Consider the following 144,179-nt stretch of genomic DNA (forward strand, 5'->3'; position numbering starts at 1 on the left):
TAACCGTATTTCCTGCAAATAATGTTTTATATTTAACACAGAGATGAAACATGCAAGTATTTGCGTGATAAACCAAACTTTACTTGTATTCCCCCCTAAAACATGGAAAACTCTAAAATGTGGGGGTATGAACTCACCTTGAGTGTGGTTGTGGTTGGATAAAGAGATGATTGTGAAGATCTCCGAGCCTGGAACACTTAAAAGTGGTTGATGAACTCTTTGAAGATGATATTATCCTAAGAGTTTTAACACATGATAATGTGTGTAAATAAGATGAAACTAGTGTCAAAGTGTGTAGAAACACTAGATTATGAAGAAAACACTTACCAAATTGTCAAGAATCATTTGGAAATGTTTATCTAAGAAGAGCTTGGACTTGTTCTTGAGAGGATATGGAGTAAATAATTATATGTTTCTTCCGTAATGATAGTAGTGTTTGTGACTCCCAAACTATACCAATTATAGTTTATTATGTTTGTTTGTTAAGACTATTTATATAATCATTTATATAAATACATAGTAATTATCTTGTCTAGGTGTCTATAAAAGATTATGTCATAAAATCTTACATCCAACACAAGTATGAGCGATTTGTATGCAAAAGTCCATTTCGAGCTTTTGCCACGTTTTTAACGATGTTTTTGTCTACTTTCAAAATGTATGGTTAAAACATCATATTTTTGGGTTGTTTTCCATAAAATGGTGAAATAACCAGAATGTAACCCTTTTTGTTAGAAAAAAAAACCATATGTTGGTAAATGTCTCAAAATCCTTGTAGTTTTGTAATCATAACTTTTCTTATGATTATATAACATAGTTTATTAATTGCTTTTGTTACTTTTGCATTTCAAAACTAATATATCACAAATAATTGTCTACAAACTAGTGATAACCGTATTTCCTGCAAATAATGTTTTATATTTAACATAGAGATGAAACATGCAAGTATTTGCGTGATAAACCAATCTTTACTTGTATTCCCCCTAAAACATGGAAAACTCGAAAATGTGGGGGTATGAACTCACCTTGAGTGTGGTTGTGGTTATATAAAGAGATGATTGTGAAGATCTCCGAGCCTGGAACACTTGAAAGTGGTTGATGAACTCTTTGAAGATGATATTATCCTAACAGTTTTAACACATGATAATGTGTGTAAATAAGATGAAACTAGTGTCAAGGTATGTAGAAACACTAGATTATGAAGAAAACATTTACCAAATTGTCAAGAATCATTTGGAAATGTTTATCTAAGAAGAGCTTGGACTTGTTCTTGAGAGGATATGGAGTAAATAATTATATGTTTCTTCCGTAATGATAGTAGTGTTTGAGACTCCCAAACTATACCAATTATAGTTTATTATGTTTGTTTGTTAAGACTATTCATATAATCATTTATATAAATACATAGTAATTATCTTGTCTAGATGTCTATAAAAGATTATGTCATAAAATCTTACATCCAACACAAGTATGAGAAATTTGTATGCAAAAGTCCATTTCGAGCTTTTGCCCCGTTTTTAACGATGTTTTTGTCTACTTTCAAAATGTATGGTCAAAACGTCTTATTTTTGCTTTGTTTTCCACAAAATGGTGAAATAACCAGAATGTAACACTTTTTGTTAGAAAAAAAACTATATGTTGGTAAAAGTCTCAAAATCCTTGTAGTTTTGTAATCATAACTTTTCTTATGATTATATAACATAGTTTATGTTTTGTTTTTGTTAGTTTTGCATTTCAAAAGTAATATATCACAAATAATTGTCTAGAAACTAGTGATAACCGTATTTCCTGCAAATAATGTTTTATATTTAACATAGAGATGAAACATGCAAGTATTTGCGTGATAAACCAAACTTTACTTGTATTCCCCCCTAAAACATGGAAAACTCTAAAATGTGAGGGTATGAACTCACCTTGAGTGTGGTTGTGGTTGGATAAAGAGATGATTGTGAAGATCTCCGAGCCTGGAACACTTAAAAGTGGTTGATGAACTCTTTGAAGATGATATTATCCTAAGAGTTTTAACACATGATAATGTGTGTAAATAAGATGAAACTAGTGTCAAAGTGTGTAGAAACACTAGATTATGAAGAAAACACTTACCAAATTGTCAAGAATCATTTGGAAATGTTTATCTAAGAAGAGCTTGGACTTGTTCTTGAGAGGATATGGAGTAAATAATTATATGTTTCTTCCGTAATGATAGTAGTGTTTGTGACTCCCAAACTATACCAATTATAGTTTATTATGTTTGTTTGTTAAGACTATTTATATAATCATTTATATAAATACATAGTAATTATCTTGTCTAGGTGTCTATAAAAGATTATGTCATAAAATCTTACATCCAACACAAGTATGAGCGATTTGTATGCAAAAGTCCATTTCGAGCTTTTGCCACGTTTTTAACGATGTTTTTGTCTACTTTCAAAATGTATGGTTAAAACATCATATTTTTGGGTTGTTTTCCATAAAATGGTGAAATAACCATAATGTAACCCTTTTTGTTAGAAAAAAAAACCATATGTTGGTAAATGTCTCAAAATCCTTGTAGTTTTGTAATCATAACTTTTCTTATGATTATATAACATAGTTTATTAATTGCTTTTGTTACTTTTGCATTTCAAAACTAATATATCACAAATAATTGTCTACAAACTAGTGATAACCGTATTTCCTGCAAATAATGTTTTATATTTAACATAGAGATGAAACATGCAAGTATTTGCGTGATAAACCAATCTTTACTTGTATTCCCCCCTAAAACATGGAAAACTCGAAAATGTGGGGATATGAACTCACCTTGAGTGTGGTTGTGGTTATATAAAGAGATGATTGTGAAGATCTCCGAGCCTGGAACACTTGAAAGTGGTTGATGAACTCTTTGAAGATGATGTTATCCTAACAGTTTTTACACATGATAATGTGTGTAAATAAGATGAAACTAGTGTCAAGGTATGTAGAAACACTAGATTATGAAGAAAACATTTACCAAATTGTCAAGAATCATTTGGAAATGTTTATCTAAGAAGAGCTTGGACTTGTTCTTGAGAGGATATGGAGTAAATAATTATATGTTTCTTTCGTAATGATAGTTGTGTTTGTGACTCCCAAACTATGACAATTATAGTTTATTATATTTGTTTGTTAAGACTATTCATATATTTATTTATATAAATACATAGCAATTATCTTGTCTAGATGTCTATAAAAGATTATGTCATAAAATCTTACATCCAACACAAGTATGAGAAATTTGTATGCAAAAGTCCATTTCGAGCTTTTGCCCCGTTTTAACGATGTTTTTGTCTACTTTCAAAATGTATGGTTAAAACATCATATTTTTGCTTTGTTTTCCACAAAATGGTGAAATAACCAGAATGTAACCCTTTTTGTTAGAAAAAAAACTATATGTTGGTAAAAGTCTCAAAATCCTTGTAGTTTTGTAATCATAACTTTTCTTATGATTATATAACATAGTTTATGTTTTGTTTTTGTTAGTTTTGCATTTCAAAAGTAATATATCACAAATAATTGTCTAGAAACTAGTGATAACCGTATTTCCTTCAAATAATGTTTTATATTTAACATAGAGATGAAACATGCAAGTATTTGCGTGATAAACCAAACTTTACTTGTATTCCCCCTAAAACATGGAAAACTCTAAAATGTGGTGGTATGAACTCACCTTGAGTGTGGTTGTGGTTGGATAAAGAGATGATTGTGAAGATCTCCGAGCCTGGAACACTTAAAAGTGGTTGATGAACTCTTTGAAGATGATATTATCCTAAGAGTTTTAACACATGATAATGTGTGTAAATAAGATGAAACTAGTGTCAAAGTGTGTAGAAACACTAGATTATGAAGAAAACACTTACCAAATTGTCAAGAATCATTTGGAAATGTTTATCTAAGAAGAGCTTGGACTTGTTCTTGAGAGGATATGGAGTAAATAATTATATGTTTCTTCCGTAATGATAGTAGTGTTTGTGACTCCCAAACTATACCAATTATAGTTTATTATGTTTGTTTGTTAAGACTATTCATATAATCATTTATATAAATACATAGTAATTATCTTGTCTAGATGTCTATAAAAGATTATGCCATAAAATCTTACATCCAACACAAGTATGAGAAATTTATATGCAAAAGTGCATTTCGAGCTTTTGCCCCGTTTTTAACGATGTTTTTGTCTACTTTCAAAATGTATGGTCAAAACGTCATATTTTTGCTTTGTTTTCCACAAAATGGTGAAATAACCAGAATGTAACCCTTTTTGTTAAAAAAAAAACTATATGTTGGTAAAAGTCTCAAAATCCTTGTAGTTTTGTAATCATAACTTTTCTTATGATTATATAACATAGTTTATGTTTTGTTTTTGTTAGTTTTGCATTTCAAAAGTAATATATCACAAATAATTGTCTAGAAACTAGTGATAACCGTATTTCCTGCAAATAATGTTTTATATTTAACATAGAGATGAAACATGCAAGTATTTGCGTGATAAACCAAACTTTACTTGTATTCCCCCTAAAACATGGAAAACTCTAAAATGTGGGGGTATGAACTCACCTTGAGTGTGGTTGTGTTTGGATAAAGAGATGATTGTGAAGATCTCCGAGCGTGGAACACTTGAAAGTGGTTGATGAACTCTTTGAAGATGATATTATCCTAAGAGTTTTAACATATGATAATGTGTGTAAATAAGATGAAACTAGTGTCAAAGTGTGTAGAAACACTAGATTATGAAGAAAACACTTACCAAATTGTCAAGAATCATTTGGAAATGTTTATCTAAGAAGAGCTTGGACTTGTTCTTGAGAGGATATGGAGTAAATAATTATATGTTTCTTCCGTAATGATAGTAGTGTTTGTGACTCCCAAACTATACCAATTATAGTTTATTATGTTTGTTTGTTAAGACTATTTATATAATCATTTATATAAATACATAGTAATTATCTTGTCTAGGTGTCTATAAAAGATTATGTCATAAAATCTTACATCCAACACAAGTATGAGCAATTTGTATGCAAAAGTCCATTTCGAGCTTTTGCCACGTTTTTAACGATGTTTTTGTCTACTTTCAAAATGTATGGTTAAAACATCATATTTTTGGGTTGTTTTCCATAAAATGGTGAAATAACCAGAATGTAACCCTTTTTGTTAGAAAAAAAAACCATATGTTGGTAAATGTCTCAAAATCCTTGTAGTTTTGTAATCATAACTTTTCTTATGATTATATAACATAGTTTATTAATTGCTTTTGTTACTTTTGCATTTCAAAACTAATATATCACAAATAATTGTCTACAAACTAGTGATAACCGTATTTCCTGCAAATAATGTTTTATATTTAACATAGAGATGAAACATGCAAGTATTTGCGTGATAAACCAATCTTTACTTGTATTCCCCCTAAAACATGGAAAACTCGAAAATGTGGGGGTATGAACTCACCTTGAGTGTGGTTGTGGTTGGATAAAGAGATGATTGTGAAGATCTCCGAGCCTGGAACACTTGAAAGTGGTTGATAAACTCTTTGAAGATGATATTATCCTAAGAGTTTTAACACATGATAATGTGTGTAAATAAGATGAAACTAGTGTCAAAGTGTGTAGAAACACTAGATTATGAAGAAAACACTTACCAAATTGTCAAGAATCATTTGGAAATGTTTATCTAAGAAGAGCTTGGACTTGTTCTTGAGAGGATATGGAGTAAATAATTATATGTTTCTTCCGTAATGATAGTAGTGTTTGAGACTCCGAAACTATACCAATTATAGTTTATTATGTTTGTTTGTTAAGACTATTCATATAATCATTTATATAAATACATAGTAATTATCTTGTCTAGATGTCTATAAAAGATTATGTCATAAAATCTTACATCCAACACAAGTATGAGAAATTTGTATGCAAAAGTCCATTTCGAGCTTTTGCCCCGTTTTTAACGATGTTTTTGTCTACTTTCAAAATGTATGGTCAAAACGTCATATTTTTGCTTTGTTTTCCACAAAATGGTGAAATAACCAGAATGTAACCCTTTTTGTTAGAAAAAAAACTATATGTTGGTAAAAGTCTCAAAATCCTTGTAGTTTTGTAATCATAACTTTTCTTATGATTATATAACATAGTTTATGTTTTGTTTTTATTAGTTTTGCATTTCAAAAGTAATATATCACAAATAATTGTCTAGAAACTAGTGATAACCGTATTTCCTACAAATAATGTTTTATATTTAACATAGAGATGAAACTTGCAAGTATTTGCGTGATAAACCAAACTTTACTTGTATTCCCCCTAAAACATGGAAAACTCTAAAATGTGGGGGTATGAACTCACCTTGAGTGTGGTTGTGTTTGGATAAAGAGATGATTGTGAAGATCTCCGAGCGTGGAACACTTGAAAGTGGTTGATGAACTCTTTGAAGATGATATTATCCTAAGAGTTTTAACACATGATAATGTGTGTAAATAAGATGAAACTAGTGTCAAAGTGTGTAGAAACACTAGATTATGAAGAAAACACTTACCAAATTGTCAAGAATCATTTGGAAATGTTTATCTAAGAAGAGCTTGGACTTGTTCTTGAGAGGATATGGAGTAAATAATTATATGTTTCTTCCGTAATGATAGTAGTGTTTGTGACTCCCAAACTATACCAATTATAGTTTATTATGTTTGTTTGTTAAGACTATTTATATAATCATTTATATAAATACATAGTAATTATCTTGTCTAGGTGTCTATAAAAGATTATGTCATAAAATCTTACATCCAACACAAGTATGAGCAATTTGTATGTAAAAGTCCATTTCGAGCTTTTGCCACGTTTTTAACGATGTTTTTGTCTACTTTCAAAATGTATGGTTAAAACATCATATTTTTGGGTTGTTTTCCATAAAATGGTGAAATAACCAGAATGTAACCCTTTTTGTTAGAAAAAAAAACCATATGTTGGTAAATGTCTCAAAATCCTTGTAGTTTTGTAATCATAACTTTTCTTATGATTATATAACATAGTTTATTAATTGCTTTTGTTACTTTTGCATTTCAAAACTAATATATCACAAATAATTGTCTACAAACTAGTGATAACCGTATTTCCTGCAAATAATGTTTTATATTTAACATAGAGATGAAACATGCAAGTATTTGCGTGATAAACCAAACTTTACTTGTATTCCCCCCTAAAACATGGAAAACTCGAAAATGTGGGGGTATGAACTCACCTTGAGTGTGGTTGTGGTTATATAAAGAGATGATTGTGAAGATCTCCGAGCCTGGAACACTTGAAAGTGGTTGATGAACTCTTTGAAGATGATATTATCCTAACAGTTTTAACACATGATAATGTGTGTAAATAAGATGAAACTAGTGTCAAGGTATGTAGAAACACTAGATTATGAAGAAAACATTTACCAAATTCTCAAGAATCATTTGGAAATGTTTATCTAAGAAGAGCTTGGACTTGTTCTTGAGAGGATATGGAGTAAATAATTATATGTTTCTTTCGTAATGATAGTTGTGTTTGTGACTCCCAAACTATACCAATTATAGTTTATTATATTTGTTTGTTAAGACTATTCATATATTTATTTATATAAATACATAGTAATTATCTTGTCTAGATGTCTATAAAAGATTATGTCATAAAATCTTACATCCAACACAAATATGAGAAATTTGTATGCAAAAGTCCATTTCGAGCTTTTGCCCCGTTTTAACGATGTTTTTGTCTACTTTCAAAATGTATGGTTAAAACATCATATTTTTGCTTTGTTTTCCACAAAATGGTGAAATAACCAGAATGTAACCCTTTTTGTTAGAAAAAAAACTATATGTTGGTAAAAGTCTCAAAATCCTTGTAGTTTTGTAATCATAACTTTTCTTATGATTATATAACATAGTTTATGTTTTGTTTTTGTTAGTTTTGCATTTCAAAAGTAATATATCACAAATAATTGTCTAGAAACTAGTGATAACCGTATTTCCTGCAAATAATGTTTTATATTTAACATAGAGATGAAACATGCAAGTATTTGCGTGATAAACCAAACTTTACTTGTATTCCCCCCCTAAAACATGGAAAACTCTAAAATGTGGGGGTATGAACTCACCTTGAGTGTGGTTGTGGTTGGATAAAGAGATGATTGTGAAGATCTCCGAGCCTGGAACACTTAAAAGTGGTTGATGAACTCTTTGAAGATGATATTATCCTAAGAGTTTTAACACATGATAATGTGTGTAAATAAGATGAAACTAGTGTCAAAGTGTGTAGAAACACTAGATTATGAAGAAAACACTTACCAAATTGTCAAGAATCATTTGGAAATGTTTATCTAAGAAGAGCTTGGACTTGTTCTTGAGAGGATATGGAGTAAATAATTATATGTTTCTTCCGTAATGATAGTAGTGTTTGTGACTCCCAAACTATACCAATTATAGTTTATTATGTTTGTTTGTTAAGACTATTCATATAATCATTTATATAAATACATAGTAATTATCTTGTCTAGATGTCTATAAAAGATTATGTCATAAAATCTTACATCCAACACAAGTATGAGAAATTTGTATGCAAAAGTCCATTTCGAGCTTTTGCCCCGTTTTTAACGATGTTTTTGTCTACTTTCAAAATGTATGGTCAAAACGTCATATTTTTGCTTTGTTTTCCACAAAATGGTGAAATAACCAGAATGTAACCCTTTTTATTAGAAAAAAAACTATATGTTGGTAAAAGTCTCAAAATCCTTGTATTTTTGTAATCATAACTTTTCTTATGATTATATAACATAGTTTATGTTTTGTTTTTGTTAGTTTTGCATTTCAAAAGTAATATATCACAAATAATTGTCTAGAAACTAGTGATAACCGTATTTCCTGCAAATAATGTTTTATATTTAACATAGAGATGAAACATGCAAGTATTTGCGTGATAAACCAAACTTTACTTGTATTCCCCCTAAAACATGGAAAACTCTAAAATGTGGGGGTATGAACTCACATTGAGTGTGGTTGTGTTTGGATAGAGATGATTGTGAAGATCTCCGAGCGTGGAACACTGGAAAGTGGTTGATGAACTCTTTGAAGATGATATTATCCTAAGAGTTTTAACACATGATAATGTGTGTAAATAAGATGAAACTAGTGTCAAAGTGTGTAGAAACACTAGATTATGAAGAAAACACTTACCAAATTGTCAAGAATCATTTGGAAATGTTTATCTAAGAAGAGCTTGGACTTGTTCTTGAGAGGATATGGAGTAAATAATTATATGTTTCTTCGGTAATGATAGTAGTGTTTGTGACTCCCAAACTATACCAATTATTGTTTATTATGTTTGTTTGTTAAGACTATTTATATAATCATTTATATAAATACATAGTAATTATCTTGTCTAGGTGTCTATAAAAGATTATGTCATAAAATCTTACATCCAACACAAGCATGAGCGATTTGTATGCAAAAGTCCATTTCGAGCTTTTGCCACGTTTTTAACGATGTTTTTGTCTACTTTCAAAATGTATGGTTAAAACATCACATTTTTGGGTTGTTTTCCATAAAATGGTGAAATAACCAGAATGTAACCCTTTTTTTTAGAAAAAAAAACCATATGTTGGTAAATGTCTCAAAATCCTTATAGTTTTGTAATCATAACTTTTCTTATGATTATATAACATAGTTTATTAATTGCTTTTGTTACTTTTGCATTTCAAAACTAATATATCACAAATAATTGTCTACAAACTAGTGATAACCGTATTTCCTGCAAATAATGTTTTATACTTAACATAGAGATGAAACATGCAAGTATTTGCGTGATAAACCAAACTTTACTTGTATTCCCCCCTAAAACATGGAAAACTCGAAAATGTGGGGGTATGAACTCACCTTGAGTGTGGTTGTGGTTATATAAAGAGATGATTGTGAAGATCTCCGAGCCTGGAACACTTGAAAGTGGTTGATGAACTCTTTGAAGATGATATTATCCTAACAGTTTTAACACATGATAATGTGTGTAAATAAGATGAAACTAGTGTCAAGGTATGTAGAAACACTAGATTATGAAGAAAACATTTACCAAATTGTCAAGAATCATTTGGAAATGTTTATCTAAGAAGAGCTTGGACTTGTTCTTGAGAGGATATGGAGTAAATAATTATATGTTTCTTTCGTAATGATAGTTGTGTTTGTGACTCCCAAACTATACCAATTATAGTTTATTATATTTCTTTGTTAAGACTATTCATATATTTATTTATATAAATACATAGTAATTATCTTGTCTAGATGTCTATAAAAGATTATGTCATAAAATCTTACATCCAACACAAGTATGAGAAATTTGTATGCAAAAGTCCATTTCGAGCTTTTGCCCCGTTTTAACGATGTTTTTGTCTACTTTCAAAATGTATGGTTAAAACATCATATTTTTGCTTTGTTTTCCACAAAATGGTGAAATAACCAGAATATAACCCTTTTTGTTAGATAAAAAACTATATGTTGGTAAAAGTCTCAAAATCCTTGTAGTTTTGTAATCATAACTTTTCTTATGATTATATAACATAGTTTATGTTTTGTTTTTGTTAGTTTTGCATTTCAAAAGTAATATATCACAAATAATTGTCTAGAAACTAGTGATAACCGTATTTCCTGCAAATAATGTTTTATATTTAACATAGAGATGAAACATGCAAGTATTTGCGTGATAAACCAAACTTTACTTGTATTCCCCCCCTAAAACATGGAAAACTCTAAAATGTGGGGGTATGAACTCACCTTGAGTGTGGTTGTGGTTGGATAAAGAGATGATTGTGAAGATCTCCGAGCCTGGAACACTTAAAAGTGGTTGATGAACTCTTTGAAGATGATATTATCCTAAGAGTTTTAACACATGATAATGTGTGTAAATAAGATGAAACTAGTGTCAAAGTGTGTAGAAACACTAGATTATGAAGAAAACACTTACCAAATTGTCAAGAATCATTTGGAAATGTTTATCTAAGAAGAGCTTGGACTTGTTCTTGAGAGGATATGGAGTAAATAATTATATGTTTCTTCCGTAATGATAGTAGTGTTTGTGACTCCCAAACTATACCAATTATAGTTTATTATGTTTGTTTGTTAAGACTATTCATATAATCATTTATATAAATACATAGTAATTATCTTGTCTAGATGTCTATAAAAGATTATGTCATAAAATCTTACATCCAACACAAGTATGAGAAATTTGTATGCAAAAGTCCATTTCGAGCTTTTGCCCCGTTTTTAACGATGTTTTTGTCTACTTTCAAAATGTATGATCAAAACGTCATATTTTTGCTTTGTTTTCCACAAAATGGTGAAATAACCAGAATGTAACCCTTTTTATTAGAAAAAAAACTATATGTTGGTAAAAGTCTCAAAATCCTTGTATTTTTGTAATCATAACTTTTCTTATGATTATATAACATAGTTTATGTTTTGTTTTTGTTAGTTTTGCATTTCAAAAGTAATATATCACAAATAATTGTCTAGAAACTAGTGATAACCGTATTTCCTGCAAATAATGTTTTATATTTAACATAGAGATGAAACATGCAAGTATTTGCGTGATAAACCAAACTTTACTTGTATTCCCTCTAAAACATGGAAAACTCTAAAATGTGGGGGTATGAACTCACCTTGAGTGTGGTTGTGTTTGGATAGAGATGATTGTGAAGATCTCCGAGCGTGGAACACTGGAAAGTGGTTGATGAACTCTTTGAAGATGATATTATCCTAAGAGTTTTAACACATGATAATGTGTGTAAATAAGATGAAACTAGTGTCAAAGTGTGTAGAAACACTAGATTATGAAGAAAACACTTACCAAATTGTCAAGAATCATTTGGAAATGTTTATCTAAGAAGAGCTTGGACTTGTTCTTGAGAGGATATGGAGTAAATAATTATATGTTTCTTCGGTAATTATAGTAGTGTTTGTGACTCCCAAACTATACCAATTATTGTTTATTATGTTTGTTTGTTAAGACTATTTATATAATCATTTATATAAATACATAGTAATTATCTTGTCTAGGTGTCTATAAAAGATTATGTCATAAAATCTTACATCCAACACAAGTATGAGCGATTTGTATGCAAAAGTCCATTTCGAGCTTTTGCCACGTTTTTAACGATGTTTTTGTCTACTTTCAAAATGTATGGTTAAAACATCACATTTTTGGGTTGTTTTCCATAAAATGGTGAAATAACCAGAATGTAACCCTTTTTGTTAGAAAAAAAAACCATATGTTGGTAAATGTCTCAAAATCCTTATAGTTTTGTAATCATAACTTTTCTTATGATTATATAACATAGTTTATTAATTGCTTTTGTTACTTTTGCATTTCAAAACTAATATATCACAAATAATTGTCTACAAACTAGTGATAACCGTATTTCCTGCAAATAATGTTTTATACTTAACATAGAGATGAAACATGCAAGTATTTGCGTGATAAACCAAACTTTACTTGTATTCCCCCCTAAAACATGGAAAACTCGAAAATGTGGGGGTATGAACTCACCTTGAGTGTGGTTGTGGTTATATAAAGAGATGATTGTGAAGATCTCCGAGCCTGGAACACTTGAAAGTGGTTGATGAACTCTTTGAAGATGATATTATCCTAACAGTTTTAACACATGATAATGTGTGTAAATAAGATGAAACTAGTGTCAAGGTATGTAGAAACACTAGATTATGAAGAAAACATTTACCAAATTGTCAAGAATCATTTGGAAATGTTTATCTAAAAAGAGCTTGGACTTGTTCTTGAGAGGATATGGAGTAAATAATTATATGTTTCTTTCGTAATGATAGTTGTGTTTGTGACTCCCAAACTATACCAATTATAGTTTATTATATTTCTTTGTTAAGACTATTCATATATTTATTTATATAAATACATAGTAATTATCTTGTCTAGATGTCTATAAAAGATTATGTCATAAAATCTTACATCCAACACAAGTATGAGAAATTTGTATGCAAAAGTCCATTTCGAGCTTTTGCCCCGTTTTAACGATGTTTTTGTCTACTTTCAAAATGTATGGTTAAAACATCATATTTTTGCTTTGTTTTCCACAAAATGGTGAAATAACCAGAATATAACCCTTTTTGTTAGATAAAAAACTATATGTTGGTAAAAGTCTCAAAATCCTTGTAGTTTTTTAATCATAACTTTTCTTATGATTATATAACATAGTTTATGTTTTGTTTTTGTTAGTTTTGCATTTCAAAAGTAATATATCACAAATAATTGTCTAGAAACTAGTGATAACCGTATTTCCTGCAAATAATGTTTTATATTTAACATAGAGATGAAACATGCAAGTATTTGCGTAATAAACCAAACTTTACTTGTATTCCCCCTAAAACATGGAAAACTCTAAAATGTGGGGGTATGAACTCACCTTGAGTGTGGTTGTGGTTGGATAAAGAGATGATTGTGAAGATCTCCGAGCCTGGAACACTTAAAAGTGGTTGATGAACTCTTTGAAGATGATATTATCCTAACAGTTTTAACACATGATAATGTGTGTAAATAAGATGAAACTAGTGTCAAAGTGTGTAGAAACACTAGATTATGAAGAAAACACTTACCAAATTGTCAAGAATCATTTGGAAATGTTTATCTAAGAAGAGCTTGGACTTGTTCTTGAGAGGATATGGAGTAAATAATTATATGTTTCTTCCGTAATGATAGTAGTGTTTGTGACTCCCAAACTATACCAATTATAGTTTATTATGTTTGTTTGTTAAGACTATTCATATAATCATTTATATAAATACATAGTAATTATCTTGTCTAGATGTCTATAAAAGATTATGTCATAAAATCTTACATCCAACACAAGTATGAGAAATTTGTATGCAAAAGTCCATTTCGAGCTTTTGCCTCGTTTTTAACGATGTTTTTGTCTACTTTCAAAATGTATGGTTAAAACATCATATTTTTGCTTTGTTTTCCACAAAATGGTGAAATAACCAGAATGTAACCCTTTTTGTTAGAAAAAAAACTATATGTTGGTAAAAGTCTCAAAATCCTTGTAGTTTTGTAATCATAACTTTTCTTATGATTATATAACATAGTTTATGTTTTGTTTTTGTTAGTTTTGCATTTCAAAAGTAATATATCACAAATAATTGTCTAGAAACTAGTGATAACCGTATTTCCTGCAACTAATGTTTTATATTTAACATAGAGATGAAACATGCAAGTATTTGCGTGATAAACCAAACTTTACTTGTATTCCCCCTAAAACATGGAAAACTCTAAAATGTGGGGGTATGAACTCACATTGAGTGTGGTTGTGTTTGGATAAAGAGATGATTGTGAAGATCTCCGAGCGTGGAACACTTGAAAGTGGTTGATGAACTCTTTGAAGATGATATTATCCTAAGAGTTTTAACACATGATAATGTGTGTAAATAAGATGAAACTAGTGTCAAAGTGTGTAGAAACACTAGATTATGAAGAAAACACTTACCAAATTGTCAAGAATCATTTGGAAATGTTTATCTAAGAAGAGCTTGGACTTGTTCTTGAGAGGATATGGAGTAAATAATTATATGTTTCTTCCGTAATGATAGTAGTGTTTGTGACTCCCAAACTATACCAATTATAGTTTATTATGTTTGTTTGTTAAGACTATTTATAAAATCATTTATATAAATACATAGTAATTATCTTGTCTAGGTGTCTATAAAAGATTATGTCATAAAATCTTACATCCAACACAAGTATGAGCAATTTGTATGCAAAAGCCCATTTCGAGCTTTTGCCACGTTTTTAACGATGTTTTTGTCTACTTTCAAAATGTATGGTTAAAACATCATATTTTTGGGTTGTTTTCCATAAAATGGTGAAATAACCAGAATGTAAACCTTTTTGTTAGAAAAAAAACCATATGTTGGTAAACGTCTCAAAATCCTTGTAGTTTTGTAATCATAACTTTTCTTATGATTATATAACATAGTTTATTAATTGCTTTTGTTACTTTTGCATTTCAAAACTAATATATCACAAATAATTGTCTACAAACTAGTGATAACCGTATTTCCTGCAAATAATGTTTTATATTTAACATAGAGATGAAACATGCAAGTATTTGCGTGATAAACCAAACTTTACTTGTATTCCCCCCTAAAACATGGAAAACTCGAAAATGTGGGGGTATGAACTCACCTTGAGTGTGGTTGTGGTTATATAAAGAGATGATTGTGAAGATCTCCGAGCCTGGAACACTTGAAAGTGGTTGATGAACTCTTTGAAGATGATATTATCCTAACAGTTTTAACACATGATAATGTGTGTAAATAAGATGAAACTAGTGTCAAGGTATGTAGAAACACTAGATTATGAAGAAAACATTTACCAAATGGTCAAGAATCATTTGGAAATGTTTATCTAAGAAGAGCTTGGACTTGTTCTTGAGAGGATATGGAGTAAATAATTATATGTTTCTTTCGTAATGATAGTTGTGTTTGTGAGTCCCAAACTATACCAATTATAGTTTATTATATTTGTTTGTTAAGACTATTCATATATTTATTTATATAAATACATAGTAATTATCTTGTCTAGATGTCTATAAAAGATTATGTCATAAAATCTTACATCCAACACAAGTATGAGAAATTTGTATGCAAAAGTCCATTTCGAGCTTTTGCCCCGTTTTAACGATGTTTTTGTCTACTTTCAAAATGTATGGTTAAAACAACATATTTTTGCTTTGTTTTCCACAAAATGGTGAAATAACCAGAATGTAACACTTTTTGTTAGAAAAAAAACTATATGTTGGTAAAAGTCTCAAAATCCTTGTAGTTTTGTAATCATAACTTTTCTTATGATTATATAACATAGTTTATGTTTTGTTTTTGTTAGTTTTGCATTTCAAAAGTAATATATCACAAATAATTGTCTAGAAACTAGTGATAACCGTATTTCCTGCAAATAATGTTTTATATTTAACATAGAGATGAAACATGCAAGTATTTGCGTGATAAACCAAACTTTACTTGTATTCCCCCCTAAAACATGGAAAACTCTAAAATGTGGGGGTATGAACTCACCTTGAGTGTGGTTGTGGTTGGATAAAGAGATGATTGTGAAGATCTCCGAGCCTGGAACACTTAAAAGTGGTTGATGAACTCTTTGAAGATGATATTATCCTAAGAGTTTTAACACATGATAATGTGTGTAAATAAGATGAAACTAGTGTCAAAGTGTGTAGAAACACTAGATTATGAAGAAAACACTTACCAAATTGTCAAGAATCATTTGGAAATGTTTATCTAAGAAGAGCTTGGACTTGTTTTTCATAGGATATGGAGTAAATAATTATATGTTTCTTCCGTAATGATAGTAGTGTTTGTGACTCCCAAACTATACCAATTATAGTTTATTATGTTTGTTTGTTAAGACTATTCATATAATAATTTATATAAATACATAGTCATTATCTTGTCTAGATGTCTATAAAAGATTATGTCATAAAATCTTACATCCAACACAAGTATGAGAAATTTGTATGCAAAAGTCCATTTCGAGCTTTTGCCCCATTTTTAACGATGTTTTTGTCTACTTTCAAAATGTATGGTCAGAACGTCATATTTTTGCTTTGTTTTCCACAAAATGGTGAAATAACCAGAATGTAACCCTTGTTGTTAGAAAAAAAACTATATGTTGGTAAAAGTCTCAAAATCCTTGTAGTTTTGTAATCATAACTTTTCTTATGATTATATAACATAGTTTATGTTTTGTTTTTGTTAGTTTTGCATTTCAAAAGTAATATATCACAAATAATTGTCTAGAAACTAGTGATAACCGTATTTCCTGCAAATAATGTTTTATATTTAACATAGAGATGAAACATGCAAGTATTTGCGTGATAAACCAAACTTTACTTGTATTCCCCCTAAAACATGGAAAACTCTAAAATGTGGGGGTATGAACTCACATTGAGTGTGGTTGTGTTTGGATAAAGAGATGATTGTGAAGATCTCCGAGCGTGGAACACTTGAAAGTGGTTGATGAACTCTTTGAAGATGATATTATCCTAAGAGTTTTAACACATGATAATGTGTGTAAATAAGATGAAACTAGTGTCAAAGTGTGTAGAAACACTAGATTATGAAGAAAACACTTACCAAATTGTCAAGAATCATTTGGAAATGTTTATCTAAGAAGAGCTTGGACTTGTTCTTGAGAGGATATGGAGTAAATAATTATATGTTTCTTCCGTAATGATAGTAGTGTTTGTGACTCCCAAACTATACCAATTATAGTTTATTATGTTTGTTTGTTAAGACTATTTATATAATCATTTATATAAATACATAGTAATTATCTTGTCTAGGTGTCTATAAAAGATTATGTCATAAAATCTTACATCCAACACAAGTATGAGCAATTTGTATGCAAAAGTCCATTTCGAGCTTTTGCCACGTTTTTAACGATGTTTTTGTCTACTTTCAAAATCTATGGTTAAAACATCATATTTTTGGGTTGTTTTCCATAAAATGGTGAAATAACCAGAATGTAACCCTTTTTGTTAGAATAAAAAACCATATGTTGGTAAATGTCTCAAAATCCTTGTAGTTTTGTAATCATAACTTTTCTTATGATTATATAACATAGTTTATTAATTGCTTTTGTTACTTTTGCATTTCAAAACTAATATATCACAAATAATTGTCTACAAACTAGTGATAACCGTATTTCCTGCAAATAATGTTTTATATTTAACATAGAGATGAAACATGCAAGTATTTGCGTGATAAACCAAACTTTACTTGTATTCCCCCCTAAAACATGGAAAACTCGAAAATGTGGGGGTATGAACTCACCTTGAGTGTGGTTGTGGTTATATAAAGAGATGATTGTGAAGATCTCCGAGCCTGGAACACTTGAAAGTGGTTGATGAACTCTTTGAAGATGATATTATCCTAACAGTTTTAACACATGATAATGTGTGTAAATAAGATGAAACTAGTGTCAAGGTATGTAGAAACACTAGATTATGAAGAAAACATTTACCAAATTGTCAAGAATCATTTGGAAATGTTTATCTAAGAAGAGCTTGGACTTGTTCTTGAGAGGATATGGAGTAATAATTATATGTTTCTTTCGTAATGATAGTTGTGTTTGTGACTCCCAAACTATACCAATTATAGTTTATTATATTTGTTTGTTAAGACTATTCATATATTTATTTATATAAATACATAGTAATTATCTTGTCTAGATGTCTATAAAAGATTATGTCATAAAATCTTACATCCAACACAAGTATGAGAAATTTGTATGCAAAAGTCCATTTCGAGCTTTTGCCCCGTTTTAACGATGTTTTTGTCTACTTTCAAAATGTATGGTTAAAACATCATATTTTTGCTTTGTTTTCCACAAAATGGTGAAATAACCAGAATATAACCCTTTTTGTTAGATAAAAAACTATATGTTGGTAAAAGTCTCAAAATCCTTGTAGTTTTGTAATCATAACTTTTCTTATGATTATATAACATAGTTTATGTTTTGTTTTTGTTAGTTTTGCATTTCAAAAGTAATATATCACAAATAATTGTCTAGAAACTAGTGATAACCGTATTTCCTGCAAATAATGTTTTATATTTAACATAGAGATGAAACATGCAAGTATTTGCGTGATAAACCAAACTTTACTTGTACTCCCCCCTAAAACATGGAAAACTCTAAAATGTGGGGGTATGAACTCACCTTGAGTGTGGTTGTGGTTGGATAAAGAGATGATTGTGAAGATCTCCGAGCCTGGAACACTTAAAAGTGGTTGATGAACTCTTTGAAGATGATATTATCCTAAGAGTTTTAACACATGATAATGTGTGTAAATAAGATGAAACTAGTGTCAAAGTGTGTAGAAACACTAGATTATGAAGAAAACACTTACCAAATTGTCAAAAATCATTTGGAAATGTTTATCTAAGAAGAGCTTGGACTTGTTCTTGAGAGGATATGGAGTAAATAATTATATGTTTCTTCCGTAATGATAGTAGTGTTTGTGACTCCCAAACTATACCAATTATAGTTTATTATGTTTGTTTGTTAAGACTATTCATATAATCATTTATATAAATACATAGTAATTATCTTGTCTAGATGTCTATAAAAGATTATGTCATAAAATCTTACATCCAACACAAGTATGAGAAATTTGTATGCAAAAGTCCATTTCGAGCTTTTGCCCCGTTTTTAACGATGTTTTTGTCTACTTTCAAAATGTATGGTCAAAACGTCATATTTTTGCTTTGTTTTCCACAAAATGGTGAAATAACCAGAATGTAACCCTTGTTGTTAGAAAAAAAACTATATGTTGGTAAAAGTCTCAAAATCCTTGTAGTTTTGTAATCATAACTTTTCTTATGATTATATAACATAGTTTATGTTTTGTTTTTGTTAGTTTTGCATTTCAAAAGTAATATATCACAAATAATTGTCTAGAAACTAGTGATAACCGTATTTCCTGCAACTAATGTTTTATATTTAACATAGAGATGAAACATGCAAGTATTTGCGTGATAAACCAAACTTTACTTGTATTCCCCCTAAAACATGGAAAACTCTAAAATGTGGGGGTATGAACTTACCTTGAGTGTGGTTGTGTTTGGATAAAGAGATGATTGTGAAGATCTCCGAGCGTGGAACACTTGAAAGTGGTTGATGAACTCTTTGAAGATGATATTATCCTAAGAGTTTTAACACATGATAATGTGTGTAAATAAGATGAAACTAGTGTCAAAGTGTGTAGAAACACTAGATTATGAAGAAAACACTTACCAAATTGTCAAGAATCATTTGGAAATGTTTATCTAAGAAGAGCTTGGACTTGTTCTTGAGAGGATATGGAGTAAATAATTATATGTTTCTTCCGTAATGATAGTAGTGTTTGTGACTCCCAAACTATACCAATTATAGTTTATTATGTTTGTTTGTTAAGACTATTTATATAATCATTTATATAAATACATAGTAATTATCTTGTCTAGGTGTCTATAAAAGATTATGTCATAAAATCTTACATCCAACACAAGTATGAGCAATTTGTATGCAAAAGTCCATTTCGAGCTTTTGCCACGTTTTTAACGATGTTTTTGTCTACTTTCAAAATGTATGGTTAAAACATCATATTTTTGGGTTGTTTTCCATAAAATGGTGAAATAACCAGAATGTAACCCTTTTTGTTAGAATAAAAAACCATATGTTGGTAAATGTCTCAAAATCCTTGTAGTTTTGTAATCATAACTTTTCTTATGATTATATAACATAGTTTATTAATTGCTTTTGTTACTTTTGCATTTCAAAACTAATATATCACAAATAATTGTCTACAAACTAGTGATAACCGTATTTCCTGCAAATAATGTTTTATATTTAACATAGAGATGAAACATGCAAGTATTTGCGTGATAAACCAAACTTTACTTGTATTCCCCCCTAAAACATGGAAAACTCGAAAATGTGGGGGTATGAACTCACCTTGAGTGTGGTTGTGGTTATATAAAGAGATGATTGTGAAGATCTCCGAGCCTGGAACACTTGAAAGTGGTTGATGAACTCTTTGAAGATGATATTATCCTAACAGTTTTAACACATGATAATGTGTGTAAATAAGATGAAACTAGTGTCAAGGTATGTAGAAACACTAGATTATGAAGAAAACATTTACCAAATTGTCAAGAATCATTTGGAAATGTTTATCTAAGAAGAGCTTGGACTTGTTCTTGAGAGGATATGGAGTAAATAATTATATGTTTCTTTCGTAATGATAGTTGTGTTTGTGACTCCCAAACTATACCAATTATAGTTTATTATATTTGTTTGTTAAGACTATTCATATATTTATTTATATAAATACATAGTAATTATCTTGTCTAGATGTCTATAAAAGATTATGTCATAAAATCTTACATCCAACACAAGTATGAGAAATTTGTATGCAAAAGTCCATTTCGAGCTTTTGCCCCGTTTTAACGATGTTTTTGTCTACTTTCAAAATGTATGGTTAAAACATCATATTTTTGCTTTGTTTTCCAGAAAATGGTGAAATAACCAGAATGTAACCCTTTTTGTTAGAAAAAAAACTATATGTTGGTAAAAGTCTCAAAATCCTTGTAGTTTTGTAATCATAACTTTTCTTATGATTATATAACATAGTTTATGTTTTGTTTTTGTTAGTTTTGCATTTCAAAAGTAATATATCACAAATAATTGTCTAGAAACTAGTGATAACCGTATTTCCTGCAAATAATGTTTTATATTTAACATAGAGATGAAACATGCAAGTATTTGCGTGATAAACCAAACTTTACTTGTATTCCCCCCTAAAACATGGAAAACTCTAAAATGTGGGGGTATGAAATCACCTTGAGTGTGGTTGTGGTTGGATAAAGAGATGATTGTGAAGATCTCCGAGCCTGGAACACTTAAAAGTGGTTGATGAACTCTTTGAAGATGATATTATCCTAAGAGTTTTAACACATGATAATGTGTGTAAATAAGATGAAACTAGTGTCAAAGTGTGTAGAAACACTAGATTATGAAGAAAACACTTACCAAATTGTCAAGAATCATTTGGAAATGTTTATCTAAGAAGAGCTTGGACTTGTTTTTGAGAGGATATGGAGTAAATAATTATATGTTTCTTCCGTAATGATAGTAGTGTTTGTGACTCCCAAACTATACCAATTATAGTTTATTATGTTTGTTTGTTAAGACTATTCATATAATAATTTATATAAATACATAGTAATTATCTTGTCTAGATGTCTATAAAAGATTATGTCATAAAATCTTACATCCAACACAAGTATGAGAAATTTGTATGCAAAAGTCAATTTCGAGCTTTTGCCCCGTTTTTAACGATGTTTTTGTCTACTTTCAAAATGTATGGTCAAAACGTCATATTTTTGCTTTGTTTTCCACAAAATGGTGAAATAACCAGAATGTAACCCTTTTTGTTAGAAAAAAATTATATGTTGGTAAAAGTCTCAAAATCTTTGTAGTTTTGTAATCATAACTTTTCTTATGATTATATAACATAGTTTATGTTTTATTTTTGTTAGTTTTGCATTTCAAAACTAATATATCACAAATAATTGTCTACAAACTAGTGATAACCGTATTTCCTGCAAATAATGTTTTATATTTAACATAGAGATGAAACATGCAAGTATTTGCGTGATAAACCAAACTTTACTTGTATTCCCCCTAAAACATGGAAAACTCTAAAATGTGGGGGTATGAACTCACCTTGAGTGGGGTTGTGTTTGGATAAAGAGATGAATGTGAAGATCTCCGAGCGTGGAACACTTGAAAGTGGTTGATGAACTCTTTGAAGATGATATTATCCTAAGAGTTTTAACACATGATAATGTGTGTAAATAAGATGAAACTAGTGTCAAAGTGTGTAGAAACACTAGATTATGAACAAAACACTTACCAAATTGTCAAGAATCATTTGGAAATGTTTATCTAAGAAGAGCTTGTACTTGTCCTTGAGAGGATATGGAGTAAATAATTATATGTTTCTTCCGTAATGATAGTAGTGTTTGTGACTCCCAAACTATACCAATTATAGTTTATTATGTTTGTTTGTTAAGACTATTTATATAATCATTTATATAAATACATAGTAATTATCTTGTCTAGGTGTCTATAAAAGATTATGTCATAAAATCTTAGATCCAACACAAGTATGAGCAATTTGTATGCAAAAGTCCATTTCGAGCTTTTGCCACGTTTTTAACGATGTTTTTGCCTACTTTCAAAATGTATGGTTAAAACATCATATTTTTGGGTTGTTTTCCATAAAATGGTGAAATAACCAGAATGTAACCCTTTTTGTTAGAAAAAAAAACCATATGTTGGTAAATGTCTCAAAATCCTTGTAGTTTTGTAATCATAACTTTTCTTATGATTATATAACATAGTTTATTAATTGCTTTTGTTACTTTTGCATTTCAAAACTAATATATCACAAATAATTGTCTACAAACTAGTGATAACCGTATTTCCTGCAAATAATGTTTTATATTTAACATAGAGATGAAACATGCAAGTATTTGCGTGATAAACCAAACTTTACTTGTATTCCCCCCTAAAAAATGGAAAACTCGAAAATGTGGGGGTATGAACTTACCTTGAGTGTGGTTGTGGTTGGATAAAGAGATGATTGTGAAGATCTCCGAGCATGGAGCACATGAAAGTGGTTGATGAACTCTTTGAAGATGATATTATCCTAAGAGTTATAACACATGATAATGTGTGTAAATAAGAAGAAACTAGTGTCAAAGTGTGTAGAAACACTAGATTATGAAGAAAACACTTACCAAATTGTCAAGAATCATTTGGAAATGTTTATCTAAGATGAGCTTGGACTTGTTCTTGAGAGGATATGGAGTAAACAATTATATGTTTATTCCGTAATGATAGTAGTGTTTGTGACTCCCAAACTATATCAATTATAGTTTATTATGTTTGTCTGTTAAGACTATTTATAAAATCATTTATATAAATACATAGTAATTATCTTGTCTAGATGTCTATAAAAGATTATGTCATAAAATCTTACATCCAACACAAGTATGAGAAATTGTTATGCAAAAGTCCATTTCGAGCTTTTGCCCCGTTTTTAACGATGTTTTTCTCTATTTTCCAAATGTATGGTTAAAACATCATATTTTTGGGTTGTTTTCCACAAAATGGTGAAATAACCAGAATGTAACCCTTTTTGTTAGAAAAAAAACTATATGTTGGTAAAAGTCTCAAAATCCTTGTAGTTTTGTAATCATAACTTTTATAATGATTATATAACATAGTTTATGTTTTGTTTTTGTTAGTTTTGCATTTCAAAACTAATATATCACAAATAATTGTCTACAAATTAGTGATAACCGTATTTCCTACAAACAATGTTTTATATTTAACATAGAGATGAAACATGCGAGTACTTGCGTGATAAATCAAACTTTACTTGTATTCCTCCCTAAAACATGGAAAACTCAAAAATGTAGGGGGTATGAACTCACCTTGAGTGTGGTTGTGGTTGGATAAAGAGATGATTGTGAAGATCTCCGAGCCTGGAACACTTGAAAGTGGTTGACGAACTCTTTGAAGATGATATTATCCTAAGAGTTATAACACATGATAATGTGTGTAAATAAGATGAAACTAGTGTCAAAGTGTGTAGAAACACTAGATTACGAAGAAAACACTTACCAAATTGTTAAGAAACATTTGGAAATGTTTATCTAAAAAGAGCTTGACCTTGTTCTTGAGAGGATATGGAGTAAACAGTTATATGTTTCTTCTGTAATGATAGTAGTGTTTGAGACTCCCAAACTATACCAATTATAGTTTACTATGTTTGTTTGTTAAGACTATTTATATAATCAATTATGTAAATACATAGTAATTATCTTGTCTAGGTGTCTATAAAAGATTATGTCATAAAATCTTACATCCAACACAAGTATGAGAAATTTGTATGCCAAAGTCCATTTCGAGCTTTTGCCCCGTTTTTAACGATGTTTTTGTCTACTTTCAAAATGTATGGTTAAAACATCATATTTTTGGGTTGTTTTCCACAAAATGGTGAAATAACCATAATGTAACCGTTTTTGTTAGAAAAAAAACTATATGTTGGTAAAAGTCTGAAAATCCTTGTAGTTTTGTAATCATAACTTTTCTTATGATTATATAACATAGTATATGTTTTGTTTTTGTTAGTTTTGCATTTCAAAACTAATATATCACAAATAATTGTCTACAAACTAGTGATAACCGTATTTCCTGCAAATAATGTTTTATATTTAACATAGAGATGAAACATGCAAGTATTTGCGTGATAAACCAAACTTTACTTGTATCCCCCCTAAAACATGCAAAACTAGAGAATGTGGGAGTATGAACTCACCTTGAGTGTGGTTGTGGTTGGATAAAGAGATGATTGTGAAGATCTTCGAGCCTGGAACACTTGAAAGTGGTTGATGAACTCTTTGAAGATGATATTATCCTAAGAGTTTTAACACATGATAATGTGTGTAAATTAGATGAAAATAGTGTTAAAGTGTGTAGCAACACTAGATGATGAAAAAAAACACTTCCCAAATTGTCAAGAATCATTTGGAAATGTTTATCTAAGATGAGCTTGGACTTGTTCTTAAGAGGATATGGAGTAAACAATTATATGTTTATTCCGTAATGATAGTAGTGTTTGTGACTCCCAAACTATACCAATTATAGTTTATTATGTTTGTCTGTTAAGACTATTTATATAATCATTTATATAAATACATAGTAATTATATTGTCTAGGTGTCTATAAAAGATTATGTCATAAAATCTTACATCCAACACAAGTATGAGAAATTTTTATGCAAAAGTCCATTTTGAGCTTTTGCCCCGTTTTAACGATGTTTTTGTCTAATTTCCAAATGTATGGTTAAAACATCATATTTTTGGGTTGTTTTCCACAAAATGGTGAAATAACCAGAATGTAACCCTTTATGTTAGAAAAAACACTATATGTTGGTAAAAGTCTCAAAATCCTTGTAGTTTTGTAATCATAACTTTTCTTATGATTATATAACATAGTTTATGTTTTGTTTTTGTTAGTTTTGCATTTCAAAACTAATATATCACAAATAATTATCTACAAACTAGTGATAATTGTATTTCCTACAAATAATGTTTTATATTTAACATAGAGATGAAACATACAAGTACTTGCGTGATAAACCAAACTTTACTTGTATTCCCCCCGAAAACTTGGAAAACTCAAAAATGTGGGGGTATGAACTCACCTTGCGTGTGGTGATGGTTGGATAAAGAGATGATTATGAAGATCTCCAAGCCTGGAACACTTGAAAGTGGTTGATGAACTCTTTGAAGATGATATTATCCTAATAGTTATAACACATGATAATGTGTGTAAATAAGATGAAACTAGTGTCAAAGTGTGTAGAAACATTAGATTATGATGAAAACACTTACCAAATTGTCAAGAATCATTTGGAAATGTTTATCTAAGAAGAGCTTGGACTTGTTCTTGAGAGGATATGGAGTAAACAATTATATGTTTCTTCCGTAATGATAGTAGTGTTTGTGACTCCCAAACTATACCAATTATAGTTTATTATGTTTGTTTGTTAAGACTATTTATATAATCATTTATCTAAATACATAGTAATTATCTTGTCTAGGTGTCTATAAAAGATTATGTCATAAAATCTTACATCCAACACAAGTATGAGAAATTTTTATTGTAGCGCCCGGTTCTTGGTACGTTTTCAAATTTTTATTGTAGCGCCCGGTTCTTGGTACGATTCAACAGTGGCGTAATGCCCGTGTTTCTAGCCTAAGTATTAATATTGATGTGATAGTCTAGGTTAACCTTTGTAACTCATTTTGAAGAAATGAAAAGGAATTATGTGAATATTATGTGTTTTATGTGTTTTATGCTTAATTACTTGGAGTTAATTAATTAAGAATAAAAATGAGCGTCAACAATAAATATTAGATGAAGCCGATATCTACTAAGAAAGTTGTAGTGGTCGTGACAAGGATTACAGATATATAAAGAATACCGGAATCCGAGTTATAACGAAGAAGTTATGACCTGTCGGAGTTTCGCGACAAACCGGCACCGAAGCCGAATGTCGTACCGCGTGTCCAAAATGTTGCTGAGTCATCCGAGCTGCTGAGTCATCCGAAGTGGTCCAGTGAGAAGGCGATGCGTGCCCCTTTCCTCGTGTCTGAGCCTTCTCATGATGCCACGGACCCCCCCCCCCCCATCAGATCTGGACTTCGGTCCACTTAGAAGATGACAGCGAGCCCCTCGCATGTGCATCCCACGTGCAAAGCCAGATGCCCCCTTCGGATCTGCTGCCACCTGGGAGCTTCTCAGCCGTCCGATCAGAAGCTTCCCCCTATAAATAGAAGGCTGCGATCCTTCTCGGATACATTTGGAAATTTGCCACTTTTAGCCCCTTTCTTCATATTTTCTTCATTTTAATATTACCCAAAGTTTGTGGGACCTGAAATAGTCCATCAGACTACTGAAAAGTTGAAAATAATTAGGGAGAGGATGTTAGCTGCTCAAGATCGACAAAAGAGTTATGCTGACAAGAAAAGACAACCGATATCCTTCGAAGTTGGAGATTCGGTTTTACTTAAAGTCTCGCCGTGGAAGGGACTTATAAGATTTGGTAAAAGGGGAAAATTGAGTCCAAGATTTATTGGACCATTTAAAGTTCTTCAGAGGATCGGGAATCAAGCTTACAAGCTAGAATTACCGGAAGAACTGGAGGGTATTCATAACACCTTTCATGTGTGTTATTTGAGAAAGTTCACGGGAGATGTGCCCGACATAATTCCCATTTCTGAATTAAGGTTGGATGAAAACAAGAGGTTGATTGAAGAACCTGAGGCAATCGTTGACCGTAAGACTAAGAAGTTGCGACGCAAGATGGTCGATTTAGTGCTTGTGCGCTGGAAACATACGAATGGGCCAAATCTCACCTGGGAAATGGAGAGTGACATGATGAGTCGCTACCCGCAGTTGTTTGGTGATATGTGATTCCGGGGACGGAATCATCCTAAGGGGGAGAGAATTGTAATGCCCGTGTTTCTAGTCTAGGCATTAATATTGATGTGATAGTGTAGGTTAACCTTTGTAACTGATTTTGAAGAAATGAAAAGGAATTATGTGAATATTATGTGTTTTATGTGTTTTATGCTTAATTACTAGGAATTAATTAATTAAGAATAAAAATGAGCGTCAAAAATAAATATTAGATAAAGCTGATATCTATTAAGAAAGTTGTAGTGGTCGTGACAAGGATTACAGATATATATAAAGAATACCGAAATCCGAGTTATAACGAAGAAGTTATGACCTGTCGGAGTTTCGCGACAAACCGGCGCGGTACCGAATGTCGTAAAAAGTGAGTTTTTGATAAACTACTTTTTGGCTTTAGCGATCTAAACGAAAGTCGTAATGTTCGTTAAACCGAGAGTAGGTATAAAAAGAAAGCCCAAATCTGACTTCGTATGAGGAAGTTATGATTTTTCGAAGTTTCAGCTTAGTAGTTGACAGCTAAAAACTCGAATTTTAGATCGAGTGATTTTTAGCCGACACGACCTAAACGAGAATCGAAGGTCTCGTCAATAGTAGCACAACGGTAAAAAGAAAGACGAAAACGGACGTCGGATGAAGAAGTTATGAATTTTTAACGGATTTCCTGTCCCGGTCTGTTAAAAATAATAATATAAAAATTAAAATCAAAATTAGCCGACGAAGTCTAAACGAAAGTTGTAGAGCGTAATTTTACCTACGCGTGCATATAAAGAACGTCAAAAACGGAGCTCGTATGCGAAAGTTATGGATTTTAGAAGTTTTGGCGCGAAAATCGAGAAATATTGTCAAAACCGAGAAATCTCGCATACGTGGACTTCGGCCACGTGTCCTCGCCTCGCATCCGACGCGTGTCCAAAATGTTGTTGAGTCATCCGAGCTGCTGAGTCATCCGAAGTGGTCCAGTGAGAAGGCGATGCGTGCCCCTTTCCTCGTGTCCGAGCCTTCTCATGATGCCACGGACCCCCCCCCCCCAATCAGATCTGGACTTCGGTCCACTTAGAAGATGACAGTGAGCCCCTCGCATGCGCAGCCCACGTGCAAAGCCAGCTGCCCCCTTCGGATCTGCTGCCACCTGGGAGCTTCTCAGCCGTCCGATCAGAAGCTTCCCCCTATAAATAGAAGGCTGCGATCCTTCTCGTATACATTTGGAAATTTGCCACTTTTAGCCCCTTTCTTCATATTTTCTTCATTTTAATATTACCCAAAGCCCCGGTATCGATTATAAGCCCCGGAATATGCCACGAAGTGCCCGAGAAGCCCGAAAAATTTATCTTTTCGGTTTCGAAGCCCGACCCTCGCAGAGCCCGGTTTCTCAATAAAACTCCCGGTTTGATTAGAAACAAACATTTTAGGAAACGAATTGCTGCCCGATTATCATCAAATCATGTGAGTGTGTAGTCACTTTCATCTTACACCTAGATATGAAGTATTTTCTATAAAATACGTGGTATGTGTAATTATATTAAGTGTTTATTTGAGGTGACTGTTGAAGAGATGTTTTATACAAGTTTTAAACTGTATATGTATTTTATTTACAAATATGTTGGGTAGAACATGGGTAGACAAAATAGTCGATGTGTATTAAAATGGTGAGAGGCCTCGGTGTCGGTGTTGTTGTTGTTATTGGTGAAGTCATCTAACGGAGTATAGATGACGACCAAGGAATTTTCTATACAGTCAAGTGGCGCACTAGCAGATTCGCAACTTGTAGGTGTTGGTGAACTAAATGTTCGATGGCGTACTCCATCCCCCTCATGGTTGCCTTTAGGACATGTATGACTGAGGATACCCCTTAGCAGTAGTATCCATCCCGGTGATATTCCTTAGGCTAGGTCCCTTGTGATAGGTGTTTAGGGACGTAAAGTGAGGACAACGGGAATGGGTATTCAGGGTTATTGTTGATTGGTGAACTTAATAAGTTTATTATTATTGTGGGTTGAAAACCCTATATGCTCACCAGGCTCCCAAGCCTGACCCACTCAGCTTTTTATGTTACAGGTAGTGGACCCCGAGCATAGTCGGAGGACGATGAGAGATTTTTGTATTATAGGCCAGCAGTTGTAAATAACTGTTGAAAGGCTTATAATGTCTTGGTTATGCTTTTGATCTTTATCGGGACATGACATCTCGAGGATTTGATAAACTTTTATCATGTTTTGTTTTGGGGACCAATTCCACAACATCTTTTAAAAAGATTTCTCTGATTTTATTTTAAAAAGCATAAATTAAATCGGTCTTTTCTGGCGGAGAAATTAGGGGATGTCACAGTTGGTATCAGAGCATTAGTTTAAGCGAACTAAGAAATTGTAGGATTTCTAGACTTAAACTTAGAATGCTAAGTGATGATTGTGAGATGAGTGTCTACCATATTTTAGACACGAGCACTCGTTTATTTTAGGAAAGATGCCTAAAATGCTTTTATGTGCTAAATGATATATGTTTGCCATCTATGCCATTATTTGTTCGGATCTATGGTCTGTTGCCGACCGGATCTGGAAACCTTATGTGTGTAGGATTCTAAACGTATGATTACGATATTAGAACTAACATATAAACGTCTCGGAGTAATAACGAAGATTTAACGTCTATCAAAAATAAAGATCTAAAATCACCTACGATTGGTGTATAGATCGAAATGGCGAGTACGCAAAGTGGATTCGGAAACAATAACCCGCAGCCTGAGCCAATCACGATGACTGGGGTGCAGGTAATGGTGCGTACGATGTTGGATCAACAGATGGAAGAAACAAAACGTTTACTTCAACAAAGTAAGGATGAACTTACTGTGCCAGTACGTCAGACATCTGTTCTTGAGGCAACTATCAGGGTTGCTAAGTCTATTGAAGAAATGATCAATGACAGGACCGCCAACAAGGTTGAAGTTGGCAAGAAGAGGAAATTTGAGGGGTCTTCAAGGCCCAACAAGAGCAACACGTTCTCAAAGTCTGGCAAAAGAGGAGGTGAAGCGAAATGGTGGGAGAAGTGCAAAAAGAAGCACTTCGGGAAATGTAGCGAATAGGTGACCTGCTACAAGTGTGGGAAGACTGGGAATTATGCCAACGAGTGTCCGTCCAACAAGAGGATGTGCTATAGATGTAACGAGGAAGGGCACATTGCGAAAGACTGCCCAAAGAAGAATAAGGCAGCAAGGCCCAATGTTCCACCAAAACCAAAACCAAAGGCATTCCAAATGATCCTTAATGAAGCAGATGAAAATACAAGGGATCAGGAGTAAGGACCTTATATTCCCAAAACTAAGACATAAAGTAGTAATGCAGTTAATAACTCGTGGTGTAGCCTATTAAAGGCGTAGTATAGGGTAAACTTGAACCTCTGTGTAATTATTTCAAGAAATAATATAAACCCTGGTTTTGTCATCTAATGAATTGAATGACTATGTGAAATTATTGTATGGTGACTTGGAGAACTGCGAGACAATACTTGGGACGAGTATGAGTAGGTGTGAATGGTAGTAGAGGCCTATACTATCGGAAGCACAGGACTCGTACTTGGATCAAGGAAAGTCACAAGGTTACCAAGGAGCTAGTAATTGATTCCGTTATTGTTCGAGTATTTCATTACCTTCGTTTCGGTAATGACTAAGAAGATGATTGTTATTCCGACCTTAGAGGTCATATCGAATCGAGTCCGACAAAGATGAGTATGTTACGTGGTTCAGAGAACCAAATTCGATGTAGCATTTGACTTAAGCCAGAAGATTGAAGTGAAAGATGATCAAAGCGATTAATAGAAGTATCACACTCATTGTTAAAAAAGTTGGTAGTTAGAAATGATACGTGTTGAACTGTGATTGTATCACATTAGAAGGAAGGAAGGTATAGTTTGTTCCGAAATTTGTCCCTAGGAGATCTGAGTCTAAGTAGTGCATTATACAATGAGAGATCATTAGAACATGACCCATCGGTCTGTTACAATAAATGATGGAAAGTACTTATTCTAAGAAGAAGAAAAAGTCCTCAATAAGGATTTATTTTGTAACTTGAAGGTTACGATTGAAAGTCCTACGAAGATCTGAAGCTTTTCAGGATTAGCTGGATATTACCGAAGGTTTATTCAAGGCTTTTCTTCGATCGCGACTCCATTGACAGCTTTGACCCACAAAGGAGCTGTTTATACTTGGAATAAGAAGCATAAGGAAGTTTTGAGAAGTTAAAGAAGACGTTGTGTGAAGCACCGATTCTTTCGTTACCTCAAGGAGTTGATGACTTCACAGTTTATAGTGATGCCTCTGGAGTTGGGTTAGGTTGTGTTCTGACCCAAAGGGATAAAGTGATAACGTATGCATCGAGGCAATTGAAAGAGCATGAAAAGAACTACCCCACTCATGATCTGGAGTTGGCAGCGGTAGTATTCACCTTAAAGATATGGAGGCACTATCTTTATGGTACTAAGTGCAAACTTTTCACTGATCATAAGAGTCTCCAATATCTCTTTAATCAGAAGGAATTGAACATGAGGCAACAGCGCTGGCTAGAGTTACTCAATGACTACGACTGTGAGATACTTTACCACCCTGGTAAAGCAAATGTTGTTGCTGATGCTCTCAGTCGGAAGGTAAATCTTGAAAAGAAAAGGCCAAGAGCGTTGAGAATTGAAGTTGTCTCTACAATTGTGGAAATTATAAAGAAAGCTCAGGAGGAAGCTTTAGAGAAAAATGACCGGAAGGAGGAACGTTTGGGTAAAACGTTGGTGTTTGATACAAACGGTCAAGGACTGAAGGTATCAAAGATAGGATTTGGGTACCTAAGACGGGAGGAGTAAGAGATCTTCTGATGGAAGAAGCTCACAAGACCATGTACTCGATTCATCCCGGCAGTACGAAAATGTATAGGGACCTAAAACCCTATTACTGGTGGCCGACGATGAAGCTCGATGTTGCTAAGTATGTGGCCGCGTGTGTAACTTGTGCTAGGGTTAAGGCACAACATCAGAAACCGTATGGGAGTTTAGAACCTTTGCCTGTACCCATGGGTAAATGGGAAGATATTACCATGGATTTTGTGACTAAACTGCCCAGAACAAAGAACGGTCACGACATGATTTGGGTGGCCGTTGATCGCTTCACTAAGAGTGCGCATTTCATAGCAGCCAAAGAGAAATGGTCTATGGATAAACTCGCGAATTCTTACGTGAAGGAAATTGTGAGGCTTCACGGTGTTCCGTTAACGATTGTATCCGATCGTGACAGCCGTTTTACCTCAAGGTTTTGGAGGAGTCTACAAGAGGAATTGGGTACCAAGTTGTGTTTGAGTACAGCTTACCATCCGCAAACTGATGGTCAGAGCGAACGAACAATTCAAACATTGGAGGATATGCTGAGAGCATGTACCCTAGAATTCCAAGGTAACTGGGATGAACACTTACCTCTAGTAGAATTTTCCTATAATAATAGTTTCCACTCAAGCATCAAGATGGCACCTTATCACGCTTTGTATGGAGAAAAGTGTCGAACGCCGTCATGTTGGCTGGAAGCTGGGGAGAAGCAGTTTGTGGGACCTGAAATAGTCCATCAGACTGCTGAAAAGTTGAAAATAATTAGGGAGAGGATGTTAGCTGCTCAAGATCGACAAAAGAGTTATGCTGACAAGAAAAGACAACCGATATCCTTCGAAGTTGGAGATTCGGTTTTACTTAAAGTCTGGCCGTGGAAGGGACTTATAAGATTTGGTAAAAGGGGAAAATTGAGTCCAAAATTTATTGGACCATTTAAAGTTCTTCAGAGGACCGGGAATCAAGCTTACAAGCTAGAATTACCGGAAGAACTGGAGGGTATTCATAACACCTTTCATGTGTGTTATTTGAGAAAGTTCACGGGAGATGTGCCCGACATAATTCCCATTTCTGAATTAAGGTTGGATGAAAACAAGAGGTTGATTGAAGAACCTGAGGCAATCGTTGACCGTAAGACTAAGAAGTTGCGACGCAAGATGGTCGATTTAGTGCTTGTGCGCTGGAAACATACGAATGGGCCAAATCTCACCTAGGAAACGGAGAGTAACATGATGAGTCGCTACCCGCAGTTGTTTGGTGATATGTGATTCTGGGGACGGAATCATCCTAAGGGGGAGAGAATTGTAATGCCCGTGTTTCTAGCCTAGGCATTAATATTGATGAGATAGTCTAGGTTAACCTTTGTAACTGATTTTGAAGAAATGAAAAGGAATTATGTGAATATTATGTGTTTTATGTGTTTTATGTTAATTACTAGGAGTTAATTAATTAAGAATAAAAATGAGCGTCGAAAATAAATATTAGATAAAGCTGATATCTATTAAGAAAGTTGTAGTGGTCGTGACAAGGATTACAGATATATAAAGAATACCGAAATCCGAGTTATAACGAAGAAGTTATGATCTGTCGAAGTTTCGCGACAAACCGGCACGGTACCGAATGTCGTAAAAAGTGAGTTTTTGAGAAACTACTTTTTGGCTTTAGTGATCTAAACGAAAGTCGTAATGTTCGTTAAACCGAGAGTAGGTATAAAAAGAACGCCCAAATCTGACTTCGTATGAGGAAGTTATGATTTTTCGAAGTTTCAGCTTAGCAGTAGACAGCTAAAAACTCGAATTTTAGATCGAGTGATTTTTAGCCGACACGACCTAAACGAGAATCGAAGGTCTCGTCAATAGTAGCACAACGGTAAAAAGAAAGACGAAAACGGACGTCGGATGAAGAAGTTATGAATTTTTAACGGATTTCCTGTCCCGGTCTGTTAAAAATAATAATATAAAAATTAAAGTCAAAATTAGCCGACGAAGCCTAAACGTAAGTTGTAGAACGTAATTTACCTACGCGTGCATATAAAAACGTCAAAAACGGAGCTCGTATGCGAAAGTTATGGATTTTAGAAGTTTTGGCGCGAAAATCGAGAAATATTGTCAAAACCGAGAAATCTCGCATACGTGGACTTCGGCCACGTGTCCTCGCCTCGCATCCGACGCGTGTCCAAAATGTTGCTGAGTCATCCGAGCTGCTGAGTCATCCGAAGTGGTCCAGTCAGAAGGCGACGCGTGCCCCTTTCCTCGTGTCCGAGCCTTCGCATGATGCCACGGACCACTCCCCCCCCCCCCCTCATCGGATCTAGACTTCGGTCCACTTAGAAGATGACAGCGAGCCCCTCGCATGCGCAACCCACGTGCGAAGCCAGCTGCCCCCTTCGGATCTACTGCCACCTGGGAGCTTCTCAGCAGTCCGATCAGAAGCTTCCCCCTATAAATAGAAGGTTGCGAGCCTTCTCGGATACATTTGGAAATTTGCCACTTTTAGCCCCTTTCTTCATATTTTCTTCATTTTAATATTCCCCAAAGCCCCAGTATCGATTATAAGCCCGGAATATGCCACGAAGTTCTCGAGAAGCCCGGAAAATTTATCTTTTCGGTTTTGAAGCCCGACCCTCGCAGAGCCCGGTTTCTCAATAAAACTCCCGGTTTTATTAGAAACGAACGTTTTAGGAAACGAATTGCTGCCCGATTATCATCAAATCATGTGAGTGTGTAGTCACTTTCATCTTACACCTAGATATGAAGTATTTTCTATAAAATACGTGCTATGTGTAATTATATTAAGTGTTTATTTGAGGTGACTGTTGAAAAGATGTTTTATACAAATTTTAAACTGTATATGTATTTTATCTACAAATATGTTGGGTAGAACATGGGTAGATGAAATAGTCGATGTGTGTTAAAATGGTGAGAGGCCTCGGTGTCGGTGTTGTTGTTTTTTTTGTTATTGGTGAAGTCGTCTAACGGAGTATAGATGACGACCACAGACTTTTCTAGACAGTCCAGTGGCACACTAGCAGGTTCGCAACTTGTAGGTGTTGGTGAACTAGATGTTCGCTGGAGTACTCCATCCCCCTCATGGTTGCCTTTAGGACATGTATGGCTGAGGATACCCCTTAGCAGTAGTGTCCATCCCGGTTATATTCCTTAGGCTAGGTCCCTTGTGATAGGTGTTTAGGGACGTAAAGTGAGGACAACAGGAATGGGTAATCAGGGTTATTGTTGATTGGTGAACTTAATAAGTTTATTATTATTGTGGGTTGAAAACCCTATATGCACACCAGGCTCGCAAGCCTAACCCACTCAGCTTTTTATGTTACAGGTAGTGGACCCCGAGTATAGTCGGAGGATGATGAGAGATTTTTTGGATTATATGTAAATAACTGTTGAAAGGCTTATAATGTCTTGGTTATGCTTTTGATCTGTATCGGAACATGACATCCCGAGGTTTTGATATGAAATGAAACTATACATTTCTTAAAGAAAGGTTTTGATAAACTTTTATCATGTTTTGTTTTGGGGACCATATCCGGGGGTTAGCCCTAGGCAACATGTATGAAAGACCAGTAGGTGGCTCTTGGCACACTGTATGCTGAGTAGCCTAGTAGAGTAGTATGTATAGTTGTCTTTGTGATGCTTACATGGAAGACCAGGGGGTGGCCCTTGGCACTTGTCTGTAAGACCCAGGGAGTGGCCCCAGGCTTGACAAGAAAGACCACGTGCGGCCCGTGGCATAACAGCAAGACTATGTTTGGCATATAACACCTTACTTGATTATGGATATGTTTGTTATGTATGGCTCATGGTTACATATGGAATGTATGGATCAGTTGATATGTATGGTATGTGGTATTTGGGGAACTCACTTAGCTTCGTGCTTACGGTTTTCAGCTATTTGTTTCAGGTACTAATGTTTTTCCAAGGAAGGAGCTCGGGGCGATCGCAGCGCGTCACACCATGTTTTCCGCACTAGATGATCTTTGGGATTTAAAACTCTGATAATTGTTTTACTAATAATGTTATTAAATGATTGAGCAAAATTTATTAAGCGGTTTTAATTAATCAAAACGAAATTTTTGGTCTTGAATTTTGGGATGTTACAAGTTGGTATCAGAGCCTTGGTTTGAGGGATTCAGGCACACTCTCGGGTGTGTCTGGACTCAAACTGAGGGCTTGATATGAAAATTTTCAAAAGGAACTTGAAAAGTATTTGAAAAGAGAAAAGAACTTTGAAAAGAACAAGGTGTGTGATACGTGCAATCGATCGAGCTCAAATAAGTGGTTCCCAAAATACCACTACATGTTTGATATGTGACATGATATGATTATATGAATTGCATGCTAGATTATGGCTAAGGATCTAAGATACATGCCTTGTATGCTTATGTGAACTTGTAGAATTGAATGCTAGAACTGATAAGCTAGTACTAGGATGGACTGTTTAGGTTATGTCTGATTGTATGAGCCCCATAATTACTTGCTAGTGTAGATTCCTAATAAGAGGATAGAACGAACTGTTTGGTTAGATTTTCCACTTGTCTGAATGCTGCTTGCTTTGTGCTTTGTGGGACTTTAAGTAATGGGAGTTAGCTACTAGATGAACGCGTTAAGTCACATGTGATCAGGGTTGAATAATCTCAGAGTGTTGGATTTGACCCTATTGCGCAGCTCTTGTCTGAGTCTGACCATTGTAGGGATGAGTCTTTTACTCGAAGGATTATCCGAGCCTCGTCACATGTGATGGTATTCATGTAGTGGTTAATTGGCATTATGAAGAGTCTTTCAGCAGCTGAGGACTGGGTTTGGGATTGAAGATTTCCCTAGGGTAAGCCTAGGAGGAGAGTAGCAGAAAGCAGCAGTAGTAGAGGGGACTTGGTAAAGTCGAAGCAATCCTTGAAGAAAGTACAGATAGATGTGGAAGGTACTATGGGCCCGTACTACTGAAAGCAGAGGATCCGTACTCGAGTCAAGGAGGGCCGAGATAGAACCAGGAAACTTGTAGTATGTGAGACCTTCTGAGGTGACATACGAACCTGAAAATTATGTGTTTCGTTTCAGAATGGTGATGATTACGTGTCACAGAGCAGGAGGATCAGGATCCGGTTCAGGATCAGGTTCGGGTGCAGGTTCCGACCCAGTGGATGAGGGACTACGCGAGTTCATCGCGTCCGAGATCACAAGAGGTATCCTTGAGTCGAACCCGGTGATTTTCGGTTCGATCAAGGAAGGGATTATTAAGCTGATGGAGCCTCAGAGCGTTCCGGAGTGATATGGCATCCAGCCAGTCAGAATCGCGCACATTGTGTTTTAAGGACTTCAGGGGGAGTAGTGCACCAGACTTCCACAGGGTGAAGGACCCCATTGTTGCCAGAATATGGATTGCTGACATTGAGTCTGCACAGTTGACGAGCTTCTGTCCCGAGGGGTCGAAGGTTCGATTTGCTGCAGGATGCGTGAGGGACAGAGCTAGAGACTGGTGGGAGTCAGTTTGTGATTCCTTGGGAGCTTCAGCCATAGAGGCTATGACCTGGTCCGACTTTGTGACCAGGTTTAGGGCGGAGTTTGCGCCGGCTGTGGAGCTTCAGCAGCTGGCCAGGGAGTTCCTAGACATGAGACAAACAACGGAGTCGGTGGCGGAGATTACCGCCAAGTTCCGAGAAAGGGCCTTATTGGTGCCTCAATATGCAGGGGATGAGGAGATGCAGAGGAGCCGCTATGATGACATGTTGAGAGCTGATATTCGGGAGCATGTCAGCTTCTCGGTATGCCCGACCCTGGACTCTATGATTGCCAGGGCGCAGGAAAGGGAGATCGATTTGGAGCACATTGCGAAGAGGAGGTCGGATCAGATGTATACTTTGGAGGGTACCGGGAAGAGACCCAAGACTTCAGATCAGCGATTAGTAGGTTGGCAGGGCCGAAGTCAGTGCAGCACATGCGGGAAACTGCACGAGGGAGTTTGTCGTTCCAGGGGTTCAGGCTGCTACAAGTGTGGCAGTGATGGTCACGTCAGCAGGGACTGCCCACAGGGGGCAAGCCCATTATGTTTTCACTGCAATCAGGTGGGCCACAAGAAGGCCGACTTCCCGACGATGAGGGGAGGAGCAGGGAGTGCGTCTGCCCCGACAACTTTGAGGATTACAGATGGGTGAGAGGGTAGGGCCTTGCAGTGACAGATGAGGGAGATCTGGATTACAGTAGGGAATGTTGCAGGTATGCATCAATGGCTATTTTCGGTTCTATATGTATTAGGATTGTTCTTACCTCGGTCTCAGGTGATAGTACGTATGAGTTGTCTCTCTGGTTGTATTTGGATTGTATTTTCAGAATTGTCATATGCCAATTGCATACCAGGAACTATTAGTAGCTAGTGTAAGGTCATCTCTCACTTCGGGTTTGAAGTGTCCAGTATTATCTCGGTTACGGCCGAAAATGTTTCAGGAGCGTTATGTAGAGGTCGGTGGGCAGGGTCCATGGAGTAGTCATCCACCATCATCAGGGTTCGGTGGTTCTAGTCTTGGTGTTTGGGATAGCTTTTGGAAGCATCAAAGGAAGTGTTCTATCACTGAAGAGGTTGCTCTGAGCATTAGTTATTCGGACCTTAAGGACGTCAGTTTGAGCTCAGGGGACTATCAGTATCGGGGATGCAGGAAGTGTTCATCTAGTATTCGGTAATCGTACAGTATTTGGAGTGGGCTAGTGATGGATCGCTACCAAAATTAAGGCGATGGTAGTTATCATGCCTATTGTGTAGGGGAGGAAGGAACGGAAATCCTCGGACCTTCGCGGGCCGTAAAGACTTAGCCGAAGCTAAGTGGGGGAGAAACAATCATGTTACGTGTAACGCCCGTAGATCCGGGCTAGTCAATTTAGAGACGATAAGCATCAAAAATGACTTTTTGATGGAAGATTATTTAGAATGACTAATCTTAACTAAGTTGTAGTATATGTTACAAGGATTCCGTACATATAAAGAACGCCGAAATCCGAGTTATAACAAAGAAGTTATGACTTGTCGAAGTTTCGCGACAGAACCGGCACGACACAGCGCGACGTAAATAGTGAATTTACGTTAGAATGATATTTGGCCTGAGCAATCTAAATGAAAGTCGTAGAATACGTTAAACCTAGAGCGTGCATAAAAAGAACGTCTAAATCTGACTTCGTATGAGGAAGTTATGATTTTTCGAAGTTTCAGCATTAACAGTATGCAGCCCGAAACTCGAGATTAAGGCCGACTGATATTTAGCCAAAACTTTCTAAATGAGAATTAAAGATCTCATCAATAGTAGTCCAACAATAAAAAGACAGACGAAAACGGAGTTCAGATGAAGGAGTTATGAATTTCAAACTGAGTTTTCCTGTCCTGGCCTACTAAAAATAGTATATTATTAATATATTAAACATAAAGTCAAAATTAGCCTACAAAGTCTAAATGAAAGTTGTAGATCTTGTTTTTACGTACGCGTCGATATAAAGAACGTCGAAAACGGAGTTCGTATGCGAAAGTTATGAATTTCTGAAGTTCGGGGCGCGAAACCCCAAAACTATCAGAGACCACGACGTGGCATGGCTTCTGACGCCTTCTGGAGCCTGACAGAGCCTGACAGAGCAAGTGGATGATGACGCATGCAATGACGACCAAGCCCACGACGTGGAAGAAGTGCCCACGACGTGGAAAATGAGAAAACAGCCCTATAAATAGATTTGAAGGGGCAGCCGTTTGTGGTTGCCAAATCTCTTCTCTCTCACGCATATTACCTCGAATTACGTGCAAAGAAGTACCCCCGAAGCCCCGGTATCATCCCGAGACCCGAAGCAAGTCCCGAAGCCCGAAGATCCCGAGAAGAAAAGAGTTTCCGAGCCGAAGCTCTGCCCGCGACAAGTCCGGTGTATGAAGTGATCCCAGTTTCACCGAAGAATACTACTCTTAGAGCCGTAGTGCTGTCCGATCATCTTCTGATCAAGTGAGTGTATAGTCCCTTTCATAAACACGATAATAATACAAGTATTGTTTGAATGTATTAAGTATATTGTTGTTTATATGTGTGAGTGTGTAGTTACTTTCTTCTAACACATAGATATGAAGTATTTGCTATGAAATACGTGTTATGTGTTTATATATTGTTTGTTTATTTGAGATGGATGTTGGATGAATGTTTTATACAGGTTTGTATATGATTTAAACTATATATGTAATTTATATCTACAAATATGGTGGGTAGAACATGGGTAGATGAAATAGTTGGTGTGTGATGAACGATGAGTTTGAGGATGAGACGTAAGATGATATAGATCATGAGATGAGGGTGATAGGTGAAAAATGAGTGAAACCTTTACCCAAACAATGGCCCCGTCATTCAGCAGAGTAGGGATGACAACCACGGACGATTCTAGACAGTCCAGTGGAATACTGGCAGGTTCATAACCTATAGTTGTTGTGAACGATGTGTTCACTGGTGTAGTCTAAAAACCCTGGCAGCTATGGATTTAGTGCCTTATATAAATACAATGGTAGCTATGGATTTAGTACTGTATAGATGAACCTTGGTAGCTATGGATTTAGTACTGTATAGATGAACCTTAGTAGCTATGGATTTAGTACTGTGTAGATGAACCTCAGGCAACAATGGACATTGTGTCAATTCCTTAGGTCAATCCTTAGGAATGAATGAAGGAAGGGTAGTTGATTCTTAGGGTAACACCTTAAGAAATAAAGAAGATAATGGGGATGGGTAATTGGGTTGATTGTTTGATGATTAAATATAATAATTATGTTATTGTGGGTTGAAAACCCTATATGCTCACCAGGCTCCCAAGCCTGACCCACTCAGTTTTCTTTGTATCACAGGTAGTGGCACAAGAGCATAAGTTGGTTGACATGACGAGAGATTTTGGATGATAGATCAGTAGTTCTAAATAACTGTTGTAAGGTCTATTTTATATTGTTTATGCTTTTGGTCTGTATCGGAACATGACATCCCGAGATTTTATTATTTAATGAAAAGTACATTCTCTTTGAGAAATGGTTTGATAAAGTTTTATCATATCTTGTTTGGGAACAAATTCCGCAACTGTATTCTTTAAAAGATTACTCTGATTTATAAAACAAAGCATAAACAAATCGGTCTTTTCTGGCCGTGAAATTGGGGATGTCACAGTTGGTATCAGAGCATTAGTTTAAGCGAACTAGGAATTTGTAGCAAATTTCTAGACTTAAACTTAGAATGCTAAGTATTGATCGTGAGGAGTGTGTCTAAAATATGTTAGGTAGTACACCTAAATGGACACAAGCACTAGTTTATTTTAGGAATGATGCCTAAAATGCTTTTATGTGCTAATTGTTTTGTGTGATAGCTAAATTGATGCTATTATTTGTTCGGATTTATGGTCTGTTGCCGACCGGATCTGGAAACCTTATGTGTGTAGGAATCTAAGCGTATGACTACGATATTAGAACTAGCATGTAAACATTTCGGGGTGATAAGGAGATTTATACGTTTATCGTAATTAAAGCTTTCTTATCTTAAAATTCTCGCTTGGTACACCGAATGTGTGCTTGGGTGTACAAAAGGTCATGGTGTAGACTCGTAGAGAATTGAGTAAATGGAGGAAATGAAAAGGCTTATGATAGTGAATGACACCTATTGGAAGATATCGTAAGAGTGGTATCTAGCCTTTAGAATATGTCTGATAAAATAACAGTACGTTTAGGGGAGTACGGTACGTCTGTAGTAGACCTTCGATTGGCAGGATGATGGAATGATTGGTGTAATTCTTGAAGTTGTCCCGTCGTCTGGAATTTCCATCACCAGCCGAGTTGAAGTAGAATTGATGATTGAAGATGCGCAATGAAGAAGTCCTAGTAGAGTCTAGGGAAATTTTTATGATTATTTGGACACATTCGTATGTGTTAAATTGTTTTGTGATTTTAGGACTTGGGGACTGCGAGACAATACTTGGGACGAGTATGAGTAGGTGTGAAAGGTAGTAGATGCATATACTACCGGAAGCACAGGACTCACACTTGGATCAGGGAAAGTCACAAGGTTACCAAGAAGCTAGTGATTGATCTCGTTTCATTCAAGTATATCGTTACCATTGTTTCGGTAGTGACTAAGAAGATGATTGATATTCTGACCCTAGCGGTCATATCAAATTGAGTCCGACTACGATGAGTTTGTTACGTGGTTCATAAAACCAAGTTAGATGTAACATCTGACTTAAGTCAGAACGTTGAAATTAATGCAATCGATAGTATCGCGCTCGTTGTTGAAAGAAGTTTGCCACGTTTAATGCTACAGGCTGAAATGTGATTATATCACATTAGAATATGAAGGAAGGTATATTCCATTCTGGAATTTAACTTTAAAAAGACCGAGTCTAAGCGTCGCATCGTGCGATGAGAGGTCAATAGAGCACGACCCATCGGTCTATTACAATAGATAAAGGAAAGTATTTATCCTAAGAAGAAGGAGGAGTCCACAATAAGGACTTATTTGGTAACTCGAAGGTTATGATTGAAAGTACATCATAGTACGAAAAGCAGATGCAAGATTGAGCATCGTCTGCAGTCAAGAAGCGCTAGAGTTAAATACTCTTTCGAGGAAACATAGAAGTTACGATTTGTGCTTAGGATGAAGAGATAACGTATGGAATCATTATTTAAGCCCTGTTTTGTTGATGATTCCGGGACGTAATCATCCTAAGGGGGAGATAATTGTAACGCCCGTAGATCCGGGCTAGTCAATTTAGAGACGATAAGCATCAAAAATGACTTTTTGATGGAAGATTATTTAGAATGAGTAATCTTAACTAAGTTGTAGTATATGTTACAAGGATTCCGTACATATAAAGAACGACGAAATCCGAGTTATAACGAAGAAGTTATGACCTGTCAAAGTTTCGCGACAGAACCGGCACGACACAGCGCGATGTAAATAGTGAATTTACGTTAGAGCGATATTTAGCCTTAGCAAACTAAATGAAAGTCGTAGAATACGTTAAACCGAGAGCGTGCATAAAAAGAACGTCTAAATCTGACTTCGTATGAGGAAGTTATGATTTTTCGAAGTTTTAGCATTAGCACTATGCAGCCCGAAACTCGAGATTGAGGTCGAGTGATATTTAGCCAAAACTTTCTAAATGAGAATTAATGATCTCATCAATAGTAGTCCAACGATAAAAAGACAGACGAAAACGGAGTTCAAATGAAGGAGTTATGAATTTCGAACGGAGTTTTCCTGTCCCGGCCTACTAAAAATAGTATATTATTAATATATTAAAAATAAAGACAAAATTAGCCTACAAAGTCCAAATGAAAGTTGTAGATCTAGTGTTTACCTACGCGTCGATATAAAGAACGTCGAAAACGGAGTTCGTATGCGAAAGTTATGAATTTCTGAAGTTCGGGGCGCGAAACCCCAAAATTGTCAGAGACCACGACGTGGCAAAAGTGGCCACGACGTGGAATGGCTTCTGACGCCTTCTGGAGCCTGATAGAGCAAGTGGATGATGACGCATGCATTGACGACCAAGCCCACGACGTGGAAGAAGTGCCCACGACGTGGAAAATGAGAAAACAGCCCTATAAATGGATTTGAAGGGGCAGCCGTTTGTGGTTGCCAAATCTCTTCTCTCTCACGCATATTACCTCGAATTACGTGCAATGAAGTACCCCCGAAGCCCCGGTATCATCCCGAGACCCGAAGCAAGTCCCGATGCCCGAAGATCCCGAGAAGAAAAAAGTTTCCGAGCCGAAGCTCTGCCCACGACAAGTCCGGTGTATGAAGTGATCCCGGTTTCACCAAAGAATACTACTCTTAGAGCCGTAGTGCTGTCCGATCATCTTCTGATCAAGTGAGTGTATAGTCCCTTTCATAAACACGATAATAATACAAGTAGTGTTTGAATGTATTAAGTATATTGTTGTTTATATGTGTGAGTGTGTAGTTACTTTCGTCTAACACGTAGATATGAAGTATTTGTTGGATTAATGTCTAAGTCCATAACTATAATTGGTAAGACTTGACCCGACCCGGCATGGTCCATTTGGGTTGCATGGCATCGGGACAATTGGATAGACAAGATGAGGAAAAAGGATATTAGTGATTTATATTAATATATTATAAGTTCTAATATATTAATATATAATCATATTATTTAATTAGTATTGATCAAGAATTAATTTATAATTAATTAAGTGATCAAAATGAACTAATTAAATATGGACTCTAAGATATATGTGTGTGATGGGCCAAGTTCATTTAGGTTGGGCTAAGCTTTCATGGATAGTCCATGAAGTGTTTAACCCATGGATCATATGAAATGAAAGGTCATGGGTATTAAGGTTTAACCCTAATCTCGACACTATATAAAGATGTCCTTGGTTGCTGAAATTGGCACTAGTGTGTGTACACAAAAGGGCAAGGCTGATTTCACTAGAGAGAACCAAAGTATCCTTATTCTCAAGGTTATTCCAAGTGTTCATGGTGTTGTGTGAACCATTTGAGGTGTCACACTTGGGGCACTAGGCACTCAAGCTTCATGAAGACAAGTTACATCAAAAAAATGTATGTATTCTATCTATTTTATTACCCAAGTATATGATATTTGTATGCTAGTATAGGGTAATATCTTGGAAACTTCATATTTGCATGTATAATAGAGAAAACATAGATCCAAGGTATTTAGGGTTGTATGTGCACCATAGGATGTTGTAGTATACTAAAACCCAACAGTGGTATCAGAGCCATGGGTTGTTTTCTATTATATTCATGCAAATGTTTGATTTTCAAAGTTGAAAAAAAAAGGAAAAAAAAACATGACGTTTGTCAAATTTTAAGATAATTACTTGTTTTTGTGAAAAACTAATTATTTGTAAAATTTGAATCATTTGCTATATGAGTTGAATTAGGTCAAATTTAGTAAAAGATAAAATGATATGATTATTTTATTAGTTTTAAAAGTTTGATCTAAAGAGTTTTTTGAAACCTCCATAAGTTATGTATATGAAAAGGTTTTAAAAAAATTGATTCAAAGTTTTTTATGGAGTTACAAAACTTGGTCTTAATGTTTTAAAGAATTCCATAACTTGTTCTTAAGTTATGGAACATGAAAAGTTTTTTTTGTGTTACCTTGTTTTATGAGTTAATTTAGATTAATGAAAAAAATTGTGTGTTAGTTGTTTTCAATCCAAATTGATCTAGAAATAGTTCATAAAATGTGTTTTTGTAACTTGTCCTCAAGTTATATGAAAAGTCACATTTATGAATCTTAAACCTCATAAAAATTGTCATAGGTTACAAAATGAAGAGTTTTGCCCTCATTAAATGGTTTTATGACTCCATAACTTGTCATCAAGTTATGGAGGTTCAAGAGTCACTTCATTAAGTAATAAAATGTGTAACCTTAATTAGTTCCATAAGTTACAAAGATAAAGAAAAGTTACATTCTTTTATTAGTTTAAAGTCTTCCATAACTTGTCCTCAAGTTATGGAACTTGAAGAGTTTTTAATTAAAACTACTTTAAACACATAAGTTGTGGAATTAATTAGTTTTGAATAGTTTCAAAACTTACCCTCAAGTTTTGGAATTTGAAAAGTTTTCACTTATGAATACTATAATTCCAAGTTAGCCCTTAGAATTTTAAAAGTTAAAATTCAACCCTTATACTTTATAATATTATAAGTTAATAATATCTATATATATATATATGTATAAGAGTAAAGTCAGTCTTACCGTTAGTAGGCCTCATTCACGAAGCTGGTCTATAAGGGAGGTATAAGGTTACTGCCTATAAAATGGCAGTTTAATGGGTGTCCACTCTCACCCACCGCTTCCTTGACCGGTAGAGGGTCGTTAGCCGAACGGGTAGGACAAGGACTAGAATTCTCCCTTCATTAAAAGTATTAATGATAAATACTAAGTAACTAAACACTTAAAATTCCCAATCTTAGTTACTTAGGAAAATGTGAAGAAGGTGCTAATCCATGAAATTACACTTTGCACTTTGTTTAAACCGTTAGTGGAGCGTGTGTGGTTAACCGGCACTCTAACCTGGATTTAACAAGGTAGGCAAAGGGTAACTTAATATTTATCATAGTATCGGTGGAGCTCGTGTGGTTAACCGACACATCGATTGAGGGGTAAATATTAAGGGTACCAAGTAATTTGCATGGTTACTTCACACCTTGTTTTGTGATCCTCGGCATCCCAGTCACAAAACCTGAAGGGCACACTCGAGATTGAAACATGCCATTGAAAACTTCAATGAATCTCAAAAGATCTAGGAGTTTCAAATCCAATTAAAACCTAATAATACATTTCGTTTTTCGTGGTGGAAATTGGTGAATCGTTATTCACCTACCTTCAAATATTTTATAGCCTGGATTACGGCATCCCTCTTCCAAGTTATAAAATATTGTGTTGGGTCCTAGCCTTAATATCTCATATTGGGTGTTATATTAAGGACTTAAATCAACTATCTTGAATATCTCCCAAAAGATGTCTAGTTCAGACATCTATGATCTTCCCAAATCTCTTGAAACTTCACTTCCTTCCCCTCCTCCAATTATTCTCCCTAACCCACAAGTTCTTGAAAAATTTAAGGTCACTCAAGCCCTATTGGCAAGCAAGGTCTATGTGTGATCACATCTTGGAGATGAAGTCACATATTGACAAGCCGGGAGAGTTGGGTGTCAAAGTCTTGAGAAAGTTGGATGCGCAATCACTTTCTAAGTCACATAGTAAGTTCCTTATGAACTACCATGTAAAGGACTATGACATGACCCAGAATGATCTTATCTATTTGCTTTGGGGTGCTTAATCAGCAATGATTTGGAGCACTGGCAGAGCAAATCTGATTAGGAGATCAACTTCTCAATGGACATTGACAATGGTAACGTTGGATACCCAGAAAAAACATTCTCTGACCAAATGGTAAAGAGAAAGGCTAAGTCTGAGATAGTCCCATTACCAAAGAGTCCATATGTTTATCTTGCCAAAGGAAGGGGCATTGATTGCGAAGCTGCCTATTTACCTGAAAGATCATAAGGTTGATCAAGTCAAGAAGTTTGACTCTACTTTAGGTAAAAGTCCACTATCTAACTCTGTTAAGTTTCTATTTTGAGATTCTTATTACATGATGTGACTGGGTCACATGTTGATGTTTTAAGAATCAAAGAAAAGTGAAGAAACTTAAAGGAAGTATATGCTGATTCTGATCGCGAAGATGGATTTCAGTCGCATGGTTCAGTGATCAGAATTTTTGAAGCTGTTACTTAGGAGTCATGATATATTGCTTAGGAATAGATAACAACAAGTTTTTCATATGCATTTGTACTGTAAGGATAAGTTTTTTCCGCAAAGTTTTGAAATAAAATAAAAGGTTTTAATTTTATATTTATTTTAAAATATCCTTACAAGTGGCATTTGTGAAAAATGGTTGTTTATATGATTCCATTAATAGCAATATTTAGAAAAAAAATGTACTTGATTCTTTCGTTTGTGGTAGTGTCATAATTTACCAAATAAGGAAAGATTCTCATTCCCAAGGCTTTAGTTGGATAGAAACTTGGAATCATGCAAGTTGAATAGTATGATGAATGTGAACTTTCAAGCATTGGAAAATTAAGACTTGTTTACATGGATGTGTGAATCAAGTAAAGGACTAAAGGGATCGAGTACACATTCTTGTGCACTGGTCAAGTCCACCACAAAGATCGATAAGACTATTCGTCATGATTTACTAAAGTTTAGTAAATATGGTTATACTTACAAGATTAAATATAATTCTGAAACATTGGAAAAGTCTCAATGTATGGCAGAACGAATGAGAAGAATCAAATTAGGCAGAAAGATAAAAGTTTCTCAAATCTGAAAAGATGGGAGAGTACTTTAGTATCATGTTTTGTGATCATCTTAATGATTTAAGAACCACATCACAATTGGACTTCTAAGGACATCTTAGTGCATTCTTATGACTAAGAAGAGGAGTCATGAATTGTTGAAATGGTTAAATCAAGAAGATGAGTCATACTTCGTTTCAAAACAAGTCTTAGAGTCATACTCCAAGATTATAAGTTGAGTGACATATCTTCAAGAAAGGTTTATAACACTTGTCAAATGTAAGAGTAAAAGTGTCCTACTCTTGTACATTTGAAGTTGGTAAGTTGTGATGTTTTGGATTAAACAAAGACCAACTAAGGCCAATTGTGTGAAGTGTTTGTCTTGATAAAGAATCCGCACTATCCCTTGAATATTTGACAAGAGAGTCTTATATGTCAAGAGGACAGTAGGAGTCTTAAAGGTCTTGAAAGTCTCAAGAACTAATCAAGAGTAAAACCTGAGGTTCTTCACTAGCACACGACTTGAGGTTTATAACCTATCGTGTTGACATACTTCTATTTCTGTGCCCATTCCAGTTAAAGTTGGTTTTGCATATGAGTTCTTAGAGTTCTCAATTGGTTGCATAACAACTTGGAAGCAATGGCAGGCCCTGTACTGCCAGGTGGCAAGAAGTTAAGATTGCATAAGTTCAGTCCAAATGAGTTTGGATTTGTCACTAACCTTGTCTTGTGATTATGGTTTTGACAGATTCACATGGATAAGAACACATACACCATAAAATCTAAGGGTCATAAGGTTTCTCTCCGATTCATGAAAATGATGGTGAGGAAACACTTCCACCAAGTAGATTTGAAGCAGATGGCAAAAGATCTAAACAATTGAGACTATGATTACGACATCCCTTTTCATAGTTCTGAAATTGTTTAGACACACATGCATGCTATCTAAGGAAAGGTGTATGATTTTGATAAAGTTTTATCAAAGCATCTCGTATCAGAAATCTGAACTTTGGTAAGGAAGTCAATAAAGTATTGATTTCTATAAGTCCAGCTGATTTCTGAGTACATGTCAAAGCTAGTGGGAGCATAAGTGTTATGCTAATAATCATCATGTTAGTGGGAGCATGATAATTATTGTTAGTGTTGCAAGTTAGCAATGTTAATTATAGAAAACAAAAGTTTCAATTCGTGAGGCTCCAGGGATTGAAAAAGTTGTTTTGCTATAATTAAGGGAGAGGATATACTTCATTTCAGTTCTAAAGGCTTAGATTGAGACCTTAATCTTCTTTAGTCAAGAATATATATATGAATTTCATGTTGGATTGGTTCAACTTAAGGAAATTCTATATATTGCGTTCTCAAAATTCGATTATGATTACGGCATCCCTCTTCATAGTCAAATTTTGAAAACATGGCAAATAAAAATATTGTAGCAAAAGACCGGTCTAGAATCATGTCTTTATGTGAGACACCATGAATCGTGTACCATTTGCTTTGGGTACAGGATCGATTGCATGTGCTATAACATTTGTCATTTCTAAATTTTTCCAAATGCCCAGAGGCATTAAGAAGGGAAAAGGTCTAGAATTGAATATGACTAAAATGATTAAGCAATTGTCGAGGACAATCTGAGGTTTACCAAAGATTGGTTGCTCAGGGACAGTTGGAAGTATAGTGCTAATTTTGGAAGGAGCATATTGACATATTCTGAAAAGAGGCATCTCTTATTCAGAAGTGATAGTCAAAATGAGAATATGGAGTTGTCTCCATAGGTGGAAGTAATTTGTGTAAGATTAGAAAACTTAATGCAAGAAGCATGTCCAAAGCAATGTACTTTGAATATGAGACTTAGTTTCCATGGAGTTGATCTCCATTGGAATACCTTATAATGACTGTTGACAAGTCTTTGTGACTTTGTACATATTCATTACAGGAGGGTCAGTGCATATAAGTTTAAAATCTAAACAGATTTCGATAAATGATAGGAATTTGAAATTCTCACATTTTTCGATAAGGATTTGGGAGTGTGAAATTAGAATCATTGAAATTATGTTCAATTGGTTTATTTCACAAAGTAAGGATCATAGACAAACATAGAGTGCATACTTGGTGTATGGCAAAGCTATTGTTTAAGAAAAACATAGTGTACATGCTTGGAGCATGGGACAACTAGTGTTTTTAATTCAAGTATAAAGTTGATAAAACCGAAACAATGAATAATGAGTAATCAGTATGGTGATAAATAAAAGTGTTTATTTATATTTATAGGGTTTGATACCATATTTGATTCATTTATTCTTGTGTTTCACTTTGCATGTTTTGACTTCCAGAATAACTAAGTCGCTCTTCCTGAATGATTAAGTTATTCAAACCATCCACAGTCGGTCATATGTTGGAAGTAGATATGAATCAAGACTGTCATGGGTTGGTTTGTAGAGGTCCAAGTTGGTGGACAAAGTGGTGCTACAACACTCATGAGTGCTCATAAGTTCTGAGTATTGGATTCAACCCGCGCTCATTTGAATCACTTCATGGATTTTATCACGAGTGATCATGAGACGATAATATCTTATATTCTTCAAACCTAGAGATATGAGTTGTTACTATGAGTTGGTTATACATTGATTGCACGAAAACGCATTTGGTAACTCGATGTTAAAAAACGTGCCTTTGTGTATGATTCAACAAGTAGTAGAACAAGCCATATGAGTCAAAGTTTATCCATTCCTTTTACCTTCGGGATAAAAGTGATATCCGTGGGCCCCTCGATGATTTAACGATGACACATGTGAGTGCTTGGCCAAGCCAGGACTGATTTGATTTGTTCAATCAGTCAGTCATCATAAATCGAAAATTGGGAAACAACAAATGGACAGAGAGAATGATTTATAATCCATGTCTCAGTCCATATGATATCTAGAATGGAGGAATATATGATCCCTTATCTAATGGACAAGTCATTGACAAAGGTCAGAGTTCATCGCCAAGGTCAGAGTTCGACAGAAGCTTTTGAGAGCTACAATTGCTAGTCGGGGTTTGAAGTCATACTCAATAATAGTTTTAGACTTATCCAAGTGGGAGACTGTTGGATTAATGTCTAAGTCCATAACTATAATTGGTAAGACTTGACCCGACCCGGTATGGTCCATTTGGGTTGCATGGCATCGGGACAATTGGATAGACAAGATGAGGAAAAAGGATATTAGTGATTTATATTAATATATTATAAGTTCTAATATATTAATATATAATCATATTATTTAATTAGTATTGATCAAGAATTAATTTATAATTAATTAAGTGATCAAAATGAACTAATTAAATATGGACTCTAAGATATATGTGTGTGATGGGCCAAGTTCATTTAGGTTGGGCTAAGCTTTCATGGATAGTCCATGGAGTGTTTAACCCATGGATCATATGAAATGAAAGGTCATGGGTATTAGGGTTTAACCCTAATCTCGACACTATATAAAGATGTCCTTGGTTGGTGAAATTGGCACTAGTGTGTGTACACAAAAGGGCAAGGCTGATTTCACTAGAGATAACCAAAGTATCCTTATTCTCAAGGTTATTCCAAGTGTTCATGGTGTTGTGTGAACCATTTGAGGTGTCACACTTGGGGCACTAGGCACTCAAGCTTCATGAAGACAAGTTACATCAAAAAAATGTATGTATTCTATCTATTTTATTACGCAAGTATATGATATTTGTATGCTAGTATAGGGTAATATCTTGGAAATTTCATATTTGCATGTATAATAGAGAAAACATAGATCCAAAGTATTTAGGGTTGTATGTGCACCATAGGATGTTGTAGTATACTAAAACCCAACAGTATTCGCTATGAAATACGTGTTATGTGTTTATATATTGTTTGTTTATTTGAGATGGATGTTGGATGAATGTTTTATACAGGTTTGTATATAATTTAAACTATATATGTAATTTATATCTACAAATATGTTGGGTAGAACATGGGTAGATGAAATAGTTGGTGTGTGATGAAAGATGAGTTTGAGGATGAGACGTAAGATGATATAGATGATGAGATGAGGGTGACAGGTGAAAAATGAGTGAAACCTTTACCCAAACGATGGCCCCGTCATTCAGCAGAGTAGGGATGACAACCACAGACGATTCTAGACAGTCCAGTGGAATGTTGGTAGGTTCATAACCTGTAGGTGTTGTGAACGAAGTGTTCACCGGTGTACTCTAAAAACCCTGGCAGCTATGGATTTAGTGCCTTATATAAATACAATGGTAGCTATGGATTTAGTACTGTATAGATGAACCTTGGTAGTTATGGATTTAGTACTGTATAGATGAACCTTGGTAGCTATGGATTTAGTACTGTGTGCCAATTCCTTAGGTCAATCCTTAGGAATGAATGAAGGAAGGGTAGTTGATTCTTAGGGTAACACCTTAAGAAATAAAGAAGATAATGGGGATGGGTAATTGGGTTGATTGTTTGATGATTAAATATAATAATTATATTATTGTTGGTTGAAAACCCTATATGCTCACCAGGCTCCCAAGCCTGACCCACTCAGTTTTCTTTGTATCACAGGTAGTGGCACAAGAGCATAAGTTGGTTGACATGACGAGAGATTTTGGATGATAGATCAGTAGTTATAAATAACTGTTGTAAGGTCTATTTTATACTGGTTATGCTTTTGGTCTGTATCGGAACATGACATCCCGAGCTTTTATTATTTAATGAAAAGTACATTCTCTTTGAGAAATGGTTTGATAAAGTTTTATCATATCTTGTTTGGGAACAAATTCCGCAACTGTATTCTTTAAAAGATTACTCTGATTTATAAAACAAAGCATAAACAAATCGGTCTTTTCTGGCCGTGAAATTGGGGATGTCACAGTTGGTATCAGAGCATTAGTTTAAGCGAACTAGGAATTTGTAGCAAATTTCTAGACTTAAACTTAGAATGCTAAGTATTGATCCTGAGGAGTGTGTCTAAAATATGTTAGGTAGTACACCTAAATGGACACAAGCACTAGTTTATTTTAGGAATGATGCCTAAAATGCTTTTATGTGCTAATTGTTTTGTGTGATAGCTAAATTGATGCTATTATTTGTTCGGATTTATGGTCTGTTGCCGACCGGATCTGGAAACCTTATGTGTGTAGGAATCTAAGCGTATGACTACGATATTAGAACTAGCATGTAAACGTCTCGGGGTGATAAGGAGATTTATACGTTTATCGTAATTAAAGCTTTCTTATCTTAAAATTCTCGCTTGGTACACCGAATGTGTGCCTGGGTGTACAAAAGGTCATGGTGTAGACTCGTAGAGAATTGAGTAAATGGAGGAAATGAAAAGGCTTATGATAGTGAATGACACCTATTGGAAGATATCGTAAGAGTGGTATCTAGCCTTTAGAATATGTCTGATAAAATAACAGTACGTTTAGGGGAGTACGGTACGTCTGTAGTAGACCTTCGATTGGCAGGATGATGGAATGATTGGTGTAGATCTTGAAGTTGTCCCGTCGTCTGGAATTTCCATCACCAGCCGAGTTGAAGTAGAATTGATGATTGAAGATGCGCAATGAAGAAGTCCTAGTAGAGTCTAGGGAAATTTTTATGATTATTTGGACACATTCGTATGTGTTAAATTGTTTTGTGATTTTAGGACTTGGGGACTGCGAGACAATACTTGGGACGAGTATGAGTAGGTGTGAAAGGTAGTAGATGCATATACTACCGGAAGCACAGGACTCACACTTGGATCAGGAAAGTCACAAGGTTACCAAGAAGCTAGTGATTGATCTCGTTTCATTCAAGTATGTCGTTACCATTGTTTCGGTAGTGACTAAGAAGATGATTGATATTCTGACCCTAGCGGTCATATCAAATTGAGTCCGACTACGATGAGTTTGTTACGTGGTTCATAAAACCAAGTTAGATGTAACATCTGACTTAAGTCAGAACGTTGAAATTAATGCGATCGATAGTATCGCGCTCGTTGTTGAAAGAAGTTTACCACATTTAATGCTACAGGCTGAAATGTGATTATATCACATTAGAATATGAAGGAAGGTATATTCCATTCTGGAATTTAACTTTAAAAAGACCGAGTCTAAGCGTCGCATCGTGCGATCAGAGGTCAATAGAGCACGACCCATCGGTCTGTTACAATAGATAAAGGAAAGTATTTATCCTAAGAAGAAGGAGGAGTCCACAATAAGGACTTATTTGGTAACTCGAAGGTTATGATTGAAAGTACATCATAGTACGAAAAGCAGATGCAAGATTGAGCATCGTCTGCAGTCAAGAAGTGCTAGAGTTAAATACTCTTTCGAGTAAACATAGAAGTTACGATTTGTGCTTAGGATGAAGAGATAACGTATGGAATTATTATTTAGCCCCGTTTTGTTGATGATTCCGGGACGTAATCATCCTAAGGGGGAGATAATTGTAACGCCCATAGATCCGGGCTAGTCAATTTAGAGACGATAAGCATCAAAAATGACCTTTTGATGGAAGATTATTTTGAATGAGTAATCTTAACTAAGTTGTAGTATATGTTACAAGGATTCCGTACATATAAAGAACGCCGAAATCCGAGTTATAACGAACAAGTTATGACCTGTCGAAGTTTCGCGACAGAACCGGCACGACACAGCGCGACGTAAATAGTGAATTTACGTTAGAGCAATATTTGGCCTTAGCAATCTAAATGAAAGTCGTAGAATACGTTAAACCGAGAGCGTGCATAAAAAGAACGTCTAAATCTGACTTCGTATGAGGAAGTTATGATTTTTCGAAGTTTCAGCATTAGCACTATGCAGCCTGAAACTCGAGATTGAGGTCGAGTGATATTTAGCCAAAACTTTGTAAATGAGAATTAATGATCTCATCAATAGTAGTCAAACGATAAAAAGACAGACGAAAACGGAGTTCAGATGAAGGAGTTATGAATTTCGAACGGAGTTTTCCTGTCCCGGCCTACTAAAAATAGTATATTATTAATATATTAAAAATAAAAACAAAATTAGCCTACAAAGTCTAAATGAAAGTTGTAGATATTGTTTTTACCTACGCGTCGATATAAAGAACGTCGAAAACGGAGATCGTATGCGAAAGTTATGAATTTCTGAAGTTCGGGGCGCGAAACCCCAAAACTGTCAGAGACCACGATGTGGCAAAAGTGGCCACGACGTGGCATGGCTTCTGTCGCACCCCGAAACCGGCGGCGGAAACGTTCCGGGGCGGAGGACGTCATACGTAGTATCACAACCATTGAACATAGTAATCATAGTAAGCACAACCATTACATTACATAAGAAAAGTTACATTCGTTTGAGAGTGGAGAAATACATAGTTTATATACATCAGTATATCAAAAGTAAAGACGAGACTTCTATACACTCCGTCTTCTCCAAAAGTAACGGGATACCTGTCTAACGAGAACCTGAGAATACAAGCAGTTTTAAAATATCAACATAAAGCTGGTGTGTTCATAAGCATGTTTTGTAAGGAAAACCGGTTATTTAATCTTGTGATAAATAATTCATTTCCTTTAATAAAGATTGTTGTTATATCGAAAACCATTGTTACTGAGTTATGAATTACATAAGCATGTTTTCCCAGAAAATCCCATATTTTCTAACATGTAAGTTGGTTTCCATAGAATGAGAAAAACCTTGACTAATCATCAATAAGTTAAGAAAACCATAAGTTAGGATCCTGGAATTCCCCTCCAGTACGAAAGTAGGTAGTTTTAATACATAAAACTATAGATGAAAGAAAGAAATCCGTGAATAGAGTTAGTTAATTTAGTACGTATTGGGAGTCGTATAACCATACTGATTTGACCCGTGACCTCCTTGACGTTTTTCAGGCGTCGATCGATTTTTAAAATTTGTCACCCCAGGCGTGCCCGCCTAAGTGTAGCTAGCAGTTTAGGTGTGGGATTGTCAGTCCCGAATAGATCTATCCACAAATTTCACGTTCTCCCTCCAGGAGACTCTGGTTATACTTCCGGAGAGGATTTACTGGTAACCCGAAGGGTATATCGAAGATAAGTCTCACAAGTTAGTATTAACTAAATCACGGGATAACTGGTCGTCATCAAATTTCGAAATCGTTTGGAACAAAGTAGAGTATAAACAATTACATAAAAAGTAATTATTTAGCATGATACTCTAGGTTTAACATGGATAAACTAAATCAGACATAGTTTATATATATTGACTTTGCATGAAATCTGAATCCGTAAAACAAGTAATAAAGATCCTAAATTATTCCCATAATAATTTGAATGGTTTGAGAAGTTTTCACGCTTTTCTGAAAACTATGTAATTATATTTAGAAAACGTCCCTTATGCTCCGCATGTTACAAAAGGGATACAGTATCTAAAGTTTGACCGAAAATCGTATAATTACATCAGTTTTTAAGTTACAAAAACCTTTAGGATTTGCTTGTATTCCCCCCCTGAAAAACATGAAAAACTCGGAAAAGTGTAGGGGTATGAACTCACCAGACGAGAAATGTGCCGGATAGGATGCTAAGTGTCAATTTAGGGCTTGAACACGCGCGAGGATCCTATGTAACATGAGGAGATACATAATTGTATCTAATTAGACATTGAACTACTAATTAAGTAAGATAATACACCCGAGGCGCGAAAACACTGTATTTCAAGTGTTAGGAATGATCCGGGTTGCATCTAAGTAGTGTTGGGCCTTGATATGGAGTTTACTCTTCAAGTGTAAGCCCTTAGGGGTGTTTACGGTCCAAAGACCATATCCCCCCATGAGTTTACGGCCGTAAACTCATGGGAATGCTGCATTTGGGTGTTTCAAGGTCTCATGCTTCACAGGGAAGGGTTCTAGGGTTGATTCAAGGGCTTAGGAAGTGTTTGGGGCTTGGAATGGACCCTTTATGGAGTTTACGGTTTCTGAACCACTCCTTGGGGAGTTTACGGTCGTAAACACATGGGTTTACGGCCGTAAACTCATGTGTGTCCATTTTTCATGTGTTTTGGTGGTTGTAGGTCATGCATGCAAGGTTCTAGACCCAAATGTAAGCCATACAAGGTGTTAAGGGCACTTAAACACCCTTTGGAGGTGTTTACGGTTTTGGGAGACCTTCCCAAACCGTAAACTCATGTTTACACTTCTCAATCCATGTTTTAGGGTTGTAAGATCATTCAAGCAAGTTTCTAGGCCATTAGCCAAGCATTGGAAAGGTTTTGGGGCATCAAAACCCCTTTTTAGGGTGTTTACGGTTCATAAATGTTCATGGACAGTAAACTCATGTCTAGTCCCATAAAGACATGATTTTGGTGTTCTAAGTTCATGCATGCAAGTTTCTAAGCCATAGCTAATCATTAGAAGAGGTTTGAAAGGGTTTTGGGGCTTCAAAACCCCCTTATGGGAGTTTACGGTTTTGGAAGGTGTTCCCAAACCGTAAACACAAGTTTTTGGGGTTTTTGAGAGTTTAACCCATAGATTTGCATGCATGTTAAGTTAAACAACAAGCTAGGAAGGATTACTTACGATTTTGGAGCTTGAATGAGGTGATTCTTGATCAAAACCCGATTTTTAGAGAGAGAGTAGAGAGAGAAAGTTCCAAGGTGGGTGAAAAGGTTCAAATGGAGTCCACTCAACCCTTATATGGGGTTGAGTCCACGGTTAGGTGGGGACACACCCAATCCCGACATTAAACGGAGTTTAAGATTTTACCCGATTAAATGACCGTAACCCGACTTAGTCGTAAATTAGAAATTTTTCCAAAGGATTATCGAGGGTATTATATGTGATTTTATTGGTTTCCTACACGTAGGAAATTATGACAATAACCCTAGATGAATTATTTAACTTAAAAGTTAACGGACAATTTTAATAATAAAATAAATTTTATTAACGGAAAGGGTTACAGTGACGGAATAAAATTTCGGGTTGTCACAGCTTCTGACGCCTTCTGGAGCCTAACAGAGCAAGTGGATGATGACGCATGCAATGACGACCAAGCCCACGACGTGGAAGAAGTGCCCACGACGTGGAAAATGAGAAAACAGCCCTATAAATAGATTTGAAGGGGCAGCCGTTTGTGGTTGCCAAATCTCTTCTCTCTCACGCATATTACCTCGAATTACGTGCAAAGAAGTACCCCCGAAGCCCCGATATCATCCCGAGACCCGAAGCCCGAAGATCCCGAGTAGAAAAGAGTTTCCGAGCCGAAGCTCTGCCCGCGACAAGTCCGGTGTATGAAGTGATCCCGGTTTCACCGAAGAATACTACTCTTAGAGCCGTAGTGCTGTCCGATCATCTTCTGATCAAGTGAGTGTATAGTCCCTTTCATAAACACGATAATAATACAAGTATTGTTTGAATGTATTAAGTATATTGTTGTTTATATGTGTGAGTGTGTAGTTACTTTCTTCTAACACATAGATATGAAGTATTTGCTATGAAATACCTGTTATGTGTTTATATATTGTTTGTTTATTTGAGATGGATGTTGGATGAATGTTTTATACAGGTTTGTATATGATTTAAACTATATATGTAATTTATATCTACAAATATGTTGGGTAGAACATGGGTAGATGAAATAGTTGGTGTGTGATGAACGATGAGTTTGAGGATGAGACGTAAGATGATATAGATCATGAGATGAGGGTGATAGGTGAAAATGAGTGAAACCTTTACCCAAACGATGGCCCCGTCATTCAGCAGAGTAGGGATGACAACCACGGACGATTCTAGACAGTCCAGTGGAATACTGGCAGGTTCATAACCTGTAGGTGTTGTGAACGATGTTTTCACCGATGTACTCTAAAAACCCTGTCAGCTATGGATTTAGTGCCTTATATAAATACAATGGTGGCTATGGATTTAGTACTGTATAGATGAACCTTGGTAGCTATGGATTTAGTACTGTATAGATGAACCTTGGTAGCTATGGATTTAGTACTGTGTAGATGAACCTCGGGCAGCAATGGACTTTGTGCCAATTCCTTAGGTCAATCCTTAGGAATGAATGAAGGAAGGATAGTTGATTCTTAGGGTAACACCTTAAGAAATAAAGAAGATAATGGGGATGGGTAATTGGGTTGATTGTTTGATGATTAAATATAATAATTATATTATTGTGGGTTGAAAACCCTATATGCTCACCAGGCTCCCAAGCCTGACCCACTCAGTTTCTTTGTATCACAGGTAGTGGCACAAGAGCATAAGTTGGTTGACATGACGAGAGATTTTGGATGATAGATCAGTAGTTATAAATAGTTGTTGTAAGGTCTATTTTATACTGTTTATGCTTTTGGTCTGTATCGGAACATGACATCCCGATATTTTATTGTTTAATGAAAAGTACATTCTCTTTGAGAAATGTTTTGATAAAGTTTTATCGTATCTTGTTTGGGAACAAATTCCGCAACTGTTTTCTATAAAAGATTACTCTGATTTATAAAACAAAGCATAAACAAATCGGTCTTTTCTGGCCGTGAAATTAGGGATGTCACATTACGGGAGCAGAAGCGGTTTTGAAACTGGGATAAGTTTCGCTCTCCTGTCAGGGAGAAAGACGGCCCAGACGGCTGTATGAATTGAGGATAGTGTGAATTGGAAGTTCGGAAAACTTGCCAATTGTGAGATCGCATTCTCGGGATGTTTAATAGCAGTTTTCAGAAGAATCAGTTGGGAGTTTCAATTAGGACATGACTACAGCTTGGGGTACTAGATTTTGCTGATGTGCTCGATTATGGGTATGTACGGATTAGTAGTGAGAAAAAGACCATGGTCAGCGGTCGAGTCAGTGTGGAAGGTGTTGTAAGACTATGGGTTAGCCGTAGCATCCACTAGCAGCCAGTCGGTGTGGAAGGTGTTGTCAGGTTACCGGATAGCCGTAGCATTCACCAATGGTCAGATAGTATGAGAAGTGTGGTAAGACTGCGGGGTGGTCCGTAGCAATAGTTAGCAGATAGTGTAGGAGTGTTGTAAGACTATGGGGTGGCCCGTAGCGTTCACTAGCTAGCAGATGGAGTAAGGGAGTTATAAGACTGCGGTGTGGCCCGTAGCAATCGTATATTAGTATAGTTAGACTGCGGTGTGGCCCGTAGCATTAGTATAGTTAGACAACGGTGTGACCCATAGCATTAGTATAGTAAGACTGCGGGGTGGCCCGTAGCATTAGTCGGCAGATAGCGTAGAAGTGTGGTGAGACTGTGGGTGGCCCGTAGCATTAGTTGGCTGGTAGCACAGAAGTGTTGTAAGGCTATGGGGGTGGCCCGTAGCATTCACTAGTTGGCAGAACGAGTATAGTAAGACTACGAGGTGCCCGTAGCATTAGTCGGTCCCTATTCGACAGTACGAATGTATCAGATGCGTGATTCGCTGGCAGGGTTTTTCAGATAGTTTAAGATAGGGCGGGGCAGCCGCTCGGATGTGAGTGGGCCACATTATGATTGGATTCGGAAGGCGGTAGGTCATTGGAGACCAGGAGTGATGTAAGACTACAACGGTTTTGGTAGCATTCACCTTTAGTAGTAGATTCGCTGGCAAATAGTAGTCAGACAGTACGAAGGGTCAGCAGGAATGCTGGAGCCGTAAGTAAGGGTGTGGATCGAGGAGTTTCGATAGCTGAAGTTTTCCGGAGGTCGCTGGAAGCGACTAAGAGATTGTGCTTGGAATTAGTAGCTGGTGGGAGTTCGGTAATACAAGTAATGACAGATCAGTTGCCGAGCAAGGTAGTATCAGTTCATCCGAATAGTGGTTAAGAGACAGCAGGATATTCAGATAGAAGGGAGTACTGTGAGGAACCTTGTTCGCAAATTAGCTCACCAAACGAAGGCACTAAGTCACTTACAGACGGATTGAATAATCTCAGAGTAATGGGTTTGACCCTTTAGCGCAGCTCTCGTATGAGTCTAACCATTTCAGGGATGAATTTGCTACTCGAAGGATTATCTGAGCCCTCTGTCAAGTATCAGTATGCTACAGCTAGTTATGGTCATGGATTTTGTTCTGATGATAATGTCGAGATAATCGGCACTAGGGAGTATGCATTGGTCAGTTACTCGATGGGGATGGCATGGCAGTTTTGGAATGTAGGCGGTCCGTCAGGGAGACAGACCAACATGGGATTCAGACTTTGGGGAGACAGAAATGACTTGCGGAAACTCGATGTTTTGTTTGTTTTAGTATGTGGTCCGTGTAAATTGCACGATTCAACAGTGGTGCCTTTAGGGGATATTCAGGAGGGTGACAACCTGAGTTACAATGAGCGGCCAGTAGCTATCCTCGACAGGAAGTCGAAGGATCTGAGGAACAAAAGGGTGGAGCTGGTGAAGGTGCAATGGCAACACCGCAAGGGCTCAGAATGGACTTGGGAGTCCGATTCAGTAGCAGACTTCGAGGACGAAGTCAAAAATAAGTGGGGGAGATTTGTAGCGCCTGGTTCTTGGTACGTTTTCAAATTCAAGAAATATTAGGATTTACTCTAGGACTCGGCGAGTTGGAGGTCCAACTCGTCGAGTAGACTCGACATTATGTGGGAGTTTTAGTAACCTACTCGACGAGTCGGGGGACCGACTCGACGAGTAGAAGCTGTCTGGACAAAACCCTAATGTTCCGGGTTTACACCCTATTTAAACAACTTTTCTTGCCTCAACCCAGCCTCCATCGTTCCTCCCAACCCAGAGAAACCCTAACTCGAAACCCTAAGCCATTATTGAGTGTTCTTGATATTTTTGGTGCCTTTTGTGTGTATTAGAAGTTGAAGGAAAAGAAGGAAGCTTGGAAGTTCAAGTGGAAGTTAGTAGATCTAGAGATTGTGCCCCAATTCCAGCTCACTTGAGGTATAAAGCTGAAACCTTGACTATTCTTTGCTTAGATCTTGATTTGGGGCTATTTTCTACCTTTTCCTAAGCCTTAGTGAAGCTATAGTTGGAATTCTGTGCATAAGTGAGTTTGTTCTTCAGATCTGGAACCATTGAGGGTTCCCATGGCATAAAGGTGCCAACTTTATGGCCATGGGAGACCCATGCTTCATATATATACCTCTTTTATCGCTTTTGAGCAAAAACCCCATGCATTGACGTCAAGATTGGAACTTTATGTGTGAAATGGACCCTAGGAGGTCAGATCTATGGTTTCGATGCATTGAGACCCATTGTAATCGACTATATAGTTTTGGACAAAGAGGGACTCGGCGAGTCACTTGGGTAACTCGGCGAGTCGGGACACTTTTTCCCCCAAAACATCTTCTGGAAATGGTGTAGATTGAGTGGAAGGAACACTCAGCCTGCTAGGGGTTTTTCTTGGACCTGGAAATCATAGGACTCGGCGAGTGTATGAACAGACTCGGCGGGTCCAAGGCAATCTCCCAAATCATGAAGATGGACTCGACGAGTTGTTCATACAACTCGGCGAGTCATAGACTGAACACGTTCATATGAGGGAGATGAACTCGACGAGTTCAAGGATGAACTCGGCGAGTCGGTTGAAGATGGTCCCGATGTTATGGGTGAAGAAGGACCCGTCGAGTGGTTGCTGGACTCGGCAGGTAGAATCGGGGTTTTAACAGTTTATGAAAAAGGGGACTCGACTGGATGTTGACTTTGACCAGGGTTTGACCTTGACTGTTGGCTCGCACTTGGGTTGACTCTTGTAAGAGGGTTATGATTATGAATTAGTAATCAAGAAGGGTTGTTGTGTAGGGATTGAAGAGTTGAGACAAGCTGATTTCCGTGTCGAGGATCGTGCTGACACTACACGACATCGAGGTGAGTCTCCTCACTGTTTGTATGGGTCTACGGCCACAATGCCGACCCATTTAGTTTATGTATGGGAGGAAGACCTGGGGGTTAGCCCTAGGCTTTATGCATGAAAGACCAGGAGGAGGCTCCTGGCACACAGTATGCTATTATGTATGGTAGGAAGACCCGGGGGTTAGCCCTAGGCAACATGTATGAAAGACCAGGCGGTGGCTCCTCGCACACTGTATGCTGAGTAGCCTAATAGAGTAGTATGTATAGTTTTCTTTGTGATGCTTACATGGAAGACCAGGGGGTGGCCCTTGGCACTTGTCTGTCAGACCCAGGGAGTGGCCCCAGGCTTGACAAGAAAGACCACGTGCGGCCCGTGGCATAACAGCAAGACTATGTTTGGCACATAGCACCTTACTTGATTATGGATATATTTGTTATGTATGGCTCATGGTTACGTATGGCATGTATGGATCAGTTGATATGTATGGTATGTGGTATCTGGGGAACTCACTAAGCTTCGTGCTTACGGTTTTCAACTATTTGTTTCAGGTACTAATGTTTTTCAAAGGAAGGAGCTCGGGGCGATCGCAGCGCATCACACCATGTTTTCCGCACTAGATGATCTTTGGGATTTAAAACTCTGATAATTGATTTATTAATAATGTTATTAAATGATTGAGCAAAATTTATTAAGCGGTTTTAATTAATAATAACGAAATTTTTGGTCTTGAATTTTGGGATGTTACATGTATGCAAAAAAGTCCATTTCGAGCTTTTGCCCCGTTTTTAACGATGTTTTTGTCTACTTTCAATATGTATGGTTAAAACATCATATTTTTGGGTTGTTTTCCACAAAATGGTGAAATAACCAGAATGTAACCCTTTTTGTTAGAAAAAAAACTATATGTTGGTAAAAGTCTTAAAATCCTTGTAGTTTTGTAATCATAACTTTTCTTATGATTATATAACATAGTTTATGTTTTGTTTTTGTTAGTTTTGCATTTCAAAACTAATATATCACAAATAATTGTCTACAAACTAGTGATAACCGTATTTCCTGAAAATAATGTTTTATATTTAACATACAGATGAAACATGCAAGTATTTGCGTGATAAACCAAACCTTACTTGTATTCCCCCCTAAAACATGGAAAATTCGAAAGTGTGGGGGTATGAACTCACCTTGAGTGTGGTTGTGGTTGGATAAAGAGATGATTGTGAAGATCTCCGAGCCTGGAACACTTGAAAGTGGTTGATGAACTCTTTGAAGATGATATTATCCTAAGAGTTTTAACACATGATAATGTGTGTAAATAAGATGAAACTAGTGTCAAAGTGTGTATAAACACTAGATTATGAAGAAAACACTTACCAAATTGCCAAGAATCATTTGGAAATGTTTATCTAAGAAGAGCTTGGACTTGTTCTTGAGAGGATATGGAGTAAACAATTATATGTTTCTTCCGTAATGATAGTAGTGTTTGTGACTCCCAAACTATACCAATTATAGTTTATAATGTTTGTTTGTTAAGACTACTTATATAACCATTTATATAAATACATAGTAATTATCTTGTCTAGGTGTCTATAAGAGATTATGTCATAAAAGCTTACATCCAACACAAGTATGAGAAATTTGTATGCAAAAGTCCATTTCAAGCTTTGCCCCGTCTTTAACGATGTTTTTGTTTACTTTCAAAATGTATGGTTAAAACATCATATTTTTGGGTTGTTTTCCACAAAATAGTGAAATAACCAGAATGTAACCCTTTTTGTTAGAAAAAAAAACTATATGTTGGTAAAAGTCTCAAAATCCTTGTAGTTTTGTAATCATAACTTTTCTTATGATTATATAACATAGTTTATGTTTTGTTTTTGTTAGTTTTGCATTTCAAAACTAATATATCCCAATTAATTGTCTACTAACTAGTGATAACCGTATTTCCTACAAATAATGTTTTATATTTAACATAGAGATGAAACATGCAAGTATTTGCGTGATAAACCAAACTTTACTTGTATTCCCCCTAAAACATGGAAACCCCGAAAATGTGGGGGTATAAACTCACCTTGAGTGTGGTTGTGGTTGGATAAAGAGATGATTGTGAAGATCTCCGAGCCTGGAACACTTGAAAGTGGTTGATGAACTCTTTGAAGATGATATTATCCTAAGAGTTTTAACACATGATAATGTGTGTAAATAAGATGAAACTAGTGTCAAAGTGTGTATAAACACTAGATTATGAAGAAAACACTTACCAAATCGCCAATAATCATTTGGAAATGTTTATCTAAGAAGAGCTTGGACTTGTTCTTGAGAGGATATGGAGTAAACAATTATATGTTTCTTCCGTAATGATAGTAGTGTTTGTAACTCCCAAACTATACCAATTATAGTTTATTATGTTTGTTTGTTAAGACTATTTATATAATCATTTCTATAAATACATAATAATTATCTTGTCTAGGTGTCTATAAAAGATTATCTCATAAAATCTTACATCCAACACAAGTATGAGAAATTTGTATGCAAAAGTCCACTTCGAGCTTTTGCTCTGTTTTTAACGATGTTTTTGTCTACTTTCAAAATGTATGGTTAAAACAACATATTTTTGGGTTGTTTTCCACAAAATGGTGAAATAACCAGAATGTAACCTTTTTTGTTAGAAAAAAAACTATATGTTGGTAAAAGTCTCAAAATCCTTGTAGTTTTGTACTCATAACTTTTCTTATGATTATATAACATAGTTTATGTTTTGTTTTTGTTAGTTTTGCATTTCATAACTAATATATCACAATTAATCGTCTACAAACTGGTGATAATCGTATTTCCTTCAAATAATGTTTTACATTTCACATAGAGATGAAACATGCAAGTATTTGCGTGATAAACCAAACTTTACTTGTATTCCCTCATAAAACATGGAAAACTCGAAAATGTGGGGGTATGAACTCACCTTGAGTGTGGTTGTGGTTGGATAAAGAGGTGATTGTGAAGATCTCCGAGCCCGGAACACTTGAAAGTGGTTGATGAACCCTTTGAAGATGATATTATCCTAAGAGTTTTAACACATGATAATGTGTGTAAATAAGATGAATCTAGTGTCAAAGTGTGTATAAACATTACATTATGAAGAAAACACTTAACAAATTGTAAAGAATCATTTGGAAATGTTTATCTAAGAAGAGCTTGGACTTGTTCCTGAGAGGATATGGAGTAAACAATTATATGTTTCTTCCGTAATGATAGTAGTGTTTGTCACTCCCAAATTATACCAATTATAGTTTATTATGTTTGTTTGTTAAGACTATTTATATAATCATTTGTATAAATACATAGAAATTCTCTTTTCTAGGTGTCTATAAAATATTATGTCATAAAATCTTACATCAACCACAAGTATGAGAAATTGGTATGCAAAAGTCCATTTCGAGCTTTTGCCCCTTCTTTAACGATGTTTTTGTCTACTTTCAAAATGTATGGTTAAAACATCATATTTTTGGGTTGTTTTCCACAAAATAGTGAAATAACCAAAATGTAACCCTTTTTGTTAGAAAAAAACTATATGTTGGTAAAAGTCTTAAAATCCTTGTAGTTTTGTAATCATAACTTTTCTTATGATTATATAACATAGTTTATGGTTTGTTTTTGTTAGTTTTGCATTTCATAACTAATATATCGCAATTAATCGTCTACAAACTAGTGATAACCGTATTTCCTGCAAATAATGTTTTATATTTCACATAGAGATGAAACATACAAGTATTTGCGTGATAAACCAAACTTTACTTGTATTTCCTCATAAAACATGGAAAACTCGAAAATGTGGGGGTATGAACTCACCTTGAGTGTGGTTGTGGTTGGATAAAGAGATGATGTGAAGATCTCCGAGCCCGGAACACTTGAAAGTGGTTGATAAACTCTTTGAAGATGATATTATCCTAAGAGTTTTAACACATGATAATGTGTGTAAATAAGATGAAACTAGTGTCAAAGTGTGGATAAACACTAGATTATGAAGAAAACACTTACCAAATTGTAAAGAATCATTTGGAAATGTTTATATAAGAAGAGCTTGGACTTGTTCTTGAGAGGATATGGAGTAAACAATTATATGTTTCTACCGTAATGATAGTAGTGTTTGTGACTCCCAAACTATACCAATTATAGTTTATTATGTTTGTTTGTTAAGACTATTTATATAATCATTTATATAAATACATAGTAATTATCTTGTCTAGGTGTCTATAAAAGATTATGTCATAAAATCTTACATCCAACACAAGTATGAGAAATTTGTATGCAAAAGTCCATTTCGAGCTTTTGCCTCGTCTTTAATGATGTTTTTGTCTACTTTCAAAATGTATGGTTAAAACATCATATTTTTGGGTTGTTTTCCACAAAATAGTGAAATAACTAAAATGTAACCCTTTTTGTTAGAAAAAAAAACTATATGTTTGTAAAAGTTTCAAAATCCTTGTAGTTTTGTAATCATAACTTTTCTTATGATTATATAACATAGTTTATGTTTTGTTTTTGTTAGTTTTGCATTTCATAACTAGTATATCGCAATTAATCGTCTACAAACTAGTGATAACCGTATTTCCTGCAAATAATGTTTTATATTTCACATAGAGATGAAACATGCAAGTATTTGCGTGATAAACCAAACTTTACTTGTATTCCCTCATAAAACATGGAAAACTAGAAAATGTGGGGGTATGAACTCACCTTGAGTGTGGTTGTGGTTCGATAAAGAGATGATTGTGAAGATCTTCGAGCCCGGAACACTTGAAAGTGGTTGATGAACTCTTTGAAGATGATATTATCCTAAGAGTTTTAACACATGATAATGTGTGTAAATAAGATGAAACTAGTGTCAAAGTGTGTATAAACACTAGATTATGAAGAAAACACTTACCAAATTGTAAAGAATTATTTGGAAATGTTTATCTAAGAAGAGCTTGGACTTGTTCTTGAGAGGATATGGAGTAAACAATTATATGTTTCTTCCGTAATGATAGTAGTGTTTGTGACTCCCAAACTATACCAATTATAGTTTATTATGTTTGTTTGTTAAGACTATTTATATAATCATTTATATAAATACATAGTAATTATATTGTCTAGGTGTCTATAAAAGATTATGTCATAAAATCTTACATCCAACACAAGTATGAGAAATTTGTATGCAAAACTCCATTTCGAGCTTTTGCCTCGTCTTTAACGATGTTTTTGTCTACTTTCAAAATGTATGGTTAAAACATCATATTTTTGGGTTGTTTTCCACAAAATAGTGAAATAACAAAAATGTAACCCTTTTTGTTACAAAAAAAAACTATATGTTTGTAAAAGTCTCAAAATCCTTGTATTTTTGTAATCATAACTTTTCTTATGATTATATAACATAGTTTATGTTTTCTTTTTATTAGTTTTGCATTTCAAAACTAATATATCACAATTAATTGTCTACAAACTAGTGAGAACCGTATTTCCTGCAAATAATGTTTTATATTTAACATAGAGATGAAACATGCAAGTATTTGCGTGATAAACCAAACTTTACTTGTATTCCCCCTAAAACATGGAAAACTCGAAAATGTGGGGGTATGAACTCACCTTGAGTGTGGTTGTGGTTGGATAAAGGGATGATTGTGAAGATCTCCGAGCCTGGAACACTTGAAAGTGGTTGATGAACTCTTTGAAGATGATATTATCCTAAGAGTTTTAACACATGATAATGTGTGTAAATAAGATGAAACTAGTGTCAAAGTGTGTATAAACACTAGATTATGAAGAAAACACTTACCAAATTGTCAAGAATCATTTGGAAATGTTATTTAAGAAGAGCTTGGACTTGTTCTTGAGAGGATATGGAGTAAACAAATATATGTTTCTTCCGTAATGATAGTAGTGTTTATGACTCGCAAACTATACCAATTATAGTTTATTATGTTTGTTTGTTAAGACTATTTATATAATCATTTATATAAATACATAGTAATTATCTTGTCGAGGTGTATATAAAATATTATGTCATAAAATCTTACATCCAACACAAGTATGAGAAATTTGTATGCAAAAGTCCATTTCGAGCTTTTCCCCGGTCTTTAACGATGTTTTTGTCTACTTTCAAAATGTATGGTTAAAACATCATATTTTTGGGTTGTTTTCCACAAAATAGTGAAATAACCAGAATGTAACCCTTTTTGTTAGAAAAAAAACTATATGTTGGTAAAAGTCTCAAAATCCTTGTAGTTTTGTAATCATAACTTTTCTTATGATTATATAACATAGTTTATGTTTTGTTTTTGTTAGTTTTGCATTTCAAAACTAGTATATCACAATTAATTGTCTACTAACTAGTGATAACCGTATTTCCTGCAAATAATGTTTTATATTTAATATAGAGATGAAACATGCAAGTATTTGCATGATAAACCAAACTTTACTTGTATTCCCCCAAAAACATGGAAAAATCGAAAATGTGGGGGTTTGAACTCACCTTGAGTGTGGTTGTGGTTGGATAAAGAGATGATTGTGAAGATCTTCGAGCCTGGAACACTTGAAAGTGGTTGATGAACTCTTTGAAGATGATATTATCCTGAGAGTTTTAACACATGATAATGTGTGTAAATAAGATGAAACTAGTGTCAAAGTGTGTATAAACACTAGATTATGAAGAAAACACTTACCAAATTGTAAAGAATCATTTGGAAATGTTTACCTAAGAAGAGCTTGGACTTGTTCTTGAGAGGATATGGAGTAAACAATTATATGTTTCTTCCGTAATGATAGTAGTGTTTGTGCATCCCAGACTATACCAATTATAGTTTATTATGTTTGTTTGTTAAGACTATTTATATAATCATTTATATAAATACATAGTAATTATCTTGTCTAGGTGTCTATAAAATATTAGGTCATAAAATCTTATATCCAACACAAGTATGAGAAATTTGTATGCAAAAGTCCATTTCGAGCTTTTGCCCCGTCTTTAACGATGTTTTTGTCTACTTTCAAAATGTATGGTTAAAACATCATATTTTTGGGTTGTTTTCCACAAAATAGTGAAATAACCAAAATGTAACCCTTTTTGTTAGAAAAAAAAACTATATGTTGGTAAAAGTCTTAAAATCCTTGTAGTTTTGTAATCATAACTTTTCTTATGATTATATAACATAGTTTATGTTTTGTTTTTGTTAGTTTTCCATTTCATAACTAATATATCACAATTAATCGTCTACAAACTAGTGATAACCGTATTTCCTGCAAATAATGTTTTATATTTCACATAGAGATGAAACATGCAAGTATTTGCGTGATAAACCAAACTTTACTTGTGTTCCCTCATAAAACATGGAAAACTCGAAAATGTGGGGGTATGAACTCACCTTGAGTGTGGTTGTGGTTGGATAAAGAGATGATTGTGAAGATCTCCGAGCCCGGAACACTTGAATGTGGTTGATGAACTCTTTGAAGATGATATTATCCTAAGAGTTTTAACACATGATAATGTGTGTAAATAAGATGAAACTAGTGTCAAAGTGTGTATAAACACTAGATTATGAAGAAAACACTTACCAAATTGTCAAGAATCATTTGGAAATGTTATTTAAGAAGAGCTTGGACTTGTTCTTGAGAGGATATGGAGTAAACAACTATATGTTTCTTCCGTAATGATAGTAGTGTTTATGACTCCCAAACTATACCAATTATAGTTTATTATGTTTGTTTGTTAAGACTATTTATATAATCATTTATATAAATACATAGTAATTATCTTGTTGAGGTGTATATAAAATATTATGTCATAAAATCTTACATCCAACACAAGTATGAGAAATTTGTATGCAAAAGTCCATTTCGAGCTTTTCCCCGGTCTTTAACGATGTTTTTGTCTACTTTCAAAATGTATGGTTAAAACATCATATTTTTGGGTTGTTTTCCACAAAATAGTGAAATAACCAGAATGTAACCCTTTTTGTTAGAAAAAAAACCTATATGTTGGTAAAAGTCTTAAAATCCTTGTAGTTTTGTAATCATAACTTTTCTTATGATTATATAACATAGTTTATGTTTTGTTTTTGTTAGTTTTCCATTTCATAACTAATATATCACAATTAATCGTCTACAAACTAGTGATAACCGTATTTCCTGCAAATAATGTTTTATATTTCACATAGAGATGAAACATGCAAGTATTTGCGTGATAAACCAAACTTTACTTGTATTCCCTCATAAAACATGGAAAACTCGAAAATGTGGGGGTATGAACTCACCTTGAGTGTGGTTGTGGTTGGATAAAGAGATGATTGTGAAGATCTCCGAGCCCGGAACACTTGAAAGTGGTTGATGAACTCTTTGAAGATGATATTATCCTAAGAGTTTTAACACATGATAATGTGTGTAAATAAGATGAAACTAGTGTCAAAGTGTGTATAAACACTAGATTATGAAGAAAACACTTACCAAATTGTCAAGAATCATTTGGAAATGTTATTTAAGAAGAGCTTGGACTTGTTCTTGAGAGGATATGGAGTAAACAACTATATGTTTCTTCCGTAATGATAGTAGTGTTTATGACTCCCAAACTATACCAATTATAGTTTATTATGTTTGTTTGTTAAGACTATTTATATAATCATTTATATAAATACATAGTAATTATCTTGTTGAGGTGTATATAAAATATTATGTCATAAAATCTTACATCCAACACAAGTATGAGAAATTTGTATGCAAAAGTCCATTTCGAGCTTTTCCCCGGTCTTTAACGATGTTTTTGTCTACTTTCAAAATGTATGGTTAAAACATCATATTTTTGGGTTGTTTTCCACAAAATAGTGAAATAACCAGAATGTAACCCTTTTTGTTAGAAAAAAAACTATATGTTGGTAAAAGTCTTAAAATCCTTGTAGTTTTGTAATCATAACTTTTCTTATGATTATATAACATAGTTTATGTTTTGTTTTTGTTAGTTTTCCATTTCATAACTAATATATCACAATTAATCGTCTACAAACTAGTGATAACCGTATTTCCTGCAAATAATGTTTTATATTTCACATAGAGATGAAACATGCAAGTATTTGCGTGATAAACCAAACTTTACTTGTATTCCCTCATAAAACATGGAAAACTCGAAAATGTGGGGGTATGAACTCACCTTGAGTGTGGTTGTGGTTGGATAAAGAGATGATTGTGAAGATCTCCGAGCCCGGAACACTTGAAAGTGGTTGATGAACTCTTTGAAGATGATATTATCCTAAGAGTTTTAACACATGATAATGTGTGTAAATGAGATGAAACTAGTGTCAAAGTGTGTATATAAACACTAGATTATGAAGAAAACACTTACCAAATTGTAAAGAATCATTTGGAAATGTTTATCTAAGAAGAGCTTGGACTTGTTCTTGAGAGGATATGGAGTAAAAAATTATATGTTTCTACCGAAATGATAGTAGTGTTTGTGACTCCCAAACTATACCAATTATAGTTTATTATGTTTGTTTGTTAAGACTATTTACATAATCATTTATATAAATACATAGTAATTATCTTGTCTAGGTGTCTATAAAATATTATGTCATAAAATCTTACATCCAACACAAGTATGAGAAATTTGTATGCAAAAGTCCATTTCGAGCTTTTGCCCCGTCTTTAACGATGTTTTTGTCTACTTTCAAAATGTATGGTTAAAACATCATATTTTTGGGTTGTTTTCCACAAAATAGTGAAATAACTAAAATGTAACCCTTTTTGTTAGAAAAAAAAACTATATGTTGGTAAAAGTCTTAAAATCCTTGTAGTTTTGTAATCATTACTTTTCTTATGATTATATAACATAGTTTATGTTTTGTTTTTGTTAGTTTTCCATTTCATAACTAATATATCACAATTAATCGTCTACAAACTAGTGATAACCGTATTTCCTGCAAATAATGTTTTATATTTCACATAGAGATGAAACATGCAAGTATTTGCGTGATAAACCAAACTTTACTTGTATTCCCTCATAAAACATGGAAAACTCAAAAATGTGGGGGTATGAACTCACCTTGAGTGTGGTTGTGGTTGGATAAAGAGATGATTGTGAAGATCTCCGAGCCCGGAACACTTGAAAGTGGTTGATGAACTCTTTGAAGATGATATTATCCTAAGAGTTTTAACACATGATAATGTGTGTAAATAAGATGAAACTAGTGTCAAAGTGTGTATATAAACACTAGATTATGAAGAAAACACTTACCAAATTGTAAAGAATCATTTGGAAATGTTTATCTAAGAAGAGCTTGGACTTGTTCTTGAGAGGATATGGAGTAAAAAATTATATGTTTCTACCGAAATGATAGTAGTGTTTGTGACTCCCAAACTATACCAATTATAGTTTATTATGTTTGTTTGTTAAGACTATTTACATAATCATTTATATAAATACATAGTAATTATCTTGTCTAGGTGTCTATAAAATATTATGTCATAAAATCTTACATCCAACACAAGTATGAGAAAGTTGTATGCAAAAGTCCATTTCGAGCTTTTGCCCCGTCTTTAACGATGTTTTTGTCTACTTTCAAAATGTATGGTTAAAACATCATATTTTTGGGTTGTTTTCCACAAAATAGTGAAATAACCACAATGTAACCCTTTTTGTTAGAAAAAAAAACTATATGTTGGTAAAAGTCTTAAAATCCTTGTAGTTTTGTAATCATAACTTTTCTTATGACTATATAACATAGTTTATGTTTTGTTTTTGTTAGTTTTCCATTTCATAACTAATATATCACAATTAATCGTCTACAAACTAGTGATAACTGTATTTCCTGCAAATAATGTTTTATATTTCACATAGAGATGAAACATGCAAGTATTTGCGTGATAAACCAAACTTTACTTGTATTCCCTCATAAAACATGGAAAACTCGAAAATATGGGGGTATGAACTCACCTTGAGTGTGGTTGTGGTTGGATAAAGAGATGATTGTGAAGATCTCCGAGCCCGGAACACTTGAAAGTGGTTGATGAACTCTTTGAAGATGATATTATCCTAAGAGTTTTAACACATGATAATGTGTGTAAATAAGATGAAACTAGTGTCAAAGTGTGTATATAAACACTAGATTATGAAGAAAACACTTACCAAATTGTAAAGAATCATTTGGAAATGTTTATCTAAGAAGAGCTTGGACTTGTTCTTGAGAGGATATGGAGTAAAAAATTATATGTTTCTACCGTAATGATAGTAGTGTTTGTGACTCCCAAACTATACCAATTATAGTTTATTATGTTTGTTTGTTAAGACTATTTACACAATCATTTATATAAATACATAGTAATTATCTTGTCCAGGTGTATATAAAAGATTATGTCATAAAATCTTACATCCAACACAAGTATGAGAAATTTGTATGCAAAAGTCTATTTCGAGCTTTTGCCCGGTCTTTAACGATGTTTTTGTCTACTTTCAAAATGTATGGTTAAAACATCATATTTTTGGGTTGTTTTTCCACAAAATAGTGAAATATCCAGAATGTAACCCTTTTTGTTAGAAAAAAAAACTATATGTTGCTAAAAGTCTCAAAATCCTTGTAGTTTTGTAATCATAACTTTTCTTATGATTATATAACATAGTTTATGTTTTGTTTTTGTTCGTTTTGCATTTCAAAACTAGTATATCACAATTAATTGTCTACTTACTAGTGATAAGCGTATTTCCTGCAAATAATGTTTTATATTTAACATAGAGATGAAACATGCAAGTATTTGCGTGATAAACCAAACTTTACTTGTATTCCCCCGCTAAAACATGGAAAACTCGAAAATGTGGGGGTATGAACTCACCTTGAGTGTGGTTGTGGTTGGATAAAGAGATGATTGTGAAGATCTCCGAGCCTGGAACACTTGAAAGTGGTTGATGAAGTGTTTGAAGATGATATTATCCTAAGAGTTTTAACACATGATAATGTGTGTAAATAAGATGAAACTAGTGTCAAAGTGTGTATAAACAGTAGATTATGAAGAAAACACTTACCAAATTGCCAAGAATCATTTGGAAATGTTTATCTAAGAAGAGCTTGGACTTGTTCTTGAGAGGATATGGAGTAAACACTTATATGTTTCTTCCGTATTGATAGTAGTGTTTGTGAATCCCACACTATACCAATTATAGTTTATTATGTTTGTTTGTTAAGACTATTTATATAATCATTTATATAAATACATAGTAATTATCTTGTCCAGGTGTCTATAAAAGATTATGTCATAAAATCTTACATCCAACACAAGTATGAGAAATTCGTATGCAAAAGTCTATTTCGAGCTTTTGCCCCGTTTTTAACGATGTTTTTGTCTACTTTCAAAATGTATGGTTAAAACATCATATTTTGGGTTGTTTACCACAAAATGGTGAAATAACCAGAATGTAACCCTTTTTGTTAGAAAAAAAAACTACATGTTAGTAAAAGTCTCAAAATCCTTGTAGTTTTGTAATCATAACTTTTCTTATGATTATATAACATAGTTTATGTTTTGTTTTTGTTAGTTTTGCATTTCAAAACTAATATATCACAAATAATTGTCTACAAACTAGTGATAACCGTATTTCCTGCAAATAATGTTTTATATTTAACATAGAGATGAAACATGCAAGTATTTGCGTGATAAACCAAACTTTACTTGTGTTCCCCGCTAAAACATGGAAAACTCGAAAATGTGGGGGTATGAACTCACCTTGAGTGTGGTTGTGGTTGGATAAAGAGATGATTGTGAAGATCTCTAAGCCTGCAACGCTTGAAAGTGGTTGATGAAGTGTTTGAAGATGATATTATCCTAAGAGTTTTAACACATGATAATGTGTGTAAATAAGATGAAACTAGTGTCAAAGTTTGTAGAAACAGTAGATTATGAAGAAAACACTTACCAAATTGTCAAGAATCATTTGGAAATGTTTATCTAAGAAGAGCTTGGACTTGTTCTTGAGAGGATATGGAGTAAACACATATATGTTTCTTCCGTATTGATAGTAGTGTTTGTGAATCCCAAACTATACCAATTATAGTTTATTATGTTTGTTTGTTAAGACTATTTATATAATCATTTATATAAATACATAGTAATTATCTTGTCCAGGTGTCTATAAAAGATTATGTCATAAAATCTTACATCCAACACAAGTATGAGAAGTCCATTTCGAGCTTTTGCCCCGTTTTTAACGATGTTTTTGTCTACTTTCAAAATGTATGGTTAAAACATCATATTTTTGGGTTTTTTACCACAAAATGGTGAAATAACCAGCATGTAACCCTTTTTGTTAGAAAAAAAAAACTACATGTTGGTAAAAGTCTCAAAATCCTTGTAGTTTTGTAATCGTAACTTTTCTTATGATTATATAACATAGTTTATGTTTTGTTTTTGTTAGTTTTGCATTTCAAAACTAATATATCACAAATAATTGTCTACAAACTAGTGATAACCGTATTTCCTGCAAATAATGTTTTATATTTAACATAGAGATGAAACATGCAAGTATTTGCGTGATAAACCAAACTGTACTTGTATTCCCTGCTAAAACATGGAAAACTCGAAAATGTGGGGGTATGAACTCACCTTGAGTGTGGTTGTGGTTGGATAAAGAGATTTGTGAAGATCTCTAAGCCTGTAACGCTTGAAAGTGGTTGATGAAGTGTTTGAAGATGATATTATCCTAAGAGTTTTAACACATGATAATGTGTGTAAATAAGATGAAACTAGTGTCAAAGTGTGTAGAAACAGTAGATTATGAAGAAAACACTTACCAAATTGTCAAGAATCATTTGGAAATGTTTATCTAAGAAGAGCTTGGACTTGTTCTTGAGAGGATATGGAGTAAACACTTATATGTTTCTTCCGTATTGATAGTAGTGTTTGTGAATCCCAAACTATACCAATTATAGTTTATTATGTTTGTTTGTTAAGACTATTTATATAATCATTTATATAAATACATAGTAATTATCTTGTCCAGGTGTCTATAAAAGATTATGTCATAAAATCTTACATCCAACACAAGTATGAGAAATTCGTATGCAAAAGTCCATTTCGAGCTTTTGCCCCGTTTTTAACGATGTTTTTGTCTACTTTCAAAATGTATGGTTAAAACATCATATTTTTGGGTTTTTTACCACAAAATGGTGAAATAACCAGCATGTAACCCTTTTTGTTAGAAAAAAAAAACTACATGTTGGTAAAAGTCTCAAAATCCTTGTAGTTTTGTAATCGTAACTTTTCTTATGATTATATAACATAGTTTATGTTTTGTTTTTGTTAGTTTTGCATTTCAAAACTAATATATCACAAATAATTGTCTACAAACTAGTGATAACCGTATTTCCTGCAAATAATGTTTTATATTTAACATAGAGATGAAACATGCAAGTATTTGCGTGATAAACCAAACTGTACTTGTATTCCCTGCTAAAACATGGAAAACTCGAAAATGTGGGGGTATGAACTCACCTTGAGTGTGGTTGTGGTTGGATAAAGAGATTTGTGAAGATCTCTAAGCCTGCAACGCTTGAAAGTGGTTGATGAAGTGTTTGAAGATGATATTATCCTAAGAGTTTTAACACATGATAATGTGTGTAAATAAGATGAAACTAGTGTCAAAGTGTGTAGAAACAGTAGATTATGAAGAAAACACTTACCAAATTGTCAAGAATCATTTGGAAATGTTTATCTAAGAAGAGCTTGGACTTGTTCTTGAGAGGATATGGAGTAAACACTTATATGTTTCTTCCGTATTGATAGTAGTGTTTGTGAATCCCAAACTATACCAATTATAGTTTATTATGTTTGTTTGTTAAGACTATTTATATAATCATTTATATAAATACATAGTAATTATCTTGTCCAGGTGTCTATAAAAGATTATGTCATAAAATCTTACATCCAACACAAGTATGAGAAATTCGTATGCAAAAGTCCATTTCGAGCTTTTGCCCCGTTTTTAACGATGTTTTTGTCTACTTTCAAAATGTATGGTTAAAACATCATATTTTTGGGTTTTTTACCACAAAATGGTGAAATAACCAGCATGTAACCCTTTTTGTTAGAAAAAAAAAACTACATGTTGGTAAAAGTCTCAAAATCCTTGTAGTTTTGTAATCGTAACTTTTCTTATGATTATATAACATAGTTTATGTTTTGTTTTTGTTAGTTTTGCATTTCAAAACTAATATATCACAAATAATTGTCTACAAACTAGTGATAACCGTATTTCCTGCAAATAATGTTTTATATTTAACATAGAGATGAAACATGCAAGTATTTGCGTGATAAACCAAACTGTACTTGTATTCCCTGCTAAAACATGGAAAACTCGAAAATGTGGGGGTATGAACTCACCTTGAGTGTGGTTGTGGTTGGATAAAGAGATTTGTGAAGATCTCTAAGCCTGCAACGCTTGAAAGTGGTTGATGAAGTGTTTGAAGATGATATTATCCTAAGAGTTTTAACACATGATAATGTGTGTAAATAAGATGAAACTAGTGTCAAAGTGTGTAGAAACAGTAGATTATGAAGAAAACACTTACCAAATTGTCAAGAATCATTTGGAAATGTTTATCTAAGAAGAGCTTGGACTTGTTCTTGAGAGGATATGGAGTAAACACTTATATGTTTCTTCCGTATTGATAGTAGTGTTTGTGAATCCCAAACTATACCAATTATAGTTTATTATGTTTGTTTTTTAAGACTATTTATATAATCATTTATATAAATACATAGTAATTATCTTGTCCAGGTGTCTATAAAAGATTATGTCATAAAATCTTACATCCAACACAAGTATGAGAAATTCGTATGCAAAAGTCCATTTCGAGCTTTTGCCCCGTTTTTAACGATGTTTTTGTCTACTTTCAAAATGTATGGTTAAAACATCATATTTTTGGGTTTTTTACCACAAAATGGTGAAATAACCAGCATGTAACCCTTTTTGTTAGAAAAAAAAAACTACATGTTGGTAAAAGTCTCAAAATCCTTGTAGTTTTGTAATCGTAACTTTTCTTATGATTATATAACATAGTTTATGTTTTGTTTTTGTTAGTTTTGCATTTCAAAACTAATATATCACAAATAATTGTCTACAAACTAGTGATAACCGTATTTCCTGCAAATAATGTTTTATATTTAACATAGAGATGAAACATGCAAGTATTTGCGTGATAAACCAAACTGTACTTGTATTCCCTGCTAAAACATGGAAAACTCGAAAATATGGGGGTATGAACTCACCTTGAGTGTGGTTGTGGTTGGATAAAGAGATTTGTGAAGATCTCTAAGCCTGCAACGCTTGAAAGTGGTTGATGAAGTGTTTGAAGATGATATTATCCTAAGAGTTTTAACACATGATAATGTGTGTAAATAAGATGAAACTAGTGTCAAAGTGTGTAGAAACAGTAGATTATGAAGAAAACACTTACCAAATTGTCAAGAATCATTTGGAAATGTTTATCTAAGAAGAGCTTGGACTTGTTCTTGAGAGGATATGGAGTAAACACTTATATGTTTCTTCCGTATTGATAGTAGTGTTTGTGAATCGCAAACTATACCAATTATAGTTTATTATGTTTGTTTGTTAAGACTATTTATATAATCATTTATATAAATACATAGTAATTATCTTGTCCAGGTGTCTATAAAAGATTATGTCATAAAATCTTACATCCAACACAAGTATGAGAAATTCGTATGCAAAAGTCCATTTCGAGCTTTTGCCCCGTTTTTAACGATGTTTTTGTCTACTTTCAAAATGTATGGTTAAAACATCATATTTTTGGGTTTTTTACCACAAAATGGTGAAATAACCAGCATGTAACCCTTTTTGTTAGAAAAAAAAAACTACATGTTGGTAAAAGTCTCAAAATCCTTGTAGTTTTGTAATCGTAACTTTTCTTATGATTATATAACATAGTTTATGTTTTGTTTTTGTTAGTTTTGCATTTCAAAACTAATATATCACAAATAATTGTCTACAAACTAGTGATAACCGTATTTCCTGCAAATAATGTTTTATATTTAACATAGAGATGAAACATGCAAGTATTTGCGTGATAAACCAAACTGTACTTGTATTCCCTGCTAAAACATGGAAAACTCGAAAATGTGGGGGTATGAACTCACCTTGAGTGTGGTTGTGGTTGGATAAAGAGATTTGTGAAGATCTCTAAGCCTGCAACGCTTGAAAGTGGTTGATGAAGTGTTTGAAGATGATATTATCCTAAGAGTTTTAACACATGATAATGTGTGTAAATAAGAAGAAACTAGTGTCAAAGTGTGTAGAAACAGTAGATTATGAAGAAAACACTTACCAAATTGTCAAGAATCATTTGGAAATGTTTATCTAAGAAGAGCTTGGACTTGTTCTTGAGAGGATATGGAGTAAACACTTATATGTTTCTTCCGTATTGATAGTAGTGTTTGTGAATCCCAAACTATACCAATTATAGTTTATTATGTTTGTTTGTTAAGACTATTTATATAATCATTTATATAAATACATAGTAATTATCTTGTCCAGGTGTCTATAAAAGATTATGTCATAAAATCTTACATCCAACACAAGTATGAGAAATTCATATGCAAAAGTCCATTTCGAGCTTTTGCCCCGTTTTTAACGATGTTTTTGTCTACTTTCAAAATGTATGGTTAAAACATCATATTTTTGGGTTTTTTACCACAAAATGGTGAAATAACCAGCATGTAACCCTTTTTGTTAGAAAAAAAAAACTACATGTTGGTAAAAGTCTCAAAATCCTTGTAGTTTTGTAATCGTAACTTTTCTTATGATTATATAACATAGTTTATGTTTTGTTTTTGTTAGTTTTGCATTTCAAAACTAATATATCACAAATAATTGTCTACAAACTAGTGATAACCGTATTTCCTGCAAATAATGTTTTATATTTAACATAGAGATGAAACATGCAAGTATTTGCGTGATAAACCAAACTGTACTTGTATTCCCTGCTAAAACATGGAAAACTCGAAAATGTGGGGGTATGAACTCACCTTGAGTGTGGTTGTGGTTGGATAAAGAGATTTGTGAAGATCTCTAAGCCTGCAACGCTTGAAAGTGGTTGATGAAGTGTTTGAAGATGATATTATCCTAAGAGTTTTATCACATGATAATGTGTGTAAATAAGATGAAACTAGTGTCAAAGTGTGTAGAAACAGTAGATTATGAAGAAAACACTTACCAAATTGTCAAGAATCATTTGGAAATGTTTATCTAAGAAGAGCTTGGACTTGTTCTTGAGAGGATATGGAGTAAACACTTATATGTTTCTTCCGTATTGATAGTAGTGTTTGTGAATCCCAAACTATACCAATTATAGTTTATTATGTTTGTTTGTTAAGACTATTTATATAATCATTTATATAAATACATAGTAATTATCTTGTCCAGGTGTCTATAAAAGATTATGTCATAAAATCTTACATCCAACACAAGTATGAGAAATTCGTATGCAAAAGTCCATTTCGAGCTTTTGCCCCGTTTTTAACGATGTTTTTGTCTACTTTCAAAATGTATGGTTAAAACATCATATTTTTGGGTTTTTTACCACAAAATGGTGAAATAACCAGCATGTAACCCTTTTTGTTAGAAAAAAAAACTACATGTTGGTAAAAGTCTCAAAATCCTTGTAGTTTTGTAATCGTAACTTTTCTTATGATTATATAACATAGTTTATGTTTTGTTTTTGTTAGTTTTGCATTTCAAAACTAATATATCACAAATAATTGTCTACAAACTAGTGATAACCGTATTTCCTGCAAATAATGTTTTATATTTAACATAGAGATGAAACATGCAAGTATTTGCGTGATAAACCAAACTGTACTTGTATTCCCTGCTAAAACATGGAAAACTCGAAAATGTGGGGGTATGAACTCACCTTGAGTGTGGTTGTGGTTGGATAAAGAGATTTGTGAAGATCTCTAAGCCTGCAACGCTTGAAAGTGGTTGATGAAGTGTTTGAAGATGATATTATCCTAAGAGTTTTAACACATGATAATGTGTGTAAATAAGATGAAACTAGTGTCAAAGTGTGTAGAAACAGTAGATTATGAAGAAAACACTTACCAAATTGTCAAGAATCATTTGGAAATGTTTATCTAAGAAGAGCTTGGACTTGTTCTTGAGAGGATATGGAGTAAACACTTATATGTTTCTTCCGTATTGATAGTAGTGTTTGTGAATCCCAAACTATACCAATTATAGTTTATTATGTTTGTTTGTTAAGACTATTTATATAATCATTTATATAAATACATAGTAATTATCTTGTCCAGGTGTCTATAAAAGATTATGTCATAAAATCTTACATCCAACACAAGTATGAGAAATTCGTATGCAAAAGTCCATTTCGAGCTTTTGCCCCGTTTTTAACGTTGTTTTTGTCTACTTTCAAAATGTATGGTTAAAACATCATATTTTTGGGTTTTTTACCACAAAATGGTGAAATAACCAGCATGTAACCCTTTTTGTTAGAAAAAAAAAACTACATGTTGGTAAAAGTCTCAAAATCCTTGTAGTTTTGTAATCGTAACTTTTCTTATGATTATATAACATAGTTTATGTTTTGTTTTTGTTAGTTTTGCATTTCAAAACTAATATATCACAAATAATTGTCTACAAACTAGTGATAACCGTATTTCCTGCAAATAATGTTTTATATTTAACATAGAGATGAAACATGCAAGTATTTGCGTGATAAACCAAACTGTACTTGTATTCCCTGCTAAAACATGGAAAACTCGAAAATGTGGGGGTATGAACTCACCTTGAGTGTGGTTGTGGTTGGATAAAGAGATTTGTGAAGATCTCTAAGCCTGCAACGCTTGAAAGTGGTTGATGAAGTGTTTGAAGATGATATTATCCTAAGAGTTTTAACACATGATAATGTGTGTAAATAAGATGAAACTAGTGTCAAAGTGTGTAGAAACAGTAGATTATGAAGAAAACACTTACCAAATTGTCAAGAATCATTTGGAAATGTTTATCTAAGAAGAGCTTGGACTTGTTCTTGAGAGGATATGGAGTAAACACTTATATGTTTCTTCCGTATTGATAGTAGTGTTTGTGAATCCCAAACTATACCAATTATAGTTTATTATGTTTGTTTGTTAAGACTATTTATATAATCATTTATATAAATACATAGTAATTATCTTGTCCAGGTGTCTATAAAAGATTATGTCATAAAATCTTACATCCAACACAAGTATGAGAAATTTGTATGCAAAAGTCCATTTCGAGCTTTTGCCCCGTTTTTAACGATGTTTTTGTCTACTTTCAAAATGTATGGTTAAAACATCATATTTTTGGGTTTTTTACCACAAAATGGTGAAATAACCAGCATGTAACCCTTTTTGTTAGAAAAAAAACTACATGTTGGTAAAAGTCTCAAAATCCTTGTAGTTTTGTAATCGTAACTTTTCTTATGATTATATAACATAGTTTATGTTTTGTTTTTGTTAGTTTTGCATTTCAAAACTAATATATCACAAATAATTGTCTACAAACTAGTGATAACCGTATTTCCTGCAAATAATGTTTTATATTTAACATAGAGATGAAACATGCAAGTATTTGCGTGATAAACCAAACTGTACTTGTATTCCCTGCTAAAACATGGAAAACTTGAAAATGTGGGGGTATGAACTCACCTTGAGTGTGGTTGTGGTTGGATAAAGAGATTTGTGAAGATCTCTAAGCCTGCAACGCTTGAAAGTGGTTGATGAAGTGTTTGAAGATGATATTATCCTAAGAGTTTTAACACATGATAATGTGTGTAAATAAGATGAAACTAGTGTCAAAGTGTGTAGAAACAGTAGATTATGAAGAAAACACTTACCAAATTGTCAAGAATCATTTGGAAATGTTTATCTAAGAAGAGCTTGGACTTGTTCTTGAGAGGATATGGAGTAAACACTTATATGTTTCTTCCGTATTGATAGTAGTGTTTGTGAATCCCAAACTATACCAATTATAGTTTATTATGTTTGTTTGTTAAGACTATTTATATAATCATTTATATAAATACATAGTAATTATCTTGTCCAGGTGTCTATAAAAGATTGTGTCATAAAATCTTACATCCAACACAAGTATGAGAAATTCGTATGCAAAAGTCCATTTCGAGCTTTTGCCCCGTTTTTAACGATGTTTTTGTCTACTTTCAAAATGTATGGTTAAAACATCATATTTTTGGGTTTTTTACCACAAAATGGTGAAATAACCAGCATGTAACCCTTTTTGTTAGAAAAAAAAAAACTACATGTTGGTAAAAGTCTCAAAATCCTTGTAGTTTTGTAATCGTAACTTTTCTTATGATTATATAACATAGTTTATGTTTTGTTTTTGTTAGTTTTGCATTTCAAAACTAATATATCACAAATAATTGTCTACAAACTAGTGATAACCGTATTTCCTGCAAATAATGTTTTATATTTAACATAGAGATGAAACATGCAAGTATTTGCGTGATAAACCAAACTGTACTTGTATTCCCTGCTAAAACATGGAAAACTCGAAAATGTGGGGGTATGAACTCACCTTGAGTGTGGTTGTGGTTGGATAAAGAGATTTGTGAAGATCTCTAAGCCTGCAACGCTTGAAAGTGGTTGATGAAGTGTTTGAAGATGATATTATCCTAAGAGTTTTAACACATGATAATGTGTGTAAATAAGATGAAACTAGTGTCAAAGTGTGTAGAAACAGTAGATTATGAAGAAAACACTTACCAAATTGTCAAGAATCATTTGGAAATGTTTATCTAAGAAGAGCTTGGACTTGTTCTTGAGAGGATATGGAGTAAACACTTATATGTTTCTTCCGTATTGATAGTAGTGTTTGTGAATCCCAAACTATACCAATTATAGTTTATTATGTTTGTTTGTTAAGACTATTTATATAATCATTTATATAAATACATAGTAATTATCTTGTCCAGGTGTCTATAAAAGATTATGTCATAAAATCTTACATCCAACACAAGTATGAGAAATTCGTATGCAAAAGTCCATTTCGAGCTTTTGCCCCGTTTTTAACGATGTTTTTGTCTACTTTCAAAATGTATGGTTAAAACATCATATTTTTGGGTTTTTTACCACAAAATGGTGAAATAACCAGCATGTAACCCTTTTTGTTAGAAAAAAAAAACTACATGTTGGTAAAAGTCTCAAAATCCTTGTAGTTTTGTAATCGTAACTTTTCTTATGATTATATAACATAGTTTATGTTTTGTTTTTGTTAGTTTTGCATTTCAAAACTAATATATCACAAATAATTGTCTACAAACTAGTGATAACCGTATTTCCTGCAAATAATGTTTTATATTTAACATAGAGATGAAACATGCAAGTATTTGCGTGATAAACCAAACTGTACTTGTATTCCCTGCTAAAACATGGAAAACTCGAAAATGTGGGGGTATGAACTCACCTTGAGTGTGGTTGTGGTTGGATAAAGAGATTTGTGAAGATCTCTAAGCCTGCAACGCTTGAAAGTGGTTGATGAAGTGTTTGAAGATGATATTATCCTAAGAGTTTTAACACATGATAATGTGTGTAAATAAGATGAAACTAGTGTCAAAGTGTGTAGAAACAGTAGATTATGAAGAAAACACTTACCAAATTGTCAAGAATCATTTGGAAATGTTTATCTAAGAAGAGCTTGGACTTGTTCTTGAGAGGATATGGAGTAAACACTTATATGTTTCTTCCGTATTGATAGTAGTGTTTGTGAATCCCAAACTATACCAATTATAGTTTATTATGTTTGTTTGTTAAGACTATTTATATAATCATTTATATAAATACATAGTAATTATCTTGTCCAGGTGTCTATAAAAGATTATGTCATAAAATCTTACATCCAACACAAGTATGAGAAATTCGTATGCAAAAGTCCATTTCGAGCTTTTGCCCCGTTTTTAACGATGTTTTTGTCTACTTTCAAAATGTATGGTTAAAACATCATATTTTTGGGTTTTTTACCACAAAATGGTGAAATAACCAGCATGTAACCCTTTTTGTTAGAAAAAAAAACTACATGTTGGTAAAAGTCTCAAAATCCTTGTAGTTTTGTAATCGTAACTTTTCTTATGATTATATAACATAGTTTATGTTTTGTTTTTGTTAGTTTTGCATTTCAAAACTAATATATCACAAATAATTGTCTACAAACTAGTGATAACCGTATTTCCTGCAAATAATGTTTTATATTTAACATAGAGATGAAACATGCAAGTATTTGCGTGATAAACCAAACTGTACTTGTATTCCCTGCTAAAACATGGAAAACTCGAAAATGTGGGGGTATGAACTCACCTTGAGTGTGGTTGTGGTTGGATAAAGAGATTTGTGAAGATCTCTAAGCCTGCAACGCTTGAAAGTGGTTGATGAAGTGTTTGAAGATGATATTATCCTAAGAGTTTTAACACATGATAATGTGTGTAAATAAGATGAAACTAGTGTCAAAGTGTGTAGAAACAGTAGATTATGAAGAAAACACTTACCAAATTGTCAAGAATCATTTGGAAATGTTTATCTAAGAAGAGCTTGGACTTGTTCTTGAGAGGATATGGAGTAAACACTTATATGTTTCTTCCGTATTGATAGTAGTGTTTGTGAATCCCAAACTATACCAATTATAGTTTATTATGTTTGTTTGTTAAGACTATTTATATAATCATTTATATAAATACATAGTAATTATCTTGTCCAGGTGTCTATAAAAGATTATGTCATAAAATCTTACATCCAACACAAGTATGAGAAATTCGTATGCCAAAGTCCATTTCGAGCTTTTGCCCCGTTTTTAACGATGTTTTTGTCTACTTTCAAAATGTATGGTTAAAACATCATATTTTTGGGTTTTTTACCACAAAATGGTGAAATAACCAGCATGTAACCCTTTTAGTTAGAAAAAAAAAACTACATGTTGGTAAAAGTCTCAAAATCCTTGTAGTTTTGTAATCGTAACTTTTCTTATGATTATATAACATAGTTTATGTTTTGTTTTTGTTACTTTTGCATTTCAAAACTAATATATCACAAATAATTGTCTACAAACTAGTGATAACCGTATTTCCTACAAATAATGTTTTATATTTAACATAGAGATGAAACATGCAAGTATTTGCGTGATAAACCAAACTGTACTTGTATTCCCTGCTAAAACATGGAAAACTCGAAAATGTGGGGGTATGAACTCACCTTGAGTGTGGTTGTGGTTGGATAAAGAGATTTGTGAAGATCTCTAAGCCTGCAACGCTTGAAAGTGGTTGATGAAGTGTTTGAAGATGATATTATCCTAAGAGTTTTAACACATGATAATGTGTGTAAATAAGATGAAACTAGTGTCAAAGTGTGTAGAAACAGTAGATTATGAAGAAAACACTTACCAAATTGTCAAGAATCATTTGGAAATGTTTATCTAAGAAGAGCTTGGACTTGTTCTTGAGAGGATATGGAGTAAACACTTATATGTTTCTTCCGTATTGATAGTAGTGTTTGTGAATCCCAAACTATACCAATTATAGTTTATTATGTTTGTTTGTTAAGACTATTTATATAATCATTTATATAAATACATAGTAATTATCTTGTCCAGGTGTCTATAAAAGATTATGTCATAAAATCTTACATCCAACACAAGTATGAGAAATTCGTATGCAAAAGTCCATTTCGAGCTTTTGCCCCGTTTTTAACGATGTTTTTGTCTACTTTCAAAATGTATGGTTAAAACATCATATTTTTGGGTTTTTTACCACAAAATGGTGAAATAACCAGCATGTAACCCTTTTTGTTAGAAAAAAAAACTACATGTTGGTAAAAGTCTCAAAATCCTTGTAGTTTTGTAATCGTAACTTTTCTTATGATTATATAACATAGTTTATGTTTTGTTTTTGTTAGTTTTGCATTTCAAAACTAATATATCACAAATAATTGTCTACAAACTAGTGATAACCGTATTTCCTGCAAATAATGTTTTATATTTAACATAGAGATGAAACATGCAAGTATTTGCGTGATAAACCAAACTGTACTTGTATTCCCTGCTAAAACATGGAAAACTCGAAAATGTGGGGGTATGAACTCACCTTGAGTGTGGTTGTGGTTGGATAAAGAGATTTGTGAAGATCTCTAAGCCTGCAACGCTTGAAAGTGGTTGATGAAGTGTTTGAAGATGATATTATCCTAAGAGTTTTAACACATGATAATGTGTGTAAATAAGATGAAACTAGTGTCAAAGTGTGTAGAAACAGTAGATTATGAAGAAAACACTTACCAAATTGTCAAGAATCATTTGGAAATGTTTATCTAAGAAGAGCTTGGACTTGTTCTTGAGAGGATATGGAGTAAACACTTATATGTTTCTTCCGTATTGATAGTAGTGTTTGTGAATCCCAAACTATACCAATTATAGTTTATTATGTTTGTTTGTTAAGACTATTTATATAATCATTTATATAAATACATAGTAATTATCTTGTCCAGGTGTCTATAAAAGATTATGTCATAAAATCTTACATCCAACACAAGTATGAGAAATTCGTATGCCAAAGTCCATTTCGAGCTTTTGCCCCGTTTTTAACGATGTTTTTGTCTACTTTCAAAATGTATGGTTAAAACATCATATTTTTGGGTTTTTTACCACAAAATGGTGAAATAACCAGCATGTAACCCTTTTAGTTAGAAAAAAAAAACTACATGTTGGTAAAAGTCTCAAAATCCTTGTAGTTTTGTAATCGTAACTTTTCTTATGATTATATAACATAGTTTATGTTTTGTTTTTGTTACTTTTGCATTTCAAAACTAATATATCACAAATAATTGTCTACAAACTAGTGATAACCGTATTTCCTACAAATAATGTTTTATATTTAACATAGAGATGAAACATGCAAGTATTTGCGTGATAAACCAAACTGTACTTGTATTCCCTGCTAAAACATGGAAAACTCGAAAATGTGGGGGTATGAACTCACCTTGAGTGTGGTTGTGGTTGGATAAAGAGATTTGTGAAGATCTCTAAGCCTGCAACGCTTGAAAGTGGTTGATGAAGTGTTTGAAGATGATATTATCCTAAGAGTTTTAACACATGATAATGTGTGTAAATAAGATGAAACTAGTGTCAAAGTGTGTAGAAACAGTAGATTATGAAGAAAACACTTACCAAATTGTCAAGAATCATTTGGAAATGTTTATCTAAGAAGAGCTTGGACTTGTTCTTGAGAGGATATGGAGTAAACACTTATATGTTTCTTCCGTATTGATAGTAGTGTTTGTGAATCCCAAACTATACCAATTATAGTTTATTATGTTTGTTTGTTAAGACTATTTATATAATCATTTATATAAATACATAGTAATTATCTTGTCCAGGTGTCTATAAAAGATTATGTCATAAAATCTTACATCCAACACAAGTATGAGAAATTCGTATGCAAAAGTCCATTTCGAGCTTTTGCCCCGTTTTTAACGATGTTTTTGTCTACTTTCAAAATGTATGGTTAAAACATCATATTTTTGGGTTTTTTACCACAAAATGGTGAAATAACCAGCATGTAACCCTTTTTGTTAGAAAAAAAAACTACATGTTGGTAAAAGTCTCAAAATCCTTGTAGTTTTGTAATCGTAACTTTTCTTATGATTATATAACATAGTTTATGTTTTGTTTTTGTTAGTTTTGCATTTCAAAACTAATATATCACAAATAATTGTCTACAAACTAGTGATAACCGTATTTCCTGCAAATAATGTTTTATATTTAACATAGAGATGAAACATGCAAGTATTTGCGTGATAAACCAAACTCTACTTGTATTCCCTGCTAAAACATGGAAAACTCGAAAATGTGGGGGTATGAACTCACCTTGAGTGTGGTTGTGGTTGGATAAAGAGATTTGTGAAGATCTCTAAGCCTGCAACGCTTGAAAGTGGTTGATGAAGTGTTTGAAGATGATATTATCCTAAGAGTTTTAACACATGATAATGTGTGTAAATAAGATGAAACTAGTGTCAAAGTGTGTAGAAACAGTAGATTATGAAGAAAACACTTACCAAATTGTCAAGAATCATTTGGAAATGTTTATCTAAGAAGAGCTTGGACTTGTTCTTGAGAGGATATGGAGTAAACACTTATATGTTTCTTCCGTATTGATAGTAGTGTTTGTGAATCCCAAACTATACCAATTATAGTTTATTATGTTTGTTTGTTAAGACTATTTATATAATCATTTATATAAATACATAGTAATTATCTTGTCCAGGTGTCTATAAAAGATTATGTCATAAAATCTTACATCCAACACAAGTATGAGAAATTCGTATGCAAAAGTCCATTTCGAGCTTTTGCCCCGTTTTTAACGTTGTTTTTGTCTACTTTCAAAATGTATGGTTAAAACATCATATTTTTGGGTTTTTTACCACAAAATGGTGAAATAACCAGCATGTAACCCTTTTTGTTAGAAAAAAAAACTACATGTTGGTAAAAGTCTCAAAATCCTTGTAGTTTTGTAATCGTAACTTTTCTTATGATTATATAACATAGTTTATGTTTTGTTTTTGTTAGTTTTGCATTTCAAAACTAATATATCACAAATAATTGTCTACAAACTAGTGATAACCGTATTTCCTGCAAATAATGTTTTATATTTAACATAGAGATGAAACATGCAAGTATTTGCGTGATAAACCAAACTGTACTTGTATTCCCTGCTAAAACATGGAAAACTCGAAAATGTGGGGGTATGAACTCACCTTGAGTGTGGTTGTGGTTGGATAAAGAGATTTGTGAAGATCTCTAAGCCTGCAACGCTTGAAAGTGGTTGATGAAGTGTTTGAAGATGATATTATCCTAAGAGTTTTATCACATGATAATGTGTGTAAATAAGATGAAACTAGTGTCAAAGTGTGTAGAAACAGTAGATTATGAAGAAAACACTTACCAAATTGTCAAGAATCATTTGGAAATGTTTATCTAAGAAGAGCTTGGACTTGTTCTTGAGAGGATATGGAGTAAACACTTATTTGTTTCTTCCGTATTGATAGTAGTGTTTGTGAATCCCAAACTATACCAATTATAGTTTATTATGTTTGTTTGTTAAGACTATTTATATAATCATTTATATAAATACATAGTAATTATCTTGTCCAGGTGTCTATAAAAGATTATGTCATAAAATCTTACATCCAACACAAGTATGAGAAATTCGTATGCAAAAGTCCATTTCGAGCTTTTGCCCCGTTTTTAACGATGTTTTTGTCTACTTTCAAAATGTATGGTTAAAACATCATATTTTTGGGTTTTTTACCACAAAATGGTGAAATAACCAGCATGTAACCCTTTTTGTTAGAAAAAAAAAACTACATGTTGGTAAAAGTCTCAAAATCCTTGTAGTTTTGTAATCGTAACTTTTCTTATGATTATATAACATAGTTTATGTTTTGTTTTTGTTAGTTTTGCATTTCAAAACTAATATATCACAAATAATTGTCTACAAACTAGTGATAACCGTATTTCCTACAAATAATGTTTTATATTTAACATAGAGATGAAACATGCAAGTATTTGCGTGATAAACCAAACGGTACTTGTATTCCCTGCTAAAACATGGAAAACTCGAAAATGTGGGGGTATGAACTCACCTTGAGTGTGGTTGTGGTTGGATAAAGAGATTTGTGAAGATCTCTAAGCCTGCAACGCTTGAAAGTGGTTGATGAAGTGTTTGAAGATGATATTATCCTAAGAGTTTTAACACATGATAATGTGTGTAAATAAGATGAAACTAGTGTCAAAGTGTGTAGAAACAGTAGATTATGAAGAAAACACTTACCAAATTGTCAAGAATCATTTGGAAATGTTTATCTAAGAAGAGCTTGGACTTGTTCTTGAGAGGATATGGAGTAAACACTTATATGTTTCTTCCGTATTGATAGTAGTGTTTGTGAATCCCAAACTATACCAATTATAGTTTATTATGTTTGTTTGTTAAGACTATTTATATAATCATTTATATAAATACATAGTAATTATCTTGTCCAGGTGTCTATAAAAGATTATGTCATAAAATCTTACATCCAACACAAGTATGAGAAATTCGTATGCAAAAGTCCATTTCGAGCTTTTGCCCCGTTTTTAACGTTGTTTTTGTCTACTTTCAAAATGTATGGTTAAAACATCATATTTTTGGGTTTTTTACCACAAAATGGTGAAATAACCAGCATGTAACCCTTTTTGTTAGAAAAAAAAAACTACATGTTGGTAAAAGTCTCAAAATCCTTGTAGTTTTGTAATCGTAACTTTTCTTATGATTATATAACATAGTTTATGTTTTGTTTTTGTTAGTTTTGCATTTCAAAACTAATATATCACAAATAATTGTCTACAAACTAGTGATAACCGTATTTCCTGCAAATAATGTTTTATATTTAACATAGAGATGAAACATGCAAGTATTTGCGTGATAAACCAAACTGTACTTGTATTCCCTGCTAAAACATGGAAAACTTGAAAATGTGGGGGTATGAACTCACCTTGAGTGTGGTTGTGGTTGGATAAAGAGATTTGTGAAGATCTCTAAGCCTGCAACGCTTGAAAGTGGTTGATGAAGTGTTTGAAGATGATATTATCCTAAGAGTTTTAACACATGATAATGTGTGTAAATAAGATGAAACTAGTGTCAAAGTGTGTAGAAACAGTAGATTATGAAGAAAACACTTACCAAATTGTCAAGAATCATTTGGAAATGTTTATCTAAGAAGAGCTTGGACTTGTTCTTGAGAGGATATGGAGTAAACACTTATATGTTTCTTCCGTATTGATAGTAGTGTTTGTGAATCCCAAACTATACCAATTATAGTTTATTATGTTTGTTTGTTAAGACTATTTATATAATCATTTATATAAATACATAGTAATTATCTTGTCCAGGTGTCTATAAAAGATTATGTCATAAAATCTTACATCCAACACAAGTATGAGAAATTCGTATGCAAAAGTCCATTTCGAGCTTTTGCCCCGTTTTTAACGATGTTTTTGTCTACTTTCAAAATGTATGGTTAAAACATCATATTTTTGGGTTTTTTACCACAAAATGGTGAAATAACCAGCATGTAACCCTTTTTGTTAGAAAAAAAACTACATGTTGGTAAAAGTCTCAAAATCCTTGTAGTTTTGTAATCGTAACTTTTCTTATGATTATATAACATAGTTTATGTTTTGTTTTTGTTAGTTTTGCATTTCAAAACTAATATATCACAAATAATTGTCTACAAACTAGTGATAACCGTATTTCCTGCAAATAATGTTTTATATTTAACATAGAGATGAAACATGCAAGTATTTGCGTGATAAACCAAACTTTACTTGTATTCCCCCCTAAAACATGGAAAACTCGAAAATATGGGGGTATGAACTCACCTTGAGTGTGGTTGTGGTTGGATAAAGAGATGATTGTGAAGATCTCCGAGCCTAGAACAATTGAAAGTGGTTGATGAAGTGTTTGAAGATGATATTATCCTAAGAGTTTTAACACATGATAGTATGTGTAAATAAGATGAAACTAGTGTCAAAGTGTGTATAAACACTAGATTATGAAGAAAACACTTACCAAATTGTCAAGAATCATTTGGAAATGTTTATCTAAGAAGAGCTTGGACTTGTTCTTGAGAGGATATGGAGTAAACAATTATATGTTTCTTCCGTAATGATAGTAGTGTTTGTGACTCCCAAACTATACCATTTATAGTTTATTATGTTTGTTTGTTAAGACTATTTATATAATCATTTATATAAATACATAGTAATTATCTTGTCCAGGTGTCTATAAAAGATTATGTCATAAAATCTTACATCCAACACAAGTATGAGAAATTCGTATGCAAAAGTCCATTTCGAGCTTTTGCCCCGTTTTTAACGATGTTTTTGTCTACTTTCAAAATGTATGGTTAAAACATCATATTTTTGGGTTTTTTACCACAAAATGGTGAAATAACCAGCATGTAACCCTTTTTGTTAGAAAAAAAAAACTACATGTTGGTAAAAGTCTCAAAATCCTTGTAGTTTTGTAATCGTAACTTTTCTTATGATTATATAACATAGTTTATGTTTTGTTTTTGTTAGTTTTGCATTTCAAAACTAATATATCACAAATAATTGTCTACAAACTAGTGATAACCGTATTTCCTGCAAATAATGTTTTATATTTAACATAGAGATGAAACATGCAAGTATTTGCGTGATAAACCAAACTGTACTTGTATTCCCTGCTAAAACATGGAAAACTCGAAAATGTGGGGGTATGAACTCACCTTGAGTGTGGTTGTGGTTGGATAAAGAGATTTGTGAAGATCTCTAAGCCTGCAACGCTTGAAAGTGGTTGATGAAGTGTTTGAAGATGATATTATCCTAAGAGTTTTAACACATGATAATGTGTGTAAATAAGATGAAACTAGTGTCAAAGTGTGTAGAAACAGTAGATTATGAAGAAAACACTTACCAAATTGTCAAGAATCATTTGGAAATGTTTATCTAAGAAGAGCTTGGACTTGTTCTTGAGAGGATATGGAGTAAACACTTATATGTTTCTTCCGTATTGATAGTAGTGTTTGTGAATCCCAAACTATACCAATTATAGTTTATTATGTTTGTTTGTTAAGACTATTTATATAATCATTTATATAAATACATAGTAATTATCTTGTCCAGGTGTCTATAAAAGATTATGTCATAAAATCTTACATCCAACACAAGTATGAGAAATTCGTATGCAAAAGTCCATTTCGAGCTTTTGCCCCGTTTTTAACGTTGTTTTTGTCTACTTTCAAAATGTATGGTTAAAACATCATATTTTTGGGTTTTTTACCACAAAATGGTGAAATAACCAGCATGTAACCCTTTTTGTTAGAAAAAAAAACTACATGTTGGTAAAAGTCTCAAAATCCTTGTAGTTTTGTAATCGTAACTTTTCTTATGATTATATAACATAGTTTATGTTTTGTTTTTGTTAGTTTTGCATTTCAAAACTAATATATCACAAATAATTGTCTACAAACTAGTGATAACCGTATTTCCTGCAAATAATGTTTTATATTTAACATAGAGATGAAACATGCAAGTATTTGCGTGATAAACCAAACTGTACTTGTATTCCCTGCTAAAACATGGAAAACTCGAAAATGTGGGGGTATGAACTCACCTTGAGTGTGGTTGTGGTTGGATAAAGAGATTTGTGAAGATCTCTAAGCCTGCAACGCTTGAAAGTGGTTGATGAAGTGTTTGAAGATGATATTATCCTAAGAGTTTTATCACATGATAATGTGTGTAAATAAGATGAAACTAGTGTCAAAGTGTGTAGAAACAGTAGATTATGAAGAAAACACTTACCAAATTGTCAAGAATCATTTGGAAATGTTTATCTAAGAAGAGCTTGGACTTGTTCTTGAGAGGATATGGAGTAAACACTTATTTGTTTCTTCCGTATTGATAGTAGTGTTTGTGAATCCCAAACTATACCAATTATAGTTTATTATGTTTGTTTGTTAAGACTATTTATATAATCATTTATATAAATACATAGTAATTATCTTGTCCAGGTGTCTATAAAAGATTATGTCATAAAATCTTACATCCAACACAAGTATGAGAAATTCGTATGCAAAAGTCCATTTCGAGCTTTTGCCCCGTTTTTAACGATGTTTTTGTCTACTTTCAAAATGTATGGTTAAAACATCATATTTTTGGGTTTTTTACCACAAAATGGTGAAATAACCAGCATGTAACCCTTTTTGTTAGAAAAAAAAAACTACATGTTGGTAAAAGTCTCAAAATCCTTGTAGTTTTGTAATCGTAACTTTTCTTATGATTATATAACATAGTTTATGTTTTGTTTTTGTTAGTTTTGCATTTCAAAACTAATATATCACAAATAATTGTCTACAAACTAGTGATAACCGTATTTCCTACAAATAATGTTTTATATTTAACATAGAGATGAAACATGCAAGTATTTGCGTGATAAACCAAACTGTACTTGTATTCCCTGCTAAAACATGGAAAACTCGAAAATGTGGGGGTATGAACTCACCTTGAGTGTGGTTGTGGTTGGATAAAGAGATTTGTGAAGATCTCTAAGCCTGCAACGCTTGAAAGTGGTTGATGAAGTGTTTGAAGATGATATTATCCTAAGAGTTTTAACACATGATAATGTGTGTAAATAAGATGAAACTAGTGTCAAAGTGTGTAGAAACAGTAGATTATGAAGAAAACACTTACCAAATTGTCAAGAATCATTTGGAAATGTTTATCTAAGAAGAGCTTGGACTTGTTCTTGAGAGGATATGGAGTAAACACTTATATGTTTCTTCCGTATTGATAGTAGTGTTTGTGAATCCCAAACTATACCAATTATAGTTTATTATGTTTGTTTGTTAAGACTATTTATATAATCATTTATATAAATACATAGTAATTATCTTGTCCAGGTGTCTATAAAAGATTATGTCATAAAATCTTACATCCAACACAAGTATGAGAAATTCGTATGCAAAAGTCCATTTCGAGCTTTTGCCCCGTTTTTAACGTTGTTTTTGTCTACTTTCAAAATGTATGGTTAAAACATCATATTTTTGGGTTTTTTACCACAAAATGGTGAAATAACCAGCATGTAACCCTTTTTGTTAGAAAAAAAAAACTACATGTTGGTAAAAGTCTCAAAATCCTTGTAGTTTTGTAATCGTAACTTTTCTTATGATTATATAACATAGTTTATGTTTTGTTTTTGTTAGTTTTGCATTTCAAAACTAATATATCACAGATAATTGTCTACAAACTAGTGATAACCGTATTTCCTGCAAATAATGTTTTATATTTAACATAGAGATGAAACATGCAAGTATTTGCGTGATAAACCAAACTGTACTTGTATTCCCTGCTAAAACATGGAAAACTTGAAAATGTGGGGGTATGAACTCACGTTGAGTGTGGTTGTGGTTGGATAAAGAGATTTGTGAAGATCTCTAAGCCTGCAACGCTTGAAAGTGGTTGATGAAGTGTTTGAAGATGATATTATCCTAAGAGTTTTAACACATGATAATGTGTGTAAATAAGATGAAACTAGTGTCAAAGTGTGTAGAAACAGTAGATTATGAAGAAAACACTTACCAAATTGTCAAGAATCATTTGGAAATGTTTATCTAAGAAGAGCTTGGACTTGTTCTTGAGAGGATATGGAGTAAACACTTATATGTTTCTTCCGTATTGATAGTAGTGTTTGTGAATCCCAAACTATACCAATTATAGTTTATTATGTTTGTTTGTTAAGACTATTTATATAATCATTTATATAAATACATAGTAATTATCTTGTCCAGGTGTCTATAAAAGATTATGTCATAAAATCTTACATCCAACACAAGTATGAGAAATTCGTATGCAAAAGTCCATTTCGAGCTTTTGCCCCGTTTTTAACGATGTTTTTGTCTACTTTCAAAATGTATGGTTAAAACATCATATTTTTGGGTTTTTTACCACAAAATGGTGAAATAACCAGCATGTAACCCTTTTTGTTAGAAAAAAAACTACATGTTGGTAAAAGTCTCAAAATCCTTGTAGTTTTGTAATCGTAACTTTTCTTATGATTATATAACATAGTTTATGTTTTGTTTTTGTTAGTTTTGCATTTCAAAACTAATATATCACAAATAATTGTCTACAAACTAGTGATAACCGTATTTCCTGCAAATAATGTTTTATATTTAACATAGAGATGAAACATGCAAGTATTTGCGTGATAAACCAAACTATACTTGTATTCCCCCCTAAAACATGGAAAACTCGAAAATATGGGGGTATGAACTCAGCTTGAGTGTGGTTGTGGTTGGATAAAGAGATGATTGTGAAGATCTCCGAGCCTAGAACAATTGAAAGTGGTTGATGAAGTGTTTGAAGATGATATTATCCTAAGAGTTTTAACACATGATAGTATGTGTAAATAAGATGAAACTAGTGTCAAAGTGTGTATAAACACTAGATTATGAAGAAAACACTTACCAAATTGTCAAGAATCATTTGGAAATGTTTATCTAAGAAGAGCTTGGACTTGTTCTTGAGAGGATATGGAGTAAACAATTATATGTTTCTTCCGTAATGATAGTAGTGTTTGTGACTCCCAAACTATACCATTTATAGTTTATTATGTTTGTTTGTTAAGACTATTTATATAATCATTTATATAAATACATAGTAATTATCTTGTCCAGGTGTCTATAAAAGATTATGTCATAAAATCTTACATCCAACACAAGTATGAGAAATTCGTATGCAAAAGTCCATTTCGAGCTTTTGCCCCGTTTTTAACGATGTTTTTGTCTACTTTCAAAATGTATGGTTAAAACATCATATTTTTGGGTTTTTTACCACAAAATGGTGAAATAACCAGCATGTAACCCTTTTTGTTAGAAAAAAAAAACTACATGTTGGTAAAAGTCTCAAAATCCTTGTAGTTTTGTAATCGTAACTTTTCTTATGATTATATAACATAGTTTATGTTTTGTTTTTGTTAGTTTTGCATTTCAAAACTAATATATCACAAATAATTGTCTACAAACTAGTGATAACCGTATTTCCTGCAAATAATGTTTTATATTTAACATAGAGATGAAACATGCAAGTATTTGCGTGATAAACCAAACTGTACTTGTATTCCCTGCTAAAACATGGAAAACTCGAAAATGTGGGGGTATGAACTCACCTTGAGTGTGGTTGTGGTTGGATAAAGAGATTTGTGAAGATCTCTAAGCCTGCAACGCTTGAAAGTGGTTGATGAAGTGTTTGAAGATGATATTATCCTAAGAGTTTTAACACATGATAATGTGTGTAAATAAGATGAAACTAGTGTCAAAGTGTGTAGAAACAGTAGATTATGAAGAAAACACTTACCAAATTGTCAAGAATCATTTGGAAATGTTTATCTAAGAAGAGCTTGGACTTGTTCTTGAGAGGATATGGAGTAAACACTTATATGTTTCTTCCGTATTGATAGTAGTGTTTGTGAATCCCAAACTATACCAATTATAGTTTATTATGTTTGTTTGTTAAGACTATTTATATAATCATTTATATAAATACATAGTAATTATCTTGTCCAGGTGTCTATAAAAGATTATGTCATAAAATCTTACATCCAACACAAGTATGAGAAATTCGTATGCCAAAGTCCATTTCGAGCTTTTGCCCCGTTTTTAACGATGTTTTTGTCTACTTTCAAAATGTATGGTTAAAACATCATATTTTTGGGTTTTTTACCACAAAATGGTGAAATAACCAGCATGTAACCCTTTTAGTTAGAAAAAAAAAACTACATGTTGGTAAAAGTCTCAAAATCCTTGTAGTTTTGTAATCGTAACTTTTCTTATGATTATATAACATAGTTTATGTTTTGTTTTTGTTACTTTTGCATTTCAAAACTAATATATCACAAATAATTGTCTACAAACTAGTGATAACCGTATTTCCTACAAATAATGTTTTATATTTAACATAGAGATGAAACATGCAAGTATTTGCGTGATAAACCAAACTGTACTTGTATTCCCTGCTAAAACATGGAAAACTCGAAAATGTGGGGGTATGAACTCACCTTGAGTGTGGTTGTGGTTGGATAAAGAGATTTGTGAAGATCTCTAAGCCTGCAACGCTTGAAAGTGGTTGATGAAGTGTTTGAAGATGATATTATCCTAAGAGTTTTAACACATGATAATGTGTGTAAATAAGATGAAACTAGTGTCAAAGTGTGTAGAAACAGTAGATTATGAAGAAAACACTTACCAAATTGTCAAGAATCATTTGGAAATGTTTATCTAAGAAGAGCTTGGACTTGTTCTTGAGAGGATATGGAGTAAACAATTATATGTTTCTTCCGTATTGATAGTAGTGTTTGTGAATTCCAAACTATACCAATTATAGTTTATTATGTTTGTTTGTTAAGACTATTTATATAATCATTTATATAAATACATAGTAATTATCTTGTCCAGGTGTCTATAAAAGATTATGTCATAAAATCTTACATCCAACACAAGTATGAGAAATTCGTATGCAAAAGTCCATTTCGAGCTTTTGCCCCGTTTTTAACGATGTTTTTGTCTACTTTCAAAATGTATGGTTAAAACATCATATTTTTGGGTTTTTTACCACAAAATGGTGAAATAACCAGCATGTAACCCTTTTTGTTAGAAAAAAAAACTACATGTTGGTAAAAGTCTCAAAATCCTTGTAGTTTTGTAATCATAACTTTTCTTATGATTATATAACATAGTTTATGTTTTGTTTTTGTTAGTTTTGCATTTCAAAACTAATATATCACAAATAATTGTCTATAAACTAGTGATAACCGTATTTCCTGCAAATAATGTTTTATATTTAACATAGAGATGAAACATGCAAGTATTTGCGTGATAAACCAAACTGTACTTGTATTCCCTGCTAAAACATGGAAAACTAAAAAATGTGGGGGTATGAACTCACCTTGAGTGTGGTTGTGGTTGGATAAAGAGATGATTGTGAAGATCTCCGAGCCTGGAACGCTTGAAAGTGGTTGATGAAGTGTTTGAAGATGATATTATCCTAAGAGTTTTAACACATGATAATGTGTGTAAATAAGATGAAACTAGTGTCAAAGTGTGTAGAAACACTAGATTATGAAGAAAACACTTACCAAATTGTCAAGAATCATTTGGAAATGTTTATCTAAGAAGAGCTTGGACTTGTTCTTGAGAGGATATGGAGTAAACAATTATATGTTTCTTCCGTATTGATAGTAGTGTTTGTGAATCCCAAACTATACCAATTATAGTTTATTATGTTTGTTTGTTAAGACTATTTATATAATCATTTATATAAATACATAGTAATTATCTTGTCTAGGTGTCTATAAAAGATTATGTCATAAAATATTACATCCAACACAAGTATGAGAAATTTGTATGCAAAAGTCCATTTCGAGCTTTTGCCCCGTTTTTAACGATGTTTTTGTCTACTTTCAAAATGTATGTTTCAACATCATATTTTTGGGTATTTTTCCACAAAATTGTGAAATAACCAGAATGTAACCCTTTTTGTTAGAAAAAAAAAACTATATGTTGGTAAAAGTCTCAAAATCCTTGTAGTTTTGTAATCATAACATTTTTCTTATGATTATATAACATAGTTTATGTTTTGTTTTTGTTAGTTTTGCATTTCAAAACTAATATATCACAATTAATTGTCTAAAAACTAGTGATAACCGTATTTCCTGCAAATAATGTTTTATATTTTACATAGAGATGAAACATGCAAGTATTTGCGTGATAAACCAAACTTTACTTGTATTCCCCCCTAAAACATGGAAAACTCGAAAATGTGGGGGTATGAACTCACCTTGAGTGTGGTTGTGGTTGGATAAAGAGATGATTGTGAAGATCTCCCAGCCTGGAACACTTGAAAGTGGTTGATGAACTCTTTGAAGATAATATTATCCTAAGAGTTTTAACATATGATAATGTGTGTAAATAAGATGAAACTAGTGTCAAAGTGTGTATAAACACTAGATTATGAAGACAACACTTACCAAATTGTTAAGAATCATTTGGAAATGTTTATCTAAGAAGAGCTCGGACTTGTTCTTGAGAGGATATGGAGTAAACAATTATATGTTTCTTCCGTAATGATAGTAGTGTTTGTGACACCCAAACTCTACCAATTATAGTTTATTGTGTTTGTTTGTTAAGACTATTTATATAATCATTTATCTAAATACATAGTAATTATCTTGTCTAGGTGTCTATAAAAGATTATGTCATAAAATCTTACATCCAAAACAAGTATGAGAAATTTGTATGCAAAAGTCCATTTCGAGCTTTTGCCCCGTTTTTAACGATGTTTTTGTCTACTTTCAAAATGTATGGTTAAAACATCATATTTTTGGGTTCTTTTCCACAAAATAGTGAAATAACCAAAATATAACCCTTTTTGTTAGAAAAAAAACTATATTTTGGTAAAAGTCTTAAACTCCTTGTAGTTTTGTAATCATAACTTTATAACATAGTTTATGTTTTGTTTTTGTTAGTTTTGCATTTCAAAAATAATATATCACAAATAATTGTCTACAAACTAGTGATAACCATATTTCCTGCAAATAATGTTTTATATTTAACATAGACATGAAACATGCAAGTATTTGCGTGATAAACCAAACTTTACTTGTGTTCCCTCATAAAACGTGGAAAACTCGAAAATGTGGGGGTATGAACTTAGCTTTAGTGTGGTTGTGGTTGGATAAAGAGATGATTGTGAAGATTTCCGAGCCTGGAACACTTGAAAGTGGTTGATGAACTCTTTGAAGATGATATTATCCTAAGAGTTTTAACACATGATAATGTGTATAAATAAGATGAAACTAGTGTCAAAGTGTGTATAAACACTAGATTATGAAGAAACCACTTACCAAATTGTAAAGAATCATTTGGAAAGATTTATCTAAGAAGAGCTTGGACTTGTTCTTGAGAGGATATGAAGTAAACACTTATATGTTTCTTCCGTATTGATAGTAGTGTTTGTGAATCCCAAACTATACCAGTTATAGTTTATTATGTTTGTTTGTTAAGACTATTTATATAATCATTTATATAAATACATAGTAATTATCTTGTCCAGGTGTCTATAAAAGATTATGTCATAAAATCTTACCTCCAACACAAGTATGAGAAATTCGTATGCAAAAGTCCATTTCGAGCTTTTGCCCCGTTTTTAACGATGTTTTTGTCTACTTTCAAAATGTATGGTTAAAACATCATATTTTTGGGTTTTTTACCACAAAATGGTGAAATAACCAGCATGTAACCCTTTTTGTTAGAAAAAAAAAACTACATGTTGGTAAAAGTCTCAAAATCCTTGTAGTTTTGTAATCGTAACTTTTCTTATGATTATATAACATAGTTTATGTTTTGTTTTTGTTACTTTTGCATTTCAAAACTAATATATCACAAATAATTGTCTACAAACTAGTGATAACCGTATTTCCTGCAAATAATGTTTTATATTTAACATAGAGATGAAACATGCAAGTATTTGCGTGATAAACCAAACTGTACTTGTATTCCCTGCTAAAACATGGAAAACTCGAAAATGTGGGGGTATGAACTCACCTTGAGTGTGGTTGTGGTTGGATAAAGAGATTTGTGAAGATCTCTAAGCCTGCAACGCTTGAAAGTGGTTGATGAAGTGTTTGAAGATGATATTATCCTAAGAGTTTTAACACATGATAATGTGTGTAAATAAGATGAAACTAGTGTCAAAGTGTGTAGAAACAGTAGATTATGAAGAAAACACTTACCAAATTGTCAAGAATCATTTGGAAATGTTTATCTAAGAAGAGCTTGGACTTGTTCTTGAGAGGATATGGAGTAAACACTTATATGTTTCTTCCGTATTGATAGTAGTGTTTGTGAATCCCAAACTATACCAATTATAGTTTATTATGTTTGTTTGTTAAGACTATTTATATAATCATTTATATAAATACATAGTAATTATCTTGTCCAGGTGTCTATAAAAGATTATGTCATAAAATCTTACATCCAACACAAGTATGAGAAATTCGTATGCAAAAGTCCATTTCGAGCTTTTGCCCCGTTTTTAACGATGTTTTTGTCTACTTTCAAAATGTATGGTTAAAACATCATATTTTTGGGTTTTTTACCACAAAATGGTGAAATAACCAGCATGTAACCCTTTTTGTTAGAAAAAAAAAACTACATGTTGGTAAAAGTCTCAAAATCCTTGTAGTTTTGTAATCGTAACTTTTCTTATGATTATATAACATAGTTTATGTTTTGTTTTTGTTAGTTTTGCATTTCAAAACTAATATATCACAAATAATTGTCTACAAACTAGTGATAACCGTATTTCCTGCAAATAATGTTTTATATTTAACATAGAGATGAAACATGCAAGTATTTGCGTGATAAACCAAACTGTACTTGTATTCCCTGCTAAAACATGGAAAACTCGAAAATGTGGGGGTATGAACTCACCTTGAGTGTGGTTGTGGTTGGATAAAGAGATTTGTGAAGATCTCTAAGCCTGCAACGCTTGAAAGTGGTTGATGAAGTGTTTGAAGATGATATTATCCTAAGAGTTTTAACACATGATAATGTGTGTAAATAAGATGAAACTAGTGTCAAAGTGTGTAGAAACAGTAGATTATGAAGAAAACACTTACCAAATTGTCAAGAATCATTTGGAAATGTTTATCTAAGAAGAGCTTGGACTTGTTCTTGAGAGGATATGGAGTAAACACTTATATGTTTCTTCCGTATTGATAGAAGTGTTTGTGAATCCCAAACTATACCAATTATAGTTTATTATGTTTGTTTGTTAAGACTATTTATATAATCATTTATATAAATACATAGTAATTATCTTGTCCAGGTGTCTATAAAAGATTATGTCATAAAATCTTACATCCAACACAAGTATGAGAAATTCGTATGCAAAAGTCCATTTCGAGCTTTTGCCCCGTTTTTAACGATGTTTTTGTCTACTTTCAAAATGTATGGTTAAAACATCATATTTTTGGGTTTTTTACCACAAAATGGTGAAATAACCAGCATGTAACCCTTTTTGTTAGAAAAAAAAACTACATGTTGGTAAAAGTCTCAAAATCCTTGTAGTTTTGTAATCGTAACTTTTCTTATGATTATATAACATAGTTTATGTTTTGTTTTTGTTAGTTTTGCATTTCAAAACTAATATATCACAAATAATTGTCTACAAACTAGTGATAACCGTATTTCCTGCAAATAATGTTTTATATTTAACATAGAGATGAAACATGCAAGTATTTGCGTGATAAACCAAACTGTACTTGTATTCCCTGCTAAAACATGGAAAACTCGAAAATGTGGGGGTATGAACTCACCTTGAGTGTGGTTGTGGTTGGATAAAGAGATTTGTGAAGATCTCTAAGCCTGCAACGCTTGAAAGTGGTTGATGAAGTGTTTGAAGATGATATTATCCTAAGAGTTTTAACACATGATAATGTGTGTAAATAAGATGAAACTAGTGTCAAAGTGTGTAGAAACAGTAGATTATGAAGAAAACACTTACCAAATTGTCAAGAATCATTTGGAAATGTTTATCTAAGAAGAGCTTGGACTTGTTCTTGAGAGGATATGGAGTAAACACTTATATGTTTCTTCCGTATTGATAGTAGTGTTTGTGAATCCCAAACTATACCAATTATAGTTTATTATGTTTGTTTGTTAAGACTATTTATATAATCATTTATATAAATACATAGTAATTATCTTGTCCAGGTGTCTATAAAAGATTATGTCATAAAATCTTACATCCAACACAAGTATGAGATATTCGTATGCCAAAGTCCATTTCGAGCTTTTGCCCCGTTTTTAACGATGTTTTTGTCTACTTTCAAAATGTATGGTTAAAACATCATATTTTTGGGTTTTTTACCACAAAATGGTGAAATAACCAGCATGTAACCCTTTTAGTTAGAAAAAAAAAACTACATGTTGGTAAAAGTCTCAAAATCCTTGTAGTTTTGTAATCGTAACTTTTCTTATGATTATATAACATAGTTTATGTTTTGTTTTTGTTACTTTTGCATTTCAAAACTAATATATCACAAATAATTGTCTACAAACTAGTGATAACCGTATTTCCTACAAATAATGTTTTATATTTAACATAGAGATGAAACATGCAAGTATTTGCGTGATAAACCAAACTGTACTTGTATTCCCTGCTAAAACATGGAAAACTCGAAAATGTGGGGGTATGAACTCACCTTGAGTGTGGTTGTGGTTGGATAAAGAGATTTGTGAAGATCTCTAAGCCTGCAACGCTTGAAAGTGGTTGATGAAGTGTTTGAAGATGATATTATCCTAAGAGTTTTAACACATGATAATGTGTGTAAATAAGATGAAACTAGTGTCAAAGTGTGTAGAAACAGTAGATTATGAAGAAAACACTTACCAAATTGTCAAGAATCATTTGGAAATGTTTATCTAAGAAGAGCTTGGACTTGTTCTTGAGAGGATATGGAGTAAACAATTATATGTTTCTTCCGTATTGATAGTAGTGTTTGTGAATTCCAAACTATACCAATTATAGTTTATTATGTTTGTTTGTTAAGACTATTTATATAATCATTTATATAAATACATAGTAATTATCTTGTCCAGGTGTCTATAAAAGATTATGTCATAAAATCTTACATCCAACACAAGTATGAGAAATTCGTATGCAAAAGTCCATTTCGAGCTTTTGCCCCGTTTTTAACGATGTATTTGTCTACTTTCAAAATGTATGGTTAAAACATCATATTTTTGGGTTTTTTACCACAAAATGGTGAAATAACCAGCATGTAACCCTTTTTGTTAGAAAAAAAAACTACATGTTGGTAAAAGTCTCAAAATCCTTGTAGTTTTGTAACCATAACTTTTCTTATGATTATATAACATAGTTTATGTTTTGTTTTTGTTAGTTTTGCATTTCAAAACTAATATATCACAAATAATTGTCTATAAACTAGTGATAACCGTATTTCCTGCAAATAATGTTTTATATTTAACATAGAGATGAAACATGCAAGTATTTGCGTGATAAACCAAACTGTACTTGTATTCCCTGCTAAAACATGGAAAACTAAAAAATGTGGGGGTATGAACTCACCTTGAGTGTGGTTGTGGTTGGATAAAGAGATGATTGTGAAGATCTCCGAGCCCGGAACACTTGAAAGTGGTTGATGAACTCTTTGAAGATGATATTATCCTAAGAGTTTTAACACATGATAATGTGTGTAAATGAGATGAAACTAGTGTCAAAGTGTGTATATAAACACTAGATTATGAAGAAAACACTTACCAAATTGTCAAGAATCATTTGGAAATGTTTATCTAAGAAGAGCTTGGACTTGTTCTTGAGAGGATATGGAGTAAAAAATTATATGTTTCTACCGAAATGATAGTAGTGTTTGTGACTCCCAAACTATACCAATTATAGTTTATTATGTTTGTTTGTTAAGACTATTTACATAATCATTTATATAAATACATAGTAATTATCTTGTCTAGGTGTCTATAAAAGATTATGTCATAAAATATTACATCCAACACAAGTATGAGAAATTTGTATGCAAAAGTCCATTTCGAGCTTTTGCCCCGTTTTTAACGATGTTTTTGTCTACTTTCAAAATGTATGTTTCAACATCATATTTTTGGGTATTTTTCCACAAAATTGTGAAATAACCAGAATGTAACCCTTTTTGTTAGAAAAAAAAACTATATGTTGGTAAAAGTCTCAAAATCCTTGTAGTTTTGTAATCATAACATTTTTCTTATGATTATATAACATAGTTTATGTTTTGTTTTTGTTAGTTTTGCATTTCAAAACTAATATATCACAATTAATTGTCTAAAAACTAGTGATAACCGTATTTCCTGCAAATAATGTTTTATATTTTACATAGAGATGAAACATGCAAGTATTTGCGTGATAAACCAAACTTTACTTGTATTCCCCCCTAAAACATGGAAAACTCGAAAATGTGGGGGTATGAACTCACCTTGAGTGTGGTTGTGGTTGGATAAAGAGATGATTGTGAAGATCTCCCAGCCTGGAACACTTGAAAGTGGTTGATGAACTCTTTGAAGATAATATTATCCTAAGAGTTTTAACATATGATAATGTGTGTAAATAAGATGAAACTAGTGTCAAAGTGTGTATAAACACTAGATTATGAAGACAACACTTACCAAATTGTTAAGAATCATTTGGAAATGTTTATCTAAGAAGAGCTCGGACTTGTTCTTGAGAGGATATGGAGTAAACAATTATATGTTTCTTCCGTAATGATAGTAGTGTTTGTGACACCCAAACTCTACCAATTATAGTTTATTGTGTTTGTTTGTTAAGACTATTTATATAATCATTTATCTAAATACATAGTAATTATCTTGTCTAGGTGTCTATAAAAGATTATGTCATAAAATATTACATCCAAAACAAGTATGAGAAATTTGTATGCAAAAGTCCATTTCGAGCTTTTGCCCCGTTTTTAACGATGTTTTTGTCTACTTTCAAAATGTATGGTTAAAACATCATATTTTTGGGTTGTTTTCCACAAAATAGTGAAATAACCAAAATATAACCCTTTTTGTTAGAAAAAAAACTATATTTTGGTAAAAGTCTTAAACTCCTTGTAGTTTTGTAATCATAACTTTATAACATAGTTTATGTTTTGTTTTTGTTAGTTTTGCATTTCAAAAATAATATATCACAAATAATTGTCTACAAACTAGTGATAACCATATTTCCTGCAAATAATGTTTTATATTTAACATAGACATGAAACATGCAAGTATTTGCGTGATAAACCAAACTTTACTTGTGTTCCCTCATAAAACGTGGAAAACTCGAAAATGTGGGGGTATGAACTTACCTTTAGTGTGGTTGTGGTTGGATAAAGAGATGATTGTGAAGATTTCCGAGCCTGGAACACTTGAAAGTGGTTGATGAACTCTTTGAAGATGATATTATCCTAAGAGTTTTAACACATGATAATGTGTATAAATAAGATGAAACTAGTGTCAAAGTGTGTATAAACACTAGATTATGAAGAAACCACTTACCAAATTGTAAAGAATCATTTGGAAATGTTTATCTAAGAAGAGCTTGGACTTGTTCTTGAGAGGATATGGAGTAAACAATTATATGTTTCTTCCGTAATGATAGTAGTGTTTGTGACTCCCAAGCTATACCAATTATAGTTTATTATGTTTGTTTGTTAAGACTATTTATATAATCATTTATATAAATACATAGTAATTATCTTGTCTAGGTGTCTATAAAAGATTATGTCATGAAATCTTACATCCAACATCAGTATGAGAAATTTGTATGCAAAAGTCCATTTCGAGCTTTTGCCTCGTCTTTAATGATGTTTTTGTCTACTTTCAAAATATATGGTTAAAACATCATATTTTTGGGTTGTTTTCCACAAAATAGTGAAATAACCAAAATGTAACCCTTTTTGTTAGAAAAAAAACTATATGTTTGTAAAAGTCTCAAAATCCTTGTAGTTTTGTAATCATAACTTTTCTTATGATTATATAACATAGTTTATGTTTTGTTTTTGTTAGTTTTGCATTTAAAAACTACTATATCACAATTAATTGTCTACAAACTAGTGATAACCGTATTTCCTGCAAATAATGTTTTATATTTAACATAGAGATGAAACATGCAAGTATTTGCGTGATAAACCAAACTTTACTTGTATTCCCCCTAAAACATGGAAAACTCGAAAATATGGGGGTATGAACTCACCTTGAGTGTGTTTGTGGTTGGATAAAGAGATGATTGTTAAGATCTCCGAGCCTGGAACACTTGAAAGTGGTTGATGAACTCTTTTAAGATGATATTATCCTAAGAGTTTTAACACATGATAATGTGTGTAAATAAGATGAAACTAGTGTCAAAGTGTGTATAAACACTAGATTATTGTCACACCCCAAAACCAGAACGGCGGAATCGTTCGGGGGTGGAAGTGGTCATGTACAGTATCACAACAATGCGTAGTAGTAAACAAGCAACAACATCATCCATTGCATTAATAATATAATTTCATACAAGTGTGTTCTGTCAAGTTATATAGACACCAAAAAGTATGAATCAAAATAAAAGATGAGTCTTGAACGAGCTCCATCTTCTCAAAACCTGGCTCCGGTACCTGTCTACTGGTGACCTAAGAATACAAGTTATTTTGAAAGAGTTTATCAGCTTTAAAGTTGGTGAGATCATAAGTATATTAGTGTCTGTATTTGTGTGAAAGTGTTTGTAAGTCTGTAATTATATAAGTTTTAAAAGTTTGTAATTGTTTGAACTCCCCTAGAAAACCCTATGTTTCCTACTAAAAGTAGCCTTCTACCAAGGCATCTAGTATCTGTGTGTGTCTCTTGTAAGAGTGTGTATTTTCCCAAATCTGACTATCATTAACTGAAAATATAGTTTTTACATTATTGTTTATTGTGTGAAGATCACAAAGTGAATGTAATGGGAAAATGAAATAGTACTGTAGTGTTGTATTAAGTACCTACTGGTGTACTAACTACCTTAAACCAATTGTTATTTAAAGTACCATGTGATCGGCCTGTACCATGCTACCGACTATAGAACGCGACAATGTAAGATGTCGGAAGAAATGACGTTTGGCACCCTTAGACTTGCAAGTCCCACTCGAGCGAGCAGCGAGGTGTAGGATAGTCAATCCAGTATAGATCTATACACAAACTCACACGCTCCCCACTTAAGGAGATTCTAGATACAAACAGTCATGACAGGTAGTGCCATGCCACGTTACGTGGCTCACATAACTGTAGTAATGTTCTAGTATATGTATGTGCTAGCTGTATTATGTGTTCTCTCCCTGTCTAGCATGTATGTATGTTCTCTCTGTATAGTATTGTTTGTATCTCATCATAGTATTTTCTATCTGTATGTTATGTTCTCTCTGTATAGTATTGACTCATGTATGAACTGACTCTTTGTATGTTTCACTGTTCTAGTAATAGTATTAGTATATCCCTAAACTATACCTATTATAGCTTACTAGTAATGTTGTTTGAATGTATGAACATGTGTGCATACCTTTGCTACCCAAAGGTATTGAACTGAATGAAAGAAGAAACTTTTATACCTATATACATATACATAATATATAACTAGGATTCAAATGACCTTCGGACAAATAACCTGAATACCCTAAGTCCACAACCAAACAAGGAACAGGAAGTAAGGTGAGCTATCAATCCTAAGTCCTTTCAATCCTACTTATAAAATTGTCTCTATATAAGTACACATTTAACAGAATATAAGTTTAAAAGGCTTTAATAAATGTATTTGATATGTGAAAGAGTTTGTAAAACAGTTTGAAGTAAAACAGTTTGATAACACAAATTGAAAAGTAAGAAATCCACTTGTTTGGTAGTTATTAATCACATGTGATTGATATAATAACTATAATAGTTCAACTTGTATCCCCCCCCCCATAAAAGCATTTAAAATCATTTAGATGGTTGATTAAGGGGTATGAACTCACCTGTAGTGAGTGGTTTGGATGAACGGATAGTATAGGATGCTAAGTGTCAAGTGAAGACTTGAACACACACAAGGATCCTAGTTAACATATAATCACACATATATGTATCCAATTAGTCATTTGGTAACTAATTAACCAACTTAAGACATTCTAAGACATGTAAAACACTTGATTTAAGTGTTATAAGTACTAAGGATTGCATCTAAGGGTTGTAGGACTTGGCTATTGAGTTTGGGGTCCAAGGGTAAACTCTTTTGGAGTTTACGGATTTGGGACCAACTCTCATTGACTTTACGGTCGTAAACCCATGAGCTTACAGCCGTAAACTCATGGTACTTTTACCATTTTGTGTTTTGAAGCTTTAAAGGTCATAAGAAGCATTCCTACTTCATGTTTAAGCCTTAGGAAGTGATTAGGGCACCATTTCACCCCTTTGTGGAGTTTACGGTCCTTGGACCATTTCTCCTTGGGTTTACAGCCGTAAACCCAAATGGTTTATGGTATTTTTGATGTTTTAAGTCCTAAGCACATCAAGGATGGTATCTAGACTAGTATCCAAGGCTTGGTAAGGGACTAGGGCACACTTTGGCCCCTTCATTAGGGTTTACGGTCCAAGAACATCTTGGACCGTAAACACCTTTGATCTTGTGTTTCCTTATGTTTTCTAGATGATTAAGAAGTGTAGCAAGTCTTATAACACACTAGGGTAAGAGTACTTACTATGTAGAAGCTTGAAAAGGTGTTAGAAGTCCAAGAACACTAGTGTGTGTTCGTGGTGAAACTTGAAGATCTACACATATGGAATGATTTCACCGATGGAATCATGTAAGATCACTATATTAAGTAAGATATCAACATTTTAGGGTAAGAAACACTTACAAAGTTGAAGATCAAGAAGGAAAATCGGATGATACTTGAGAGGATTTGAGTTTTGGATCTTGAAAATGTGAAAAAGTGGTAAATATGACTAAATGTCATATTTATACCCCCTTAGGGTTTACGGCCGTAAACACCTTGTTTAGGCCGTAAACTCCAAACTGTTGGAGTTTTAGGACATTATTGTTGCACAATAAACCCTAGGGCATCCTCTCTCCTGTTATCTCCTGAAGTACTAGGCTTTAGAACACTCAAACTGACTCTATATAGCTCAAAAGTTAGCAGAAACTGTTCTGACTTCTATTGAAGTGAATGGTTGTACAGAATAGAAATTTCGGGTTGTCACATCATCCCCCCGTTAGAAGGAATTTTGTCCCGAAATTAGAGTTTAAGAAAATAGGTAGTTACAAATAACTAGGTAAAAAGACGAGGATATTTCAGTTTCATCGGATCCTCTCGCTCCCATGTGAATTCAGGTCCTCGCTTGGCGTTCCAGCGAACCTTCACTATCGGGATAGGACTTTGTTTCATTTGCTTGACCTCCCGGTCCATGATCTCTACAGGTTCTTCCACAAAGTTGAGGCTCTCGTTGATCTCGATCTCGTCTAGTGGGATTACAAGAGTCTCGTCGGACATACACTTTTTCAAGTTCGAGACGTGGAAAGTAGAATGTACATTACTGAGTTCGCGTGGTAAGTTAAGTTTGTAAGCTACAGGGCCGATTCTTACGAGAATCTCGAAAGGCCCTATGTATCTTGGATTTAGCTTTCCACGCTTTCCAAAGCGTATTAAGCCCTTCCAGGGTGAGACCTTCAATAGAACATCGTCACCCACCTGGAATTCCTACGGTTTCCTTCGTTTATCAGCGTAGCTTTTCTGTCGGTTAGAGGCTTTCAATCGTTCACGAATCTGAACGATATTCTATGTCATTTCCCGAATGATCTCCGAACCTGTGAGAGTGCTTTCAGGAACTCATCCTTTAGCTAACTGGGTATCACCCACCTCAGCCCAGCATAGAGGGGATCTGCACTTTCGGCCATAGAGGGCCTCGAATGGAGCAGCCTTTATGCTCGTGTGATAACTGTTGTTGTAGGAAAATTCGACAAGGGGTAAATGAGTATCCCATGCTTTCCCAAAGTCGATTACACAGGCTCACAACATATCTTCCAAGGTTTGGATAGTCCTCTCACTCTGTCCGTCAGTCTGTGGATGGTAGGCTGTACTCATGTCCAGCCTAGTTCCTAGGGAACTTTGTAGCGACTGCCAAAACCTCGACTTGAATCTATTATCTCTGTCCGAGATAATGGATATGGGAACACCGTGCAATCGTACAATCTCCCGTATATAAGTTCTTGTAAGCTTCTCCATCTTGTCTGTTTCTTTGATAGGCAGGAAGTGTGCGGACTTGGTCAATCTGTCGACGATGACCCATATGGTATCAAGTCCACCCGTTGTCTTGGGCAACTTAGTTATGAAGTCCATAGTGATCCACTCCCACTTCCATTCAGGTATCTCCGGTTGCTGGAGTAATCCTGACGGTTTCTGGTATTCGACCTTGGCCTTGGCGCAAGTAAGGCATTTACTCACGAAGGTAGCAATCTCTGCTTTCATGTTAGGCCACCAGTATAGCTTTTTAAGATCCAGATACATCTTATCTGAACCTGGGTGGACGGAATAACGAGTGTTGTGTGCCTCGGTCATGACCAAGTCTCTGAAAACACCGAGTTTCGGGGTCTAGATCCGATCCATGAGATAATAAGCTCCGCCACCCTTAACCTCCAAGTTCTTATCCATCCCTCTCAGGGATTCACCCGCCACATTTTCAGGTTTCAAAGCGTCGAGCTGAGCCTCCTTAATTTGTGTGGACAAGTGTGAATGGATAGTCATAGTCAAAGATTTGACTCTACGACCAGAATATTCTTTCCGACTTAGGGCGTCAGCTACTACGTTGGCTTTACCCAGATGATAACGAATTTCGCATTCATAGTCATTGAGTAGCTCGACCCACCGTCGTTGTCTCATGTTGAGCTCTTTCTGGTCGAATATATGTTGTAGGCTTTTGTGGTCTGTAAAAATAGTGATTTTTGTACCGTACAAGTAGTGTCTCCAGATCTTCAGAGCAAACACAGCTGCTCCTAGCTCAAGATCGTGGGTAGTGTAGTTGACCTCGTGTGTCTTTAGTTGTCTCGAGGCATAGGCGATGACCTTACCTCGTTGCATCAGAACACAGCCGAGCCCTTGATTTGACGCATCGCAATAGACAACGAAGTCTTCTATCCCTTCGGGGAGGGATAGTATTGGCGCGGTGCACAAGGCTCCTTTGAGCGTTTGGAACGCTCTCTCCTGCTTCTCTTCCTAGTCAAAGGCCACGCCTTTCTGGGTCAGTGTTGTAAGACATTTCGCGATGCGGGAGAAGTTCTGAATGAACCTGCGATGGTAGCCAGCGAGGCCTAGAAATTGACGAATTTCTGTAGGCGTCTTCGGTGCTGACCGACTCTCAATGGCTTTGATTTTGGAAGGGTCCACATGTATTCCCTCTTCGCTAACCACGTGCCCTAAGAATTCGACTCTTCGGATCCAAAATTCGCATTTCGAGAACATCACATAGAGCTTCTCCGAATGTAGTGTTTCTAAGACTAGTCGCAGATGTTGACTATGTTCCTCCTTACTACGAGAGTAGATGAGTATGTCATCGATGAAGACGATGACGAACTGATCCAAGTAAGGACGACACACCCTATTCATTAAATCCATGAATACTGCGGGCGTGTTTGTTAATCCGAACGGCATCACTACGAATACGTAGTGCCCATAACGAGTTCGGAAGGCTGTCTTCGGAACATCCTCCCCTAGCACTCGTAGTTGGTGATATCCGGATCTTAAGTCGATTTTTGAAAAGAAGTTCGCCCCTTGAAGTTGGTCAAATAAATCGTCAATACGAGGCAGAGGGTAACGATTTTTGACGGTCAGTTTGTTGAGCTCCCTGTAGTCGATGCACATACGAAACGATCCGTCTTTCTTCTTGACGAACAAGACTGGAGCTCCCCAGGGTGAGAAGCTTGGTCTTATAAAGCGCTTGTTGAGCAGTTCGTTATGTTGACAGGATAGTTCTTGCATCTCTGCAGGTGCTATACGATAGGGCGTTTTGGCTACGGGGGTAGCCCCTGGAACTAAGTCGATTCTGAACTCGACTTGACGTTGCGGAGGTAATCCTGGGAGTTCTTCTGGAAAGATGTCGGGAAAGTCGCGTACTACTGGAATGTTCTGAATGTTTTTTGTTTCTTGGCTCACATCGACCACATGAGAAAGGAATGCGCGACATTCCTTTCGCAAGAATTTCTGAGCTTGAATGCTTGAGATGATACGAAGGTTCGTGCCGGGTTTGTCGCCATAAACTACTAGAGTTTCGCCAGACGGCAGATTAAGGCGAACAGCCTTTTCATAACACATGATGTCGGCACGATGAAGACTCAACCAATCCATGCCGATAATGACGTCGAAACTTTTAATTGAGACTGGCATGAGGTCGATCGAAAAAGAATGGCTATCTAGTGTTAGGGTACACCCTATGAATATACTGCTAGTGCTCTCCGTCTTTCCATTAGCCATTTCTACAGTGAACGGTTCTTTAAGTGTTCGTGATTTTTTCTTAAGTAAATGAGCAAATTTTTGGTTCACGAAACTCCTCTCCACTCCACTATCAAACAGTATGCATGCATAAGAGTTATCGAGGAGAAACGTACCAGTGACCACTGTGGGGTCGGCAACCGCTTCCTCGTGGCCTATGGCCAAAACTCTTCCCACTCATCCGACATTCCCTGCCTTAGGGCAGTACCTCTTGTAGTGGCCCACCTCACCACAACTGTAGCAAGCTTGGCCCACTCCTGCGCTGGGGACTTGGTTGAGTGGCCTCGCCGGAGCTTTGCAGAAACGGGCGGTGTGCCCCTTCCTGTTGTAGTTTGAACACTACATTTCCCGGCAGGCTCCTGTGTGGTGGAAGTTGCATTTGTTGCACTTAGGCAAGCTTCCAGTGTACTGCTTTACCGGAGCAGCAGCAGTGGCAGGTGCTATCGCAGCATGAATTGCCACGACCCGTTGCTTTTTGGCAGCCTTCTTCTTCTTCTTGTCATCCCAGAGCTTCCGCTTGGAATCAGCGGTTTTGGAAGGTTCCGAGATGGACAGGGTTGTTGTTGCGGCCGGGGTACGAACCCCATGGTCTATAAGCCGCTGTGCCAATCGTTTGGCACTATCGAATGTAGTGGGGTTTGAAGCCAAAACATTTCCCTGGAATGGAGGCACCAGTCCCCATATGAATCTCTCTATCTTCTTCCCCTCTGTATGAACCATGTTGGGACAGAGGGCCACCAGTTCACAGAACCTGGCGGTGTAGGAGACTGTGTCGGACCCCTTCATGGTTAGGCTCCACAGTTCCTCCTCCAGTTTTTGGATTTCGCCCCTCGGGCAGTACTCGTCAATCATGAGGTCTCTCAAAGTTTCCCAGCCCATAGCATTAGCCACCACAAGAGATAATGACTTGACATGGATATTCTACCATGTCAGGGCTTTGTCTTCAAAGGTGCAAGCAGCGAACTTGACCTTGCTCCCTTCTGGACAGGAGCAGATTTCGAAAACCGATTCGGTCTTCTCGAACCATTGCGAGAGGGCAATGACTCCGCCAGTCCCTCTAAAGGACTTGGGCTTGCAGTTAGTGAAGTCCTTATAGGAGCACTCTCTCAAGCTCACAGGGGCTTCACCAAGAGTAGATTGAACAGGGGTTCCTCCTCTAGTGGAACCAGATGAATGATATTGAGCCATGGCTGTAGCCACAGCCGCAGCTACATCAACATTTAATGCTGCCATATCGATTTGAGGAGCAGGCGGTGTTGCAGTTATCGGAGGATCGCGTCTTCTTGATCGACGTGGAGGCATCTTTTAACAATAAGTTTAGAAAGATGAAGACATTGATAAGAATTTAATAGGAAAATTGATGAGAATGACTAATGGACTAACTCTCCATAGCCCAACAACACAATTGAATAGCACGATTGAAGGATGATCTAGTGCTAGCAGATGATAGCAATTGGATATTGATTTCCATAAGATTAGGTATCTGTCAATAATACTGGTATTACAGATGTAACAAGTTCGGGAAAAATGACCTAGAAGTAGGTCTTACATCAACCAATATGGGAAAATTTTGACAGAACTACGACCTAATTAAGACCTAACAGGTCTAAGATTTACAAAGATAGGAAATTATACTAGAGTTTTTACACAAACTAGGTTATATCCAAAAGAGAAGTCGATGAGACTCTAACGGCGACGATAACTACTACAGTGAGTTCTTGAATCCGACAGAAGACATTCTATGTCCCTCATACGCCTTTCAGATCTTACTTGCTGAGCTCGAAGTTCCCTGACTTCAGCTTGGGTTTCAGCAAGTTCCCTCTGCAGAACTGCATTGCAGACCTGAGTCCTTTCATGAGCAGACTCTAGTTGGCGAATGCGGACCGTGTTAACGCCAGAGTTGGCGTCAATCTCTATGACTCGGTCGATAGTCCCTCGACCTTGTTCCGTGTTCCGAGAAATCCTACGAACCATGATGGGTAGGACCCTGTCAGCTGAACCTCCCTCGGTGAGGTTGTAAAAGCTTTTGTCTCCACTGTAGGGAATGGGTTGACCCTGTTCCTGACTCCATCTATTCAAGTTTGTGGCCCACAGAGGTGTGGGTCCTTGAAATGCTGGACGAGGGTTTGGGTTTGGGCCTTGAGCAGCTAGGGGTAGGTTGTTGAATTCTGGCTCTGAGTCAGAACCATCAGAAAACCCTTCAGCTTCGTGATCATCCAAAGGGATTGGATGATCATCTTCTGGCTCTTCTCCCAGCCATCCTGCATTACCGTTGTTGAGGTAGTACGGGTCTCCGGGAAGATGGAATCCAACCATGATATCTACGCGAGAAAAGGGATAAAGAAATAACTAAATAGACGAACTAATTAGATAATTATAAGATGATCTTCATCAGTTATTTCAATATTTGCGTAGTGCATACCAGTCATATGTAACCAAGACAGGATAGACCTTCGAATAAGTGACCCTAACTCTAAGCCCACAACCAAACAAGGAAGAGGAATTGAAGCAAAGATCGCAGATTTTAAGTCTGTGATATCCTATATACATATAACCTTAGTGTATCCACTCAGCAACTATTGGCATACTAATAAAGACCATTAGTTCTCAGATAAGTAATTAATAGTAACACAAAATACTCCTATAGTATTTTAAGTTTATGTTCTGTTCTACTGTTCTCGTTGTAGTAGTGTTGGTAAGTTTTTAGACTTGTTGCAACCTCACAACCACACTTAGGCACATGGTAATCACTCCTCGGATAATATAGTTGATCAGGCTATATCTTCCCAGGGTTGACCATATGTCTCTAAGTCTACTTGTGCTGCCCAACAATCGTAATACTTTTGTTCTGTCCTAGTGACACTGATTTTAGTATGAATGCAGGTATGTATATTTAGTTAAATATTTTATTATTTAAAAGTATAAACTCTTTATCAGAGTATTTTACTCCCGCTGTGATTATAGTTCGTATATCTTTTATGGGTTGATACACTCGATTCACTACAAACAGTGCTCTGATACCAATCTGTCACACCCCAAAACCGGAACGGCGGAATCGTTCGGGGGTGGAGGACGTCATGTACAGTATCACAACAATGCATAGTAGTAAACAAAGAACAACATCATCCATTGCATTAATAATATAATTTCATACAAGTGTGTTCTGTCAAGTTATATAGACACCAAAAAATATGAATCAAAATAAAAGATGAGTCTTGAACGAGCTCCATCTTCTCAAAACCTGGCTCCGGTACCTGTCTACTGGTGACCTGAGAATACAAGTTATTTTGAAAGAGTTTATCAGCTTTAAAGCTGGTGAGATCATAAGTATATTAGTGTCTGTATTTGTATGAAAGTGTTTGTAAGTCTGTAATTGTATAAGTTTTAAAAGTTTGTAATTGTTTGAACTCCCCTAGAAAACCCTATGTTTCCTACTAAAAGTAGCCTTCTACCAAGGCATCTAGTATCTGTGTGTGTCTCTTGTAAGAGTGTGCATTTTCCCAAATCTGACTATCATTAACCAAAAATATAGTTTTTATATTATTGTTTATTGTGTGAAGATCACAAAGTGAATGTAATGGGAAAATGAAATAGTACTGTAGTGTTGTATTAAATAACTACTACTGTACTAACTACCTTAAACCAATTGTTATTTAAAGTACCATGTGATCGGCCTGTACCCTGCTACCGACTATAGAATGCGACAATGTAAGATGTCGGAAGAAATGACGTTTGGCATCCGTAGACTTGCAAGTCCCACTCTAGCGAGCAGCGAGGTGTAGGATAGTCAATCCAGTATAGATCTATACATAAACTCATACGCTCCCCACTTAAGGAGATTCTGGATACAAAACGGTCATGACAGGTAGTGCCATGCCACGTTACGTGGCTCACATAACTGTAGTAATGTTCTAGTATATGTATGTGCTAGCTGTATTATGTGTTCTCTCCCTGTCTAGCATGTATGTATGTTCTCTCTGTATAGTATTGTTTGTTTCTCATCATAGTATTTTCTATCTGTATGTTATGTTCTCTCTGTATAGTATTGACTCATGTATGAACTGACTCTTGGTTGTTTCACTGTTCTAGTAATAGTATTAGTATATCCCTAAACTATACCTATTATAGCTTACTAGTAATGTTGTTTGAATGTATGAACATGTGTGCATACCTTTGCTACCCAAAGGTATTGAACTGAATGAAAGAAGGAACTTTTATACCTATATACATATACATAATATATAACTAGGATTCAAACGACATTCGGACAAATAACCTGAATACCCTAAGTCCACAACCAAACAAGGAACAGGAAGTAAGGTGAGCTATCAATCCTAAGTCCTTTCAATCCTACTTATATAACTATATCTATATAAGTACACACTTAACAGAATATAAGTTTAAAAGGGTTTAATAAATGTATTTGATATATGAAAGAGTTTGTAAAACAGTTTGAAGTAAAACAGTTTGATAACACAGTTTGAAAAGTAAGAAATCCACTTGTTTGGTAGTTATTAATCACATGTGATTGATATAATAACTATAATAGTTCAACTTGTATCCCCCCCCTATAAAAGCATTTAAAATCATTTAGAAGGTTGATTAAGGGGTATGAACTCACCTGTAGTGAGTGGTTTGGATGAACGGATAGTATAGGATGCTAAGTGTCAAGTGAAGACTTGAACACACACAAGGATCCTAGTTAACATATAATCACACATATATGTATCCAATTAGTCATTTGGTAACTAATTAACCAACTTAAGACATTCTAAGAGATGTACAACACTTGATTTAAGTGTTATAAGTACTAAGGATTGCATCCAAGGGTTGTAGGACTTGGCTATTGAGTTTGGGGTCCAAGGGTAAACTCTTTTGGAGTTTACGGTTTTGGGACCAACTCTCATTGAGTTTACGGTCGTAAACCCATGAGTTTACGGCCGTAAACTCATGGTACTTTTACCATTTTATGTTTTGAAGCTTTAAAGGTCATAAGAAGCATTCCTACTTCATGTTTAAGCCTTAGGAAGTGATTAGGGCACCATTTCACCCTTTGTGGAGTTTACGGTCCTTGGACCATTTCTCCTTGGGTTTACGGCCGTAAACCCAAATGGTTTATGGTCTTTTTGATGTTTTAATTCCTAAGCACATCAAGGATGGTATCTAGACTAGTATCCAAGGCTTGGTAAGTGACTAGGGCACACTTTGGCCCCTTCATTAGGGTTTACGGTCCAAGAACATCTTGGACCGTAAACACCTTTGATCTTGTGTTTCCTTATGTTTTCTAGATGATTAAGAAGGGTAGCAAGTCTTATAACACACTAGGGTAAGAGTACTTACTATGTAGAAGCTTGAAAAGGTGTTAGAAGTCCAAGAACACTAGTGTGTGTTTTTGGTGTTCTTGGTGAAACTTGAAGATCTACACATACGGAATGATTTCACGGATGGAATCATGTAAGATCACTAGATTAAGTAAGATATCAACTTTTTAGGGTAAGAAACACTTACAAAGTTGAAGATGAAGAAGGAAAATCGGATGATACTTGAGAGGATTTGAGTTTTGGATCTTGAAAATGTGAAAAAGTGGTAAATATGACTAAGTGTCATATTTTTACCCCCTTAGGGTTTACGGCCTTAAACACCTTGTTTAGGCCGTAAACTGCAAACTCTTGGTATTTTAGGACATTATTGTTGCACAATAAACCCTAGGGCATCCTCTCTCCTGTTATCTCCTGAAGTACTAGGCTTTAGAACACTCAAACTGACTCTACACAACTCAAAAGTTAGCAGAAACTGTTCTGACTTCTATTGAAGTGAATGGTTGTACAGAATAGAAATTTCGGGTTGTCACAATTATGAAGAAAACACTTACCAAATTGTCAAGAATCATTTGGAAATGTTTATCTAAGAAGAGCTTGGACTTGTTCTTGAGAGGATATGGAGTAAACTATTATATGTTTCTTCCGTAATGATAGTAGTGTTTGTGACTCCCAAACTATACCAATTTGTTTTCGTATCAAATACGTTTGCAGGGATGCCTGAAGTTCGTACCTCCTCAGAAACTGATTTGGTAACCGAATCTTCAGGTGGTATGACGATTGTCTGCTCAGGAGTCGAACTTTCTACATGAAGAGTGACTTCTGGTGTTTCAGGAATTCTTTTATCATCATCTTTTGTAGACTCAGTGGAAAGCATAAGCTTTCGTGTCTTCTTCTTCTTCTTCTTCGACAAATGTTTGGCCATATCCTCAGCCCTTCGTTTCTTGGATAATGGAGAAACAGGTGCTGGCAATTCTCGAATTAAAACACCTTGATGAGTGATGTGAGGTTTTCGAACCACTTTTTGTGTTGGAGACTTGCTTTTATGTGTTGACTTCATTTTGATTCTTCGAAACATACCAGTCTTCGAAGGAATGATCACTTGTTCTTGAGTGTCTTCAGCAACAGGCTCAATCACTTGTGTCTCACAAACATACACTTCAACTGTTAGAGGCTTCTTCTTTGGAGATTTCGAAGATTTCAATTCTGTGAGTTTGTCGTCATGAGAAGTAGTTTCAGTCTTCTTTGACCGCTTGGATTTCTTATCTTCCCTTTCCAATAGTATCCCAGTTTCGATTGTAGAATTAATAGTCTTCAAATATGCCACTAAAACAGAATTCGAAGGATCAACTCGTTTGAGCATTGCATCTGGAATACAAGCAACAGATGGAAAAACCTCAGCACTATCTGTGACATCATTCGGATAGTGGTACGATTGAAAAACTGCTTTTTCTTCATCATTTGGTACCAAAATCCCTTCCTTGTTGTAAACATGTTGCAAAATCAAGCTCCAGTATCTTGCACACGAAATACCATGAATAGCATTCGTGTGTTCTACACTCTTTTGGAATTCCTTCCACAATTGTGTAGAATAATCTACTTGAAGATCATAGTATAGCCCAGCAACCATGGCATATACTTCCATTCTTCCTTTGTCAAGACCAACTGATCTCCCAGTTAAACATCTTAGAAAAATACCAAATAAGAAATTCCAGATACTTGGAAGACCAGATTTCTTAAAATCACCAATCTTGGATAACTGAGGCTGATATCCCATCTCAATAAACATATGAACTATTTGAGGAAATGTGAAAGCAACATACGGAGGTGAATTCGGAATTTCAAGAATTTGGCAAAAGAGTTTCTTTGATAATCTGACCTTTTTGTCATTCACCAGATGGAAAGTAATTGTATCAGAAGCTTTATTGTAAGTAGCGGTTGATCCGGCTTGAGAAAGCCATGACATTGGAACTGAGAATGAACTGAACATCGCCTTAGACAAAACAGAGCTCTTCAAGGCAACGATTAACATCTTCAATTCTTCCAGATATTTAGAAACATCACCCTCCAAGTAATAGTTAGTTGCTTGAATCTTCATAATTGGCAATGAAGATACATCTTCAGTGGTTTGAGAAGGATCAGCATCAACATGAACAGAAGTCGCCATTGTTAGGGTTTGAAAACTTTGAAGATCAGAAAATTTGGGAATTTGTTCTTTTTGATCGCGTAAACTGATAATGAACCCTTGAATCCCCTTTTATATGTAACCCTGAGGTTTGAATTTGAAGCGGGATGTATATTTAATGATATCTGACATGGCACCTTGAAAATTGGACCATTACTGCGTAAAAGTAGCCATGCGTCAAAAAGTATCTGTCACATCACCTTGAAATCCGGACAGAATACCATACGTCATTAAAACCAGCCTGTATTGTTATCCCCAAGAAGATTGTAACCGTCAGAACCCTTCGTATGGAAGCAAGGCTCTTTCGCTTTTGGGATGAAAAGCGAAGTCATATGCCAGATGTTTGAAATCATCAGCCTGAGTTGGTATTACTCAGAACCTCAAGGATTTCGTGAGTGCAGTGTTCCAAAGAATTTAGACGAGAAACAAAGATAAGAAAATTTTGGGATATTGTGATGTCAAAATATTAATTTGACACAAAGGCATATAAAATATCGGTCAAAGATTGCTTCATTAATCATTAAGAGAACTGATCAACAGCTTGTGTAGGTTCCCGTGAAATACAATCGAATACTTGTAAATAAGTATCAAAGGGCTTCTTTTATAATGCTTCGTGGGTAGTTTAAAATTTTCGTTACATGTCATCCTAAACATAAGGTGATAAATTATAACAAAATCTACTTGTTTGACTAGTGTAGTCAGGGACAAGTTTGTTTTGATAAATTTGAAGTGACATTGAAGTTCGAATGAAATTCACACGGAAATCATTTTCAAGAAAAAAATTTGTGCTGGATCTTGTTGGGTAACAAACATCAGGGGTTTCGAATGTTTGATCAAGACCACTCATACGAATTGAATATGATTTGGAGTTTCGAATGTTGGTACTAAACCAAATGGTTCGTGAAAATCCGGAACATAGTTCCCCGTCAATTCCTTAAAAGTTTAGAAAATTGGGTTTCTCTTTCATGACGGTCTCATGATGTCAGATCATAAACACAGATTTTTGATATATCTAAGTCTCGATGGGTTCGATCAGAGACCTCTCGGATATATGTCTTCGTGTGTGATCGTGTAAGAACTTTATGGGTGAAAAATATTGGTCTAAGAACTTTCCGATACATTTACTCTACCCTGTTGCCAGGACTGCATCATAGGGATGTAGGTCGACACTTAGATAACCATAACTCAAAGCGCGGAAATGATTTATGTCTATTATAATAAAGAAAGATATGTCTAAGGGTAATTATCATCCCTCATCCGCTTGTGTTCCTCATCGTGTAGGAAAAATCATGCCTCCGAAGAAACGTAACCAACCCGCTAGCAAGACACCGACTCTTCAGATCGATGAAGCTACGTTCCAAGCTGCAGTTTCAGCAGCCGTAGCAGCTGTCATGGCTCACCTGAATGCTAACAACACAAATGTTAGCAGGAGCACTATCGGGAATCCCGATCATAGCAATGGACAGCAGCAACCAGCACCGGTGTGTAAAGCCACCCAAGAACTCCAATCTAATCCCCTGAAAAGAAAGTTTGAGAACGAGAAGGGGAGTACCTTGGCTCAAGGACCTTCCGAAGGGCAGCAAGCTGAGGTAGTCGATACCCCTGTCAACCCTCCTGTCTCGACACCAGGAAGACCATATCTAGGAAACCTCCCCCACTGTAGCAAGTGTGACTACCATCACTATGGAGTCTGTTGAGAACCCTTTTGCCTTAGGTGCAACATGAAGGGGCATACCGCTCGCCACTACAGAACTCCGGTTGAGTTCATTGCATCAACCACCAATATTGGGACCAGTCCAATATGCCACCTATGTGGTGAAATTGGGCATTTCAAGAGGGACTGCCCAACTGAAAGAAATGACAAAGACGTAGGAGGAGTTTAACCCTAATGCCTAGAGGAACATCAAGGAACCCGGTAGATATTTGGTACGCTTCCCAACCTTAAGTAGCTAATCGAAAACTTTAAGTACTCAATTCTAATTATAATTACTCCCTCGTTAAGGCAAAAGTCGCAGCACTGTTGTAAAACTTAAAAACCCAGCAGGTAAAGCTATGATGGCTTAGTATATACGTTAAGGCCATTTATAATTAGGATTGATAGACCTCGAGTGAGTGATGCGGCCTTATCTCCTGTTCCTTGTTTGGTTGTGGATTTAGGGCGGAGTCGCTCAGTCAACAGTCCTTTTAATCTTAATTATACATGACTAGTGTATACTAAGCGATTATAGAAAGGCCTCGCGAGAAATTCGTTCATGAAAAGTACGTTATTCCAAAACATTAGGACCCCTAGCGTTTAGCGTCAATCATGGCGGTCCAAGTATTCACGATAGTAATACCACAGACGAACCCGAGACGCTAAGAACTTGTGTGCCCTGTTCAGCACATGGTCCTATCAATCTTCATTCTATATCGTGTCGATGTTTATTAATTTCGAGACTACCGTCAGCCATGGTTCGACTTGTTTCGACCACGCGAAAATCCCTAGTGTTGTGTAAAAAGAACTTTCACCTTATCATGGGTGTCAAATAAAGGTTCTTTCGAACCTAATAAGAAAACCTAATGCGAACCATATGTCGTCTCTCTCATCCAACCTTTAGACGTACCCAGGAGAGGGGTACCACGCGCTGTTAACCAACCCCATTAGACATTAAAACCAGAAGCGAAAGGCACTGCAGATATTCCGGAAGGCAACAACCGCCCGAGGCCTACTCAATAGATCCTCCAGAAAGACCACTTGCGCCGCATGATCAAGTTCGTGAATCAAGAGAAAGAACTCATGGGATTAACTTACTAATACTGAGTATATGCATTAGAGTGGTATATAATGTAGGTCGATAAGATTTAAGATGTGTGCTTCCCCCTTACTCCCTGTTCCTTGTTTGGTTGTGGGTTTGGGGTGGGGCCACACATCTGAACATCCTGTCAATCTCAATTATATACGACTTGCATACACTGAGTAATAGTGATTGAGCCGAGTATGAGGTCTACCATGAACCTTAAAATAAAACCCTTCATCATATAGCCATAGGAAAGGAGCTGAAGTCAATAGAACAATTGTGGGTTGAGCTACTAAAATGACTATAAATTCGAAATTTGTTGTCATCCCGGGTTAAGCCAATATAGTAGCTGACACCCTCAGTCAGGAAAAGTAACTCAAGTCGTAAGAGTCAAAAACATTGACTACGACCATCCATTCATGCCTGATCCCACAAATTAAGCATCTGAGTAGTGAGCCAAGAAACCTGGAAAGCTGTGACATGTTAAACTCTGAGAAGAATGGATGAGGAAATTAGAGGTTCTGAGTGGCAGAGTCTTATGCCATCTAGATTTAATCTAGATAGAGAAACTCGGTAACATCGGAAGAGTAGCTGCAAGGGATGCTCGAACTACTCAAGCACTTCGTTCGTCCAGATACAAACGAGAAGTGCCTAGGTCAGAAAGAGTTGTGATAGTGCCTCGTCATGTGAGAAAGTTACCGTCGCCCTATAGATGATAGTTTGTATTCACCAAAGTTAATACTAGGATGCTAAGAACCGCATGATTACCTCTGCGACTAAGAATACTTGAGTAAAGTAGGCAGCAAGTTGCGTTAAGCTTTATAACCCACGTCATAAAGAGATTGTGGACTCGACACCAGCCTAGGTGTTAGTCGACGGGTTATACAAGATCACGCGCTTCCTACAAACTAGAGGAAACAGACACAATGGAGAAACTAATGGAGCATGCCTTAGAGATTTGTTAGACTACTAGGTGTTCCAAGGAACATTATCTCTAAGAGATAGTAGAACCACCTCCCGAGATAGTCAATCACTTCAGAAAATCTCTAAGGGCGAAGCTAGCCCTGATCAGAGACTGCTATCCATGAAACAGCGAACCGAATGAGAGAACGATTCCTTCCGATTAGGGATTATGCTGCGAAAGCATCTATTAGACTATGATGAAAATTGGAGTTATCTAAGCATCATCTGGTAAAACCCTCTATCATCCTGACGTTGAGATATTCCGTTAGAAACACCTCATGAGTCGAAAGTGCAGGTCCTTTCTGCACTAGGCCGAGGTAGATGCCACGCAACCAATAGATGCCAGCATATAGTCAGCAACTTCAATGATCCAGAAAATCTCTGAAAGCCAACCAGTAGGAAATACGAATCCGAATACGACCTGAGACTCCTAGGAACCAATCATGAGGACTACACCTCCAGTAAGGGAAAATTTTTGGAACCTCAGAATGGTGATCAAGCCAAGTGATGATCTCACCATGGAAGTACATTATGTTTTGGGAACTGAAACGTTCCATATTCCAAAGAACTGAGGACCATCAGAGATTCTTGATAGAATTGGTCCAGTATCCGTCAGACCCAGACTACTTTAGGGATTCCATAAATTCCACCCTAACATGTCCACGTCTCAGCGAATGAATCGGTAGTACCCGACAAAACTCTCATCATTTTCTCGACTAGATCTATAAAAACCATAGTCACGTTCGTTAAGGAAAACATGAGAAATCTAGCTCAGTAAAGGAAACCGATGAAACCTTATCCCGTGTGGCCCAGAGATCGAAAAAGAAACTATACCTCGTAACGAAAATTCCCTAAAACTTAGTATGGACCTGATTTCCCTAAGGAACGGGCAGATCAGCTAGAGCATGAAGTATCCGCATCTTTCATATCCATCCTTGAGTGTTCGTTAAGATTCTAATTTCGGGACGAAATTCCCTCTAACGGGAGGATAATGTGACAACCCGAAAATCTTTGTCTTGTAAAGTTCAGCTATTCAACTCAGCCGAGTGTCAGCCTTCGTTTTGGCTATCTTATAACGAAATTGTGGGTCCATATGAGTGTTCTAGGCTTAGTATAACCTAGATATGAGTCTTGGGAAGGATTAGAATGTGTGTAGCATCACAAAATCGGGCCAAACACACCAAGAAAGGTGTGTGCGGCCGCACACCCGAGTGTGCGGCCAGCCAGCCGCACACAGCCAGCCGTACACCCTCCCAGCCGCACACCCAACCCTATATATTGGAGGAGACCCCTTCATTCACTCCTTTCACATTTTGGCTGCACTCTACTTTCTCTCTCTACTTTCTCTCTATAAAAACTTCATCCAAGAACACTCTCAAGGCCTCAAGTACGTGAATTACTCCATCATTCAGCTTGTTATAGTGGTAAGACACCTCGATCTAAGCTTAAAACTCATCATGTTCTTCGTGTTCTTCTTCACTTGAAGGTGTACGGTCGCACACCTTCATAAGGTGGTCGTACACACCTCAAAGACTCTCCAAGGTGAAGAGTTGGCCTTCATTTGCGAGTTGGACTTGGTATTAGCTTTGAAAACTCCCGGAAATCAACATTTTGTGCGTGAATGAAGAGTGTACGACCGCAAACTCCTATGTACGGCCGCACACTCCTATGTACGGCCGCACACTCCCATGTACGACTGCACACAGGCCTGGCCGCACACCCTGGCCGTACACCTGGCCGCACACACATAAAAGTCGAGTTTGGTGGCCTTACACTAAAATCTAAGGCCTTACACTCATTTCGGGACTTCAATAGGTGTTTGTAACACTTAATTCTAAGTGTTTTCATGTCCCTAAGGTGTGTCCATGTGTCCATTAGTGGTTATATACCCTAAGTGTATTCATATATGTGTTATTACATGATAAACTAGGATCCGTCTGTGCTCACGACTTCATTCGACACCCGGCGATCCTATATCAATCTTTCTTTCGAGTTACTCACTTCAGGTGAGTTCATACCCCTTAATCAACCTTTGAAATGATTTTAAATGCTTTTATGGGGGGGAATACAAGTTGAACTATTAAGTTATTATATCAATCGCATGTGATTAATAACTGTCCATCAAATAGATTTTTGCATGTTAAACTGTTTTATTCAGCTAAAGGTTTTCATATATTACTTTCAAATCTCTTTTAAAGTACTATGATCTCTTTTTAAATTACTAAGCTTTTATCAAAGTCTTTTAAATTTATATTCTTGTTAGATTCATGTCTATATAGATATAGTTATATAAGTAGGGTTTGAAGGACTTAGGACTGATAGCCCGCTTTATTTCCTGTTCCTTGTTTGGTTGTGGACTTAGAGTATTCGGTTATTTATCCGAGTGTCGTTAAAGTCCTAGTTATATATTATGTATATCTGTTTAGATATTAAAACTCTTACTCCAGTTCAGCGCCTTTGGGTAGCAAAGGTACCTAGATAACCTCTCAAGTAAACTATAATAGGTATAGTTTAGAAATCAACAATAACTTTTATGAGGAGAAACTAGCTATATCAATATTCTAAAACATGTACTTTTAGTAAAAAGAAATGTATATAGCAAATCGAGCACGAGATACATCCTCATGACGCGGATTTCACCGTTGTCGAGTTGGTAACCAGAGTCTCCTGGAGGGAGAGCGGGCATTGTGTGTATAGATCTATACGGGACAGACCATCCCACATCCTGACTGCTAGCTACAGTCCCGGCCGACTAAGCCAAGGGGTGACAAATGTCACATTTATTTCGACGCCAGTAGATCGTCGTGTTTACATCCGTCAATCAGTATGGTTACGAGTATCTTCACATTTACCTTATAATTCATGGCCTTAAGGTAATTAGTACCACGGTAGTTTCTACATATAAAACTACGGTACTATAATATTTTTCCTTAATACATTAAACTTAGAACGTTTTTGACATAAAACGATAATGTAAAACTATATTTGGATAATGATAGTAACATTTGGGAAAAATGCTCTTTAAACATGAAACAGTCGGGTCTTGGTAGAAGACTACTTTTAGTAGATAAACTCATTCTTTTAAACATGAAACAGTCGAGTCTTGGTAGACGACTGCTTTTAGTAGAGAAACTCTTTCTTTTTAACATGAAACAGTCGGGTCTTGGTAGAAGACTGCTTTTAGTAGAGAAACTCATTCTTTTAAACATGAAACAGTCGAGTCTTGGTAGAAGACTGCTTTTAGTAGAGAAACTCTTTCTTTTAAACATGAAACAGTCGAGTCTTGGTAGAAGACTACTTCTAATAGAAAATATAGGATTTTCTGGAAGGAATTCAAATACTCTATAAACTTTTGTGAGATTATTTTGAGGAAAAACATGTATTTATATCAACGTCATTAAAATACTTATGAACGCACCACCATTCAAATGCTGATCCTCTCTTTCAAAATAACTTGTATTCTCAGGTCGTCAGTAGACAGGTACACTCCGGGAGCTTTTGCGAAGTCAGCCTAGTACCGAACTGCATCCTATGTTATTCTCTATATCTACTCTTGATGTTGTTGCTAAATGTAACCTATGTAAAAACTTATACTATTAATGCAATGGTTGTTGTACTTTGATTACTATACTGCATGTGTTGTGATACTTGACATGACGTCCTCCCCCCAGAATGTTTGTTTGTTAAGACTATTTATATAATCATTTATATAAATACATAGTAATTATCTTGTCTAGGTGTCTATAAAAGATTATGTCATAAAATCTTACATCCAACACAAGTATGAGAAATTTGTATGCAAAAGTCCATTTCGAGCTTTTGCCTCGTCTTTAACGATGTTTTTGTCTACTTTCAAAATGTATGGTTAAAACATCATATTTTTGGATTGTTTACCACAAAATGGTGAAATAACCAGAATGTAACCCTTTTTGTTAGAAAAAAAACTATATGTTGGTAAAAGTCTCAAAATCCTTGTAGTTTTGTAATCATAACTTTTCTTATGATTATATACCATAGTTTATGTTTTGTTTTTGTTAGTTTTGCATTTTAAAACTAATATATCACAAATAATTGTCTACAAACTAGTGATAACCGTATTTCCTGCAAATAATGTTTTTTATTTAACGTAGAGATGAAACATGCAAGTATTTGCATGATAAACCAAACTTTACTTGTATTCCCCGCTAAAACATGGAAAACTAGAAAATGTGGGGGTATGAACTCACCTTGAGTGTGGTTGTGGTTGGATAAAGAGATGATTGTGAAGATCTCTGAGCCTAGAACAATTGAAAGTGGTTGATGAAGTGTTTGAAGATGATATTATCCTAAGAGTTTTAACACATGATAATGTGTGTAAATAAGATGAAACTATTGTCAAAGTGTGTATAAACACTAGATTATGAAGAAAACACTTACCAAATTGTCAAGAATCATTTGGAAATGTTTATCTAAGAAGAGCTTCGACTTGTTCTTGAGAGGATATGGAGTAAACAATTATATGTTTCTTCCGTAATGATAGTAGTGTTTGTGACTCCCAAACTATACCATTTATAGTTTATTATGTTTGTTTGTTAAGACTATTTATATAATCATTTATATAAATACATAGTAATTAACTTGTCTAGGTGTCTATAAAAGATTATGTCATAAAATCTTACATCCAACACAAGTATGAGAAATTTGTATGCAAAAGTTCATTTCGAGCTTTTGCCCCGTTTTTAATGATGTTTTTGTCTACTTTCAAAATGAATGGTTAAAACATCATATTTTTGGGTTGTTTACCACAAAATGGTGAAATAACCAGAATGTAAGCCTTTTTGTTAGAAAAAAAAAACTATATGTTGGTAAAAGTCTCAAAATCCTTGTAGTTTTGTAATCATAACTTTTCTTATGATTATATAACATAGTTTATGTTTTGTTTTTGTTAGTTTTGCATTTCAAAACTAATATATCACAATTAATTGTCTAAAACTAGTGATAACCGTATTTCCTGCAAATAATGTTTTATATTTAACATAGAGATGAAACATGCAAGTATTTGTGTGATAAACCAAACTTTACTTGTATTCCCCCCTAAAACATGGAAAACTCGAAAATGTGGGGGTATGAACTCACCTTGAGTGTGGTTGTGGTTGGATAAAGAGATGATTGTGAAGATCTCCGAGCCTGGAACACTTGAAAGTGGTTGATGAACTCTTTAAAGATGATATTATCCTAAGAGTTTTAACACATGATAATGTGTGTAAATAAGATGAAACTAGTGTCAAAGTGTGTATAAACACTAGATTATGAAGAAAACACTTACCAAATTGTCAAGAATCATTTGGAAATGTTTATCTAAGAAGAGCATGGACTTGTTCTTGAGAGGATATGGAGTAAACAATTATATGTTTCTTCCGTAATGATAATAGTGTTTGTGACTCCCAAACTATACCAATTATAGTTTTATTATGTTTGTTTGTTAAGACTATTTATATAATCATTTATATATATATATATATATATATATATATATATATATATATATATATATATATATATATATATATATATATACACACAGTAATTATCTTGTCTAGGTGTCTATAATAGATTATGTCATCAAATCTTACATCCTACACAAGTATGAGAAATTTGTATACAAAAGTCCATTTCGAGCTTTTGACCCATCTTTAACGATGTTTTTGTCTACTTTCAAAATGTATGGTTAAAACATCATATTTTTGGGTTGTTTTCCACAAAATAGTGAAATAACCAGAATGTAACCCTTTTTGTTAGAAGAAAAAACTATATGTTGGTAAAAGTCTCAAAATCCTTGTAGTGTTGTAATCATAACTTTTCTTATGATTATATAACTTAGTTTATGTTTTGTTTTTGTTAGTTTTGCATTTCAAACTAATATATCACAAATATATGTCTACAAACTAGTGATAACCGTATTTCCTGCAAATAATGTTTTATATTTAACATAGAGATGAAACATGCAAGTATTTGCGTGATAAACCAAACTTTACTTGTATTCCCCGCTAAAACATGGAAAACTGGAAAATGTGGGGGTATGAACTCACCTTGAGTGTGGTTGTGGTTGGATAAAGAGATGATTGTGAAGATCTCCGAGCCTGGAACACTTGAAAGTGGTTGATGAAGTCTTTGAAGATGATATTATCCTAAGAGTTTTAACACATGATAATGTGTGTAAATAAGATGAAACTAGTGTCAAAGTGTAGAAACACTAGATTATGAAGAAAACACTTACCAAATTTTCAAGAATCATTTTGAAATGTTTATCTAAGAAGAGCTTGGACCTGTTCTTGAGAGGATATGGAGTAAACAATTATATGCTTCTTCCGTAATGATAGTAGTGTTTGTGACTGTCAAACTATACCAATTATAGTTTATTATGTTTGTTTGTTAAGATTATTTATATAATCATTTATATAAATACATAGTAATTATCTTGTCTAGGTGTCTATAAAAGATTATGTCATAAAATCTTACATCCAACACAAGTATGAGAAATTTGTATGCAAAAGTCCATTTCGAGCTTTTGCCTCGTCTTTAACGATGTTTTTGTCTACTTTCAAAATGTATGGTTAAAACATCATATTTTTGGGTTGTTTTCCACAAAATAGAGAAATAACCAAAATGTAACCCTTTTTGTTAGAAAAAAAACTATATGTTTGTAAAAGTGTGACAACCGTCAAAATTCGAGTCGGTTCTAGATTTGAATAAACTTAGTTGCACATATACGCATGACACATACTGGACATAGTGACTAGAAGCTCAGTTATAACCTACTAGAAACTTGGAAGCAACTAGAAACAATGGATAATGTACTTAGATTTCACATTGATATGTGAATTCTACAACTACTTAACTGTAGAGGCTATCCATATTTGGGTCACTCTTTGACTCGAACACCTTTTCATGAATCATATACACACATCATGCACTTGACCTAGAAGTAGAAATTAGGTCAAAGTCTCATAGAAACTTAAGTCAAAGTTGAAGACTAGGACTAGTATACTTGATTCCTCAATTTCGCTTGAATCTCGGAATCACTACATAGAATGCCAATAAACCGATAAAAATAAATTATAAACATTATTTATAACTATAAAAGAGTTATAATACCATAAGATCATTTAAAGTCTCAAATATTCTATTTATTTTGATATCCAAATTTTTACAAACTCTCAAAAACCCTAAAAACCCTAAAACTTAAATTTTATAAAGTTTAACATCAAGAATTCTATAAAAATAGTTATGAAACTTATAATATTATCTTAAAACAATTAAATTCAGAGAAATATAATCAAGGAAAATAAAATTTTAAGTCATTAACATTCATCCTTAATTTATAAGTCAAAAATCAAGGTTTCATGAATAAAAACTTGATTTTAGTGCACATTTTATATAAAATTTAGATATTTTATAAAATAACTTAAATTTTATAAAATAAAATGAATGAGAAAGGGTTATTATACTCAAAATTTCGGACCCCTCTCTTCCCATATCTCTCTCTCACACTCTCATTCTCCAACACACACACATCTCTCTTCTTTCTCTCTCTAGAAAGCTCTCTCTACCTTCTCTCTAATTTTTTTTCTCCAAACACCACAACCACAGCCTCTTAACCACGAAATTATGGAGATTCATAAGGGTTTTTCAAGCCACAAATAAATTTAAGGTAAAGAACGTACATCTCTTGAAGATCCACAACAATGATTTAAGCCATGCATGTGCATTTTACTTCAAAAACCGACTTCTACTTCTTCATCTTCTTCAAACTTGTTTTCTTTTTGTTAAAATGGTTTTTAGAACATCATGGATGTGTTTTAACACCATGCATGTATGATAAACAAGGTTGCATGTTCATGATCTTAGTCCAAAAATCGATTTTAAGGATTAAAACATCAAACTCAAGTTAAGAGTTTTTGAGAAACAAAATTTTGTTCATAAATGAATGTATACATTTTGATAAGTTTTAATCTTTTGATCTCTGGAAACATGACTAGAATATAAGTTTATCATGATATCTTTTAAAATATTTCAAAATATTTACTCAAAGAAATGATGAAAACTCATTTTTCTAACCAATCACCATGCATGCAATCTGCCAGATTTCTTTACCTGACTTTAAACTGTCATATCTCACTCATTTCTTAACCAAAATTCGGGATTCATTTTTTGAAATATAATATTTTGAGTTAGCTTTCAAACCCATCTGACCTCACTGGAAAATTCAAATATTTCGATTTTTAGCAATTTTTACAAAACTGTTGCTCAATCAGCATCTTTTTGTGAATACTAGTTTTGTATTGCATGTTCAAAGATCTTATTCATCATTAAAAATCAAGGAAAAATTAACTTGAGCACTTAAAATCATGTATTAAGAGGTATAAAAATATCTTGATTCAAAAGCCTTTGGAACATGTTGCAAAAATTCTCAAAGTAACATCAATAATTTTTACCAAAATCATAAGAATCAAGTTTTCTCTATAATTGTTTGAGCCTTTAGGCATGTTTTTCGACATCAAAAATAAGAAAACAATTTTTCATTGTTATTAAATTGTTTGAAGTTGCATTCTGGAAATTTTCAGCTTAATATATTTTTTCTTTATTTTTACATGAAAATAATAATAAAATAGAGTGTTAAAGCATATAAAATACTTTTACTTGTAAATAAATTCTGGAAATATTTGTGGATGACCCTTTAAGTTAATAAACATCTCTCATGAAGTTTCATCGATTTTTGTTACTGTTTAGTATGGTTTTTAATTTTCTTTTTATTTAGCTCTAATAAATCATAAAACCACTTTAGCAAATGTAAAAATATTATTTCTTATTTTTCGCAGCTTGTACCTTATATTTAAGACTCCGAAAAATATTTTGGGAATTTTTGAAAATGTATATGTATTTCTCTTGAATTTTTGTGTTTATAATGGACTAAAAACAGGAAAAATAGTTTTACTAATCCAAAATTCATGAAAATTTACCAGAAACTCTTATAATATGTTAGGATGATACATAAAATTTTTGATGATTTTTATCTTCTGTATGCTATTTTTCTTCTATTTTCCCAAGATTTAATACACTTAAATGTACAAAAATCAGAAAAATTGTGTTAAACTTTTTGGAAACACATATTAATATTTTTCCAAGATTATGTACACTGTAAAATAGTTACACAAAAATTACAAAAAAATTTCATGATAATTTACTATTTTTCCATGATTTTATGATTATTCATGGAATTAAATGGTGAAAAATAGTTCGACAAATCAAAAATTCAACAAAAATTTATCTTAAGGTGTTTGACTTCAATTAAAAATGAAATACAAAGTTTGGGAAAATTTAGAACTAAATTGATTTCGTTTTGAATATTTAATCATTGGAACACCTCTAAAATGTTAAATATTAACATTTCAATAATGGAAATTTTCCACTTAAATTGTTATATAACAATTGATTCTTTGAAACTTAATTTCCACAGAAAAATGTTTGTAACTTATCAATATTAAATTTTGACACATTATTGGCATAATTCTATTGTAGTAGTAAGTATACTGGTGTTAGATTTCGATTAGAGACTCACTAGCGAATACCATTATTGTAGGAATCGGTAGTGGTACACGTGGAACGTAGTTCAAGGCATCATTTGCATCATCTCAATGCATAGTGTGTATTCACGACTCCCCTATTTTCGGTTTTTATGTTTTGGGGTGGAAAAGCATGTCCTAAACTATTTATGTTCGTTATATTTAGTTGACTCGTATAAACTTGATTACTATATTTTGCATATTGTGAATATTCACCACTCCCCTATTTTCGGTTTTTAAATGTTTTGGGGTGGAAAAGCATGTCCTAAACTATTTATATTCGTTGTATTTATTTGACTCGTATAAACTTGGTTACTATATTTTATATATAGTGAGTATTCACGACTCCGCTATTTTCGGTTTTTATGTTTTGGGGTGGAAAAGCATGTCCTAAACTATTTATGTTCGTTGTATTTATTTGACTCGTATAAACTTGGTTACTATATTTTATATATAGTGAGTATTCACGCACTCCCCTATTTTCAGTTTTTTTTTATGTTTTGGGGTGGAAAAGCATGTCCCGAAAAACTATTATTTGAATGTTGTATTTAAATTGATTTGTATCAAACATGATTGCTATTTTATTGCTATGTCTCTCTATGTATGTCTATGCAACACGGAACATGAGAACTTATCGTATTAAGGCCCTTCCCTTATCTCTAACCATTAAATCTTTGAGCCAATGGTCATTGTGGATAGCGCTATTAGGAATTGACAACTCCTCACTCGCCCTATTGCTGGAGTGCATGATACCATATTCATCTATGGAACGATAAGCATAGATCTTGATAGGGCTTCAGTCATAGGTTTGGTTGAGACTCGTTGTTTGCTCATACACATACAAACTCGTTTCTCGTTATAGCAATAAACTTGTTATTAATTATAGCAATGAACTTTGTTTATCATTACAACAACGAACTTTTATTACTGAAAACTTATATACATGTTTCAGCAATGAAATTGTTTGCTCCTTGTAGCCACAAAATTGATTGCTCATTTTAGCAATGAAACTTGTTTACTCGTTTGAGTAACGAACTTTATCTTCCATGAGAATATGAATGTTGCATCTTATTCGGGCAACATACTTTATCTCTCATGATGACAAAGAACTTTGTTTTTACAAACTTATTTACTCCTTTTAACAATATACTTTTATTATTGGAAACTTTTATCAAAACTTTGATTTCAATTCATGAACCAATGTTATTTTGTTAAACTTGTGAGTACTCACCAACTATTTTTATAGTTGACGCTCGTTTTACATGCTTTTTCAGGAATCATCGAGTAAGTGGCACTTAGGGACACTTCACTTTTAGGAGCATTCGCATGTGTTGTATTTCAATTTACATTGTAATTTCTTTTAAAAGTTGTTCAAACCCATCGTAAATTTGTAATGATTTTTAATACTATGGTTGGTGTTGTCTTTTAACTTTTGCTATGAAACCCTTTATACTGCCACGCCTCGTGTTTCCGCTTTAGCGGGGTGTGACAGGAAATGGTATCAGAGCCGAAGGTTATAGAGAATACCGGTTTTCCTTTGGAAAACCACAACTATAGCCAAAAATTTTCTAAACGTTTTTGAAATACTGAACATACTACTGGTATAACTAATTCGAGTACGCATTATTGGACTTTAATTAAGTATAGTCTGGCCAACTATGCTTAATTAAGGAAAATTAATGCGAGGCTGGAAACGGTTATAGTAGAATTATGTTCAAAACGATTTTCAGCTTGAACTTTTGAAAAACAAAGTTTTTCGGTGTGCGTACAGGCATTGCATATTATAGGCATTCATCTAGATACACTTAGAAACTAAGTGCACTTTTATAACAATGCCTTTATTTAGAAATATTCTTATCCCTTATCAAGTGCTAGGTTAACCACTTAGGTTATATCACTAGCCACTCTAAGAGCAATGCACATAGTACTGATAATGGGTATTCCTCGGTAGCTATTGACTTTAGATATAAGGTTAGTAGTTAGATATACACTAGTAATAATCTTAAGTCGAAACCAATACCAATTATCCCTCAATACCTCTTCATCGTCTTCGTACTAGAGTTACAACTAGGAAAAAGCGTTTCGATACCGACACAAATGATAATTGGAGCATCGCGTAAGGATGTAGATGAGTCACCACGAAGTAATCACTTGGATACCATTGGCGGGCATTCCGGATTCGACTCACAAGGAGACACAAAGGTTTAACCTATTGCTACTAATACGTGAGACCTTATTACTACGCTACGATTTAGCTTTAGGTTGTTTCCACCTTCAGGTTAAAACTTAACATAGGATATCCCTCTGACCTCTATAAAAGGCCACGAAACTGCATTGACACCATAAAACGTTTTTCAAACAATTTTTCTTGCCCTTTATCTTAGGGAAAAAGACATCGGTACTCGTCTTATACTCGCCTTGTACTCGCCTTAGTATTTAGGTACGATCAGCTACACTAATATACTTATTCCTTACTTCTTAATCTTCCATCGAAAAATTATTTCGTTTCATCGGTTTTATTTATCATCGATAAAATACTTTATAACCACTTCATACAACTTACTAGACATTTCCTAACAATGTAAGCCATATTCTCGCTAAAAATCTTTTGACAACTTGCTTTAACTTAACACTTTTCTTCAAAACTCAATTTAACCAATATTGGTTTTAACCTTGCTATTTCAATTTCATTTCAAATTCATTTCAATGGATTGATGTGCTTTTAAGGGCATATAAACCATTTTAAGCATTGCTTACCATTTTGACACGTCTTCGAAAAACTAGAAACATTTTCTTTTATAATCGTGTTTAAACTCTTTACTATAAAACTTAAACATATGACGTTAAAGTTCATATTATGTGTAAAAGCTTCATCGGATCTTCAAACCACTTTTATTTTAAGACTTTTGACTACTTCCCCATTTAGGCATCGTACTTTACTTAAATGTGTTTTCTTGAAACCCAACATGGTATTTTTACAACTTTCTAATCCAAATGTGTTTACAAGACATCACTGATGCCTACATTTCAAAACACACCTTATTTGTTTATTTTATTTCAAATTAGTTTTATAATCTGTGTTTATAAAACTTACAACATTGCAAAACTTAGTGTTCACTTTTAAATTTCCAGTGACACCTTCAACAATGTATAATTACTCTTCTAAATCTATTGAGTCTTTACCTTATATGTTTTAACTATTATTGAACTCCATTCTAAAAAGTCAAATTGTCAGATTTTCAACTACCGTTTGTAGTGCTTCTTCTTTTTCACAAATGGAGTTTAACTTAATAAGGTAACTCGTGATTATTAGCAAACATTCTAAGACTCTCACATGTCTATTTAATCATCAATATACATCAAATATTAAAGTTTGAAATATATCTCAACCTGGTTTTAATCTACCTATAGGTATTGTTCTTATAATTTTAACAATAACAATCATTGCCGCCGCTACCTTCCTTTTTCTTTCCCCCGCACTTGATTTCTTGCTCTCCTTATGACTTTAGATCTCGCACACCCATAATAGTAACATAATACATTGTCTAACTTTGTTTATGTCTATTTTGCTTCTCCTAGTATCATGTTTGTACACATACATAGTAGAAGTCTATCCTTTCGTTTTGAGCGATTAATACATGTATAGCCGTGAGGAATAATTTTTATTTAGTCAACTTTGATATATTCAATTACTCCTTTTTATCATATACATCTTGTTTTTATTTTGAAATCTCTATAAACAAGTGATCCTTATTTACATTTGCTCTTTCGTTCTAAATTCAGAAACTTGATATAAAATGCAATTTTCATTGTATTTTTCCTTATAATTAATACACAAGATAAATACTCTTATGCTTATAATTTTTCTATATCCGGAAAATATATGTGAAGGATATGTATCCTTATGTTTCTTCTTTTCTTTAAATACATCAAGAATTTTGAATTTTACGATTATCTATTCTCTAAATGATTGTTTTTGTAGAAACACTAAACTATGAATGCCCTATTTTGAAGATTGACATTTTTACACCTTTCTTAAAATAGTAATTTACTTTGCAATTTTCAGTGAGTTCCTAAACTCTCACGCTTGTTTTCATAAGTATTTTGACTCCTCGTAAACTTAGATTTGTCCTGACTTAGACAATTAGTCAATTTTTCAAATAGCGTAATATCAATAATTTCAATAAAAAAAAATTCCCTTAATGACGACTTAAACCTTTAACTTTAATTAATCTTTATATTATTTTACTACTTTGTTGGATCGCCACACATGTATCTTCATTATCTTGGAATTATTACACATTTTGATAATAGTGAGATTAGTTATCATTTCTAAACAGACATTTTGATAACAATGAGATTTTTAATCACTTCTAAACACTTAAAATGCTATATACACAATGTGATTTAATTTATCATAAATTTTCATCGCCTCCATTTGCACCAATGACTCTCTAAATATATTTATTCTTCGAATAAGGTTTTATTATTGTAAGAGTAACCGTAGTAGTAATTATAGCCTCGGAGATGCTCAATCATTCGTAATTTATTTTGTCGACGACACTTAATTAGCCTTTACATTTGAGATGTACCAAAACTTCGTTGCCAACCCTTAGTACGTATTTTTAGGAACTTACCCTCAATCGCTTCTCTTTCATTCGTGCTACCCCTTCTTATTTCAAAATATATCATTTCCAGATGTAGTAGCCAACCCGGAAGTGAACAAATTGTTCCTAATCTCTTCTTTATTAGGCGGCGAATTTACACTTAGTGCTAATTTAGAACGCGACTTAAGGATCAATGCGGATTTAACGCTCAGTGCAGTTAGTGCTTCAGCAAAACTTATAGCTCTCTTAATTCAGATAATATCTAACTAGATGATCTTTTTCGACTAGGTCGCCATGTTTGGATCATGATTTCCATGATCCTAATTTCTCGCAATCTAAATTGTAGAACTCGAATTAAGGAAACATTAATTTGACTATAGCTAAAGAATTGGGCTTTTCCCTTGAGGAAATAAACCCGAAATAATCAAAGAACATTGCAAGTCACCACCTCTCCAACTATATAATTGTATTCGACTGAGTTCTAATAGAATACGTCACGAATTGAATTTCGGGGCGAAATTCTTTCAACTGGGGGAGAATGTGACAACCGTCAAAATTCGAGTCGGTTCTAGATTTGAATAAACTTAGTTGCACATATACGCACGACACATACTGGACATAGTGACTAGAAGCTCAGTTATAACCTACTAGAAACTTGGAAGCAACTAGAAACAATGGATAATGTACTTAGATTTCACATTGATATGTGAATTCTACAACTACTTAACTGTAGAGGCTATCCATATTCGGGTCACTCTTTGACTCGAACACCTTTTTATGAATCATATACACACATCATGCACTTGACCTAGAAGTAGAAATTAGGTCAAAGTCTCATAGAAACTTAAGTCAAAGTTGAAGACTAGGACTAGTATACTTGATTCCTCAATTTCGCTTGAATCTCAGAATCACTACATAGAATGTCAATAAACCGATAAAAATAAATTACAAACATTATTTATAACTATAAAAGAGTTATAATACCATAAGATCATTTAAAGTCTCAAATATTCTATTTATTTTGATATCCAAATTTTTACAAACTCTCAAAAACCCTAAAAACCCTAAAACTTAAATTTTATAAAGTTTAACATCAAGAATTCTATAAAAATAGTTATGAAACTTATAATATTATCTTAAAACAATTAAATTCAGGGAAATATAATCAAGGAAAATAAAAATTTAAGTCATTAACATTCATCCTTAATTTATAAGTCAAAAATCAAGGTTTCATGAATTTTCCACAACAATGATTTAAGCCATGCATGTGCATTTTACTTCAAAAACCGACTTCTACTTCTTCATCTTCTTCAAACTTGTTTTCTTTTTGTTAAAATGGTTTTTAGAACATCATGGATGTGCTTTAACACCATGCATGTATGATAAACAAGGTTGCATGTTCATGATCTTAGTCCAAAAATCGATTTTAAGGATTAAAACATCAAACTCAAGTTAAGAGTTTTTGAGAAACAAAATTTTGTTCATAAATGAATGTATACATTTTGATAAGTTTTAATCTTTTGATCTCTGGAAACATGACTAGAATATAAGTTTATCATGATATCTTTTAAAATATTTCAAAATATTTACTCAAAGAAATGATGAAAACTCATTTTTCTAACCAATCACCATGCATGCAATCTGCCAGATTTCTTTACCTGACTTTAAACTGTCATATCTCACTCATTTCTTAACCAAAATTCGGGATTCTTTTTTTGAAATATAATATTTTGAGTTAGCTTTCAAACCCATCTGACCTCACTGGAAAATTCAAATATTTCGATTTTTAGCAATTTTTACAAAACTGTTGCTCAATCAGCACCTTTTTGTGAATACTAGTTTTGTATTGCATGTTCAAAGATCTTATTCATCACTAAAAATCAAGGAAAAATTAACTTGAGCACTTAACATCATGTATTAAGAGGTATAAAAATATCTTGATTCAAAAGCCTTTGGAACATGTTGCAAAAATTCTCAAAGTAACATCAATAATTTTTACCAAAATCACAAGAATCAAGTTTTCTCTATAATTGTTAGAGCCTTTAGGCATGTTTTTCGACATCAAAAATAAGAAAACAATTTTTCATTGTTATTAAATTGTTTGAAGTTGCATTCTGGAAATTTTCAGCTCAATATATTTTTTCTTTATTTTTACATGAAAATAATAATAAAATAGAGTGTTAAAGCATATAAAATACTTTTACTTGTAATAAATTCTGGAAATATTTGTGGATGACCCTTTAAGTTAATAAACATCTCTCATGAAGTTTCATCGATTTTTGTTACTGTTTAGCATGGTTTTTAATTTTCTTTTTATTTAGCTCTAATAAATCATAAAACCACTTTAGGGAATGTAAAAATATTATTTCTTATTTTTCGCAGCTTGTACCTTATATTTAAGACTCCGAAAAATATTTTGGGAATTTTTGAAAATGTATATGTATTTCTCTTGAATTTTTGTGTTTATAATGGACTAAAAACAGGAAAAATAGTTTTACTAATCCAAAATTCATGAAAATTTACCAGAAACTCTTATAATATGTTAGGATGATACATAAAATTTTTGATGATTTTTATCTTCTGTATGCTATTTTTCTTCTATTTTCCCAAGATTTAATACACTTAAATATACAAAAATCAGAAAAATTGTGTTAAACTTTTTGAGAACACATATTAATATTTTTCCTAGATTATGTACACTGTAAAATAGTTACACAAAAATTAAAAAAAAATTTCATGATAATTTACTATTTTTCCATGATTTTATGATTATTCATGGAATTAAATGGTGAAAAATAGTTAGACAAATCAAAAATTCAAGAAAATTTATCTTAAGGTGTTTAACTTCAATTAAAAATGACATACAAAGTTTGGGAAAGTTTAGAACTAAATTGATTTCGTTTTGAATA

Source organism: Lactuca virosa, chromosome 8, assembly GCF_052849685.1.
Source record: "Lactuca virosa cultivar CGN04683 chromosome 8, Lactuca_virosa_CGN04683_v6, whole genome shotgun sequence".
NCBI lineage: Eukaryota > Viridiplantae > Streptophyta > Magnoliopsida > Asterales > Asteraceae > Lactuca > Lactuca virosa.